The sequence below is a fragment of the Pelodiscus sinensis genome, chromosome 6, assembly GCF_052426305.1.
Source record: "Pelodiscus sinensis isolate ZL-2025 chromosome 6, ASM5242630v1, whole genome shotgun sequence".
NCBI lineage: Eukaryota > Metazoa > Chordata > Testudines > Trionychidae > Pelodiscus > Pelodiscus sinensis.
The window spans coordinates 96,119,126-96,263,304 of record NC_143057.1 but is presented as its reverse complement, the minus strand read 5'-3'; the positions used below and the strand labels follow the sequence as shown (position 1 = coordinate 96,263,304).

The 144,179-nt window shown below is 42.9% G+C and overlaps 1 long non-coding RNA gene across 2 annotated transcripts; it reads right to left on the bottom strand.

The window, feature by feature from the left end:
* Nucleotides 1-37,881: 37,881 nt before the first annotated feature.
* On the bottom strand, nucleotides 37,882-118,818 carry LOC149524188 (uncharacterized). Of its 2 annotated transcripts, none has more exons than XR_016349806.1 (3): nucleotides 118,481-118,818; nucleotides 104,531-104,603; nucleotides 37,882-37,996 (listed from the first exon to the last, which is right to left on the bottom strand). It is a non-coding gene; the product is annotated as an uncharacterized LOC149524188 (long non-coding RNA). The 2 variants fall into 2 exon arrangements; XR_016349805.1 differs by lacking the exon at nucleotides 37,882-37,996 and adding an exon at nucleotides 102,012-102,902.
* Nucleotides 118,819-144,179: the final 25,361 nt, after the last annotated feature.

Below are 144,179 nucleotides of genomic sequence, written 5' to 3'. Positions count from 1 at the left end.
CAGCAGCAGATATCATTGCAAAGTTCTGACACAGCTTGCACTACTATGAAGTGGAAGTGAAGAGAGTGACAACACATTTTCCAGATATAGCAGTTTGGAACCTTTTGATTAACCCTTGGTGCTTTTCTAGCTGAAATCCTAGTTCTAGAACATACAAACAGTGTTAGGATTGGTTATGTTTTGTGTTGCCCAGGAAAAATTACCTCATCTGAAAGACTCAGAAACTGCGTGGAGGAGGTTCAATATTTCAAGGGCACACAAGTAAATTGTGCCCCCAGACAGGCATTCAAACACGCTCGATGGGTAACTTGGCATATTGTTGCACATTTGGGCAGCATTGCAGGATTCACAGATAAAATTTAGCCACTCACCTATGAAAATTTCACCTAGGTGGTTTCCATAGTTTTGCTAATGCCTTTTCTAAAGATGGGTCAGAAAAGAAAGAATTTTGCTGTAACCCAAATATTATCTACCAGATTCTTGCAGGAACTAATTGGAGCCCCCAGTTCATCACCATGCTTATACTGCACAGCAGACAAGACAAGATACAGAGATGTCTTGTGTGCCATATATGCTTGGTACACAGGACCTCCCACTATCCCAATGGATCCATGATCATAATATGGATACACTGCAACAGTCTTGATAAATTGTCTGAAGATCTGCACCAATGCTACAGTAACAACTTATCAACTGAAAAGTTTACAAAAATCACAATAGTGAAAATTCAGAGAAAACCAGGAGTTGGAAGGAATTATTTTTAAAAAATATCCAAAGAGAAACAGTTCCTGTCTTGCACAAATTACTATTTCAGTTTTTTTCTACCTACACGTACACAGGAAACAATTCCTGTTTCTGTCCTTAATGTCTAAGAGTTATGATAGCAACTGCAATTAATGAAGTGGTCATGTACCAAAAATAACCTAATTGTCTCATGGTCAAAGGAAACAGTAGACAGGTTTTTTTCAGCAGGAGTACTTGGCTAAATGATATGAAGTTATAAATTTATTTCCTTCTAGGTTGGATACAGAAATTTCCTGGATTTCTCTGACTTCCTGCATTCCCCACTGATCTGGTTTTAGATCTCTATACGTGCTACGGAGACAGCACTGGTATATTTGATAAACCATCTTCTTTAGATGAAGAACAAAATTCTAAGTTGAATGCATTAGACCTACGACAGCCTTTGATTTAGTTGACCACAGTAGATTCCTTATAAAGATTGCAGAATTTGGCAAGTTTAAGAACCATAGGTATTCAAGGTTCTATTTCTGAAGCTCGGAAGGTATTGTTGGGTAGCTTTTTATTGGTGCAAGGAGTCTGCAGATATAGGGAGCACTGAGATCCATTTTGTTACTTCTGTGCAGCAAGAATAAGGCTACTAGCGGAGATTTAAAAAGTTAAATAGGTAGAGCAATATTCTCCCCCTCCCGCCCCCCCCCCCCACACTGAATTCAATGGCAAAGTTTCCACTGACTTTAATGGGGTCAGGATTTCATCCATATAGGCTGGCTAAGAGCCTGGCACTAGTCTAGCTGAAATGTAAACATTTAGGAAAGAGAGAAATGAGTGTGATGTACAGAGGGTATAACTAGGCAGAGTAGGATAAAAATACAAAAAGGGGAAGTTTAGGTCAAATATCAAGCAAGATTGAATGATGGAGCCATAGACCCTTACAAAGGAAGTAATAGAATTTCTATCACTTGGGCTGTTAGAAATTAAATAGGTCAACATACTAAAAAATGTACTATTGTGAGCAATGCTGCACTGGCAGGGGAATGGAATGGATGATTTAATAGGCCTTTTCAACCTCTAGTTTTTAGGTACTTATCATAACCACACCTACAACTCAAGAGTCATTGGTTACTAATGAGAATATCAACAAATTAACTGTGACTAATTGTGGAAACAATGAGGCTAGAAATGGAAAACTCCTATTAGGTTGTCACCACCACATCTTTGACAAGGCAGCAATATAAATATAGTCAGAAGAGGGAGCATTCTCTGTCATTTAAAGCACAGGGCTGGTAGTCGGAGGACATGGATGGTGCAGCTATGCTGCACTGTGGCTTGAAATAAAAAGATATGCAAATTGAGCTACGCCAATTGTGTATTTTATTTTGATCTTATTTCAAAATAGCTTATTTTGTAATTTGACACTGTCCACACAACACCAAATTTTGAAATAATCTGTTATTCTGAAACATCCCTTACTCCTCGAGGAATGAGGTTTACAGGGACAACAGATTAGCGAGCCTGATATATTTTGAAATAACGGGCTTGCTGTGAAGATGCGGGATAGCTATTTTGGGATACTCCAGTATCCTGAAATAGCACTGCAGTGTAGACGTAGCTGGAGTCTGCTACAGATATTACTTGTGGCTTACTGTCTGGCTATGGACGAGTCACTTGACCTTTCCTTTGCCTGTGCTTGACCATCCATAAAATGAGTAAATTTTTAATTGATTTATTTGCTTACCATTTCCATCACCATTCTTTGGTATTTTAAGCACAGTAACTAGGGAGGGTGAATTTTAATATTTGAAAATGTCAGTACAAAAAGAACTTACCCTTAAATTACTGATTTTATCTTCATTTGATTTCAACGAGGAAAGTGCTTGTACTTTGTTTAATAATTTGACAATATTTTGCCTGGTTGAATTAGATGCAATGAACCAGGTACTTTGAATTAAATATATCAGTTGAGCCTTAAAAATCATAGTTTTTGCACTGAGCTTTTGCTTTGTAAGTGCTGACAAGACCCCCCCCCCCCCCAAAAAAAAACAGATGCAATAGGAAATCTTCATCTATTATATTGATGATTTCCTTACTAATGTAATTATACACAGTTGCTTTACTTATCTCATTTTATCCCTGCAGACTACATGGCAATGTTGTTATAATAAAATATTGTTCCTGGACATTTTCTAAGAGCTTCATTTTTAGAAAAATATATTGCTGAGATTTTTATCTCAAGAACTGGACTGAGCAGTATCTTTGCAATTTTACATGACATTGTACTGACATTGCATCCTATTAAGCTAATAAAAATATTATCATTAACACTATAGCTCTTAATTCCAGTTTATTGGCACTGTATTACAGACAGTTGATATGAGACAGTGCTAATGCAGAAAATGAAAGAAGTGTGTCATATTTGTAATACATAGAACTTTGGTTTCTTGGCAACCCCCCCAGTTTTATGTCATTTAAACACTGAGTCCTTTGGACAAAACTCTAAGAATACATTGTTTGAGCAGGTGGAATTGTTGGAGAGATCAGGATGACCTAGGTGATCTTTTCCATTTCTACTTTTTGATTCTATGGAAGCCTAATTGTGTAAAGACAAATGCCTAAAAGTGTATAAGGCATCTATATATCTTTGGCTTCCTTACACAAGCGCATGGGTAGTTTGAGGGACATATTGCTATAGTTCAACCAAAGTCAATTGCATTAAAGCAATTTGTGCTATCTTTGAGTCTGTGAATTCCTTCCATCTAGATTCAGTTTATTATATTGGTTCTAATAATTAAAGATTTCCAAGGCTGCAGCAGATATGTATATTTCAGTATATAAGTAATCAGAACCTGCTGTGGTTGCTTAGGTCAAAAATAGGCTCAGTGAGAGAAGTCCAGTTCTGAATCTTGGCAATTTTGGAATGAGAAGAATGGATTTTGATTTTGCTGCCAGTCATATTATATATATACACACACATTATTCATCTAAAGTTCTTTTTAGATCTACCTATCATTGTTTCACATTTTCCACAATTGAGATTTGTCCTTATGCTCTCTCACTGGAAACTGTTCATGTAACACTGATAATACAGCAACAAAAGGGAGCTCGTTCTAGAAAGCAAGGCCCAAATTTTATAAGAAGATTTTAATGACCTTGTGTCCTGGCCAAGCTACATTGAATTCAATGGGAGCTGCATTTCCATCATTATTTGCACCCAGAGGCACTCTCAAAGCTGGACTCCAGACTCTCAAGATAGTAGCATTCTACATAATTCTATGAATTCATTTTTATTATTTAGAAATACACTATGAAAGGAATTTTTAATGATGTACTCCTCTCTGTAATTTGATGTAATAATTAAAGTCTTGCACATTACAGGTTTCCCTTTGAAAATCTAGTCATCTATCAATATGTTTCCTGAGGAAAGTAGGGAAGGCGGGTTGTATTTATAACTCCTGTTAATACTAATTCTTGTAGATAAATCCTTATTTATCAACAAGATCATAATGACCAATGCTGTATTTGAAATAATCATTCAAATGGACTGAAAAATACAGTAAGTACAATAAAATTGCAACTGCATCACTCAAATAATTGTTGATCATGTGGCACCTAGAAAACACCCATCTATTAAATGAAGACACAGCAACAGAGCAAAATATTTGTGTGACCTTGAGCAATTAAAGGTTTAACTCTGCCCAAGTCACATTAAATAGGATATTCTGCGTCACAGACTTTTTCTTTAGGAAGCTTAAGATGTCAACGCTTATAAAAGCATATATGAGAAAAAGAAAGTATGTACAATATCTTATTTCTATGCAATTATAAAACTATATATAGAAATAGTAGGTCCAAATTTTTAGTCTTAATATTTTACACTAAACATTCTAGTAGTGGGTGGTATGTTTTGTAATTAAAATACAATAAAATGTTGCACTTTAACAAATTAAAATTGCAGTAAATCAAATATACCCACTGCTCTTTGAACTGTTCAGTAATAAGCATGTATACAAGGATGAGCTTTCAGATTAAGAGAAAACAAAAACAAGGCTTCATTCTTTTGTATAATAATATGGTCATACAGGTGACATTGCTGTGTTTGTATGAAATATTCTAGCAGCAAGACATTTCAGAGGAGAACTGAAGGAAACTAGCTATCATAAATAATCTCTAGAAGTGCAGTCAGTTGTGCCAGACAGAATTAAACTTCAGAAGATCCCTGCAATTTGAGGTTACATGTATTTCTGTAGCACCCATTTCTTCAAAATCCACATGCTAATTCTGCAACCTGACATATGATAGGGCTATAGGTAGTTTCACATTGAGTTTAGGAAATGAATTTCAGTTGAAACTGACCTGCTTTCATGTCCAAACCATTGAGTCTGTGTTATTCCTATGTAAACTACAGTTATTCCAGACTCAGGGACAGTTTGCTCAAAATGTTTGTGAACCTTAAGCTTTTCAGCAAACACAGTCTGAGTTTGGCATTGTAACAATACTCCAAACCAAGATGGAATCTCCTGGCTTTGGATTTCCATATGGTTCCATAGACACTGTAGGTGCCTATGAACCAATAATTACCTTTTTTATTTCAGGAGAAAAAAAACTGAAAGCACATTGGAGCTGCATTGCTTTGTTATTTATATACGTACAATACACCAGTGAGTAAAATCTGACAATGACTCATTTACATTGGAAATTGTAATTTCAGGTTTCTTGTGATGCCAAGTTATGGAGAGAAGCCCCTAAGATACCACTGCAGTTTCCAGAGGACATTAATTCAATGAATTCAGAGGGCTGGAAAAATAATACATTTTATGAAAAATGTATTTTCTATAAAATGGAATTTTCAGGAGAGAAATTCAGTTTATGGATGTTTTTCATCAAAAACCTAAAACCACAATTATTTGCTGCTTTTAACTACCAAAGAGACAAAACCAAAACGTTTTAATTTTCTTCCATTTTATTTTTGGGAAGAGGGGAAGGAATGGGGAATCCTCTATGAATGAACAACTCTGGCAAACAAAAATACGTGTAGCTATTAGATAAAAAACAAAGAATAAGGAACCACATTCAGGATTGGTGACCTGGTCCTCCCTTATTTGGGGACTGGAGGAAGCACTTCAGGAGCCTCTATGGGCCATTTCAGGACACAGGTTCTCCAGGGCTCAGATCTGCCCCAGCCATGTCCTCTTCCCTCCTCCAGCCAGATTGCACTCTGACTCCAGCCCATTCTGCAGTACCTCATTAGGGAGAGGGTGTTTCTATGGGAACAGCACAAAGGCTACTGAACACATTTAATTCCCGGTGGAAACTTCTACTGCCTTAAGGATTCCCTGGGGGAGAGGTGCATACCTGCCTTCTGACCCCATTGCACCAGCGTAGCTTATGCAACTTGGCTTCAGGGTAATATTGAAAACCAGGCCCTATGGCTCTAATCCATTCTAAAAGTAACACTGGAATAAATAGGGTCCACACCATGTCCTTTTTGAATGAAGATAACATATGCCAGAATGCTCCTCTGTGAGTAACCTCTATATAGTCATAGGAGAGAAGAGAGAGACTCTCTCTCTCTGGATATGCAGTGCCAGATTCCTCATAGGATGCATTTCAGAAGCCCAAAGTCACAAGGCAAAACCCGAGTTTTCCTGTGTTTTTCCCGGGCTCAGGAACCATTAAACAATGTTAGGTGGTGACACTCCTATTGGCAGCATAAACACAAGCAATTTCCAAATGCAATTTGCAATGCAAGTGCTTGCAGATTTCCATACATTACGTCCTGTAGTGCTGAAAAAGGCAGAAACATTTAAATAATATTGTTTATTTTTCTCCTCTCTGTCATAGTCCAGAGTTTCATGTGGCTGGCTGGATGAATTAAATATGCTTTTTCAATATCTCAACAATTATCTGAAAAACAGCCACATAGAAGTACATATAAAACAAATTGAATGAGTGGAACATTCTAACAGCAGCAGCTAAATTAATTTGTTTCCTCTTTTATATTTGGCACATTTAAGGAGGAGGCAAAAATCCTAACAAGAAACAGACATATTAAAGAGGAGCAAATATATCTAAAAGAAACCTCCTAGTGAGGGGATGCTGAGGCAGGCACCAATTTTAACTCTAGGAGTTTCCCGCAGTGAAGCCAATGGCATTTCCAGCAATCTACCACAGCAGGAAGTGAACATGTAATTTTGAATAATAGGACAATAACCAGCACTTTCCATTCAAGGCTTTTTAAAAAGCAAATATTAGTCAAACAAGGTTTCACATACATGCCTACCTCACTGGGGTTATTATCCTACTTTTCAAAAAAGGGAAACCAAGACACCAACAGGTTACGTGCACAGTAACTCTATGGCAGTACCAAGCTGCAGCTTCTGACACCAGTGCTTAATGTGTGTGAGGGCTTGTTAGTGCTCAAGTTATAGCAATGGCACCTATGGGCTTACTGCATCAGTTATGAATGCAAACAAAAAATGGCTTGAGCCCCAGCACCCCTTTCATGACAAATTAAGCACTGCCTGACACCTGTCCAAGATGTCTATGTATAGGGAAGAGCGTGTGTGTTCATGCTGCTGTGGAGTGGAAGGGGAGGTGGATAGAAAGGCACCATGAGGCTTGACATGGTGGGGAAGCAAGAGCATGGAAGTGTCCACACAGGTGGGAAGTATGCAACTGCCCCAGTGTTTGTGTGAAGGGCTGAGAGCCTGGCAGAAACCTCCACCCATGCACATAGGTGAGAAGTGGCTGTGGAGAGGAAAAGAATGTGATGTGAGAGAGTGAGTACCTGTGTATTGTTACAGGACAATGTCAGTGGCAGAGCATGCATCTCTATTGGACACAATACAGAGGGGGAAAGAAAGAAAGAAAGAAAGAAAGAAAGAAAGAAAGAAAGAAAGAAAGAAAGAAAGAAAGAAAGAAAGAAAGAAAGAAAGAAAGAAAGAAAGAAACGCACGCACGCTATGGGAGGAATGAGAGAGGCAAAGGAAATTTTAAGCATAAAAAGGAAAGGAGAGAGAACATGGGGGAAGAAGCAGGGAAGAACTGGGAACTTGGGGTATGTCTACACTACAACATTAATTCGAACTAACTTAGTTCGAATTAGTTAATTCGAACTAAGCTAATTCGAACTAACGGATCCAGACTAAAAAACTAGTTCGAATTAGCGTTTTGCTAATTTGAACTAGCCTGTCCACATTAAGTGGACCCTGAACCGGGGTTAAGGATGGCCGGAAGCAGTGCCGGCAGGGCATCAGAGGAGGACTTAGAGCGTGGAGCTGCTGTCTCAGGCTAGCCGAGGGCTGTGCTTAAAGGGTCCCGACCCCCACCCCGGACAGACAGTTCTCAGGGGTTCCCCGCTTGCAAAGCAGTCCTGGCTTGGAGTGCCCTGAGTGCCCACACTGGGCACATCACACCACTCGGCCATCAGCCCGGCTGCACTTGCCGCAGGCTGCCATCTGGGGAAAGGGGCAATAGGGGGGGCTGCAGGAGAGCTTCCACCCCCAGAAGCCCGCAGAGCCAGCCCAGTCCTCCCCATCGGGGGCTCATGCCCCATTCCTCCCTCACCTCCTTCCACTTACCCTTCCCTAGCCCCTTTTCTTGATGTACATAATAAAGATAACATGTCTTCCAAAATGGAATCTGTCTTTATTGAACAAAACTGGGGGAGACTGGGAAAAGGAGGTGGGAGAGGGGAAGAGAGAGGCTGGGAGAGGGGAGGGCAACTACAATGATCAGGGGTTGGGAACAGGTCCCATATGAAGAGAGGCTAAAGAGACTGGGACTTTTCAGCTTAGAAAAGAGGAGACGGAGGAGGGACAGGATAGAGGTCTCTAAAAGCAGGAGTTGGGTGGAGAGGGTGCATACAGAAAAGTTCTTCATTAGTTCCCATAAAGAAGGACTAGAGGACACCAAAGGAAAGGAATGGGTAGCAGGCTTCAAACTAGTAACAGAAAGTTGTTCTTCACAAAGCAAAGAGTCAACCTGTGGAACTCCTTGCTGCAGGAGGCTGTGAAGGCTAGAACTAGAACAGAGTTTAAAGGGAAGTGAGATCAAGTCATGGAGGTTGGGTCCATGGAGTGGTATTAGCCAGGGGGTAGGAGTGGTGTCCCTGCCCAAGGTTTGTGGAAGGCTGGAGAGGGATGGCACGAGACAAATGGCTTGGTCACTGTCTTCGGTTCATCCCCTTCAGGGTTCCTAGGGTTGGCCGCTGTTGGCAGACAGGCTACTGGGCTAGATGGACCTTTGGTCTGACCCAGGACGGCCATTCTAAGCTCAGAGCTCAGGGTCGGGGGTCTCAGTGGACCCCCTTGATTCTCTTGCACACCTGCTCCTGGGTGGCCAGGCTGGCAGCTCTCCTGCCCAAGCCGGCCACTTTCCTGTGCCTAGTGCGGAGATCGTGGACGAGGTCCACGATGTCCGCACTAGCCCAGGCGGGTGCCCGCCTCTTGCGGTCCCGGGCAAGCTCCGGGAGCCGCCAGCCTGGTCCCAGGAAGAGGGGGAGGGCTGGGGGGCATCGGGTGGGTGGCTCGATCTGTGCCAGGTGCAGGGTCTGCTGGCTGGGTGCTGGCAGGCTTGCACCTGGCACGGGCACCGTAGCCAGCCCGTGCCCCTTTAAGGGGGCCGGGGCTGGGAGGGGGGCAGTAGAGTTTCCCTGGTGTTGGCCAGAGTGGCCACCAGGGAAACCTGGGAAGGGCTAGCCTCCCACTAGTTCGAATTAAGGGGCTACACACCCCTTAATTCGAACTAGCTAGTTCGAACTAGGCTTAATCCTCATGGAATGAGGATTACCTAGTTCGAACTAAGCGCTCCGTTAGTTCGAATTAAATTCGAACTAACGGAGCGCTAGTGTAGCGCCTATAAAAGTTAGTTCGAACTAAAGTCCGTTAGTTCGAACTAACTTTGTAGTGTAGACATACCCATGGAGATTAAGGAGAGAGAATACAATTTAGAGGAGGTTTAGAAAGCAAGGAGGATAGAAAGCAGCCCAAGAGCAATGCCACAGACAGATGAGACTGAAAGAAACACAGCTAAGCAAAGGAGATCGAGATGCACAGATGTGTCACTATAGATGGGAAAATGAAAGACTGGAGTAAAGGAGAAGAAAAGGCTACAGAGAATAAAAATGGAGAGACAGATGTTACTAAATTACAAACAACTTGTTCCAAAATATTTAGATATAATGTGTGTCTGGATTTGTATAGATACACAGGAGCCTAGAAAACTGACCCGGGGGGGAGGGGCTATTTTGAGCGCTACTAGAAAGTATTACAGAAGGTGCTTTTTCTTCTCAGTCCAGGCCTGCTCTGGCACTCCTACTCCCTCTAAACTGCTCCTCCCTGGCTCCCCATACGTTTTCCAACTTTATAATAGCAAAAAAACCCTTTTCTCTTCTGCAATGCCCCACCCCCATGCTCACTCTATCCCCTCTCCCTCCATCACTTGCACTTCCTCACCCTTGCTTATTTTCACCAGACTAGGGCAAGTAGTTGGGGTGCAGGAGGGGATGAGACCTCCAGCTGGGGATGCAGGCTCTAAGGTGTGGCCAGAGATAAGGGATTCAGAGGGTGGGAGGCAGCTTTAGGCGGAGGGTTTTGGAGGGTGGGATGATGCTCCAAGGCAGGACAGGTGGTAGGGGTTCAGGGTCTGGGAGGGAGTTTGGGTGAGGCTCCAGGTGATGCTTACCTCAGGTGGCTCTTGGGAAGCAGTATCATGTATCTTTGGCTTTTAGGCAGGGAGTAGCCAGGAGGCTCTTCCCAATGCCCATGCCCACTGGTATCTTCTCCACCACTCCCAACCAATAGGAGCTACAAAGCTGGTGCTTGGGCATGGGCAGGTACAGCACACCAAGCTCCTGAGGCCTCCCTGAACTGGAGGGATATGCTGGCTGCTTTCTGGGAGCCACATGAAGCTGGGCATAGAGACTGCCAGCCCCTCTACATAGCTGACTGGACTTTTAACGGCCTGCTAAGCAGTGCTGACCAGACGTCTTAGGGTCCCTTTTTGAATGGGTGCTCTAGGACCTCTGACAACCTTAACTAAGTTCTGGACTCTATTATTTTTCTGACGTCTCTAATTCTTAAATCCCATTCTGTGTATAGAAGGGAGATACATGGATTGTAAGATCTTCACAAATATCTCCCCCCATTTCCAGGCAGTGAAGCAGAGGGAAAAAAAGCCTAGGAAGATGGAGGTAAAGTCAGATTTTTCTTGCTCTTCTCTTTAGGGAAGATGGTTTGCTGTTTGGCAAAGGGACTTCGGTGGGGAGGGGGGGGAGGAGCTTGTATTTACAGTGTTTACAGCTGAGGCCTTTAAGTTGTTTCAGCAATTCAAATAATTGCTAATAAATTGTAGTTATTAGGTATTTAATTTTACACAAAAAGAGTGACTGCCCCCCTCCCACTCCCACCCCACAGAGCTCTGCAGTGCATCCGGGGAGGAGGGGATGGGCTGATGAAATCAGGAAAATTGTTTGAAATGTTCTTTGCTTCAGCTTCTTTTGGAAGTAGGAGATTTTAAGTTCTGATATCATTTGGGGCAATTTCGCTCTCTCTCTCTGTGGTGTTGCCAATTGTGTTACTTGTGCAAAACACTTGGGTGTGTGGTGATTTCAGTGGAAACAGGGCCAAGATAAGCCATACTGTCTCAGCAGAATTGCCTAAGAATCTGGCAATGCAGTGCTCCCTCCACCCCTTTCTCCTACCTGCCAATAGTACAGGTGAAACACTAAAGGCATAAAGCTGTTAAATGAGAACCCCGCCTTTTAGATGGTGAGGATTCTTCCATCTTCCTATCTGACCAGGAGAAACTGCTGCTCAATGTAAGCTACTACAAAGAAAAAAATCTTAGCTTTGCACCCCTGTGGATGTGGTGTTCCCTCCTTCTCTATTAAATGCCTTCTGGCTGATTCTGCTCTTGTTGACTAATACGTTGGAACTCTCGAAAAACACTCAGCCTGAGCAGACTGCTTTGGATCCAGAGGTCTCCATGCTCACAGCTGTGCAATTGGATACTGTCTGAATCACAGAAGAAGAATCAACGGTAAGGGCAGTTTAGTGAGCATCTCGTTCATAGCATGAGTTCAACACAGTATAATTCCAGTTATCTGAATTCTTTTTATCTGGAAATCCCAGTTATCCGAATCAACAGTACATCCCCTGTGTAGCCCTATATTAGTTAATAGCACTCCTCTTTATCGAAAAGCCAGGTTATCCAAAAGTTTTAGATGTCCACCAGTCAATCTGGACAGCTGGAATTATACTGAGATTATAAAAGCTCTGCTGTTGATGTAAAGAGGTGGGTTTTGTTTTGGTAGAGGTTTTTTTTGTGGGGGGAAGTTGGGGAGAAAAGAGGGTTGGATTTTGTAAAATTAATCTCTGTTTAGTATGTTTGATTTTAGTAAGGGAGCTGGGCACATTTCTCCCAGGAGGTTTGAAAGGCTTTTCTGTGTGACGTGATATTTCAGGGAGATTAGGCAGTCACTTGAAATCACATTTCTCCTTATGGCATGTAATGAAGTGGGTCTGCTGATTCAGTCCCAGGAGACTGCTACATTCAGCTACTCTCTTTTCCTGCATTTCAGGAGATGCCAGCAGAATGCTTTATCTCCCAGAAGAATGTTTCCAAAAATGAAAACATTAGAACAGAAGTTTCAGTTTCTTGGGATTTGTTATAGGAAAGAAAATACACTGCAATCAGTGGTCTTGCAACATTATACTTAACAGGCACTCAAATGATTAAGCCTTGTACACACTCTTAACATAGCTTTGCTAAGGCTAAAACAGCTTTAAGAACAAGTATTGAAGAGGCAAAACCATTCAAAATGATTTTCAATACCATTTCAGTAGGCTAGCTTCCAGCAGCTTTCAAACACATTTCCTGAAGTGGTTTTGTCTGGTCTATGATAGTGCTGAAATTCTTTTGGAAATTTGGACATTGCCAGTACATCTACACAGCAGTGTTATTTCGGAATAACTAACGTTATTCCAAAATAACATAGTCTACATCTACGCTACAAGCAGTTATTCCAACATAATGTTGAAATAATGTCTAGCTGGAGGACTTCTTATTCCGACTCCTATAATCCCCATTTTACAAGGAGTAAAGGAAGTTGGAGGAAGAGTACTCTACCTCAGATTTCCTGCTCTGTAGACAGCGCCAAAAGCCAAAATAAGCTATTTCGACTTAAGCCATGCAATTGACGTAGATCAAGTTGCGTAGCTTATTTTGGCTTTAGCCTTGCTGTGTAGACATGTCCTGAGGCTGCTTTACTTAATGTTACTAATGTGTGCCACGTTTTCTAGTGCAGACTAGCTCACAACAGAAGCACTTTTATTGAACAACCTGAATGATTTTACACATTACTGGATTTTTAATGCAAATGATTGAAGGCAGGGACTCAAGGGTAAAGCTGTATCCCTTGGCATTGCTATTCACAAACAGAGCAAGTATAATAGTTCCATTTAGTCTTTTTACAAGCTTTAACTTTTTTTCAATTTTTGGAAGAACATAATTGCAACCTTTCCAGAAGAAAGATGCCATGTTCATATCAACATTGTGTTATTAATGGCAGTTGCATGGCTAAGTTGTTGCAAATGGAGATAAGAATATAGCCCTGGAGCTATATGACAACATCAGTACTGTATTTACTACTAACTATAGCATGTGCTCTTTTAAAAAATCAGCTGTAAATTCTATTGTTTTAGTTATCCTCATTTTATTTACACTTCCATCTCAAAACTCAGATCTTGACATTCAGATTGGAGAGTCAGGAAGTCATAGACTCATAGAACATTAGAACTGGAAGGGACTTTGAGAGGTCATCGAGTCCAGTCCCCTGTCCTCATGGCAGGACGCAGTACTGTCTAGACCATCCCTGATAGATGTCTATCTAACCTGCTCTTAAATATCTCCAGAGATGGAGATTCCACATCCTCCCTAGGCATTTATTCCAGTGTTTTACCACCCTGATAGGAAGTTTTTCCTAATGTCCAACCTAAACCTCCCTTCCTGAAGTTTAAGTCCATTGCTTCTTGTCCTATCCTCAGACGATAAGGAGAACAATTTTTCTGCTTCCTTGTGACACCCTTTTAGATACCTGAAAACTGCTATCATGTCCCCTCTCAGTCTTCTCCTTTCCAAACTAATCAAGCCCAATTCTTTCAGTCATCCTTCATAGGGCATGTTCTCTAGACCTTCAATCATTCTTGTTGCTCTTCTCTGGACCTTCTCCAATTTCTCCACATCTTTCTATATGACATTAAGTAATATGGTAAAGGTGACTGCTCAAGACTTTTCATGTAAATATGTGAAGTGTCTCTCTCTCTTTTTTGGGGGAGATGGGGTGAGGGGTGGAAAGGAGGTGTTGGAAGCTGGAACTTAAAACCCTAAGAGCTACAGCACAGATATAGTGTATTTTTGGATCTGACACAATTAGTTTTAGCAGAGTGATGACAGGCCTATTTTTATGCTAAAGCATTGTACAATTTCTCAGATGCTCAACTTTTGTGTAATTCTATTCTGTGCTGAGTCCTTTTTCTTGACCCACAGTTTTATAGCAACCAAACCCTTATCCAGAAATTCTGCTATCTTTAGTGAGAAAGAGCCCAAGAAGTCTCCTGCTCCCCCTCAATGAAATGGCAGGAACGTAAGAGGTTATGGGCATAGGCATTGGAGCACCCACCAGCTACAACTATTCACTTGCCCCACCCATCAGCTGATGAGGGGGTACAGTGTCCAAACATCAGTGTTTGGTGGCTCAGGGTGGGCTTGGGTGGAGAACAGAGGGTGGGCAGGAGCCTTGGGGAAGTGACAGAGTGGAAGTGGGAAGAGAAGGAAGGGTGAGACCTTGGGGGAGGAAGCAGAGTGAGGGTAGGGCCCCAGAGGATAGGGCAGAGGCGGACAGGGCCTCAGGGCACCTAGAGAAAAGAAAAAATAGGCACCTGTGGTTATGAACATGGTGTTTCCTAAAGCAATAGGCTGGTGGCTCAGCTAATGTGCTCCACAGAGTCCCTCGAGCAGTAAACATTAAGTCTGGGTCTACACAGCAAGTAGTTATTTTGATGTAATGTTGAAATAATGTCGAGCTGGAGGACTTCTTACTCTGACTCCTGTAACACTCATTGTACGAGGAGTAAGGGAAGTCATAGGAAGAGTACTTAGCTCAGACTTCCTGCTGTGTAGACAGTGCCAAAAGCTAAAATAAGCTATTTTGACCTAACCGACACAATTGACATAGCTCAAGTTGTGTAACTTTTTTCGGCATTAGCCCAGCCTTTGTAAATGTGCCCTAAAAGAGCCAAACACAGATAAGCCCCTCTTTGAAGCAAAGTAAGGAATCCTGCTCAGAGTGCCTTTCCTTCCTCCACATAACCCATTTGAGCAAGAGCTGACAGATTTGTCTTTATTGGCTGTATAAAATTGCTTTTTCAAGTTGTACAGTAGACTTCCAATAATCCGGAACCTCTGGGACCTAGGAGGTGCCGGATTATCAGATATGTGGGACTATCAGGAGGTACTATAAGATGGTTATATTATACACACACACACACACACACACACACACACACACACACACACACACACAGGGCTCGGTGGCGAGCCCCACTCGCCAGCTGTGCGGTTCTGCATTCTGTTCATACGCACATTGCTCAGCGCTGACTCTTCCGGGTTGTGATTTACTAGCCATGGGCGAGTAGATTACATTATTTGTCAAGCCCTGGATATATATACACACATTTTGTATACAAAGTGTTTTTAACCCTTTTTATTGTAGCACAAGCACTGTGCAGCATCACACAATGCCAGTGGCAGACTGACTCGGTCCTGTCCGGTTTCACTCGGTTCAGCTGCTGCTGCTGCTGCCTTGTGACTTGTTTTTTGCCGAAGCTCATTCACTGGGCTCTTGCCATTTTGATGCTGAACTATCGGGAGTGCCGTACAATTGGATGGCGGATGTTTGGAGTTTTACTGTATTTTTTTTTCCACTCTCTGCTTGCCTACTCCAGATTTACATCAGTGCAACTCAGTGAAGATACTCCAGTTCTAAATCAGAGTAATTTCACTGAGTTATGACGACATACAGTTGGAACAACTGTGGTGAAGCATGCCTTCAATGTTTAGGTAGGAATTGATCATCGTGTCCTGATTTAGGCCTGAACTAAATTACATTGGGCTATTATGTGTGTAGAGTGATCAGATAGCAAGGACAAGGGACATTGGAGGGGGGAGGGAATAATAGGCACCTATACAAGACAAATATAGGGACTTTCTCTATAAAAACTGGAACATTTGGTCACCGTAGCTATGTGTAATGTCAGCTTAGATGATATCATAGGCCAGCTAAAAACCTGATGTGAAACCAGATTTCTTATAGCAACTGTAGAAATCTTTTTCTGAGAGATTTGCACAACTCTGCTTACCAATAACAAGACATCTTTACTTTTGTTTTCCCCTCTTCAGGAGGAAAGGCACAGAAAGGAACTTATCAGCCATATTTCCAAAGGAAGGAAGCAAACATTTATTGCCCCAACAATGCCTGCGCCTGCGCCTATAAATTGAACAATTGTCCATAGGTATGCAATTTGCTGCTCAAGTTCTCAGTGTCCAATATTTAGGGGTATACTCATGACACCTTCACTGCTTACTCGTGGTACCAAAACAGACCCCCCTAGTTCTCCAAGATGCTTAAGTATATGCTTAACTTTAAACAGAGAGGTAATCTTTTAGAAGTCAAAGCGCTAGTCCCCATGCTTAAAGTTAGGAACACAAGTATTTTGCTAAGCAGAGGCCTACAAATGCATCACGGATTCCATAAGGACTGCAATAATGTCATGGGCCAGATCCCTGCCAGGTTTGTGGTAGTTTTTAGGTGATTGTCTAAAGCGTAGAGGGCTTTTAAAAATGTTATCAGTACTAGATGGTGAGTCAGAAGTAGATAAATTACATTCACATAATGTGGGGTTTGATCAACAATCCTAAAACTGAGCCTAATCTTTGTCCTCCAAGCTTCATGTTTACTTTGGCTATCAGTCTGTGGAGAGTGTTTATGTGTACAACTGTTGAAATCATTATGCCTCAGGTTGCAGCATAAAAGTGTACTGGCCACCGGCATTTGACTGCAAATGCTCAAAATGGTCTTCAGTGAAGTAGTTATAATGAATTAATCACCCACACTGGATAGGTGACTGAGACAAAGAAAACCCAGTACGGGTATGTATACACTACCCTCCTAGTTCGAACTAGGAGGGTAATGTAGGCATACCGCACTTGCAAATGAAGCCCGGGATTTGAATTTCCCGGGCTTCGCTTGCATAAACGGGGAGCCGCCATTTTTAAAACCCCGCTGGTTCGAACCCCGTGCAGCGCGGCTATACGGGGCACGAACTAGGTAGTTCGAACTAGGACAGCGCTGCGGGACCAACCCGGCAGCACCCTAGCTGCTTTGCTATGCAGCTTCCCCAAGTCCGCCGCTGCCGCTGCTGAAACTGATGAGCGACGGACTTGGGGAAGCTGCATAGCAGAGCAACTAGGGTGCTACTGGGTTGGTCCCGCAATGCCGCTCCTCGCCCCCCTGCTTGGCGCCCGGCAGCACCCCAGCTGCTCTGCTCCGCAGCTTCACCAAGTCTGCCGCTGGTGAGTTTCAGCAGTGGCAGCAGCAGCAGACTTGGGGAAGCAGCGCGGAGCAGCTCCAATTGTCCAGCTGGCCACAGCACTTCCGGGTTCCAGTTGTTGCCAGACTAGCAGGGGTGCCGGACCACTGGATGCCGGACAATTGGAGTTTTACTGTATTTTCAATATATTTTAGCAATTAAAAAAAATAATGATATTGATAATGCCAAATTAAATTTCAGAGATAGACAGGAAAAATTGGTGAATTAGTAGGAATCAAGCTATCAGTTTTTAGGGTCAAGAACTCCATTTAGTTTTTGATCAGACATGAATTGCACACCAAATCATCCTCTCTCCCCCAAAAAAGAGATCTGCGTATCTTTGACATACATTTGCAAACACAAGAATTTAAGAGACAATTAACAAAAAGCAATCAAAACAGCAGTTCTTATTCCTATTAGACATTGGCTGGTCACAGGTCATGTGACCAATACAGCTTGAAACTTTCCATGGAAGTCCCACATTCAGCCTTCCACCAATGCCCATATGTCAACAGACTGCATAATAACTCTAAGATCAAATTCAACCTACTTTGGACCTTGGAAGGCCAAACATTCCAAAGAAAAGGGATTCATAGGGAATGCTCTGCCAGCAGTTTCCTTACTTTTATATGAAAAGCAAGCTAGTGTAATATCTGCTAATCGTAGTGACAGTCTGACATGAAGAAAGGTTGTTGTCTTTATACTTGTATATAAAGTGCCTTGCATCTGTCTAAGGTGTTTATATAGCTCCAGTAACCATAGTATTGGATCACATCACATGCTTTAATTATTACTTTCCTGTGTGATAGGGAAGTCCTATTATCCCCACCCTATCCGAAGTATATAGAGGCTAAGTGATACTCCAAAGTCACAGAAGAATTCTGTGATAGAGAAGGGAGTTAAACATAGGTCACCCACACTCCAGGACAGCACTTAAACAGTGAGCAAATTGGTAGTGGAAAGCAAATATATCAATGAGAGGCTATTGTCCCACAGCAAGTCAGAAGGTAGGCAGACTGTCCATTGGAAGATACAGTCCACCAGGAAAGTATTTGACAGATAGGTAGCAATAAAAGAAAGGCAGATGGTAAATACGATGCAGTTCGCTATACAGAGCTAATGCCCAAGGAAACACTTCCTTTTCGTCCTTTATCACAATTCTTAGTCACACGTGCTGATAAGTACTTGAAGAGAAAGAATATAAACATTGAACACAAATGGAATGAAGGAAAAGTAACAGATTAGTTTATTCTTTGTGTTTTTCATTCTTTCACAATCAAGATGGGAGGGAGGAGAATGGTGGTGGGGGGTTGGGGGGTGGAGTATTACATTTTTCTGCTAGTTATTTGCAGCATCTATAGTGGTATTTAGCTACACTTCCTATGTTAGCATGTGTTGAATTCATGCAAAATATTTGCAAAAAAATTGAAAAATCTGAATTACAATTTTTGCATTGTTTTGAGCTACTGTAAGTGATTTGGTTTTGCACTGTGAAAATGTGCAGAGAGTTTATTTAAAAAACAGGATCTTGTAAATTTTCACCTCAAATAGTGCAAACATATTACACTTTTGCTTGGCTCCATAGTGCAACTGTGAAATCATAAAAAAGTATGTCATTTTTGGGCTGTGAAAGCCCTGAAAGACTCATGAATACTTTTTGAAAAAGGTAGTGAAACAACTGTCACCATTTTCTAACAACTAATGTTGATAATGAGATCTCTCAGACCTGACCTTTATGTGCCAGATAAAGGGTCACGGTGGGGTCTTTAAAATTCACAGCACTGAGTCCCAGAAGATATTTCCCATCACAGGATCTCAAGAGGAAGAATATCCTTGGTCTTCTGAAGGAGGTGGTCTACTGAAGATGGCCTGACATAGCCACATAGGGAGCATGTCAGGGAGAGATGTATCTGTGGTAGGAAGGCATAGAGCCATAGTACACAGATAGGCAGCCAGGGACAAGTTGCTCTAATTTAGGAAATCCTTCAGCGTTGTGTAAGATACAAGGCCAAGTTCCATAGCCTCACCAAATGAGCGTAAAGGTATCCCTGAATTGGAGATAATAGGCCTACTGATGGGGCAAGTCAGGCACAACAAACTGCAACCACAAATTTCAAACTGATGACTACTGCTGCAATGACAAACATACATTTCTGAGGCTGTGTCTAGACTACATGCCTCTGTCGGCAGAGGCATGTAGGTTAGACAGATCAGCAAAGGCAAATGAAGCCGCGATTTAAATGATCGCGGCTTCATTTACATTTACATGGCTGCCGCGCTGAGCCGACAAACAGCTGATCAGCTGTTTGTCGGCTCGCCACTAGTCTGGACGTTCCCCCTGTCGACATCAAAGCCCTTTGTCGGCAGCCCCGTTATTCCTCGTGGAATGAGGTTTACCGGGGCTGCCAACAAAGGGCTTTGATGTCGACAGGGGGAACGTCCAGACTAGCGGCGAGCCGACAAACAGCTGATCAGCTGTTTGTCGGCTCAGCGCAGCAGCCATGTAAATTTAAATGATTGCGGCTTCATTTACATCGCGGCTTCATTTACCTTTGCTGAACAAACAAATCTACATGCCTCTGCTGACAGAGGCATGTAGTGTGGACGTACCCTGAAAGACCACAACTAACATTAGTTTCATGAACATCCCTCTGTTCCTAGACTCAATCAACCCGTAGCCCATTAGAATTCTGGGCATTTGAGATATGTGGAGAAGCAAAAATCACCTTAGGAAAAGCAAGCCTATTTCTAGGGTTGGTATTAAGAGATAGCAAACTATGCAGTTGCCTGGGGCCCACACCATAGGGAGCTCTGTGAAGCTAAGTTACATGACTGGACTTCAGCCCCTTGGACTCCTTAGTTTCTGCCTTGGGCCTCAGTGTGTCTAACACTGGCCTTGTCTATGTCCAAATATTGAGCAGTGAATGGTGAGGTCATTTTATGAGTGAGGTATTTTTGCAAAACAATTGCCTGTGAGAAAACTCCCACTTGACTTCCACATGAAATGATCAAAACCTGCAAATAGAAGCTCTAGGGTTCAGCTCTCTAGGTTAATACAAATGAAAGATACAAACACCAATATGCACTAGATATGCGCTAGAGATTTTAACCATTTGCTTCCTCTGTGCTTTAGTTCTCAATCCTCTCCCCTCCCAGTCTTAAACTTAGATTAAGATAATACAAACTAACTATATATCTTAGTTGTAGATTTGCTTCCTAAATGCCTGAGCTTAAATTTACTAATGGAAGCTATTTCATTTGACTACTTACATGTGTAAAGTTAAGAACATAATTAAGTGTTTGCAAGGTCTAGACTCTAGGCCCTACTTAAATACAATATTAGAACAGACACATTCACTGAAAGAGTTAACAGAATCTTTCTCTTAAAATAATGTTTCTTCTGATAAACAAAAACACAGACTCAAAGCTCTCATTCCATCTTTCTCCTTAAGCCATCTTTTATGGCAGAAAGGAAGAGGAAGGTAAGAGTTGAGTGAAAGGCTCAACTAGGAATCTCCTTATTTAACAGCTTTTACTGTACGGTGTCAATTCCACGTTGGTTGACTTTAATTCACTTTCCATAAAAAACAGTAAAGTGAAAAACAAAAATGCAAAACAATCTGCATTTCACTGCGGTTGTTTGAAGACAGTGCTTTCAGCTGGGTCACGTTTCTCATGCCTAAATTCACATCAATGAATACCCATTGCACTAAAAGAGAAATTGAATCTAAATGTCATAGTGCATTAGTAAAAGCTAAAGATTTACATAAGTTAAGCAATAAAATAGAGATGTGCTCAAACCAGAACATTGTATCCAAATGCCTTCATATTATAGAATAGTTTAGAGTCCAGATTCAAAGTCTGCAGCTTGGACTGAACTCCGCTGTATATTAAGTCATGCAAGAGTTTTGCTTAATGCACAGTACACATACATGTGCTGGGTGCAAGGGGATAAGTAGCTCACCTAGGCATTATTCAGTGCTAACATTCAACTTTAAATGCTCAGCTGTGATTAGAAAATCAGTTGTAACAATGGGTGGAGGACAGGTGTTCTGCTGCCTATGGGACTTTCTAAAAATAAATTTCTTGAAAGAAAACTTTATCTCCACTCTAAGGTGCCAGTTCAGCAAGGTATTTAAACATACGCCAAACTTTATGCAAAAGCAGTGCTACTGAAGCCAGACTACTCGTGCTGAAAGTTAGCCCTGTGCTTATAATATCTTAACAGGCCAACGTCCTTAAGTATTAACAGGGTTCTTATCACACACAAAATATAATACTAATAGAATGTTTAGACTTTTTAAATTCTATCATCCGTACATATTTTACCTCAACTTCCTGATAATGTCCCTTTATCTACGAAGAGCAGAACTCAGAAGACTGAAAAATGAGGAGGAAATAGGAAAGATGAATCATTGTGTAACTCACACACCTACGCTACACCCATACTGTAGCCTTCTTGTAGAAAAGCATATGCAAATGAAGTGTGGCATGGAATATCGCCGTGTTTCATTTGCATAAGTAATGAGTAGCTGTTTTTACATCTATACTGTAGCCTTCTTGAGGAAAAGCATGTGCAAATGAAACGTAGAGTGGAATTTTTGAGGAAGAATGGCTCTTGCTCAAGAAGGGGTTTTTGCGCAAAAAGGGAGCTGTCTACACTGCTTGTTTTTGCGCAAAACCCTCTTGCGCAAATACGGCTTCTCATTACTTATGCAAATGAAGCACAGCGTGGAATTCCATGCCTCACTTCATTTGCATATGCTTTTCTGCAAGAGGGCTACAGTTACAGATGTAGCGCTAGTGTGGTTCACTGACCCATGGAGTGGCACTTAGACCACAGCAACAGATAAGAACAAGAGACCTCTACACCATGGGCTGAGATACAACTGGCTTTTTAGCTCAAAGGGTAGAGGCTCCTATACTAAGCTCCAGAGGTCCCAAGTTCAAATCTGCCTGGTGGTGGTTACAATTGCTAATAATTAATCTCTGATTTTACATTAAAAGGGGTCTTCCCAGTTAGCACAGCCTAAGAGAAATGGCATCCAAATTGGACATTGCTCCAATCCAGATAACCAGAGCTGAACTACCCTTAAATGTAGAGCAACATGGCGAGAGCAGTGACAAGAATTTTAGCTGTAGAATGACCTAAGTAAAACATAGTGACAATGCTAAATTGAAGAAACAAGCATCAATGAAAGTGGCAGTACGAAGGAGGAAATGTCAAAATGATGGATTACAGCAGCAGGATGGGTTGAGCATCACAGGCCGGAGGATGTGAAAGAGCCTGACCCTGTATTTAATGGGGAAGGAGAGCAAAAACTGACCTCAAAAACACAATGGCCGGCATAGATTTGGCAAGAGATCTGTGTTGGGAACCCTGCATGGGAGGGAGGAAGTTGCTATCCAGATAGTAGTATGACAGGAAGTAACAGCAGTTACTGCTGCAACTGTCTTCAGTGCACACAAATAAAAGAAACTTTGGCTATTCTGCACCTGTTATTTAAGTTACAGAGGAGATGGGCTGAGGGAAAAGACATCTCCCAAGCAAACTCTTGTGTGATTCTTGTTCTTCACGTACAAAGCACATTTTCAAAATGATGCCTAGAGGTTTTAGTGCAGAACTTGCTCAGACCAGTACAAATCAGAGCTAAAGCCCTCCTTCTTCAAACTTGTGCAAGCATGAGCTTCCTATTGCAAGCACATTCTTCCAACAGGCGAACAAATACACAGCAACTTGGATGCACCCTTGGTCTATGCATTGGCATAGGATTGACTATTTCATTACAAGACAGATCTTTCTGGTGTTAAGTTGACTCATGCAATGTATGGCAGTGGTTCCTGGTCTGACCATTACCTGGCATGCTGTGTCATCTCCTTGAGCCTTTGTCTACCAAAATGTCATTCTACTATATGCTGGAAAAAAATTGCATGTAGGTAAACTTGAAGTGCCTGAGATAGAAGCACTGCTTAAACTCAGTCTTGATGCTTCCTTAGTCATCAACAATGAAGATCCAGAGAAGCTATCCACAACAGAGGAGGACTAGATTAACATTAGGGAATCAACCTACACAACTACTACTTACAAAATACGAGATTTCCAAAAACACAAACACAAGGACTGGTTTGTTGACAGAGTCAAAGATTTCCAACTTCTTCTTGATAAGAGGCATGTGACACACCTGGCCTGGATCAACAATCAAGAGAATGCCTCTAGGAAATCAGCATACATTTGCACTAAGCAGAAGGCCCAGGTCAAATTATGGCAAATGAAAGGACTGGTGGAAATGTAAAACAGTCAAACTTCCAAGATGCAGCTGATAAACATGATTTTAAAATATTATGTGATGGGTTGAAGACGGTATATGGCCCATGAATTGCTGGCTCTATACCAATGCACTCTGCTGATGGCAGCATTCTGATTACAGATAGTGCTAAAATCTTTGACTGCTGGGCTGAACGTTTTTGCAGTGTATTACACCAGACATGGGTCCTTTGATTGCATGTAGCATCAGATGTGTCTCAAGGAAGACTCAAGTTCAAACAGTAGTAATGAAGTGTATGGTGGCTACAAAATAGCAGAATATAAACTTACTTAAACCATTATTCTGACATGTTCAGGCAGGAATACTAGCATCCCCCTATGAAAAGATATAAACAGAGTAAACTATAAAGTCAGTTGTCAGCCTCCTTTCATCAATCTGAAGCTCCAGGTTCCTACACCAGAAAGTGACAGCAGTCAAGGGAAAAGTGGATGGAGAAAGTCAAAAAGCAAAAGCAAGAGGGGCTTAGAATTAACAATTGCATTATGGAACAAAATACAGGACTATGTAGCACTTTAAAGACTAACAAGATGGTTTATTAGGTGATGAGCTTTCGTGGGCCAGACCCACTTCCTCAGATCAAATAGTGGATCTGAGGAAGTGGGTCTGGCCCACGAAAGCTCATCACCTAATAAACCATCTTGTTAGTCTTTAAAGTGCTACATAGTCCTGTATTTTGTTTCAGCTACACCAGACTAACACAGCTACATTTCTATCACTATTCAATTGTATTATGTTTGTGTAGCACCTTTTTATGGCTTACTCAGTACACGTGCACAAGAATATCTGTTCTGATTAACAAGCTGGAACCACTGCAGTGAAAATTGTATGAGAGCTTCGCTACCTTTGGTGGGTTTTGCTTGTGGCCTCTGCGGGCCCCTGGGCAAGGGGGAGAGGCAGCTCTGCGCTCCCAGAAGGGGTGGGAACTTGGGCAAAAGGGGTGCTGCCCCCTCCAAGCCCTTAGTGCTTCCCACAGTGTGGTGATGTCCCCCTCCCTCCCCAACCCTTAGCGCTGCCTGAAGTTGCAGTGCAGTGCTCTGACAGCAATTTAAAAGACCCAGAGCAATAGCCTTTTTTGCTATCCCTCCTTTATATTGCAGGCTAACCATTACAGCATTAACTCACATCCTCTCCAGGTACTGAAGCAGTCGATACACAGCTCTCATTCTGTATGCCACATTCTCACCAATACCTGGAGGCTGATCCACATGGTAGTGGCAAGTGCTATTCCAACCTGCAACCACTTTGGAAAACAATAAACATAAGTGGTCAGCTCTCAGGTCCTATATCATACTCTTGTCAGGTCTTTGTTTATTTGACTCCCCCAATTTTCTAATTAAACTTCTATTTCCAGGACACAATCAAGAAGTTGCCAGAGTTCTACGGGCACCCAGGAGTATTTCTGTTTAGTGCTTTCATTTTGGTACAACTAGATTCCTGAGAAATCCCATTTCAGTGATGTATGGCCTCCCCCCACATGCACGCACTGCTTTAGTCCCAGAACTCAATCAGTTGTCATAGAATCACTAGCTGTGTTCCCTAGCCAGGAGCTTTTAGAATGGACCATACCCCTGTTAAGAATACAAATAAGAGCAAAAGGACTTAGCAATGGACCACCTATATAATATACACAAATATGTATTCCGTGTATTTCACAATAGGAGACTGCAGATGTTCCAGGTCGCAATACAAATTGCAAGAATGATTTAATATTCCATTTGCATGTGCAGTTTATGCTACTTTCCTCTAATTTCAGAAAGGTGAAAGTCATTTTTAAAAGACTTTGCTGTCAATTTGACTTTAAAAAATAAGACTGTATTATGGAAAGGATTTAACACCTAAAATGTGCAAAGCCAGTGGCATCTTTAAATTCAATAGAGAATGGTCATGAAACAGACTAGATAAAGAACAGATTTGCAAATTTTGCAGGTTTAGGACTTACCCATTATGTAATGGGATATATATAACTTGCAAATGCCCAGCAGTTTCCTCCCCCCCCTCCCAGTCTCACCACGGTCATTCTAATAATGCAAAAATGCTATGTATTATTAGCATTAGGAACTCTCAAAGCTCTTTAAGAAGCCATAACGATCTCCATTTTACAAGTGAGGAAATGGAGGCACAGAGCATCCAAGGGACTGACCCAAGCAGAGCCAGGCATAGAAGCTAGGTCTCCAGCATTCTAGCTCACTGCTTTATCTCAGGCAGCATGGACAGAATGCCTCAGCATACTTGTACAGGTCAGCAACAAAAATACTTCATTTGTCCAAATAAGACACAGGATACATTTTACAATATTTCAAGAATTGGCTTGTATTTTTTCAATAATGTATCTGGATTTAAACTTAGACAGTGCTATATCCAGCATGGCCAACAGTGTCGCCGGGTCCCTGGGCAAAGTGTATGTGAGGGGGGCCTGCTGTGCACCCTGGGAAGGACTGGGACCTCAGGTGAAAGGGGCAGAGCAATGATTGAAAGGGTCCAGGGTTCCTGCTGCTTTTGAATTGCCATTCCTGGGGACAAATGCCCCCTTTCCTCCCCCTATTGGCAGGCCTGACTGTACCTTCATGATAACACATGGATTAAAAAAAAATTAGTAGGGTTGAGATTTATTTAGAAAGAATTGATTACTGTTTCTCATTTCCTTTCCAACTGGTCTGTGTTGTTGCTAAGACTTACTCTGTTACAAGGTTGCCTCTGGTCAAACTGAGCCTTGTGTGTCTGTGGCAGACTGTCACTCAGATATAAATTGCTATAGCAAGAACACAAAATCATTTAGTCTACCCATGTATCCCTCAGAGGGGTACCTGCTGACCACCCAATGCAGTTTTATTGATACAGAAAAAAGAAAATACAGGAGAACCAACAATCTGGGGCAGAGACTCACAAATACAGACTTTGGACCTGGTTCCTGTTGCCTTTAATTCAATGGAAAGACTTTTAACTGCATTCACTAGGAATTAGAATAAGCCATTAAGGATTTGAGTAATCTTTCCACTGACAATCGATAAATTGTTAAGCAATAATATTAATCTAGAATAATCCAGGAGTTGTTTCAGGGTGTCTTGAGTATCAAGTATGACCCTAAATATTTAGTGTACATGTAAAAAACTATTTTCTTCATGAGGTTATATCACAACTTCTCTTATCAACTTATTTCAAAGAGAAGAACAAAATATTTTCTGAGAATTGTTATGATTGCCAAAATATTTAAGTATTGGAAAAGCCAAACCAAGTAATACTTTAAAAAAAATAGTGGCACATAGAAAGATAACTAAGCAGCTAAGATCCTCCAAGAAAATTCCTCATGGCACAATCACAGGAATAACTATGGCTATGTTTACACAGCAGCATTATTTCGAAATAACAAAGAGTGTGTCTACAGTAGAAGCCTTTATTTAGAAATAATGGTGAGCTGGAGGACTTCTTACTCCAACTCCGGTAACCTCATTTCTTCAACTTCCTGCTAGGAAGCTGTGACGGGCGGCGGGGACTGCGGAGGCTAGCCCTGCGCCCTGCACTCAGGCACTGGACGGCCCAGGGGCTGGGAAACCCGAGCGGCTCTGCCACGCCTGTTCGGCGGTGGCTGCCGGTGCAGGCACAGGAGGTTCCCCGATGGGTGCGCCAGGGGAGGGGCAGAGGGCCTGGAACGCATGCGCCGGCATCCCCAGAAAGGGGCTTCAAAAGGCAGCTCCCAGCCAGGAGCAAGGGAGGAAGGAGGTAGCCGCCCCGGACCAGCTGGGACGGGGAACGGAGCCGTGGGACGGTGGCGCCCTGGGACAAGTCAGGACCAGACCGGACCCGACAGAGCACCAGAGCCGACGGAGGATCGGCTCGCCAGGATGGGGTGAAGATAACCGCCGGACCTGACAGGGACGACTGGTGGCTGGCCGGAGAAGAGGAAGCAGCCCAGGATGGGACCAGGGAGGACCTGGGGACCAGTGAGTTGCAGCAGTAGCCCCCCCGGTCAGGCAGGACGTCCACAATGCCTGTGCTTAGGGTCCTGGGCTGGGACCTGGAGAGAGGGAGGGCCCAGGTCCCCCTCCGCTCTCGGCCGGCGCTGGAGCAACAACCCTGGCTTTTACCACGGGAAGGCGACGGCAGCCCCCGCAAGGGGAGCCTCGACGGGAGAGCTAAACCCCGAATGGGGAGGAATGAGTGACAGAAGCCAAAAGCTGAATTAAGCTATTTTGACTAAAGCTACGCAATTGACGTAGCTCAGGTTTTATAGCTTAATTCAACTTTAGCCCTGTTGTGTGCACATACCCTATGACAAAAGAACCAAATAATAACAGAAAAATGATCCAACAAAAATAAGCCCTAAACAGCTTATTCCTTTTTTTGTATGATCTTCTACTTCCTACTCATACCCTGACACGTAGGCTCACAGTAAGTGCCAAAAACAATTGAATAATTAATCTTTTTTCCCCTTCTACATAATTGTTTGCCAGTACAAGTGTAAAAACATGCTTATCTTTGAAAGAAAGAAAAATATATTAGTTAACTTGTAAACAAAATGCAATGAAGAGGTCTTTCATCTGTTTCACATTAGGAGGGCAATCACCCTTAACAGACATATTAACCTCTTACTCACAGACACCCAGTATGTCTAGCTTTTATTGCTGTTAAATGGCACCAGCGTCATAATCATACTTTGAACTTAGATAGCATTTCTCATCCTAAAATTGTAAATTTTGTATGTAATTAGATTGTAATTATCTTAATATATTATCATTTTGAGATTGCAAACTCTTAGGGAGCAGAAACAGCCTTTTTATTCTGTGTTTATAGCATCTAACACGATAGGGTCCTGGTCCTTGATTGGATTTCTAGGTGCTAACAATATAAATCACCATAATACCACAGCCTCAAGATACTTGACAAAGATGCGTTATTAACGTCTCTCTTTTACTGATGCAGGGGACTCAGGTGCAGGAAGAGGAAGGACAGGTTTCCTGAAGCAAATAGCAATGCGAATCTTCCTATGGGTGCATAATTCAGGGCACAAGTGGGATCTGCATTCATACGGAAATTTCAAAAGACATGCTAAAGGATTCTGCACTCCAGACAGTGAGAATAACCATTTAGAGGTGTCCACAGCTGCTTCCAGAATTTCAGGGGGGCAGCATAGGCTAATTTAGATACATGCCAATTAGTGGGGGGGAGGAGGAGGGAAGAGGGGTGGTCCCAGTAGGCATAAAACTGGGAGATACAGGAAGAAGTGAGCTGCCATTAGAACATTAGAATGCAAGCAGAGCTTTAAAGTTCAAAAGAGGAAGCTGTTGAGGGGAAGGGGCCTGAGGAACAAGCCGCTGTGCTGAATGTACAGGTATAAACATCTACCTAGGCCATGTAATGGCACAGTTCCCACTTGCCTTGTGTTTAGTTGACTCCACCCACATGCCTGTGGGTTCCCAGGTAGCATAATACAGCCTACAAAAACAGGAAATCCACTTAGTCCCCAACATGTTGGCTGACTGAATGCCAAGCAGATCTTCACTGGTATGTTGGCCAGGTATGCAGGATCCTATCGTGACTCCTTTACTCAAAGGAATTCAAGCCTGCTAAGGCTCATTGAAAACTGCACAATACGGGCAGGGTGGCTACTGCACGTAGTACTTTACATAAACCTTTATGCATCTTCAGTGTTTTCCCAGGATACACCCTGTCATTTACAGGACATGGGTTTACAGTTTCCAGATCCCAGCAAAGCAGAATGACAGTCAGGCCTCTCTGTAGGTAATCTGGTAACGAGCCGTTGGCATGCTCAAGAAGTGGCTCAGATATCCTGTTTAGTTTGCTGGGTAAGTCAATTAGCCTGGCGAATGTGAAAGCTACAGATGAGGCCATCTGGAAATTCTGTCAAACCATACTTTAAGCCATTCATAACTGAGATCAGACCCTGGCGCTTAGATACCAAAAGACTCAGTGCTCAAGATGTGGGATTTATTAAATTAGGTTGTCTGATCTCCCTCCTTGCCCAGAAATCCAACATCTTGGACAATGTTAAATCAGGAGGGTGGAGCTTTTTGTGTTTGTTTGTGTTGGTTTGGCAATTGCAGAAGTGTTTCTCTGAAGTTTGATCAAATTCTAGCCTAGACTTTGAATCCAGGTTCTGGACATTAAATTAATTGACCTGTCTGTGTCATCCTACTTGAACCTGTTTGAAAGATTTTCCACAAAAAAATGCCTAGTTTGTTGTGCTCTTTGATTTGTATCTGCTGCCTGGAGATTATTAGGGAAGAAAGTCATTGGCGTTAGAGTCGTTTATAATGCATTTGGTTACCTCCTTGTTATCAATCAATATTTATTCTTCTGTCTCAAGAGCTGTGATTAGCAGAAATTATAACTTGTCAAAATACTGGCAAATGTTATTCAAAGCAGGAGTGATTAAGATTGATAATTTGCTTTCTCAAGCTATACAACAAATCTAGTATTTAAAAAACCACACATCACCAAAAGGTCCTTCTCACCTCCTAGTAACTTGCTTTCTAAGCAATAAATACTGCTTGCTTTTTTAAAGTAGCATCAGCTCGCTTGATTTCTGTCATAAGTAATTTTGCATTTGTTTGTTCAAATACTTAATTTTTTAAAAAGAATCATAAGAATGATCGCAGGAAATAGTTCAGACAAACTTCTGTACATGAAGTGTATTTAAAATGTGAATACAGTAATTCCTCATTTAACATTATAGATATGTTTCAGAAAATGATCCTGTTAAGTGAAAACGTGTTAAGCGGGGTCAATTTTCCCATTGAAAATAATGGAAAAGGTGGGGGTTGCATTTCAAGCAGTGGTGTCTGTTGGGACCGGGACATAAGGTTGGGGGAGAAAGGAGACTGGGTTACAGCAGGGAGGAGAGGTGTTTGGCCCTGGGGAAGGGAAGGTGAGGAGAGGGGAGGAGGATTGGGTTGGGAGTATGCCCCTGTGACGGGTCAGCCGGGACCTGCTCTACGTCATGCGAGGGATTGTTGCCGGAAATGGCACGGCGAGCAGCGAATCCTCTGCCACTTTGCAGGGAGGGAGGGAGGGAAGCCCAGCGCAGCTTGCAGAGATGGGCCATCTGGGGAAACCCAGCTGCCAGCCTACAAGCGGGGGCGGAGGACAGTGGCGAGGGGGAGTCAGTGGGGAACGGCTGGGAGTATGCCGAAATTGTGTTATTCCGGGAACAGTTGTGTAATTCAAAAAACCTTCCCTAAAAAAAAATTGTGCTATTGCAAAAATGTGTTAAGCGGGCACACGTTAAATGAGGAATTATTGTATAAAAAAAGTCACAGCATTGTAGATTAATTACTCCACGAATATGAGAAAATCATATATTCCTCTATTGGAGAAGCTTACTGTAAGATTTTATATTAACAGGTTTAGTAACATTTTCTACTTACTCCTGTTTATGTTACAAAAAAAAATCTGAAAAAAATTTAGATTAGGCCAAGTTCTATAAAAATAGAAATTTGTGGCTTTCTGCACCTCTAAAGTTTGAACATTAACTTACATGGGTTTATACCGTTAACTGATTTCAGACCTTGTTCCTCTTACCATGGGTAGAGCCTTGGGCCTGCTGAAGACAACAGCAAAACCTCCATTGACTTCATGGGGTTTAGGGAGAGTTAACGCTCAGACTGTGGCTCCTCAAAAGGAAAAAAGGCACTGCCTGAAACTCAGACCTTGTGGACGGCTGCCCCTGCCATTAGCATCAGCCTTAGAATGCATGCTGATTCTCTGGGTACCAGGATTGAGACACCTTGTTACCCCAGCCTCTAGTGAGAGGTAGCTTTGCCCATGTAGCTGGGCGTCCATTCCCCAATGCGCCAGCCTACGAGCTACTAACTGCCCTTTGTGCATGCGCCTTGTCGGGACAAGGCAGCTTGCGTGTTCTTATGATCCCAGGAGATACGTCCGTGGGAGCTTAGTGCTCCTGGTAAGTTCAACGAAGCCAGAAAGGAGGAGTCAGACTAAGCATGCACACTGATCCTCCAGGATTTGGGGTTTGGCTCAGGACTAACAACCCTGACCCAGAAAAAGCGTTTATTATGGAAGCAGCAACAAAGAATTCCTTCTCAACTGTGTGTGATGGCCTTCCAGAGTCACTTACAGTGACTTGTAGAGGCTTGTCAGAGACAGACAGAAGTGAAGGACCTTTGTTGCTGCCCTATAGGCCAGTGGGCATGAAGGGCAATGATGATGATGATGAGCTACTAAAGAACTCTCCTTTGTCTGGCAGATTAACAAGTCAATAGGTGCACTCTAGCCTCTTTGCATCATTCCCCTGTGACATCTAGCTCCTGTCATTAGCTACTCCCAGAAATCCCAGATCCTCTGCCCCCAAGGGAACAGTCTTTTCCAATTTGCTAGTTTTACCCTATATTACTAGATCTAGGAAATAAGTTTGTGAGCCCATGAGTAAACCTACTTTTGTTTTATTAAATTAAGAACAGTCATCTTGAGACAAGAGTGGCAGAAACAAATGAATACAATACAAAATTTTGAAATGCAAACCAGGGCCCACCCTTAATGAAGCAGGTTTTCTTTTTATGTCCTTGGGTTGCTTTGGCAGGCAGGAGAGACCTATAGCTGCAAAAAGAGGAGGATGTCATGGCTCTTGATGGCCAATCCTGGGATAACTGTGGGGGTTTTTCCTATTAAAGCAAAAGCCCCTGAGTTTGGGAACAATATTGCTTAATATGTAAAATGTAGTAATGTCAGAAGCCACTCAAAGAGAAGAATCAGAGGGGTAGCTGTATTAATCTGAATCTACAAGAAGTCCTGTGGCGCCTTATGGACTAACAGATTTATTGGAGCATAAGCTTTTGTGGGGAAAGACCCACTTTGTCAGAGGCATGTTGTGGAAATTCCAGAGGCAGGTATAAATGTACAGGCACATGAAAAGAAAGGAATAGCAATCAAGAGGAAGGCCAGAGATAATGAGGTCAGTTCAGTCAGGGAGGATAATGTCAGTGCAAATTGACACTATCAATGTAGGATTAAACAAAAACTGAATGCCTAGCCAACAACAAAAGCAGTTTCTCCTCTCCTCACACCTTCACACCAGCTGCTAGAAGTGGGACACATCCTCCCTGACTGAACTGACCTCATTATCTTTGGCCTTCCTCTTGATTGGTACTCCTTTCTTTTCATGTGCCTGCATATTTATACCTGCCTCTGGAATTTCCATGACATGCATCTGACGAAGTTGGTCTTTCCCCACAAAAGCTTGTGCTTCAATAAATCTGTTAGTCTCAAAGAGAAGATGATTTTACCACTAGGGAGGCTGCCTCACCTTTTTAGAGCTTAACACAAAACAGAATGGTGTTTCCTAACTCCTCATTCGAAAGCATAATGATACCTTGTATATATCTGAAGTACTAGCCAACACACACCATTTCTCTGTTCCGCTGTTAGACTATCTCTAGACTGCAGAGCTTTTTCGGAACAGTTTCAGAAAAACCAGACATATTCTTTCAGCATCCCTGTATTCCTCCGAGCGAGAGGAATAAGGGAGGTTCTGAAAGAGGAGTTTTTTCTGAAATTTGGACCCATGTAGACAGCCAAATTTCGGAAAAGCCTCTTTCAGGGAAAAAAAAAGCAGAAACTTTTCTCGGCAGTCTAGACACAGCCTTAGACTAGAGCTAATCATTCATTTTTTCCTCTAGCATGAATGGAGAGATGAGAAAAGATGTCTTTTCTCCACTGACCCATGATTTTAGGACATTTAGTCCATGTCTGAGAGGGTAAAATAGCAAAATTAACACGGATTTTCAAAGTCCTAGTTTATGGGTTTGGAAATGGAGCAACCATCAAGTTCTATTGTAAAAATTAGATTAACTGCAGAATGGGATTAACAAATAGTGATCTCAGACTTCCACATTTAGACCTTGGATGATTGAGAGCTCTGAGCATTGGAACATAGTATGCTTTTTAAAACAACAGCTAAACATCAGACACAGTCCGGAAGCTAAACTGCAGCAGCATGCTACATGGTGGCCTATTAATGTTGACTGTTCTGATGCTGTGAGGGAATATTGCCTTAACCCTGTTCTGCCCCCATTTACACTTCAACCACTAATTTTCAGCAAAAGATTTTTTAAGGGATGTTCTGTCAGAATCAGCCACATATGGAAAATTAACCTTTAATAAAGATCACAGATTTATGATGTGAAACATTTTAAAATCTATCCTATTTTAGAGTTTTCTACTGCTGTCCATCAATGCAGTATCTAAGGCCCTTCCATATAAAATCATGTTTGATTTCTTTGTACATTCACCAGAACAGCAGGTGAGGGCTGAGAAAGGACTGGATGTGTGTTATGGCTTAGAGTGGGAACATTTCTGAATGACTAATTAATAAAAAGCTTGCTTACAATTTTTTTTAAATTGACTATTTTCATTTTCTCATACTGTGCTGTTTCTCTGGTGCCTTGAATAATAATGTCATAGGACGCAGGCTTCTGGTCACGTATTTGATTAGCTAATGTTTGCTAAATTGCTTCTTCAGCACAAGGACCTTAAAAATTTAGACAACTGGATTAACCCCACCCTCAGCACACACACACACAGATGCAATTACTCCGAAGAGCAATTTTCCAGAATCATGGCAGTTTGCCAGGGGAATACCTGTGCAGTTTTTGCATTCAACTGAAAAATATGATTGCAAACTCTGCTCACAATGGTGCTGGTTGTGACGGGCCTATATCCAGACTCCCATTTTGTACCCACAAGTTTGCAAGTGCACATACATTTAGTTTTGATGGAACAAGCATCTGATGCCAAATGCCATGTCCACACTCTAACCACTTGATATTCCTGCATAGCCGGGTAATTAAATGTGCGGATGACATCATGTGCTCCTCAGTTCATTTGCTCCCTCAATAATACAGATAGAAGCCACTTCTCAAAGTCAAACTGACAGCCTAAAATTAAAAAAATAAACAAAAACAAAAAAAGTGTAAGGAATTTAACTGTTTAAATAGTGAGTGGAAGCAAAACTGCTTGTGATAAACTTCACAACATGAGAACTACCTGAAGAACAACTGGCCATTCCCGGAGTGACAACCATCAAATGTTTATGAGCTATATAGGCCAACTGTGTCCAGAAATTTAGTGGGATTCTGGTGCTCAAGTGTATGCTGCACATTATTTAACAGAAGCCAGATACCTTACATCCCAAGTGGAATTTTTGCCCGAGTGAATACACAGCAGTGGTAATGAAGGATAAAATGATACAGACCTGTCATTTCTCATAGTTTTACAGTGGGCTTTGCTGAAAGGTCAATAAACTTGCTTTTTTTTCCCCTTCTAGAGAATGTCAACAAGTCAATTGTTTGAAATATACATTTATATGGTCACTGCATAATATTTATGGTCTGAAAACAATCATGAAATGCTTAGCTATAACTTTTTATTGACACAGCCTTCCTGTTTCTATGACTAGCTTCCTCTGAGGAAAATGGGACGTGTTGGATGATTTCCCAGTTTCTGTTTGTAGAGGAAGTGTAACCACCAATCAGCAGTGCTACTAATCTGCAGTCAGGGAGGAACACCCACAATTGAACACCTAGTTTGTTCTACTGTGCAAGATTTGCAGCTATCAGAATAAATTGTTCAGCATGGAATGAAGTTGACATTGAATCCTGCATGAACAGCCTCACTCCTATTATATATAAAAACTGCATAAGGAGAGACACTAACTAGAATTCAAGTGTGGGTCTTTTTCATTCTAAATAGAGATTAGTGTCTTGGAAATGAGAAAGGAACAACTGAGGTTAAGATGGAAAGACAGAATGATACATTTTGCTCTAATGTTGGCATATGACAATAAGGCTCTTAACATTGTAGTACACAGCTTGAAGGTAGCATTTCCCCCCTCTATTTTCTGAGTTGCACATTTGGCAGCACACTGTCCACTTCACTGTTCTCTGACTTTATGTACTCACTCAGTTTCTCCCTTGTTGAAAAAGACCCCTATAAATATCAATTGAGAAGCAAAAAAATCCTTAAGTGTTTTATAAGGATTGTCTTAAATTCAGAAACTTCTTTAAAAATCCAGTTTTGGAAAAAGTATTTGGACTGGTCAGCTTAAAGAGACTACTTTCAGTGGATGCACACACAGCACCTAGCACAAGGCACCCTCAACCCTCTGTCCAGGAATTATCACATTGCATGGGCAGTCGGGGCAGCTGGGACTAGGGGAGGCAGGCCCCCAATCCCACCTACAGCTCCACTCCCTCTGCTGAGGCCCCACCCCCATCATCAGGATGGGAGGAGGCAGGGCATTGTACTAAGCATACATGTACCACCCCCACGGGGAGGGGAACAGTGCACACCCCCTAGCTTTCCCAGAGCACTGGGGAGGGAGAAGACTGCATGGCCTGAGCCAGCCCTAGCCTCCCCAGTCTCCTGGAGCACTGGGGGGGAGGGGGGGGAAGGGGGAGGAAGCTACACGGCCTGAACCGGCCTGAGCTTCCCCAGCCCCCCAGAGCACTAGGGAAGGAGGAAGCTGTGCAGCCTGAGCCTCCCCAGCTCCTGGAGCACAGGGAGAGCAGGTGGCATGTGTCCTCAGCTTCCCCGGCCTAGGCAGTGGGAGGGCAGGTGCTGTGGGCAGCAACACTCTGTCCCCAAAACGCCTACTACAGGCATTCTGGGAGCAGAGTGTGGGTGAGGCCATGCCTGGTGGTTTGGGAAGGCAGAGCCTTCCCCCACCTAGCATACCGGACGCCCATGTCCCATTAATATATCTACCACCACACCACATCGCAAGCTTGCCAGCACAGTACTGCTACTGGCCTGGACTTACACTGCTTCTTCCGACAGAACTACCAGTGCAGCCAGTAAAATTGCATGTTCAATTCGTTTCTCCTGCCCCGCTGCCTTTTTAGGTAACATTGTGATTGGTACCACTGGGATAGCTGTGCCTGAATGGCCCCTGCTGATGCAAGCTGAATGTTTATAGTCCAGTGACTGTGCCAAATGAGGCAGCTGTGTTTTAGGACTATTCCCACAGGGGAGGGCAGTTTTAAGTTATAACCAAGGTTTCATAGAAATGGCCAGCACCTTCCATTTTGGGAAATTATGCCATCTAGCTGCAAGTCACCATGTGATGTGAGTGGTGGTCTCATAACCTCCCATTCTCCATTTCTGAGCAAAGTTTCAGCTGTTGAGGGGCCTTCATTAGGCTTGCAGAGATCTCAGAGTTATGGAAGCTTCCCGTGTGTTTTGCAAAAAGAGAGCTTACAATCCAGGTTTGGGGAGCCTTTTTAAAGTCAAGGACCACTGAGCTACAGACAAATCAGTTGGGGTCTGCATGAGAAGACAAAAAATCCCCACCTCACTTAGATAGCCCCCAATTGAGAAGCAGAAACCCTCGCACCTCACAGCTTAGGAGGACTTGGGCTAGTACATTTTGTGGGAGGAAAGCCTCCAGGCAGCACTTTACTGTGCCAGCCAGGGGGAGGGAGAGCAGCACTGTGTGGAGCCACTTCTTCCGCCCGCCGGACAGAGCCCGTGGTCAGATCTAGCTCTGGCTTACCTGATTCCAGCCCACGAGGCACAGCGCTCCTCCCCCACACAGTGGAGGACATGACAGCTCCATGGGGAGTGCTGTGGGGGAGTGTGTGGGCTCTCCAATGCTGGAGGGTGGGGGGCAGACCAGGCAAGCTGGGAGCTGGATCAAGCCCGCAGGTGTTAGGTTCCCCATGCCTTACATAATAGCAGTGATAGCACATAGCAGCCCCAGTATAGAGTCAGAGGGTATGTCTAGACTACAAACTTTTGTCGACGGAGGCTTTGTCAACAGATACTGTTGACAAAGCTTCTTTTGACAAAGAGCATCTAGACTGCATCCAGTTCTGTCGACAAAGCAAGCCACTTTGTCAACATGAGAGTGTAGACGCAAAGGACAGTGTAGATGCAATAACGCCTTCTGGCGACAGAACTCTGTCAACAAAAGGCGTTTTTCCTCGTAGAATGAGGTTAACCACCGTCGACAAAACTGCCGAGTTCTGTTGATGTTATGTCGACAGAACTTGGTGGTACTGTAGATGCAGGTATAGTTTCGTCGACCAAAGTCCACTTTTGTTGACAAAACCCTGTAGTCTAGACACACCCAGACTGGCCACCAGACCAAGTTTCAAATGAGAAAATAATGCACCTTAATCTGTAGCGTGATGCTTACCTCTCTCAGACAGTTCAGGTGAAATCTTCAGTAGTCCATGTATGCTAGTGCCAAGGATCCAGTAATTCCTCTCCATGCAGAGAAGACGGTAGGATACAGGGTCTACTGTGGTTCTGAAGGGAAAGACACAGTGCATGCAATGTGTGTGTTACAAAGGAAAAATGGAGAAGAACTGGGTCTTTCGTGATCACCTCTCCTGTGACTTTGAGCATGCACTAGGTGCCTACTAGGGATGCTAGATATCTGTTAACTGACTAGTCAAGTAATCGCATGAATTCTTATCAGTTAGTCAACTATTCTGTAGTCCCCGGGGGCAGGGCCAGCAGCATCATGGGGTGCCAGGCAGGAAATAATCCACAAGGGGAGCCAGTTTAAAAACCAGCTCCTCTTATGGATTGGCTGCTTGTTGCCTTGTGCTGGTGCCTCTAATAAAGAGGCAGCAGCGTGGGGTGGCAGCAACCCCTGTCTGGTGGGGGTGGTCTGTGCTCCCAGAGCAAACACGAACCAGAACTGAGCCTGGCTGCCTGCCTGCTCGGCTCCTAATACACTTTAAATGCAGAGCTACAGTGGGGGTAGGTCCCGGACCCGGCATGAGCCAGAACTGAGCCAGGATGCTGGCCAGCCTGCTAAAAAATGTACTGGTGGGGGAGAGAAGGTAAATGCGTGTAGTCTATAGCATTAACCTATAAGGTTTTGCTTATCGGTTAATGGTCTACAGTATTACATCCCTAGTGCTGACCCAGAAGGTTCTGATATTCCTTATTACTAATTAGAATGCTACTAGGTTCTATCCCTCTCATGCAAGCCTAAGAAGGCGGGCCAGAGACAGACATTCAGTGGCAGCTGGAGATGAGGAGTGCGATCAACTGAATCTGTCTTTGAAAGTTAGAGAAGAGCAAAGCTGCTCCGTGACCTCATTTAGCAGCCAGAGTCTCTTCTGCAACATTACTCTCCCGGCCCACAAGGGTAGAGTTTGGTTGGTCAATCTATATAATTAGTGGATCCACTAGCTAAAGTAGAAGCCACCAGCCCCGTCCACCCCACCCCAAAACACTGCTCTATTATAGCATGGATGGTGCCCCCTCAGCTGCATAGTGCGTGGGGTGCTGATCTGCTCCCTAAAACTTTCTACATCTTTCCATCTCTGCTCTCTCCCACAGTAGATATGCATTGAGTTTCATTGTACGTTAGGACTGTTGTGCTAGGAAGGGGCAGGGAGTAGAATTTGTTCCCAACTTCTGTTGAAAGTTTTGTTCCCTATTTAATTAGCATGGTGAAAATAGTAATATAGTCCTCATAGGATCCAATTAAAGACAGACCTAGAGAACAGACAGGTGCCTGGGAGTTCCCAGAAACACATCCACAACAGATCTCATGCCACCCAGGCGGCAGCAATCACAGGCTCATCAGAAATCCTTGCAGAACTATTGTACACACTGTGCCAATAGGACAGCTGTACACAATAAAAACAAACCCATTTGCAGAGTTTTTCATACCAGATGACCACATTCCAAAAAAGGAATGTGCTTGAACCACATGTTTACACTGCTACATATCCATCTCATATATGTGCAAGTCATGTTTATTTCTCATGCCTTTCCATCACCATCATATCCAATACCATCCAAACAGGTTCTGTGTCATACTTTACCCAACAACAGATAGGCAGCCTATATGGTATTTTCCTTTCAGTGTTAGCCTACACATTCCATGTCATGAATTTAGTATATCATGAGCTTTTAAAGGATAGTGTGTTATTCCTATGCAAAAGAGCTGTAATTTTATTTTGATATGTTTTTAAGTCTATACATGCACAGAATACTGCTGAGATCTAGGTCCTCTGGAGCCATCTTTGCTCACATGTTTTAGGACTGTCTTAGGAGATAATCCTTTTGGCTAGAAGTATACGGAAGAGTTAATATGATAATGGGTACCTCCCTGAAAAATTACTTCCCAGAACTGTGCTATCCATCAGCTTGGAAACTCACTTACTCGAAGCTTGATACTCTAGTACAGAGCAGTGCATATAGCCAAACAGCTCATACTGCTGAAGTGGAAGAGCAAACTGCCTCCAGGCATAGAAGCTTGGCACTGTGAGGTGGCTAATTTAGCAGCTAAAGAACAGGCAACATTCCAGAGAAAGAGACATCAGAAAAAAAGTTTGAGATTTGCTTAGACCTTTTAGAAATCTTTGATTAATGACTAATAGATGCAAACCAAGAAATCATTGCACTTTGCCCTCTGCCTCCCCTTTCTCTTCCTTTCTTTTCCCCCTTCATTCCATTCCCATACTTTCTTTTTTTGCTTTGTGTCTTTGTTCTCCCCAGATTTTGTAGAAAAATAGAAATAAAAAACCAATGTGAATCATGTGTCCAGTTGGACTGCACTCTATATATGTAAATGATATATTTGCAATCTGTGCTCAAGATGACCTTTCAGAAGATCATCTGCCTTGTTCACATTTTCATCATGCAAAAGACAAGCTTGGAAGTAGAAGCAGAAATTCTAGTGTGTTCAAAATGCCTTGTGGACCAAAATAAGTGCAAGAGCATGATATATCAATATCCTACGCAAATCCCATAGTTGGGATGAGAGAAGGATATGTATGCCTGACAATGTATATTTTAAAAATCTTAGCTTATATAATAAATAAATGTTAATATTCCATATGCTATGCATGCATCCATTCTGTATTTTACATCACTTTTACTTTTACATGTATTAAAAGAAATGTTTTCCCCATGTGGGGCCTGTGGTGGAAACGTGCCTTATCAAATAAGGGGAAGGAAATTACCCGTATGGTGACATTTAAGCCTATCATAGCATGGAATGCAGAACTGTCTGTTCAGAAAATGCAGGGTGTGTGTGATGGCCACAGGGCCTTCAGAGGGAAGCCTTTGACTGCTGGGTTACCAGAAAGGATACAGCAGAGAGGAGCATTCCAAAGTGGAGCTGTCCTCTGAATGCATGCAAGCCAGCTAGCCATTTTGTAGAGCATATACTAGAAGCGGGAACAGGGGGAATTTGAACATAGGAAAAGCATTAATGAGACTGAGGACCTGATTCTGGTAGCCAGACTTCATTTTAAAAAGTTGTGAACACTGTGCTAAAATAGTGACCAAAAAAGGTATAGGAAGCAGCATGCCTCAGAAAACAGAGCATTGGATTGGGAGTCAGAGTATCAAATCCTGTGTTTACCTCTGACTCGGTGTAGGACATTGGGCAACACTTTTGCAGCTCCCTGCCTGGGTTGCCTCATCTGCAAAAGGAGGGAGAGTGAGGTTTATCCACCTTTGTGAAGCATTGCACCATCGGCAGATGTAAAGTGCTGTTATCAAACACCACACAGCTGGGTACCCAGAAATATTCTGATGTGTGTGTGTGCGCGCATGTCTGTGTGTGTCCTTGCTGCACCAATAAAGCACCTGTTCAGCACAAAGACTTATCTTTCCTTAAAGACTCTTAACAATAGCCTCAGGAGCCAGGCACAAGGTCTTATCTCCATCCTGGATCAATTCCTTGCAAGTACAAATGCCCTCCACTCCCACTGCAATTTGAAGAAGGTACCCCTTGTGGCATCAGCCTGTTCCTGGTGGTTTGAGTGGGTCTGATCTGAGGTGAACACACACTGACAAACAATTCAGAGCACACACAAGAGCCTCAGGCCTAGTCTTCCAAGGTTGTGTAAAAAAGGCACAAGGCTTCCTCTCAGTGGAATAACCTCAAACAGGGCTAGTGAACAGGAGGTGGTACATTTTTTTAGCTACAGATGCTGTGATTCAGATAGAGGAAGTTTGATTTTTCTTGCACCCAGTTGGGAAGCTGCCAGACAAGAGAACAGGACTGCATGGAACCACAGTTTGGAGCCCAGAGGGGTTGGCACAACACTAGTTTGGTATCTGTGATGTCAGTGTTGTGGCCAGGAGACTCCTGCTGGTCAGAGTGAAGATGTTGTAGAGGTGGGACTCTTAGGGAGGAGCATGGCAGTGCCATATTTCCCTGCACAAATCCATGGGGCTCCTGTGTTCAGTGGAGGTGAAGATTGCAGGGTAGACACTGAGGACTGGATAAAAGATGTACAGTACCTACTGGCAGCCACTGACATTCCTGAGCCTTTGAAATGTCCCACCCTCATCAGATACCTAAGGGGGGTGGAGGGCTTGTAACCTTAATCTGCCATCTCAGGAGTAGCTTAGAGCAGAATACAGTGACTGTCATTTATCACGGGACCCCATAACAGACTTATGAGAGATGCCAATGCCTTGAGAGAGAGCCTCATCCTGTGCCATTGAGTTAGAGGCCTTACTGCAGGTAGAAGAGGAGAAGCTCCGAGGGGAGCAACTTTTCCCTGATCGGGATTATAAATTGACCTGTGTGGCCTCACTACATAGCATTGTGACAGTTCCAAGGAGAACTGAATCAGTTGGCCTGGGAGAGGAAGAGGATAGAATGGATGGTCCAGCCCAGAGGATAAACAGCCTGCAACAGGCTGCCTTGTCAGACGGTGCTCTGCAGGCTGCTCCTGAAGTGCCTCCACCCAGCAGTGCCCAGATCGTGTGATGCTGGAGGCAGTGAAGGGCCTCACGTGGCTAGTCCAAGAACTGACTCTCCTCCAGAAACAGAGCCATGTGAGAATGGGACAACTGGGGGCACAGGCACTACAGCAAGGCATAGTAGTGAGGACAGCACCCCAACATCCTAGACGAGGAAGTGGTCGAAGTGTCCCTGCTGTTAGTATCCATGGTGCCAGAGGCCATTTCACATAACACCATTGTGGACAAGAAGGCCACATTGGGGTGACAGCAGCCATGGTCTCTCAGCCTCACTTCATGAGGCCAGGGCAAGGCCAGCATCCCTCTTCTTTCAGCTGCTAAAGCCTGATGGTAGAAGGCAAGGGAAGAGCACAGAGCTGCTGTGCACAGAGCTACTGTGCATAATCCCTTGTGCATAATTTCCCAGTGTACTCTACCAGCCACAAACTGATATTCTGGCCTTGTGGGGCCCTTGAACGAGGAAGCTGTGGAAGTGAATGGTATCCTGTGCAAGGCTCTAATTTATTCAGGGTCACAGGTCACAACCATCACAGAGGATTTCTAGGGAATTCATCCTATCTTGGGAAAGTTGCATCCTATGCTGGTAGATATCATATCCTGGGAGCCAGGATTGTCTCCCGCATGGCTAGAGTGAGCAGCAACTTAAAATACTCCCCAGGGCAAAAACTGAGGGAAGAGGCAGAGTTCAATGCTGCTGTGCCAGAAGTAGACCTGAGTCTCATAGCTGTACAGGACCCAGCTCAACTGAAGATGTTGGAAGAAATGCTGAAGTGGAATGCAGATGTATTCTCTAAAAATAATCTCAACTTGGGCTGTACTTCCACAGTCAAGTATGAGATACACAACGCATATTATTCCTGTGAGACAACCCTATCAAAGGATACCTACAGGACAATACCAGGAGGTCCTGTTTGAATGTAATCAGTTGCCTGTTGATGTACAGAATGCCCCAGCTACTTTCCAAAGGCAGACGATGCATGTCTTGGGGGATTTATACTTCTCAGCAGTATTGATTTACCTTGGTGATGGCATAGTGTTCCCCCATACTTTTGAGGAGCATCTGCAGTACCTGGAAATGACGTTTGATAGACTGTCAACACAGGCTCAAACTGAAACCCAGGAAGTGTAGCTTGCTATTAACAGAGGTAGGATATCTTGGGAACATAGTGTCTGCCCAAGGCATTGCAACAGATCCAGATGATATACAGCAGGTGAGGGATTACAGGATCCCTTCTCAGAAGATCAGAGATGATCTAAATGGTGCTGTGTCCTGCCAGAAAGGGGACTAGACTTGATCTCTCGAGGTCCCTTCTGGTTCTAGTGTTCTATGATTCTAAGAAAGAAGGGTTACAATTTCTTGGATTCACTGGCTACTACAGGGGATACATCAAGGACTATTCCAAATTGGCAGCCCCATTATTCAGAGTAACTGCAGGGGAGACCTAGACCAGAAGGAGAAATTGGAGGCCCCCCCCCCTCCCAAAGATACCCAGTTTTGTTTGGATGGAGGAATATAATCAGGCTTTCAGGGAGCTGAAGACAAAGCTGACTACTGCACCAATACTGGGTTATGCTGATTACAGCTTACCATTCGTGCTTCAGACAGATGCATCTACGCAAAGGGCTAGGAACTGTACAGGTTCCATCAGGAAAAGAGCTTATGCTGCAGCTCCTTTAGAAAAACTCCCTTAGAAAAAAATTCCTACCCATAAGCTAGAGGTTTTGTGTTGAAATGAGTGGCTGTAGATAACGTTTGAGACCATCTTCTAAATCATCAATGCTCAATGCTAACTGACAACAATACACTGACCTATGTTACTACTACTGCTAAATTGGATGCAACCAGTTAAAGCTTGTTGGCAAAGCTGGCAGAGTTCAACTTCAACAGGAAGTACCAGCTTGGGAGAAGTAATGCCAATACTGAGTGATGGCCTGTTTGAGATAGCCAGGGAGGAGGTGACTACCATTCTGAATGCTGGATGCAATGTGTCCTTCGTAGCAATGCAGGGTGAATGCCAAGGGATGACAACAGACAGAGATGAGACATTCCATTGGCCAGGCATAGAATTAATCCCAGGTCTGCCTCAGGAACAATTGAAGAGGCTGCAGGAAATCTCTTGAGTAAAGACCTACTTACCCAGGCAATGGACACCCTGTGCTCCAGAGAGGCAGAAAGAAGAAAAACCCGTGAGGACATTACTGACTCAATCGAAGTGAGAGGAAAGTTCAAAGCTCTGCACACAGACATGGGATACACAGGCACTGACTGTACAGTGTATTTCTCATCTGTACTTGGCTCTTATTGGCCAGGCATGCAGTCCACCATCCAGAAGTGGTGCCCCTCCTGCAAAAGGTGCTGCCTAAGGAAGAGAGGCATCTCTGAAAGCAGAGATCCGCTTACCTCAATCCATACCATTAGGCCCCTGGAGCTAGTAAGCATAGACTCTCTCACCCTGGTACCATCCTGGGTGGCATCCAAAATGTCCTTATAGTCACTGACGATTTCAGTTGCTATGCTCAGGCACACTCCATTCCATGGGTGAGCAGACCCCCAATCCCACCTACAGTCCTGCCTCTTCTGCTGAGGCCCTGGCTCTCCACCACGGGGAGGAGAGAGGGTGAGAGCATGTGTAACCACCACCAAGGTGGATTTGAACCTGGGACCTCGGGAGTTGACTCTAGGAGCCTCTACCCACTGAGCTAAAAGCCAGCTGGCTCCCAGCCTATGTTGTAGAGGTTTCTTGATCTTAACTGTTGCAGTGGTCTAGGTGCCACTTGCAGTACTCAGTAACCACACTAGGTGTGTGGGTTACACATGCACCCCCATCTCCTCGGCCCAGAGCACCGGGGAGGTAGGAAGGCATGTGGCTCCAGCCTCCTCAGCCCCCTGAGTATCATGGAGGGAGGAGGGTGCCTGGCCTCAGAGCACCAGAGATGGAGGAGGGTGCGCAGCTCCAACTTCTCTGGCCCTGGAGCACAGGGACAGCAGGCATTCTGAGGGTGGAGTGTGGGTGGAACTATACCTGGCAGTTTGGGAAGGCTGTGCCTTCCCCTTCCTAAGCTACTAGTCACTCATGCCGTACTCATGACTAGTGGGTATCTACTGTGACCAAGATGATGTGGAAACAGTTCATCTGCCACTGTTTTTTCCCTGAAAGGATACATATGGACCAGGGAAGAAATTTTGAAAGCAACCTCCTGCTCCAGCTTTGGAAACTGTTGGAGAACTCAAAAGCAGAACCACGCTCTATCACCTGTAGGGGAATGGGACTACAGAGTGGTTCAACCGAACACTCATGAATATTTTGGGAACCCTGTGTCCAAAGCAAAAAAAACCAACAAATGGTCTGGTAGCACTTTATAGACTAACAAAACTTGCAGATGATATCATGAGCTTTCGTGGGCACAGCCCACTTCTTCAGATGCCCATGAAAACTTGTGATACCATCTACATTAAGTTTATCCTGTACAGACTAACTTGGCTATACTCTGAAGCTTCTGACTCTTGGAGACAGGGTGCTAGTAGCCAGGGAAAAGAGAGAGACAGAAACTGAAGGACAGATGGTAACCAATACCCTACATCTTGATCAGAAGACAAGAGAACTTGCCTGTCTATGTCATGCAGCCAGAAACAGGAGGAGGGGAATGGATGATACACCATAACCAAATTATGCATGTTTCTACCTATCTTTGGGGTAAATTAATCAGCAGGCAGGGAAGTAGAAATGGAGGGAACCAATCCAGGACTTGAGGGAAACTTCCCATTGGAGGCAAGGGCAGGGAAGGAACTTAATGGCAGCTCTTTAGGTAGACCAGGCTGCAATGGGGAAAGAAAACTAATAGGGAGATGACATACACAGGGGATACCTGGGACACAGGGGGTGGATAGTACAATGAAGGGGAGCTAGGGCAACACTGTACTGCAGGGATGGGCAATAATTTTAGACTGGGGGCACTTTACTAATTTTTGAAGTGGCCCTGGGCCACCCCAAAAGGGGTGGAGCCTCTAGCAGAAGGGGCAGGGCCAGGACACTTCCATGCTCCCCCTCCCACAGACTCCGATTGGCCTGGTATGGGAGAGCACGTGACATCTTTGCTCCTGCCCTCCCTTCCTGCCTAGAGAGAACTACTAGCTGCTATGAACAGCTGGAAGTTCCTTTTAGACACCTGCTCCCTTGCAGGGCTGGAAGAGACTTAACGCACTCCCCTACCCCAGGCCAATAAGGGCCTGTGGGTGGGAGGAGTGCACAGTCTCTCGCTCCCTGCCCTGCAAGGGGTGCGCAGCATCAGGGAGCGAGACACTTCGTGTGCTCCTCCCGCCCCCAGGCCATGATTGACCTGTGGGCGGGGGAATGGCAGGGCATCTGTGAGCTCGATCCACCCACTTGGTAGGCCTTATCCAGTCCGTGGAGGCCCCTTTGCCTACCCTTTCTGTAGTGAGTTAGCAGACTCCGACCCAGATCATTTTGACTCATACCCTCAGTACTCTAACCTGGAGAAGTCTGATGAGACCATGGGGACCATGGAGGATGAAAGTCTGAATGAACCTCATTGGATTGAAGAAGGGCAGACAGCATATGGTCAGATCAAAGAAGCGCCCAGAGACAGATCACCAGCTCCATGGCACTCACCAAGACAGCGCAGGGCATTTGTTCAGCTCGATTTGGAACAGAGGGCTGCCCGATGGAAGAAGAGTCAAGACTGGGGGTTTTGGTCAAAAAGGTTCACCAGAATTTTAACATGGGTAAAGGGTATTGTCCCAACCTTGTTATGAGAAATTAATATCCACTGTGTCAGAAGTTTTCAAAAATCTCCAGCCTGAGAAAAAAGTTTGGCATGGAAAATTCCTGCCCTCATTTGGTAAAATTATAAACAAAGTGAACACATGACCTTATAATGAGAAGTGTCAAATAACCTTAATAAGTGGTGCTACTATCCATGCCTATTAGGTATTTTGCCTTTTCATCTCAACCCCTCATGGCTAATAGCTGAGCCTTGCAATCTCCCCAGTATGTGCCATGGTGAGTATAATTGTGATACGTGCATTTCCTGCAGTCACAAAAACTGGATAATTTTAAAGACGTGTAACTTGCAGCCTCTGATTTTCTTGGTAAGCAGATCTGCTTCTCTTGCCTTTCCTCCAAGCAAAGCACATTATCTAGCTAAGGTTGAAGTGCTTGCTGTGTTTGTGAACTGATGCTTACTTCATATCTATGGTAATGGGGATTTGGCAGCTCTAGTTCATGCATTAAATCTATTAGTATTCTTTATCCCTCAGATAGGCTGCTCTTAATTCATCAAGGCCATGATCTCTTGCTTCAGTTAACACCAATGGGGAAAATCTGGCAAGGTGCTACCCCTCAGTCAGGCTTTGATTTCAGTGTTGCCATGGAGGCAACAGATCCATAAAAAAAAAAAAAAAGGGAAACAAACATTTCAAATGGCCCATCACTTCAATTTAAGCCCCTTAGCAACTGTTACAGATTTCATTGCGCAATTTGACTTTGAAGCCCCCTTAGCACGGACCATTGTAACGCTTGGCTAAAAAGCTCAGGACACTTCAAAGCTCTGCAGCTGGCAATCCTTTTGAACACACTCAGCAATGGGTTTGACATGAAATATCTCTATCATCCATCTCTCCCCAGCATTGCCATGTGTTGCAGGGAGTTTTGAAGAGGCAATTTTAGGATGCAGCAGATTGTTGCCAAAACCAAATCTGTTGGGAGGGGGAACAATCACCTCTGTTTGATGGGCTGCGTATGACAGGTACATGTGGTCACTTAGCAATGGACTAGTTTAAATAAGCCTTTTCCTCACCATGCCTTTGAAAAGATCTTCCATTCACATCGTGAACGATATGCTTTCCAGCCTCTTGAACAGTGTAACACTGATTATAGCCTGATGGAACTGACTCTTCTGGAGTAAATATCCCATATAGAGCTGCTTGGAGAATAAAAAGCACTGTTGAAAAAATTGTAAAGACAAAAGAGTGATGTTTGTCTTCTTTTTTCACAGAAACGTTACCATTTTTAGTGGAAATCTCAAACACTAACATTTTGGGGTTTCAAAAACTGTTTTTAAAACTAACAATGTGTTTGGCTGCTTCAGCCAACAAAACATGGAGCTGGTATCATGAGCTTTCATGGGTACCACCCACGTCATCTGAAGAAGTGGGTTGTGCCCACGAAAGCTTATGATACCATCTACATGTTTTGTTAGTCTTTAAGGTGCTGCTAGACTATTCTTTGTTTTGTAAGTTATTCCAGTTACAGACTAACTCGGCTACTCCTCGGAAGCTTTTCAGCCCACGAAGCAGCCCAGAATCTCAATGGCAAAAAAGCATCTTAAAGCTACCTTCTACCCTGTGGTTTGTCCCCTCTATGCAGTGCTCCACCTTTCCCCTCAAAACAGGGGAGGAGGCAAAAAGAAAGGGTGAAAAACAAGAAGATTAATTTGCTTTTTCTGTTCCTTCAGTGAATTTAAGACTAGAATGCCACAGTTCACACATGACTTCATATGGTGTGATCAACACCTGAATACTGTTTCTTGCTGTGGTTTCCACATTTGAAAGAACAAAAAGGTGAAGGTGCAGGAAAGAACCAACTAGACTATTCCAAGGCTATAAAAAGAGACAGACTTTGGTAACAATGGCAACTGAATGAGATGTAATGGCCACTAGCCTGTCATATTCAAGAAAGAAGAATAGATGAATATTTGACTAAAGCCACCTCATTCAAAGTAAAATTCAGAAGAATCCCATTTTTACAGTTTACCCCCTCCCCCCACCCCCGATGAGCTCATAGATTACTTGGTGTATGCATGTCATGCAAATCACACTTATTATTTTCTCTGTAGTGTTGACAAAAGCTGAAGACACAGCTATGAGACTGCACTGCAAGGATCCAGTCATTAGACACAGTCCATCTTCCTACATGCTTTAACTAAAATAAACCAGATATGAAACAGTCAGGGGTAACTTTGGTGTTCTGATTCTTGTAACATAGCTACTATTGGTTTCCATGGCAATAGGGCTATTTAAGACAGATTTAACCCAAAATCAAAGGGGAAAAAAGTGGGGGAAGGGAAAGATTGTAACGGGAAACGTAAAGAGCAGAAGGGAAATTCCCTCTTTTGCTTGGAGTACAAGTCTACCCTGAAAGAGCAGTATATAAAAATAGCACTTTCTGGCACAGTACATCTGCTTCCTGTGAAATTCCAAAAGCAAAAAAGCGTCTCACCTCTCAGATCATTTCCCAAACCCAAGCACTTGTTGCCCATAATCATTCTTGTTCAACATCTCCCATTGCTTGTGAAGGAGATGCTATTCTTAACAAGATAAAGGAATGCAGATTTCCTGCTCCACCGCGCACAAAAGGAACATTTTGCATGCAATTCAAAGAATCAGTTTAAAGTCTCAATTTCTAGAAGGACATACTTACATTAGTCAACTTTTTTACAACATGTTCTACATATAACCTTAAATCTGAGAGCACGTGGTTCCGCATCCTTTTCGGGAGCAGGGAGGGTGAAAGTTACAAGCAAGATCAATATCAGACTGTTTCTACTAGAAGCAGTTTAATGAATACGGGTATTTTATACCAGCAAAGCACTAACAACATGGACGCAGCACTCCACAAGTGAAACAAGCTATACTGGTAAAAGTGCAGTTTTGCAGATATAACTGCAATTACACTGGGGAAGGGAGTTGTTGGCACAATGACTGCCATCAGAATGGAATCACATCACTGACCTACATAGCTATAGCCAGTCAAAACTTATAGCCTAGATATAATCTTAGTGTCATCACAGGATCCCAGATACAGCTCAAGTATGAAAAGCCTGCCATTGCTCTGTACAAAAACGACACATGCCTACAGAACAGGTATTAGTACCCTGAACTGGCAGTTGCAAAAGTATATTCCTCCATTAATTTCAGCTGCTTGATTGATTTTGTTTTATAAGATGCAAGTGCCAGAAGAGATTGAGAAGGAACTAGCCTGTCCAAACAGACCAGGAGTAGGTGATGTACTTGATTTTACTAATGAAAATGTTTCAAACTTTTGAAAAAACTCATAGGTGAACACTCAAAATTAAGAAATTCACGACGCATTTGGAGAAAATTCCGGAATGTTGGATCAGCTCCAGAGGCACTACATGACATTTGAAATGCCAGTATTATTGTTCACCAAAATTTCAACTAACATAATGGTTGCAAAAACTTTATTTTTACCCCACCTCTAGTCCGCACTCCAAGCCAGGCAGCAAAGCAAAAGGGAGTGCTCCCTCTCCAAGAGTGATGTGTTCCCTCCAGCTCAGAGATTTGGCAGGGACATCACAGAGGCTTCCCCTCCCCCCCACTCCCAGACAGGACAGATCTATGTCCCATAGTCTAGTCTGAAGTACAGGGTATCAGGTTTTACTGCCACTCTTAGCCTGGATGCAGCAACCTGTGGTGATCACTGAAAATGTAAAATTGACAGCCTACACACACAATGGCAGCAAAGGAAACCCCTTCAAGTCCTCAGCTGCCAAGAGCTTAGAGGAAAAAGAAAGGAAATAGACATTTCCTAGCACAGGCTAAGCAAATGTAAACCTATTCGTTACAATTTAATTAGCTTGTCAGGAAAAATGTAAAAGGCAAAACCCACTAACTCCTGACTAATGCATGCTGGGTAGGGAGCAAAAGGACCAAAAAGATTTCTGCCAACTGCCTTTGCCATTCATTCTGCTGCTCTTTGCTGAGTGATCTAATTAAGCAACTCCACCAAGTTTCCTCTACGTCACTCCCGAAGTCTGTTTCCTGGTCACCTTGGCCTCTGCTGGAACTTGGCAAACCTCTTCTCCATGAGGATGCTTGTGTAACAACAAATCCCCCCTAATTTCCACCCACCTCACACCCATGTAACAAATGTGCAAAACTGACACAGGATTTCCCCCATAGGGATGGGCAGCAGGTTTTATTGACTCTGGCACCTCTCTCTACATTTCAGAAACATACACATGGCCCGCCTTTCTAAACAATTGCTCCAGCTGTTATACCAGAGTCAGGAAAGAACCCTTCAGTAGTTCAATTAGCTGTTGTATACAGATACCATATATAAAGGGATAGTTCCCCATGCTGCCCCACATGGATGGGAGCCTGCATTCACTGAGCCAGCCCTCAAAGTGTGGAACACTGCAGTACCACCTCCAATGCATCTTTCACCAAGCACTACAAAGACCCTCTACAAGAGCTCTTTAGGTATGGAAGAGACAGAGCTGGCTATGTTGGATGCTTTCCTAATCAATCTACTTCAAAAGACTCATGGTCAAACCAATAGTACCACTGAGCCAAATCCTGAGGTTCTTCCCCAGGAAAATCTCAAATGGACTTCAGTGTTCTTTAATTTAGGGGCTGAGGGAGGCATTTGTCCCTAGCATAGAATCATAGGACGCTAGAACTGGAAGGGACCTCAAGAGTCCCCTGCCCTGACATCAGGACCCTGTACCGTCTAGACCATTCCTAATAAATGTCTATCTAACTGCTCCTAAATATCTCCAGAGATGGACATTCTACAGCCTCCCTAGGCAACTTATTCCAGTGTTTAACCACCCGGACTGCTAGGAAGTTTTTCCTAATGTCCAACCTAAACCTCCCTTACTACAGTTTAATCCCATTGCTTCTTGTCCTATCCTCAGAGGCCAAGGAGAACAATTTTTCTCCCTCCTCATCTCACCCTTTCAGATACCTGATAATCGCTATCATGCTCCCTCTGTCTTCTCCTTTCCAAACTAAACAAGCCCAATTCTTTCAGTCTTCCTTCATAGGTCATGTTCTCTAGACCAGTGTTTCCCAAACTATGGGAGGTGGCCCGGTACCGGGCTGTGGGAAAAAAAATACTAGGCCTCAGTGTGGCTGCCGGGAGGGGAGCAGAGTGGGGCAGGCTGGGAGGAGGTATGTGTGTTGGGGGAGCGGGGAACCGGCTGCCGGGAAGCAGGGTTGGGGGCAGCAGGGCTGTCCTGCAGGGTTGGAGGCAGCGGGGCTGTCCCGTGGAGATCAGGGCGGGCAGCGGAAGCAGGGTTGGAGGCAGAGGGGCTGTCTGGTAGAGATCGGAGAGGGCAGGTGGCAGAATCAGGGCTGGCCGGGGAGCCTGGCTGGTGGAGATCAGGAGGAGGAGGATGGAAGAACCAGCTGCCGGAAGCAGGGCTGGATGGGGGCGGTCGTCGGGGGAGATTGGTGGGGGCCGGGGGAACCAGTCACCAGAAGCAGGGCTGGATGGGGGCAGCAGGGCTGGACTGGGGAGATCGGGAGGAGAAGCGGGGGGAGCGGGACTGACCTAGCCACATGCAGACCCTGCAGACCCTGGCAGAGTTAGTCTGGCCGGGGATTCCATTTTGCCCCCTTCCCCCACATTCCCTCCCTGGAGTAGTTGCGAACTGCCTGGCAGGTAGACATACTCAGGCAGCATGAGCACATCTACCAGCCAGGCAGTTCACAGCTAAGGACTGATACACCGAATTATAATAAAACTTACCTAATTAGAAAATACCAGGCATTTTATATGTCTAATAATTTCTCAATTTGTTTCCTGGACAAAACCCTGAAATACTGGACTGTCAGGGACAAAACCGGACACGTAGCAACCCTACCCTTCCTTGCACCCTCCCTCCTAGCCAGATACCCTAACCTCAATCTGCTCCTGCTCAGCCTCCTGGAGTACCCGTGTGGCGCCGGGTCTCCCAAGCCTTATCCCAGGCTGGGCGAAGGATGCAGCCGGGTGAAACACTGAAAATTTATTCATTTTTCATTCTTTTTTTATATGCGTTTATATTTTTGGGCTGCAAAAAACAGTACAGAAAAAAACGGGTTCCAACTAAAGTAAAAAGTTTGGGAAACCCTGATCTAGCCAGTTTTCTATCCATCTTACAGTCCATTTATCCAATCCATATTCCCTTAACTTGCTGGCAAAAATATTGTGGATGACCATATCAAAAGCTTTGCTAACGCTGGCACTGGCGGCTTTGGAAGGACCAGAAACAACGTATTTGAACATTCATCATTTGCTTAATGAATATGCAAATATGCAAATGAATGTTACCAGTCCTCCAAAAGCTCGTGAATGAATTTACTGGTCCCTTTATCAAAAAGTTTGGGAATCCCTGCTCTAGACCTTTAATCATTCTTGTTGCTCTTCTCCGGACCTTCTCCAATTTCTCCACATCTTTCTTGAAATGTGGTGCCCAGAACTGGACACAATACTCCAATTGAGGTCTAATCAGCGCAGAGTAGAGCGGAAGAATGACTTCTTGTGTCTTGCTCACAACACCCTTCTTAATGCATCCCAGAATCATGTTTGCTATTTTTTGCAATAGCGTCACACTGTTGACTTATATTTAGCTATGGTTCACTATGACCCCTTTCTGCAGTACTCCTTCCTAGACAGTCACTTCCCATTCTGTATGTGCGAAACTGATTGTTCCTTCCTAAGTTGAATACTTTGCATTTGTCCTTATTACACTTCATCCTATTTACCTCAGACCATTTTTCCAGTTTGTCCAGATCATTTTAAATGGCAGCTAGTGACTGCTGTTCCCCACGTAAAAGCAGAAACAGGACAGAAATGTAGCACAAGACCCTCAAATCAAATCTCTGAAAAATGCTAAGTTTGGCTCAAACTCTCAGTTCACGGCTGTAGCGCAGGTTTAAAGACCACAGCGTATCACCATGAGCCACCTAGTGACCATGATAGGCTGCTTGGAAACCCTTATTCTTTAACAGATGCCTAATCTTTGTGTACATGTATATTACTATTTTAAGTGCCTCAGTTTGGCACTGTGGACCTGAACTGGCTAAGTTAACTCTGAATAACTTCTTCAGAATAACCACTCTGAAAGGACAGTAGGAGCCATGCACAGTGAGGTATGTCCTAACATTTTTGTGCATAATTTTGTTAAAGTGTTGGGGTTTTTTGCTGAGGCTATATTTTAGATCACCACCAATATCCAACATCCCCAGAGACCTGAAAGAGTCAGCATCTGGATTTAAAGCACTTAGAATAGTCCATCTTCCAACAAAGACATTCTTATTCTTAACAGTAGCAGAGCATGTGATCTGCTGGGATAAAAATAAAGAAGGGGAACCTGCTAATGAGATCAGAGATGCTAAAATTAGGAAAGAAAAGACCTGAAGAGATGCAGCAAGATAATTGATTTATTTTCCTTAAGTTTCAACTAATTTATTTTTGTTTATTTTTTAAGTTTGATATTAGAGCGCATTAATTTATGACTGGCTACTTATTTGAGGAACCGGCATAAAGACCAAGACTCTCGATCTCAACAGTGAAAGACTTTACTGGATGATATCCAAAATTATTCTGAACAGTGAAAGCCTTGCATATGTGCTAGAAACAGGTCCTAGCTACAGAGATCAGATTCAAGGGCTGGCTCTTACAAAATGCTGAGTGCACACAAATTTCATTGCCTTAAGTGGGAGTTGAGGTCAATCAAAGGATTGGGGCCCTAATGAGAAGCTAAATTTGACAGGAGCTGAGGATTTTATTTGGACACCTTCCAGTCTTTACTAGTTTATTAGATTGATATCTTTGTTGTGCATTGTATCTGGAATGTACTAATGGGTGATAAAAACAAATTTGACAATGCATGGCCTCCTAATCAAGAGACCTTCTTATGAAAATAGATGGTGACCTAGACTCAGTCTGAGAAAAAACTATTGAAACCTGGTCCTAGCATAACTGTATACTTGGCTAAAACATATTCTTGTCCTACTCATATTGGAAAGTAAAAACCATTCTGCTTAAACCCCTGAGAACAAACTGCTGTGATTAAATTCTGCCGGACAAACTCCTATTGGATGGAGAAAGGAAGAAAAGGATAAACAAACTAAACAGACTAATGAAACTGTGGCTCAGCAACATATAGATTGAATACATCCTGCAATGGAATATTTGCCATCTCTAGGACAGAACAGCTGTCAGCAAAATAGTCATTCTGCAAAGAAATAATTTTTAGAAATGTCAGACATCTGTTCTGGCACCAGCAAAGCATTACTGTCCATGGGTCTAAATAAACACAGTATCAGGCTATAATTTTGCTGTGAACATTTATTCAAGTTTTGGAAATGTATATAAATTTGAGCAACATTTGGGAACCAAGCCCCTGAGATCCAAAAGAATTGAACACAGTACCCACAGCATGAGTGCCCTAATACTCTGTAAAGTTCAGTAACCGAACTACTAGCCAATCCATTTAATCAAGCTTGGCTAGGCTGTTTCCTGAGGGGGGCCAGGTGGGGATTTTTCTTCCAGCAAACAGACAATAGAGGCTTCTGGAATCAAGCAGGAAATCTCACCCATCCCTAAAAGACATTTTCCTAATCAAAGGAATAGAGATGTTGGCCCAGAGCAGTGTTGGCTGTACAGGACTCAGGGGTTCCCCTAAGAAACTGCCTGGTACACAACACACTATTTCTAGCTCATCCGCAGTCTTTTGCCACATAAGTTCAAGTGCTCCAGTCTGCTTCAAAGAGTGGGAAGGGAGTATAAGTCCATAAATCTTGACAGGCTGGCCACAAGAGGGGAATCAGGCCCACATACTGTACAATCTCCATAGAAGGCCTTCCAATGGCTCTGAAAATGGAGTTCCTGAGATCTAGGACTGAAAGAAGCACAACAAGGAGAGAACTGCACTCTGCTTAATCCTTGCATAAGCCCCATCTCACCTCTAATTGCACAGTTCAAACCACCACTGATAAGTAAGGATAATATGAATGGTTTACCCCCTAAGTGCTGTGAGTAGTGGTCACTAAGGTCTTGTCTACACTGGCAAGTTAGCAGTAAATCATCTCCCAGAGTTGTAACCCTAAGGTGTCCACACTGGCAAGGTATGCACAGTTCCTGCACTCTGGTAAACCCTTTCAATGAGAGACATAGAGCTTTCTTGTAGTGGCTACAGCACTAGGGTGCTGGTATAAACACTTTAATTGTCTTGTGTGTGGCAAATGGCCTCCCAAAGTGTCTCTCAATTCCTCAAATGGCCACTCTGGTCATTGTTTTGAACTTGACTGGCTGCCTTGCAGGCATGTGCACATCCATCCAAAGCTCCAGTTCTGACAGCATGCGTGTTGTGCTGCTCTGCTCTGGGACACATGGCAGACTATTCAGGTGGAACACTCATGCTGTTGAACAGAGGCAGATAGGTAGGGGAGATGCGGGGGCATGCAATTGCTTTGCAGAGAGCTGAGATGGGAAGCAGGGAGGGGCTGAGGTCAAAATTTCCCCCACCACTTGCCTCAGGATGTTGTTTCCTGCCGCTGTCTGAACTTACAAGGCAGCATGCACAGTCTCCTCCCTCATACAAACACCCCCCTCCTCACACTCACTCCCATACTTCAGTTGAAAAGCAGCTGCTAATGAAGCAGGATGACCATGGAGCAATGGGATTGGGGAAACTGCATCATGCATAGAAAATAAGACGGAAAATATCTTATTGCCCTTATATAAATACATGGTACGCCCACATTTTGAATACTCTGAATAGATGTGGTCTCCTCATCTCAAAAAAGATAAACTGGCATTAGAAAAGGTTCAGAGAAGGGCAACTAAAATGATTAGGGGTTTGGAACATGAGGAGAGATTAAAGAGACTGGGACTTTTCAGCTTGGAAAAGAGGAGACAAAGAGTGAATACCATAGAGGTCTATAAAATCATGAGTGGTGTGAAGAAAGTGAATAAGAAAAAATTATTTACTTATTCCCATAATAGAAGAACTAGGGGCCACCAAATGAAATTAATGGGCAGCAGGTTTAAAACAAAAGGAAGTTCTTCTTCACACAGCGCATAGTCAATCTGTGGAACTCCTTGCCTGAGGAGGCTGTGAAGGCTAGAATTACCTTACCAATTACAAAGATAGCTGTGATAACTGGGGAAGCTAATATCATTAGCTCACAGACATTTACCTTCCCACCCCACCCCCCTTCTGTTCTGAAATTTGATTTGTCCTTTTCATGTGTTCATTTTTTTTAATTGTATCCTTTGCTATATGTGGTTGTGACAATTTTCTTCCACTATTTGATCTGAGGAAGTGGGTCTGGCCCACAAAAACTCATCACCTAATAAACCATCTTGTTAGTCTTTAAAGTGCTACATAATCCTGTTTTTTGTTTCAAATTTGGACTCTGATTAATCGAGGTGGGACCTTCCAAACATTCTGGGAAACTCACCTTCTCTCGGGCTTTATGTAGCATGCTCAACTTCTCCTTAATCTCTATATATTTGTTATCTCTGCTATTGAAAAAAAAATACCCTAAACTTCATCTGGTTGATAAGTTGTCTGAACTAGTACTCAAATCCCATCTTGCTCAGAACTTCAGAAGCTAAATCGTAGTCTGTTACACCAGGATGACTCCAGAGCAACTTCAATGAAGCTTTCCCGGATTAACAAGTGACAGAGCAGAATCCATTTTAAGTGTGAATTTCCACCTGGTTCCAAGCTTGTATGGCTCCTGCCCTTGTTAAACTCACATACCACATATTACTTTGGGGCCATATGAGACTTTTCTATATTATTACTTCTCAGGATCTCAATTTAAAGGAGCAATACTATGGTTGAGGTGAGCATGAATTGGGACAAAATTAAGTAAGGGACATTTTAGCAGTGTGGCAATGATTCTGAAATGATCATGCCAGAAAAGCTTCCTGGCCAGGACGTCTCTTAGATTGTGGAATAATCTCCCAAGGATTGTGACAGAAATCTCATTTTTTAGGACAATTAAAAAGAGGCTAGACTAAACATTGGAATATGTACTGTAGGAAACATTCTTGAATGGGGAATAGATCAGATGACATAACAGGTCTTCCCAGTCTCTCACATTTACACTGAGTACAATATTAACATCCTCAGTGAAATGCCAGGTTTCACTTTTGGGGTGTTATAAAAAAATGAATGTTTTAAAAAAAGGCTAATGGATACAGCCATTGTGACCCCCCTTCTGCTGTATTTCTAGTGCTGGATCCTGTTTTTCATGTATCAACGTGCTCCAATGTTAATTCTTGGCACAACTATCACTTTTTATGGAGGGTATGTGTGGGTGTGCACACTTTTTTTATATATAAAAAACCCCACCAAGATCAATGATTGGAATGAGAGCCAAAATAAATATGATTTTATTTCTGGCAACTATGCAAGTTTTTAAGATACACTTCAGCAGATTTCTGCTTGGAACATCTGCCTTGAGTGAGCAATAGGTTGGGTAAGATTGTCACCCTTCCGAAAGGAATTCCTGTTTCCCTTCCTTTCACACAAGTACAAGCTGCTTATCAGGCCATCTAGAGGGACACAAAGATCTGTGTGATTAAACAAAAAATCCTGTCACTCACCATATCCGTGAGCCTCAGCAGAAAGGAAATTCAATTTAGTGTGGACTAAGATGCATTGAAACTGAACAATAGCCACCCCACAGCTGGGTTTCAAAAGGCCTGATGACAACACTAAACACATTTTTATCTCATGTTAGACTTATCCAAAACGTGATGGGCTTGATTAAAAGAGACCACAGATAAATCAGGCTAATTCAGCAAGAGGTATAAAAGTTGTGTAATTGAGAAGATCAGTCCCTTTACTTTTTTTTACTCCTCAAGCTTACTTGAAGTATTCTCAAATATTAGCTCGCTGATAAATAATTGATTGCAATAAGTTTTGAAGTGAGAACTTTTCTCTTTTATATCAGAATGAAAACATTTACTTTTTCCCTAGAAACATCTTTAATCTCCTCCCAGTTACGTGCTATTTGATTTAATGCTTAGGTTAGGACATTGTTGCTTTTAAAATGTCATCAGCATAAATGATTGTTCATCCTCTCTTAAATACCCCCAAAGATAAGCTTTCTTTTTACAATATTAATGCTCCTGAAGAAATTAATCAACTTCCCATGTGTTTCAGAGATGATCTTGCAATGAGCGAGTTCTGTAATAGTCAGTAACAGTCTGTATGATCTAAGTGCTTTTCATTTCTGCCACATGGAATCTTCCTGTTTACTTTCAGCTCCCACACTATTCTTCTGTCAGAGGAAATCCAGGTGGCTAAAAGCTAGGGCTACCCATTTGCAGTGACTATTATGCTAATGTAGAGGATGTTATGTCCTCTGAAGAGCATTGGCAAGTAATGAGCAGTCAGGATACTGGTGCTGACCTTATGAATACAGACGCTTCCAAAAGAGAAAGCTAAGACCCTCTTCACAATATCAAAACCCAGTGTACATCTCATTCACAGACTGCTGGAAGTTTCTGCAGACTTTCAATAAAACACAATTATTTCTTAACAGACATTCCCACCCTACAGCATTTACAATGCTAAGGAAAATTGCACAATACACTGCCTTTATGGGGTAACAGACATGAACCCATTTCACCATGAGGGCATTTTTCCTCATAAAATGGAAAACTATGTGTATTGCTACACTGCAATGTAATCCCATGCTTGAGCCCAGGTGTAAGCATACCCCCCCCCCCACTCACATTCACACTACATTTGTGCTAACCCAGAGCAAATGCTCAAGCACAGGGCTCCTTCACATGGGTCAGCTGACTCAAGCCCCACTAAACCTGTTCTTACATTGCAGTGTAGACATACACAGTATTGCATTTTTAACCCCATGAAAAGGTTTTTCTAACCAGTGCTTGAACCTAGGGCTCTGGCACCAAACTGCAGTGCACAGACATGAGTCAGAAGTAACCATACCACAGCACTCTCCACCCATGAAATGTGATTATTGTAGTCCTAGGACCAGAGTGTGTCATAGGAAAACTTTACTGCCTACTCTGCACATGATCAAAAAGCAGCTTGCTTTGCAAATGGCTTGATTGGTTCACTCGCCATTGCAAATCTAGGATGCTCTCTGATAAGGTGCTTGCAGATCGGTGATCAGAAGAAAATGGATTAATGCCAACCTGAGTTGTTGCTGTTTTTAAAGGGGAGGAGGATGACTTCAGTTTTCAGTAGAGTTGATTGAAAATGATGTGGGTACAAAGGTCAAAGGAAAATCTTCCATGGAATTGTGGGATACTTCTAAAGGACTCCTGAAACCAGAGTCAACCAGAGTTGTGACTACACTGCAAAGCAAAAGGGCTCAGACCCTGGGTCTTTGCTTGACTTGAGCTTGAACTGTCCGGCCTTCTAGTATCTTAATTCCCAGTGCTGGGTTAGCACAATTGTGGCATAGATGCAGGGAGGAGCGGAAGGTAGGTTTGAGCCTGGGCTTACATTACAGTGTAGTCATATACATAGACACTCAAGCCAAAGGTTCCCTGACACCAGTCAGCTGACTCAAGTCCCACTCACCCTGGTCTTACAGAGGATGTTGACACTGATGTGTAGGTCAGAGGGTTGGTAATGGATGTTTTTATCATTGTTCCAATCCAGCCCAAGTCACTAGAGACTAAAATATATCATCTGATGGTTGTTTAGTTGCTCATATCATGTAAACTAAACTGAGGCCTTACGCCATGGAGTCTGGGGAATACAACTCAGAGACAGTGCAGAGGTACAGAGATTCCCTATGGAAGGCCTGTGTCTCTTTAAATACATGTGGGACTTCTGAGAACTAAGAGAAATTTACAGATTCTCTGGGCCAGCCATTCTGTGCAATCTGCATTAGAGGAAAGATGCCCCCAATGAGAGAATAGTGACACACACAAATACAAAAACTTATGAAGCAACTAGTCTCAGGTAGATGGAAAGTTAGCTGGTAAATCCTTGTCCTGTAAACACAACCATCAGCATATAACTTTACACACTGAGTCACCCCATTGACTACCCATGGTTTTTAAAGTATGTACCTAAGTCTTTGCAGCATTATTCCTGGGTATTTTAACATGGTGAATTAAACTCTGAGGACATTGAAAGCTGAATCTATGGATATTAGAATGCATCCAATACTACATCAATTTTTACAAATTTAAGTGTCTTAAGTTATGACAAGGCTCCTTTCAAAGACCCATGAACAAACAAAACAATACATTCTGAAGCATGAGGTAAGCAACATGCTTTTGCCTTCAACATTGTGAGGTGTTTGATAATGAAGTAAAATGAATTCCTTGACGTCCGAATGTGATTATTCCATTTTCAAAACCTACAAATTAAAATTTACTAGCATTTTCTCCCAGTTCTAGCATATAGGTTTCATAGAAGAATGATACATCTAAAAATACCCGAATTCACCTGCTTAGACAATGAAGTGATGGTAAGTGTGGGCAGAAGGTAATGCCTGCAATTTGTAGGTGCAAATAGAAAGTCCAGCTTCTGAAAATCTGGCTCTAAAACGTTCTATTAAACTGGAAGGAAAATGTCTTGGGAGCAGGAAGAGGATAGTGGTAAAGCAAAGTAATGAAAGATTACTTAGCCATATAGTTGTCACTTTGACTTAGCAAATTTATGTTTCTTGAATACAAATGTTACGAGTAATAGCAAGCAAAGCCAGCTTGCAACTATGCTATCTTTCCACAGACAGTCTAAAATTGGCGACCACTGGCAGTAGTCAGTGTTCCATGGATTGACAGTGTGAGAGCAGCAGCTCCTGGATGTCCGGTAAAATGTGCACAATGTTCATGAAGAACTTCCAAAGGTATATACTATAGTTGACAAGCAACATAGTTCTCTATTTTGTGACCTCATGTAAATACCAGTGTTTATGACTTTCCCAGTACTAATATATAAAGGAGAATGTTTGTATGTTTGTGCGCTAATAACTTGGGCACTATAAGAGCTACTGCAACCAAACTTTGAAGGTTTTAAGATACTTTTGGCAGTGCGGGAAGAAGCAGCTTCTCGGGAGAAGCGGCAGGGACAGTCACTCACTAAGGCCGGTGGCAGAGGTACTAGGGGAGGGGCGGCGCGCCAAGCAGCAGCTGCCCCACTCGCCTCTACCAGGCTGTTTCACTGTGCAGGCATGTCCAGGGCAGGGGAGCCCCCTCCTCCCTCCCACCCGTGATGTCACTCAGCCTGGGCTCGTCCCCTCCGGCGCTGGCCAAGGGTTGCCAAGCGGCAGGCTGCAGCTCGTGGCTGCCACTAGGGGGTAGTTGCGGGTGCAGCGGGGAGGTGGCGGCGGCGCTAGGAGTGGCCTAGGGTCCGGTGCAGCTTCCTGGTTGCATAGCAGGGAGCCCGGTACCTGCTCCCCATGACCCGTGGGAGAGGGGAACCCCTGGCACAGCCCCATGGTGCGGCAGGTAGTGGGGCAAAAGTTTCCGGGCAGGCAGTGGAGTCATTGCTCCCCATGGCACCTGCAGCCCCAGGCATGAGCTGGGCTGCCCCACCCACCCTAGGTCCCATGCTCGCCCCTTACATGGGGCACCCCTAGCAGGACCCCACCATCTGCCCAGAGCAATGCGGGTAACTCCAGCTGGTTATTTATATTCGTGAAAAATTTGCAATTTACATATCACCTAGACAATGAACAACTTATTGTTTGTTAAAGAAAATATGGCAAGGCCTTTTAAATTGCACACAATTATCCTTGAGCCTGTGAAAAAAGATGAACTGCAATAATCCTGAATGTAAATCAGTAACCAAAGAAGCTTTTGAAGGGCAAAAGCTGAATGTGTTTATGGATGGCATGCATGCTAAGAATCCAGATATGCTATCATCATATGGAATAACAAACATTCTTCAGCTGAGACCTCACAACATTTGTTCTATACCTGGGAGACTCAGTGTATCTAACAATTACCTCATAATGACAACACACATCACCATGCAGCCATAAATTACCATTCTTTGCTATTACAGGATCCAAGGGAAAGCGAGATTGCATTCCAAAGAACAGCAAGGAAACACTATTTTTGGACATCTTATGGCAGGCTTGCTTCAGTTTCCCACTTCAGAGATCTCTTTACATTACAGGGGGCCAGTTCCTCAGCCCAACTTCAGCCTCTTTGTAGAACAAAGTAGCCTTAAATCTAGCTTATCTGACACCTTAAAAATTCTTCTTTTTTAGGGGAAGCCTCAAATGGCATGGAACCAATGAATGTTGCAGCATGGACAAAATCCTTCTCTCGAAATAACCCTTATTCCTCATGCAATGAGGTTTACCAGTTATTTCGAGAGAGAGCTTCTCTCTCGAAATAACCACATCTTAAGAGCGTCTGTTATTTCGAAATAGTGACATAACTCGATTATGGAAATGAAATGCGGGATATTTAAATCCAGGCTTCATTTGCAATTTTGAATGTTTTCAATTGCATCCCTCTCTTGAAAGAGGGTGCAAGTATAGACATAACCTAGGTTACTACCATTCCATTCTAGAGCCTGTGGAGAAAAAATAAAGGGTCATGTCAGGTATTGTTTCCATTGTTGGTTTTATAACATATTGCCCGGAATGTCAGATTGACCTTTATATACTTTGAGAACAATACATTTTTTTAAAAGGCAGAGAAAGGATCATCTCATTACAACAGCAACCTATTTTTTGGACTATCAGTAGCATTTATAGGGCAACTGTCATCCAGAGATCCTAAACTGCAGAAGCGTTGCATGCAGCATACAACCTCTATTTGTTTGTTACGGCAGATAGAAGAAAAGCAGATGAAACATTCATGTGGCCATAAACTGGTCACAGAAATTATATACATTAATATGGTCCTTTTTAATGAGATTGTCTCTCACCTATCCTGAAAGTGTAGTGACTTCTGCAGTACAATGCAGCAGCTGTTCAACAACGCACAGCAACAGAGAAGGGTGAATTTCCACCACACTGACTCAGCTTGGGCTCAGCTTGACTCAATGGCTAGAGCAACCTAAACAAATCCCTTAAGGGTGGTTGATGCAGGCAAGAGCTGAATATTATATCAAAGAGATCCCTATAGTGCCATTTGGTAGCCCTGTAGCCTGAGCCCATCAGTTGACCCAGGTCAGCCACACATGTTAGACATTCCTGGTATTATACAACACAGGACCCAACAGACTTATTAACATGGGACTCAAACTACACACCAAGTGAGTTTTCAGGACAAACCCAAATGTAAAACCAAACCAGTAAAACTTAAAAGCAAGGAATAGTTCTGGGGCACCTTAGAGATTAACAAAAATACATAGAATCATGAGCTGTCGTGGGTAAAACCCATCTCTCATGCCAATCTCGATACATCAAGTAGGATTGCTTCCAGCTTTGTAGGCCTGAAAACGTTTGCTGCTAAACTTGATTGGTTTGCAATGTATGCATGTGTTCACAATCAGGTGACCGTCCTTAGTTTGGAGTTTCACAATGAAGAGTTTTACCTATGAAAAGTTTCCAACCTTAGGCTTTATGCTAAATAAACCCTTTATATAGTAATGACCATCTTGAAAGAAAAAAGAAAAACTAGAAAGTATAAAAGGGCACAAATGACTAGTAGAAAGTGAACAGTGATCAGTACAACAAAAATGAGCGGCTCAAAATCAGATTTCTAGGACACTACTAGTGGATGGTCTCTTTCCTCTTCCCCAGGGAAATAGACCTCTTCTTCACATATGATTGTCACTGGAAAGTGATAAATGCTTCCCTTTAAGTTTTGAATGGGACTTTAATTATGCTATTATTGTTTCCACCACCCCGGTTAGACCAAGCAGAGCCGTTTCCATGAAAGTTAAAATTGAAGACATTGGTGTATTCATTGATGTAGCTTTGTTTAATTATATCAAACTAGCTGGAGTTACCTGGTGTTGCTCTGGGCGGGTGGTGGGGTCCTGCCGGGGGTACCCCATGTGAGGGTACTAAATAGAACTTGAGCCCACTAAATCTTCTATAAAACTTCTATAAAACTGGAACATTACGCACAATGCATGTTCTATTGGAAGGAAAGAAATAAGAGACGTACTGCAGGTACGTACTCCCTCCCATAGCCAAACTCCTCAACTCTGCCATACATCCCTCCCATCCTCACTCCTGTAGGTTATAAACAGACACCCACTTCCTAAAGATGCCAACTCCCAAATCTACATGGTTAATAGCTCGTGATTTATAAACCGGCAGCAGTATGCTAGCTGTTTCACATGCATGTTGGCAGACACGGGTCCCACTGCAACAGGCTTAAAACCAGAAGCCTCATTGCTGCATTCTATGCAGGCGGGCTCCTGAGCAGAACTGTAGCTACACTGACTTCAATGGGGCTCTCTGCACCAAATTCAGAACAGGACCAGGCCTAAACGGAAAATGCCTGACTGGAGAAGGGGATGGATTGGAATGAGAGGCAGAAGGATGGAACAGTGTGGGTTCATATGCCTTGGGTTAGTTTCATGATCTTTTTAGGCTGGAATTTTCCAGTGAGTCTAAAGGAATTGGCCACCTGAATCCCAAAGAAATTCAATGATGCTGAAAACATCATTCCCTTAAGCTCTGTTGAAAATACCTGTCTTAGCATGTTTCCATTCACAGTCTTTTTCTCTGTTCTAGTCAAACCTTAGTAAAATAAAGTAGCCATTTGTCTAGTATGTGCATTCACCAGCCTATACTGTAGTGTAAAGAAGTCATCTAGTAACAGGGACATGAATGCAGGGCCAGACTGACCCCACTAGGCCCCCTCCCTTGCAAATAGAGAGGGTGGGGCTGTCCACTACTTCCATATCACCAGCTTGTCTTTACAGGAGTACAGGTAAAGGCCCTGCTTGCTGACAGGCAGACAGGCAACCAGAAGGCAGCTCAGAGGCATGTGACCTCCACACAAATCCAGTGCACCAATACCAAACCCTATGCCAGTTCCAAGGAAACAGCTCGCCCACCCCATCTTTCCTCAATAGAAATGATTCAGTGTGAGGAAAAAGTCATGTCCCCACAGGATTTTGAGCAGTAGGAAGTTTTATCAATTTTCAGCCTTTTGTTTTATCCCCTCTTGCCCTTTTGCCCTCATTGATTTAATCCTGTATTGATTTAGTCCTCATATTTAATCCTTCCCCAGTTTATGACTAGATAGTTAAAAGCTCCCTTGCTACCACAGTAGTTTGTTGGGTTCATAAATCTTTGTGTGAACTGCTGAGGAAACAGCAGGAGGAAGAACTGATAGGAGAAACCTTTCTTGTTTTCAACTTATTCCATTATAACTAAAATTAGGCCAATGGTTCCACAGTGCCAGTAGCTCCTCTGAAGTCCCCTATATCTATTACTGCTGAATCTGCCTCTCCAGATACTAGCTACTTGGCATGCTACCTGTTCAAAGCACTGTACCAACATTAAATGCATTAGCCCTCCCAGCTCCTGTTTGAGGTGGGTAAGCATCAGCACCACTCTCATTTTGCAGATCAGACAACTGAGATAGGTGATTTATCTAAGCCCATAGAATGAATTGCTGCAGAAACAGGTTTGGAATTCAAGACCAATATTATCCACCCAGTAGGCTATTTTGCCTCTCAGTAATATATAGTTGGAACATATGTAATGGCCCATCTTACCCCTTCCAGCCTCTTCTGGAAGGTCTGTCACTCACTGTTTACCTGGAAAATGTTCACTTGCCCACTATATTATAATTGAATCAATTATGATGAAGCCACTTTATTATATGTACAGGGGCTATTTTCTCGATCCTATTCATCTTCAACCCTCCTCCCACTTATATAGAAGCACCCTGGAAATGTACTAAGTTTAAAATGACCAATCCTATTTTCTAAACTGATCCCCTAATTTTCTTCTCCCTTCCAAGTGTTTTGAAAAGTTACTTGAGACTAGTCTATACAGCAATGCCATATGTACTAGAAACATGCTACAATACTGCACAATTATTTACTGTTTGTTATACTTTAATACTATGCAATATATATATATACTCTATCACACACAAAAATACTACCTTAAGAGAACTATAATGCTTCAAAATCCAGCACACTAATGTTCGGAAAGGGCAGAATTAGGGTTGTCTGTGCAGAATGGACAGCTACTCAATATTTTGTTTCATTCTGAGTGATCAATGTGTAGCCTTATCCCTTATTTACTGCACACTTTGAATACAGCATTATTCATTTCTTCCAAGGCTTTTCTACAGTGCTCATCACTGTACCATGCAGATTCTTCACAAACATTAGTCTTTAGAACACCATGCTGAGATGAGGCAGTGGTATTATTCCCATTTTACAGGTAGCAAAATGAAGGGACCAAGTTTATAGTCAAAAGTCTCTTTTCATTTTGGGTGCCCTCGTACCTGCTTACTCCTTTTCCCTATCTACTCCCCTCCTGCTACCTTGAAGGTTCTGCTGTTGTCTCCTCTGTCTCAGACTCAAGCAGCTTCCTCCTTCACATTGCATGGTCCCAGCAAAGATGGAGGAGGGGCAGGATCATGTCACTGACAGCTTGGACCTGAACCCAGTATTGTCTGCAGCAACCAGACAGCAATTGCAGGGAAAGACCTGCTCAGCAGGAGGCTGCAGCAAGCCCACTGCAGACAGAATTTGGGGGAAATTGAGCTGCTAGGCTGGAAGAAGTCTCACTAAATCTTTTTTTTTTTTTCAAGCTTTTTTTTTTTTTTTTTTTTTTTTGCTCATGACCCAGTTAAAGAGAATTGTTGATGCACAACCCATCATACTTTTATCTTTTGGCTAGAGTGCGGTCTCTGGGGTGGCCCCAGGAATGAGAGGTGTGGGTGAATTCCAGGTTTGGTGGGGGCGGGTCTTAGAGCTGGGACAAAGGATTGGGATGTGATCTTACATCCAGTGACTCCTAGCCAGCATTGCAGAGGGGGGTGCTAAGGCAGGCTTCCTGCCTGTCCTGTCATCACAAGCATGCTACACACTGGAAACAGCCAGAACAGGTCCAGCTCCTAGACAGAGGACCACAAGTGGCTCTGAACACTGCTCTCATCTGCAGGCACTGTCTCTGAGCTTCCAACGACTGGTTCCTGGCCAAAAGCAGTGCACAGAGCCCTGTTCCCCTCCACCCCATTCCTAGGAATTGGGCCTACTACTGGCTGGGTCCAGGGAGCAGCACATTCTGGGGTTCCAGGACAGAAAGAAAGCCTGCCTTTGTACCCCCATTAGACACCTGGTCAAGGTAACCCAGTTCCTGACATTCCATGACCTAGCACGCAACTATACTTTGAACGCCACTGCACTAAGCACATGCAAACTGACTTTTAAAAGTTGGTGGAATGTGGGCTGATTTTCATAGGGACAGCAAAGGACATGTTCCTGACACAAAGGCCATGCCCCTTGACAAATTTCAAATCTCTGGTCCAAAGAATGAGGGTGCTTAGAGGTGTTCAATGAAAAGTCCCTAGAATTTTATAATATCAACAAAACATTTTCCCTCATTCTTCACAACAACTACATTGTTTTGAAGGGAATTTTCCGGGAAAAAAAATAGCTCAAGGAGGTACCCAACATGACAAATAACAGTTCAAACATTTAAATCTTGCAAAATTATAAGCAAGTGAAAATAGGGCTTTAATGAGAAAGGTCAGGAAACCTTCACCTTGCATGTTATTATCCCTGCCTTATAACAGCAATATGAGGCTAGATCCTACTCCCACCAAAGCAGAGACTGATGGGAGCAGCACTGGTGCCATGATAACTGCCGTAATCCAGGCAGTCCAATACAGACTAGACACAGAACACTCACTGATCTGCACCATCATCCATAGTCACAGACTGACAAATACAGATGTCTTTGTATCAATAGTACATAGATTCCAAGGGAAGCCAATACTGAGGTGACCTCTGTCTACTGTAAATAACGTGCTACAAAACTGCCAGGCTATAAGTTGCTATCTAATTAAAATCAATAGTGGCCATAAGCCCTACCTACAGTAAATTTAATGCATTTCCAGTTACATTGTTTGTATTGAGATAGAGTTAATTGGAGCAGAATGTCTGATATAGGTTACTGGCAGTGTTTGCTGATGTGGAAGAATTCCCACTGACTTCAAAGGGGTTGGATTGGGCTCTATAAGAACAAACAACTATATAGGACAGGTAACACTATGTAGACAGACCTTACGTAGAAGGTTGATTGTGTGCTTATAGCCCTGGACTGGGTTTAAGGAGATCTGGATCAAGTCCTGGCTTAGCTGCAAAATCCCTGTGACTCTTTGGAAAGTTGTTTAACCTCTGTATGCTTCCACTTTGCATTTGTAAAATGGGGATTGTAACAGACATTCAGAATCTAACATTCAGAATATTGTCAAGGAAGGTAAAGTAATAGCTTTTATTGGACTTACTTATGTGGGTAAGAGACAAGCTTCCACACATAAATTAAGTTAATTCAGGATATTGTATTATGTTACAGCTTCCTGAATTAGTTTTAATACCTTTGGGGTTGACCATATTAAAACTGTAATTGCATACATGTTATGTGGATGTTTCTTCCCTCAGAGGCTGACTAATACAATCTCTGGAAGATATTCAAAAAGCTTGTTGGATTAATACCTGAACAGTGAATTCCCTAGAAAGTTCCTAAGGGAATGCAAGCACACTTAGAATCTACCCCTTTGAAATTATATCCTCGGGAAGAAAACTCATTGTCTAGTCCAGTGCTTTTCAAACTTTTTTTTCCCATAATGCAGTTGAAGAAAATTGTTGATGCTTGTAACCCAACAATTTGACTGGACAATGGGCTCTGGAGTGGGTCTGTGAGGGAGTGTAGGAGAGGACTCTGGCTTTGGGGTGGGTCAGATGTGGGGCAGGAGGAGCTTACCGTGAGCAGTTCCTGCTCAGCAGTGCAGCATGGGTGCTAAGGCAAGTTTCCAATCTTTCCTGGCACAATAGACCATGCTGTGTCCCAGAAGCAGCTAGCAGCAGGTTCCCAGCCAATGGGAGTGCAAAGCTAGTGCTCAGGGCAGGGGTAGTGCATAGAATCCTGTGCATTCTCCCTCCCACACATAGGAGCTAGGGTTGCCAGGTGTCCGGTTTTCGCCAGACAGTCCGTTATTTCAGGCTCCTGTCCGGTAAAAAAAACAGAAAATACTGGACATTTAAAATGTCTGGTATTTTCTGTTTTTCTTGAACAGAAGGTGGGTGGGGACATTGTTCTCCTGCTGCACCTGGCATGGGCGGGAGGAAGCAAGGAGTGCAGGGATTCTTAAAGGCACAGTGACTTTTTTTTTGGCTCTTTTTTTTCTCTCAACCAAATTTTTTTCCTGACATGTCCAGGATTTTTGGTTAAAGCATCTGGCAAGCCTAGTAGGAGCTGAGCCGGCTGCTGGGATGTAGCGCAGTCTGCGGTGCCGGGACTGGCAGGTAGCCTGCCTTAGCACCCCCCACTGGTCACCTGATCATGCTGCAGCCATGAGACCCACGGCCTGACATTCCATGATGCAGTACTGGGTTGTAGCCCATTCTGGCCTAACTACTGCTAATGGAAATGCCAGATCAAAGACTCCTAAATTATATAAAGGCTAGATTAAATATGGTATGTGTGCCTATTTTGAACAAAAGCAGTGATGAACTTGTGACCACAAAAGGAAATCCCTTGGATGTGGTGAAGTGCAGCTGAGCCCATGTTAGAGTATGCTTATTAGCATATATGTAGATACTTGTTTTTAATATTCTCTGTCCTGTTTTTAAATCTTCAGCATGTAATAGGCTTGCATAGAAAGCACTGTGTGGTAGTGACTTAACTGTTGATCACTTAGTTATCAGTCTCTGAAGAAAAACACAGTGCTTAGCCTGTGTTTGCTAGGTATAACACAATTAAAATTGGACGCAGTGCAGCTTGGAAATATGCTTGTCAGAAGGGAGCAAGTCATAGCTTTCATCCAAGAAAGGTAACTGCTGGGGCTCTGGAAGCCTGAGGGTAGTTGCCTTTGCTGAACTACTAGGGCCAACAGATGTGCAGTTACTCAGAACCATAATAGGGATCACAATATTTCTTTTGTCTATTTGGACAATAACAGTGAGATTTTCCAAAAGCATTTAAGCAGCACCCTGCAAATCCATGGATATTTGCTTTATATCCATGGGTATCTGCATCCGCAGATGTGGATATCCCCGGCTCATTTTTGCAGATGCAGATACCAATGTTGTATCTGCACAGGGCTCTACATTTAAACACTTCAGCACCCCTAAAAATCAAACTTCCATTGAAACATGACCAAGTTCTTCAGAGCTATGCTCATCTCTTACTACACACACACACACGCACGCGCACACGCACACGCACACGCACACGCACACGCACACGCACACGCACACGCACACGCACACGCACACGCACACGCACACGCACACACGATTCTCCATTGTATGAAGCATTGAGAATACCTACAGTAGTGAGGGGGAACACACGTCATGAAAAGGAAGCTGAGATTCTAGCCGGCTGGAAGAAAGATATCCAGAGTGGTCTTAGCTGTTTTTCCACTTGTCTGGTTGTGATGGAAGAGTAGCTGCATTTCCTACATTCAACAGCACAGTTTGGGAAGGTCTCAGCTGCATGTGATCAAGCCAGAAGATCTTTCAGGGGTAAGTCTAACTCCACTTGCCCCAATTTCTTTCTAATGTGTGGCAATCAGGTTCCTATCAATATCATTTAGCCAGAGAAGAACACAACCCTATGTTAGGATTCTGTCTTTAGACTGAGCATCTAAAGAATGTCACTCTGTTGCATATAAACCCAGAGCTGGATTGCAAAATCCCTGAGATTGAATCCCCAAACTGAAACCTACGCTGACTGAGGTAGAGAATATCTTAACAGCTACACTAGGCATTTATCTCCATCCATTTAAGGATCACAAAATGCTTGAGAGCTTTACAGACTGTAGTGTGTTCTAATCAGGGAGAGATTATGTAAATGCAGCATCACCTGGAATAGAAGCATTGGCAACTTAACTTGAATATAAAAATGCTACCCATGCAATCCTGACTGAAGTGATAGAGAATGGAAAGACAAGAAGAATGTCTGAAAGCCTCCTAGGGCATCATCTCAAACTTTCAAAATACTTTCATCTTCTAGTTGTTTTTGACCAGGAAACTGAGGCTAGAACAGGTTACAGAAACAGCCATGGCAGGTTTTACTGTCGTAAGAATGTACTCAGAATCCAGCTCTCTCATATATGGAGATGAATACCTTAGTGACACTGATACTATATTATCACTGTGCTTTACCATAAACTACCTCAAAGAAGGCCCATTGCCAGCAGCTGCCATAAACTGTGGTAGCTGAATCATTGTTAGATAGGCAGAATGGATTCTTGCTCCTTTACTCTTACATTGGCTAAAATTTAAAAAATTCTGTAGCCAGCCAAATTTGTATAGTGTTTGTAAATAGCCTTCTTTCAGAATGCAAAAATATGTATTTGCACATAACAAAATGTGTAATTGAACTGAATTTAGACAAGACTTGGAGATTCAGGGGAAATATTTTCAGAGGCTTACTGAAAAACTGAGCCTTCAAGTGTGCAATGTACAGAATCTGTATCTTAGATTTGCCCTAAATCACACTGAGGTCAATGGAAAGAATTCTATTGAATTTAATGAGACCTGGGTCATGTCCCTTGATCATATGGTACTGTCCAAAAATACTTCCCATCTTCACCCCAGACACTACAAGCAGTCCATATCTGTTTGTATTTGACTCAGGGTCTGTAGATTGTCCTCCATCTTGACCTTAGAAAATCCTCAGTTGTCTCCTCATTCTGTGCATGCCAACTCCAGCCTCTCAAAAGCCACAGAGTCGTCATGAGATTTTTAACGAAACAGAATGTGTATGGGGAGAATGGTGCCAATTTCCATCTCCCAGGATTGTAAAGATGTTTTGCAATTCTGATACTGAGGGGTAGCCTTTTCCTTTTCCTTGACAGGAGAATCAGTTATGAAACACATTCCAGGCTAGCACTGCATGGGACAAGATGTGCCCTGCCTTTGATGCTTTGGATGATGCCCCTGATGTGTGACATTACAAGCTAAACTCAGTCCACACTGACCCAATAGAAGGGACAGAAGGAAGAGGAAACCCCAGTGAAGATCCAGCATCAAATGCACCCAGGGTTCTCAACATTCATCTTTGTGGTCCTATGCAAAATTACCTGTTAATATTCAGATATTGAACCAAAAAACAGTATAAAGTGTCACAAAGCTGCAGAGAAATGAGCAGCAACTATGACACTTATTTTCCTCATGTAAGCAAAACTGCTTTATCACACCCATAAACAAATTACAGCTCCTCTTGGCAAATAAATTCATTTTAAGCAGTGACACTTTCTGGATGTGATCCTACATTGTTCCTGACAATTATACTAAATTTACTGATAGTAGAGAACAGCATTCGACCTGGGTACTTTGAATAGGGAGTGGAAATGAAAACACACAGGATTAGGTTCCTCCTCCCCCTGCACTCTCTTCCCCTGACATTTGACACAACCTGACCAAAAAAGGAAACAAATGTGCCTTTTCAAGCATCAGGACCAAGTAATCTCTGGTAGGCACAGTTCAGCAATATCCATAGAAGGAGTAAACTCCAAAGCAACACAGTCTTCTAGAAGTCCAAATCTAGACACATTTATACGTGTCTGAATATGGAATTGCTAATCCTAGATGACTACTTTTTTAACAAAGTTACTACACATTTATTCTGTTTTGGACAATCAGAGATTGAGGTCCACTGGATTAGGCACTGTAGAAATACCACAAAGACATTAAGGTCATATTTTGGAATTTAAATACTGTAGAGGGGTGAATATGTTGTCAACAAGTGGGAGCAGAGGGAAGACATGGAACAATGGAGGCAAGTATATTTGCCTAGAATAGTCACACTATATAGAATCATGAGATTACAAAAGATTCTATTGGATTAAGGATGCTCATGAGGCACCCTCTGGTTCTAGGAGCAGTATAACATGCCCATTTAGGACCTGATCCTGCAGTGAGATGTGCTCGGGGGGATCCTTGGACTCAATGGTATGCCACAAAATACAAGAGTCCCTTACGTATAATTTCATTGAAAGACTGGGGCAATGGACATCCAGCACAACGCCACCATAGTGATAAGAAAACTATTCCCTTGGCACAGAGGCTGCCCATCAAGTATTCAAATATAGAGTATATACATTGAATCCCTCCCATTTGTGCACAGTCTTGCACTGAATTAACAATTACTTTTGAGTTTCATTATACTAACTAATGAAAACATTGGTCAGAATGAGGCATTCCCCACTGTCCCTGGCCCAGGGTGTATAGGTCTATTACAGTTCTTTGCTTGGGAGTCTGATTTTTGGGGAAAAAAATCCAACCCTCAAGTAGTAAGTTAATCCACAGGGCCACTGTAGTAACCACCATATCAATATTCCTTCTGGAAGCATGTAGGGAGATAATCACCACTATAAAAAAGGCAAATGTGTTTTCAAAAATAAAAAACTGGGACACTTGGAGACTTTCGGGGTCAATGTCGTAGGAGAAACAAAATGACACTAAGTGTGTTCCGGTATTGCTACTGCCAGATTCTGACTCTGTGGCAATATCTATACATTTCTTTAACTGGAAAAAACCCTCCACTCCTTAATATTCTGAAAGCTTTTCATGGAACACTGAACAGGTGTCAATGTTCACCACGAGCATAAGAATAGCTTTGATATGTGCATTCATTTGACGTCTTTGCACCAAACTTCATCCGTCACAATGAACACTTGGACTGTTGTAAACAGAGAAAGTTCTATCTGGCCTAGCAATGCATCTTGAACATTCATCTTGCAGTTATAAAAACAAATTCATTTCCCTGATGAAAAGATAGGACAGATGAAAAATTGGCACTGTCCCAGTAAAACCAGGACTTATTTTATGTATACAGATGGTGAACATGTTCACCGCTGAGACTGCATAAATAAATTTGCTTTGCCACAGTATCAGCAGCAGAGCTAATACATGGCAGAGACTTCAGTCCCATATGACATGCTAAGTAATTCTTTAACAGCCTTAGTGACAAAATATGGGACTTTAATCAAAAAAGGATATCTAGATTGATAAGATCCATTTTCCATAAAGCCATGTTGACGTGCATTAATTTTATTACTTTCCTTTATGAATAAAGTATTAGATTAAAAGTTAGGTTGATAAAAGCAATAGTGAGGACATAATGTAACCCACACACAAAGACTATGTCTATACTGTAGCCTTTTTGAGGAAAAGCATAGGCAAATGAAGTACAGCATGGAATATCACCGTGCTTCATTTGCATAAGCAGGGCTTGACAAGCCACAGCGAAATCCACTCGCCAGCCCCACACCGCACATGCGCCAGACCCGCACTGCACATGCATGCGCCGCCGGTGAACGGGCGACCGGCTGAAATCTACTCGCCACAGGTGAGTAGATACATGGATTTGTCGAGCCCTGCGCATAAGTAATGAGCAGCCGCTTTTGTACAAGAGGCTTGTGCACAAAAAGGAACCGTGTAGACAGCTCCTTTTTGCACAAAACCCCCCTCTTGCGCAAGAGCTGTTCTTCCTGAAAAAATGAAGAATGGCTCTTGCGCAAGAGAGGGTTTTTGCACAAAAAGGAGCTGTCAACACAGCTCCTTTTTGTACAAAAGCCTCTTGCACAAAAGCGGCTGCTCATTACTTATGCAAATGAAATACAGTAATATTCCACGCATTATTCCACTTCATTTGCATATGCTTTTCCACAAGAAGGCTACAGTATAGACGTAGACCTAGTGTGGTTCACTGTTCTACATAATGGCATTTAGATCACTTACAGCAAGAGATGAGAACAAGGGAGCTCTACAGCCTAAACTGAGAGCAAGCTGGCTTTATAGCTCAAGGCTGTAGAGGCTCCTATACTAAACTCCAGAGCTCCCAGCTTCAAATGCGCCAGGTGGCGGTTACTGTAACAGACTCCTGTAAGGTGTTTGACATGATTTTAAGTGACATTTGATTAAAAACCAAGAATATAAAATTAACATATGTTAAATGGATTGAAAATTGGCTAACAGATGCATCTCAAAGTGTAATGGTAAATGGAGAATTGTCAAGAGGTCATTTCCAATTGTTTCCCTCAGGGACTGACTCTTGTTCCAAAGCAAACTATTGAGCATTTTTATTAATGACCTGTAAGCAAATCACTGATAAAATTTGCAGACACACAAATTGGGGGAGAGGCAAAGAAAGGTCACCAATACAGAATAATCTGGGTTGCATGGTAAAATGGGCACAAGCAAATATGCTGTTTAATATGGCTAAATATACACATACACAAAGGAGGGACTTTATCAGAGTCCTTTACTAGGCTAAAGATTTGGAGGTTGTAGTGGATAAATCAGATGAAGCAAAAAAAATATTAGTGCAATCCTGGGGTGCATTAGGAATTGTGAATAAGAATAGAGATTTTACTTCTCTATTTGGCACTAGTACAACAGCTGTTGGAACATTGTGTCCGGTTCTGGAGCCTACAATTTAAGGATTTTGATAAACTGAAGCGTGTTCAGAGAAGAGAGTCATGAGAATGGCTAAAAGATTGGAAAAAAAACCATGCTGCATAGTGAGACTCAAGCAGCTCCATCTATTTACCTTAATGAAAAGGTAAAGAGGTGACTTGTATACAGTCAGCTCTGTATGATGAACAAGTATTTAATAATATGCTCCTCAATCTAGCAGAAAAATGGAATTACATTAGCCAATGACAAAGTCAGAGCTAGACAAATTTAGGCTGGAAATAGGGCATACATTTGACAGTGAGGGTAATTAACCACAGGAACAATTCATCAAGGCACAGGGGATTCTCAGTGGGATGTTTTTCTTAAAAAGATATACTCTTGCATTTATTGGGGAAATTCTGTGGTGTATATAAATATGATAGGTCAAATTAGATGAGCACAGTGGTCATCTAACAGGCCTTAGAATTAATGAATCTAAATGGTTGCTAGTCCCAAATTCATGTGCATAGCATGAAGAACCATCTCCACACTGCAGTGTTCCAATAGTGGGCCTACACTGTGCTATTATTTGAGTGCTATGAAGTTAACTGGAAAAAGTCACATGTATATTGCAAGATGTGGATGCTCCTTTTTCAAACAGTGATGTTTCTTAGTGGCAATACTTTATCAATTACACCCACTAAAAGGCAAAGTGACACTTGTAATTGTTACAGAAAACAGCTCTAGCAAAAAATTCTGTAAAGAAATTCAATTACATGCCTCAGTCTTTTTACATTTGCCTACAACTGTAATGGGTAACTGCCAAAAATATTGAGGCTTTTGTGACTAGCGTATTTTTAACATTTGTACCTGTGCTAGTAGGAAACCTTTGTTAGGGATGTAAAGGTTCAGCTGATTAACTGTGAAGCACTCCCTTATTGGCACAGCAGGCGGTTAACCAATTAAACCCATAGTTTAATTGGTTAACAATTTATAAGGGATTTTACATCCCTAATCTGTAGTACTATGTCAAAATCAGTTCTGTTTAGCACACACATCAGGTACAGATAAGTCATTAACTTGGAACATTTCTTTAAATGGCAAACTGTCCTCTGAACAGCTAAAGAAAGTCAGCCAGCCATTATTGAAATATCTGGATGACCTTAGAAAAGGTTTTCCTGCTATGAGATCACTGTACTCTGGAATATTTTTTTCTGGTAGTATTTATCTCCAAAAGAAGATTGTGATATCAGGAATTTTTCTATAGTGCCCTAAGGTTTGTCTTTTAAAGAAAACATTTCAGTTTTCACTGACTGACTCACATAGCTTCAAGAATGTGACAGATTTTTTTTTAAAGTGTTAGTTCAACTATGTTCTAGTGACAATCTGCTAATGCAATCTTTCACAGAGAGGAAAGGAATGGACTCTGGAGAATTTCAAAACTGTTTGGAAATTATTGGTTTGCCTCAGGAAGAAAAAGTGAAGAGGTAGTGTGAGGAAAAACGACAGCAATTTTGAAGATTATGTGGTTGAGTTGAGACGATGGTGGCTAGAAGTTGAAGGGAGGAAAACAGGTTTCAGGAGGGGAGAATTTGGAGAGACCACCAGTACATACAAAAGATTTGAATGTTAGTTGCAACTGTGGCATCGCCGTAATACAGTATGCTAATAAAGAGCCAGTTTGTTTTACATGCATAAAGACCTCTCAAACTACCCAGCATGCACCTCACGGAATGTAAGAAACAGAAAGGAAAGATCTTGAAAGGAGATAAAGAGCTATGGCCTACAGAGAGTTTTCCTCTATTTGCTTTAATGAATAGGGAGGTTATGGTGACAGAAAAGACAGACAGTTTTGCCGTGGAAATCTGAAAGAAAGATGGGGCATGGAAGACTAAGAAATTTAGGAACACTTTTCTTACCTATGATGGACAGGAATGAAAATACTTCAAGCTATAACTCACTTTCCCTTCTTCTTTATACATACCCTCATGAGAGCCATTACAAAGTTGTATCCCTTTGGGTCTCTCCCAGTGTGCTCATTAATCATGAATTAAAGTGTTTGTAAGTGAAGATGCGCCCTACATATCCCAGATGGGAAGTTCAAAAATAAAACAAACATACACTGGGGAGATTCAGAACACATGCAGTGATGCCTACTTCAATATCAAACACTGCAAGAGCCACATGTGTCATTTACCTACTAATTCGCCTGTGTTTCTGATGTTGCAATATAGGAATGAGAGCCAATATTGCAGCAAAACAAACTGCAATAGCCAGCCACATGCTGTGGTCTCTTTAGCAAGCAGGAGGGAACTAGGGAGTATGTTTAGAGCTGCCTTTAAAGATCTGTGACAGTATCAATTAGCAAATAATCTCATTATTAGATTCTCTTTAAAATTAAAGCCTATTATGTTAAATAACTCTGTAGGTTTTAGTAGCAAAGGCTCAGAAAATTCTTTTACCATGTCAAAGTTTTGGTCATTTCTTATATATGGTAGAAAAATATAATTCTGTACATGTTTAGTCCCTGAAATTTTATATATAAAGAGAAGTTAGAGATCAGAAGGAAAGGAAAAAAACCTAAGAATTTGCTATGCTTTCCATTTATATTTCACTTTGAGAAAGCCACTAATGGCATAATGTCATCATTAAGTTTAACTTTATTAAAACAGAACGTACTTGCCACTTCCAGACTTGGTAAATTGGCTCTGGAGGTTCCCGAGAGCAGACATATGTTATCTATATATGCTTTTTAAATATTCATGGTGAGCAGTCTGAAAATTGCCTGTATAGAGAGTAGTTCTCCCCCTGCTTTGTCTAGTGTAGTTAATGCCTGTTCAGAGTTTGAAGTGCATATAAAATTCTTCACTCTTAAGCCCTATCTATAAACCACACTCACACCAGTTTAACTAAAGTTATATTTCCCTAATTTGTTAAGATCATGACTGAATATCAAATGCTTTACTGAAGTGTAGGTATACAGGTTGAATCTCTCTAATCTGGCACCTTTGGGACCTGACCAGTTCCAAACTAGAGAATTTTCTGGACCACAGGAAGTCAAAATTGTTTAGGAGCATTACCAACACTTCCCTACTCATTGGGCTCTTACAAGACATTTAGGGGTAAATTAGAGCTAAATAGCACAGAATATGGAGAGCTAGGACTGGTGGCTGTAAACAAAATGTATGGGATCACGAGAAACATGTCCACTTTTCTTGGGTGTGGCCATCTGCTTAATTAAAATCATTCTGGATGATGGAGTTTCCAGACCAGACAGTTCTGGATTAGAGGTTCAACCTGTACCACATCCACTGCTTCTCCCTTATCCACAAGGCTTAGTTAACTTTGACAGGGTAACATCAGGTTGGTTTGACACAATTTGTTCCTGACAAATCTACACTGTTACTTATCTTCCAGATGTTTGCAAACTGATTCCTTTATTATTTCATTTTTGTTGGTACTGAAGTTAAGGACAATCCAGGAAACTACAGAGCAGTCAGCTTATTTCTCTCTTTATAGATGAGTACTCTATTTGCCCTTTTTTGATCAGTAGTATAAGCTCTTCTGGAATCTCTCCCGTCATACATGACTTTTCAAAGATGTTAGCCTCAAATATAAATTTCTTCATTGGCCTTGTGAAAGACACTTAATTGTTTCTCCTATCCTGTAGGCATTTACCTACCAGAGTGCTGGGTCTCCAGCAGATGTAAATTTGAACTGCATGTAGAAAACCCTCTCATTTGTATCAGCCGACACCCTCTGCTTTCTGTTTGGGTACTAAGGTTTTACACTTTTGCAAAATATTAGAACATCTTTTCAACATACCTTATACAAAGTAATGACAGAATCCTGAATTCCTATGTATTCCCTTCCTCTCCATTCACAAGGAAATACTGACAGTGCTATTTAAATACTAGCAACAAAAGCCAAATTACTTCAGATAAATTATCGAGCTCTTAATATACAGAAAAATTGGGTGAAGACAATGCAGGGCATTTTCTACTCAAACAAATATGCAGAAAAATTTAGGAAATCAGAATAAATCAATTTAAAAAAATCAGGATTTTTTATTTAAGTCAGATATGAGTTTTGATACCAGGAGTGGCTCCATCATGTATTATGCCATATTTTATTTACACACATAACAAAGTCAATCAATCAAAATGAGGAAATGCTAGAATTTAGAATTTGCCCACTCTAGTTAAAAAAAAATACAAACCACTGAGATCAGGGTCCAATAAGGAAACTTAAGCAACCCCAACTTTAGATGGGAAGCTAGCAAGGCCATCTAATGTGTGAGGCATGGCAACCTCTAAAATGTTTGAAAACAGTTAAGTAACATTAGTTAATCCTGCAGTCCTTCATCAAAGGTCCCATTAATTTTAAAGGGATTTTTAAGCAGCTTTAATAGGAACGAAGTCCCCAACAACAGCAGAATTTGCTCTTTAAAGAGCCTATTATAGACGACTATTGATCTTGAATCGGTATTCATCTAATTGTACTAGTCAACATCAGAAAAGACAGGGAGGGGAGGGGGAAGCAGGAGATGACATATCCCCAGGCCTCAAAAAACCTTCAGCTAGGGTTTTAAGAATACCCTGCTATTTGATATAAACTAGTTCATTCCTGGGGGGGGGCGGGGGGGGGGGGGAAGGAGAGAAAGCTCTTACTGAGCTTCAGGGATGAGCTCTGACAGAGATTATTTACCAGCATCTATCAGAGACAGGAAACTCCCTTCAGCCCACACTTCATTTTTAATTTTAATAAAGGGAGTCTGAGAGCCCCTGCAGGATACCACTGTGGCTGCTTTGCCTTGCAAAGCATACGTCTTGAGGGTTAACGTTAATTAGCTTTTCTTCTTTCCAGGTCATTGGCTACAGATTCTTAAATGCCCATTTTTCATTTGCAGTTTTATGAATCTAGCACAGTACATGGGCTATAATCCGTAAAAGCACATCAACACCGTGCCCTGTCGACACTAGAGTTAGAGCCTGTGCAAACTCTTACCGTCAATAGGGCTTGCATAGAGAGTGTGAGGGTAGGATTTAATCCAGAGTCATCACCACAAATCCATTTTCACTTTGTAATCACTCTATTTCAACAAGTTTTGATTGTATTACAAAACAAGTAGAAATTATCCTAATACCCAAATCCATGTGGGGTAGATGGGCATGTAACAAAATACTACTGCAAGACTGGATCTCCCCATGCCTGAAGATTCCTAAACCAGTTACTGTCTTTTTTCTACCCAGAATTCATTGATAAGAGAAATCTGTTAAAATAACCTCAAATCCCATAAGATTGGAGAAGATGAATTAAGTGCTCTGATGCCAGACAATCATTATTCAAGGTTTGGGTCTGTGGGTATGTCCTAAAGCAGCCACTAATCCTGCTTAGTATAATGGCATAAAGCTTGATAGACTACAATGGACTCACATTTGGGAAGCTTCAGTAAACAGAAGAGCTAACATTTGAACTGCCTTAGGGTGAGATATTTAATTTTTCCTACAGGGCAAAAATGTACAGTATGACATCGGAACAGATTTCTGTCATGGGCAAGTTTATGCCTTGAGGATTCCTTTCCTTAAATCTAGCATCGACGGATGCAAATTCCTTTAGCCTTGCTGGTCAAAAACTTCTAAGTACACACTATAGGTGAAGTTTCAACGAGTAGGGGGGACAGTTTTGAAAAAGCAATGTGAAAACATGAGAGCTGCTTTCTGACAAAAGAGATGGGAGAGCAAAACTGGATGTGCCAGGGCGCTGCAGTTTCCAACATAAAACGTGCAATTGTTGAAATGGAGAGAAACAGAAGGTAACGGGGAATATGCAGTTATCAGACCATTGCTGAATGAACTCCCCACTTGGTTCATTGACTCACTTGTGGCTGGGCTCAGATTACTGTTATAAAATTAACATAATGAGCAAAAAATTGCAGAGCTAAACACTTGGTCTTGATGACAGCAAATTAATTGAAGCCACTCAGACAACTACAGAATTATTGTGAAAATGTAGCTGTAGAGGTAGTGTCAATTTCTAAACAGAAGAAATATCAGTGCCTGTGGAACTAGCTGACAAGTCCACAGAAAGAAGAAATTGTTCAGCTGTGAAGATAAAGTTATTTATGATGCAGAAGGGATTTAAATTTGACTTCAATATTTTATATAGGAGCTATTCTTTTGAAGCTGGGAGAATGCTTCGAATTATTGTGAGCAGGGCCTCTGATGGGGGGCAAAAGGGGCAGCTGCCCCAAGTCCTTTAAATTGCTGCCAGAGTCATGGCCCCTCAGCACATGCCTTGTGGCCCCAGTGGTGCTGAAGGAATCTAGACCCAGCCCTGCCCCTTCTGCCTGAAGCCCAGTCCCTTCTGGGGGCTCCAGAGCAGTTCTCTCCCCCCCCCCCCCAAGTTTCTGATCAGCCCTGATTGTAAGAGCACATGAACGTGTTTGTGTTCCTGTGTAATGTGAAAAACATTCCAAACTTCTTTCCATCAAGGGAATTGGAAAAAAATGTGCAGTAATCTGGACTCTGCTCTGGTGAGTTCTGATGGCAGTATCCTGGATGTAGACAGTTATGACCCAGTACATCAGCTCCAGTCTTTCTGGTGGAAAAGATCCAGAATCCATTTGCCAAAGCGTGAGGATGCATTTCCTCAGGCTTCGGCAAATGGACTCCACAGTTGACTACTGATTGTATGAAGACAAATCAGTTATTCTTAGAGCTAAATCACTGCTTGTTGACTAGCCAGTTCTCTGGTTACAGATTTTGCAGGGGATCCTTGAATGTGGCACCTGGAATTTCTCTGATACTTTTTAGCACAGATCATTGCTGTCTGATCTGTGTCCATTGCCTCTGGGCACTGTGCAGAGAGTGCTATGGTGCTATCAGTTCACATCCCACTGTTAATCTTTGGTAGCAACATTCGGCTATGTGCACTTTAAACAATCCATGCTATTGTGTGTATGAAGCATGGTATTAATGTCAGCCAGCAGACTGGGAAGTCAAATATCTGACTATTGAACACACACCATATCTGTTTGTTTTATGATTTCATAGAGCACTCTACAGCTAGCCAACGTTCTACTACTTGTAGTTCTGCAAGAGGGCAAATTATTTGCAATACAGTACAGTATTGTAACTGAATGCTTAGAGTCAGTGGGGTAAGACAGACAGTGGGGGTCTCATACATAGAAAAGCAAACAAAGGCAGGAGAGGTGGTTCTGTCACTGACTTGCTGAGAGACAGTAGTCAAGTCACTTGACTTGAATATTCCTCTAAACCCTCTTCTTCCCTTTGTCATCTTTGCTTTTTAGATTGTAAGCTCTTTGGGGGCAGAGATTGTCTATGTGTCTGCAGAGAGCTAACAATGGGGCCCCTATGCACTACTGTAATAATATAAAAGTAAAGAAGTTTGAAGTTACAATACTGTTGTAGAATTATGCCTGGACAATTATTGGATATTTCAGTACTACCCTATCTGTAGTATTAAGCGCTGATGTAATCTTTCACTTTTTGGTGGTGGGGTAGGAGATCATGACTATAAACAAAATTCAATTTCCTTCATTGAAAGGAAAAGGAGCTTTTTATTTCTTCTGATGCCACATGTAATTGTATTAAGCATTGCCTGTCAATCCAGAGGATTTCTTTTTAGATACCTGAATCTTTCTGTATTAAGAATGCCAGCATCTCCTCCCAACACCTCTCTCAGTGCATGGAGGAAGGACTGTAGATAGACAACTGAATCTGACATTCCAGCTTTGTAACTATGCTACAAAATTCCTATGAGAGGTTGAATAACTCATTTAAACTGCATACAATTAAAAAAAAGATATTTCAGCACCTAATTTCTTAGCCTATAAAATGGTGATCATACTTTCCTATTCCATGTGAGCGCTTGGCTCATTAACAATTGTAAAGTGCTTTGATAGTCCAACATAGAAAGCTTGAGAGATGCACAAAAAAGTAATATTCTTGTTTACATTCTCTTCTGTGCCACATTCTTAGAGAAGACAAGCGTTAAAGTAATTACCAAGTTATATCTTGTGTGCCAAAATGACTTGAGACAAATACTATTTAGTAATTAGGTACAACAGAACTGCTAAAAACAAGAGATTGTGTGTATTGAGGATATAAATGTTAATATTCTGGAAACTATGTGCTGCCTCTACTTCAGAAATAAAATGCCTCACTGAAGCAAAATGAGTATTTTCTGCCAAATGAACTCTATAGTACCCCCAAACTATACTATATTATGAGACTGTGACACATAAAGGAGAGTTTCTTGTGTGCACTCGCTTCAGTATAAATCTTTAGATACAACAAATTTAATTTGAGACTGTGGTTCCTATTTGCAGATTTATTGCAGGTTTGAATGTACGTATCATCTGGCTGGATTTATGTTAAAGGGTTTCAGAATTACAATGCAAAAGAAAATGCAAGTTATATTTTAGTCATAAGACCTCACTGATAATTAGCAGACTTTGTACAGTCTGAGAGTTAACTGGCTGTACATGCAAGTAGAAACAAGTTTATTAAAGCACAAGTTTAGTGACAAGATGAACTAAAGTTGACAACTTCATGTTATGTTTTGAATGCAGCATACTTAAGAGTATAGCTCATTTATTTTGAATCTAGTAATACACAACCTTGGACTTATCATGATCCATGACCATGATATTTTATATGGGTTTTAAACCATTTACAAATGGAACTGTAAAAAGAAGGTTAAAATATATAAACATCTAGCTATCAGTAGGTCAGACTGTGAAATTTTCTTCTGAAGTGGTAAGTGTGGTTGGAAGCAACCTATTAACCTGTTGGACTTGTCACAGACAATTTAGTAGTATCTATTACCCAGTTAGTAGATGTTTGTAAATGGAACCCTAATATAAAATTTGACCCAATCATGCTACTTGGAGTTGTGCCTATGGATGGGGGGGGAGGGGGGGAAGGGGACTCCAAGAATTTGGTAAGTGGTCAGAGGTGGTGCAGGGTCTGGGATGGAAGTTGGATGCAGAAGGGAGCTCAAGGTAAGGGAATGAGGTGCAGGGTGTGTGTGGAGTCTGGGAAGGAGCATGGGGGCAGGAGAGGATTCTGTCCCGGAGCAGAGGTGCAGGGAGTTTGGGTTGTGACCTAGGGCAGGGAGGTGGGGTGTAGGAGTGGGTGGGTTGCCAGGTACAGGCTCTGGCCAAGATGTTCTTACCATAGGCAGCTCCCAGCCAGCAGCCCAACAGGACATGCAGGCAAGCTCCCTGCTCGCCATGCTCCACCCTGCTCAAAGTGGTTGGCTGCTGGAGCCAGCGTGTGTGTGTCTGCACAGCATGCACAAAGGGAGAAGAGGGGCTTCATGCTCTGCTTGCACTGTAAGCATAGCCTAAGCAGCGCCCATTGGCCTGTCTGGAGATGGAAACTCCACCCATAGGACTTGCAGCAAAAGATGCACATGGCCCCAGTAGCAGGCTGCTTTGAGTGGCAAGGAGCCATGGCAGGCAGGGGGCCCGCCTGAGGGCACTGTTGGGTTACAGGACAGTGACACCCCAGAGGATTGTGGTGGGCCAGATCCAAAGGTTTGGCAGGCTAGAGCTGGCCTACAGGCAATATTTTGCCTTATCCTGCTATAAATCAAGGGCAATGTGTGTTTCTAAATGCAGATTTAGAAAGTGGGAATACATGAAGTCAGAGTTGGTCCATTTTGACACAGCAGTTGGAGCTAGGACTTAGCACCAGGAGATCTGTGTTCTATTCCTGATATTGTGACTTGTCCAAAGCCTTACGTAAGTTTATTTAAGCTCTGTTTTCTGGTGTTTCCCCATCTGTATTACAAATTGAACCTCTCTGGCATGGAGGCAGGGGAGCCTGGCTATCTTCTAACAGACCCTAGAAGAGTTCAGAGTCTGACAACAGAGGGGCAGCAGACCTCCTCTGGTCCAGCAAACTCCCTTTAAGGGGGCCAGACCAACTAGGTTCAATGTGTACTATTTGAATTTTGATATACTAAAAAAGTTATCCAGTTCTATGTTCTAGTCATAACTATGCATCCATTTTTATAGATAACCCACTACACACACCCTACAACTAATTCCCCTTCTCCCCTTTCTGCCCACACTCCCCAGCCTTTCAGTTACAAAGAGAAAAAGAAACTCATGCATACCTTGAAGTTCAGATTCAGGATATTTTGGACCGGGAGTAGGAGCATGGAGTGAATTCCAGACGTATGGGTCCTTCACAGAACTCCTGGGCAGCAGCCCCTACCACTGAAGTGAGGATTTTTTTTTTTTTTTTTTTTTTTAAAGAAAAATACACATATCCACCTATGCAATCAGTTTGGAATTCTCTGGTGAAAGATGCTATCAAGTCTGTTTGTAGATTAGGTAGATACTGCTATATAGCTATCATGTTACCAAGACATTCCTTTCCTGGCCTTAGCTTCTCAAGCAGGAGGGCTTGGGAAAGAATAGGAAAGGAAGGATATGGCATGGGGAACTTCATTCCATTTTGTAACAATTTTTGAAGTCATTCAGTATTCATCACACCAAAAGTCACAATGAACTGCTTGGGACTATATTTGGAGGACTGGAAAAACCAGTCATTAATTATGTGATTTCTACTCTTCCCGTACTTTCAGTTTCGCACTCATAGTCACTCCAAACAAGCAACTCACTTTTTCCAATTACATGATTAGGAAGTTTTCCATTAGTTTAAATATAGTTTCAGTCTTAAGGGCCTGAGTTTCCAATCCTAACAAATATAGAAGGATGCATCTGACACTAGCTTCTCCTTGTTATTAAAAACAAAAATGAAACAATCCACTGTGCACTGAGTACTGTAGAAGAGACTAACAAATTAATTTAGAAGCTTCAGGGGGTAGCCGAGTTAGTCTGTACAGGATAAACTTTAAAAACAACAAATGGTCTGGTAGCCCTTGATAGACTAACAAAACATATAGGTGGTATCATGAGCTTTCGTGGGCACAGCCCATTTGGTTCAGGATTTCAAACAATGGCACAAAAGCTGCTTTGCTCGCTATGATGAAGCTACATAAGCTGCCCACATGATTTTGTGGCCCCATTGCACAATAACCTGCCCAGTAATTACACTCTTCTGTAATCAGCCTTGGGACTACAAAACTACTGCTGGTGAACACACGTTCTTGCTACAATAGGATTAGCCCTGCACCACACAGTCTGAAAAACTCCTCTGCATCTTTTAAAAGCAACAATTTGAAGGGACTTTTCAAGTCTTTTGTTCATACTAATCTTTTTGTAGATTCCCATTGTGTTATTTAGTTGATAAATATTGTTCCTTCTCCATGCTGCTGCTATAATTCTGGAACAATTTGTTTCCATTGGCAGATTTTGCTGCAGTTGCAGCCTAATCCAATTTAACTTCCATCATTTGCTCTGTTGTTCCCCCAGATAATGCCTCACACAAGAGGTTAACATATAAATGAACTTTAAGGGAGAAAAGCAAAAAGGTAATGTGATAATGCTTCAAAAGTGCAATGAATTGAGAACCTGATACTCCCTCTGCTCTCTGGGATTATAAAGTATATCAAACTGTCATAGGCAGGTGAAGAAAATAGCAGCCAGCAATATACCTTTAGCCATCTTCCCCCCTTCCCCCCCCCCGAAATAGCAAAAAACCTTCTCTTGTTAAGATCCTTTTCCAGAAAAAAACCTTACAAATAAAACCTTATATGTCCACAACTGTAACAAAAATACCCAAGAAACAGAAGTGTCAAGATGTTCCATAGATAAAGCACACTTCATATTAATTCAAAGCTTTCATTCTGCTCCTCAGCTCTACTCCTTAAGGGAAAACTGAATGAAATGGACTGAGGAGAATCCAAAGAGGAGGAGACTGGTTGCTGGACCTGCTCCATGTTGCACAAAAAGGTATCAAATACAGTAAAACAAAAACAACAAAAACAAAAACAAAAACAAAAAATCTCAGGAGAAAACACTACTGCTGAGAATCCACCGTGGAAAATATTTGCCTTCTGAGGTAGCCAAGGGGAATATCATGACACAAGATATTCTTTCAGTCCATGAATCCAGCAGTAGGGCTATTTTAATAGTATTTTAAAATTAAATGCTTTCTAGATGCTGGGACATGTATTTGTTCTAGAAGTGCACATTACTGTGGGGAAGGGAGATTTAGTTGGACCGGACATATCCAGCTGCACTAGGCAACATGTTTTATGAACAAACCTAGTGCACCTATTTAATTAAGAATCAGACAGTTGGTTGTGTGCTAATTTTCTGACATTTCAGATGCAGAAGCATAGAAGAGCATGAAAACATATTGCTCAGTTCTGACAAATGCACTCATTACATCATATAAATTGTCTGTCAAATATTTCCTTGCAGTTCAATGCATAATTCTCCCCTGCCCGATTCCCTGCTATCACAACTCATGGTCTCCAACTCTGAATAAAGGTTTTTAGTTTTTACCACTACATTTGATCCACATACAGTTTGCAACATTGCTTTAGCTTCCCAACCTCAGTGACTAGGACCCCAGGTTGCTGATGTGAGGCAGGGAAAAGGGGCCAGATGATGCCCCAGGGCCTTATGATTTGAGGGTCCGGGACTCCTGACCACTGCTGCTGCTAATTTGGCAGTTGTAGCAGCCAGAAACTCAGGGCCTTTAAATTGCCACCAGATCCCAGGGTGAGGCATGCCCAGCAGCATGATAGAACTATCTAGGAGAGACTAGCCCTCAGCCATACCCCTTCTGAAGCCAGTGCCCTGCCCAGGCCAGGAAAAGTCTATATGGGATCCCCGATCACATACCTCCCTGTCCAGACCATATACCTATGGGACTCTGAAGTAGCTATCAGTTACTTTACTAGATGGAACCAAAGGGGCAATACTGCTAATTGCTAGATCCTTTCCCATCTAGTATATTAAACACACAAAAGGAAGGGCTCATTCAGCATCAAGTAAATGCTCAGCTCCACCAGCACAAAGCAGCCAAAAGGCAGCTACACTTGCTACCCAATGCAGGCAGAACTCCTAACTGATGGAGGATCATACAGCTGAATCCATTGTCAGTTACTGCCACAGATTAAGGGAGCTCAGATTGCTCTAGCCTGCATTAGAGTCCCCTTAACAGTTACAATATCTCAGTGCTGAGCTCCTCTTTGGCATGCTGATGAGAGGCAGAAAAAAACAAACCAAATAGAACCCACAGGCCTTCAGACCTACTTAGGCTTCTGCATGCTCCTTTCTCTTCAGTAAGAAGTCTAAGTTGGTTTAATTTACACTGAGGAGCCAAGGGTGTAAGAAAACAGAAGTTAAAGTAGGTCGACTCCAACTTTAATTTTACCCTCCTCCCCATACACACACTTAGGCTGTGTCTACACTGGCGCGATATTGCGCAAGTAAACTGACATTCTACTGTATAAAATCAGGGCTTCTTGCACAAGAACTATGATGCCCGCACTCAGGAATAAGCCCTTTTGTGCAACTGTTCTTGCGCAAGAGGCCAGTATAGACAGGCAACATGAATTTCTTGCGCAAAAAAGCTCTATGGTAGAAATGGCCATCAGAGCTTTCTTGCGCAAGAGAGCATCTACACTGGCATGGATGCTCTTGCACAAAAGCACATCTCTTGCACAAAAGCACATGCCAGTGTAGACGCTCTCTTCTGGAAGAGTTTTTTCCAGAAGAACTCTTCCGCAAAAGTTTTTGTGCAAGAAGCTGCCAGTATAGATGTAGCCTTAGGGTACGTCTACACAGCAGGGCTAAAGTGGAATTTCAATTGTGTAGCTTAACTCAAAATAGCTTAATCTGGCTTTTGGCACTGTCTACACAGCAGGAAGTCAAAGGAAGAACACTCTTCCTTCGACTTCCCTTTCTCCTTGTGAAATGAAGGTTACCATGAATCAGAGTAAGAAGTCCTCCAGCTTGACATTATTTCGAAATAAGGCTTGTAGTGTATACGTGCGCTATGTTATTTTGGAATAATGTCAGTTATTCCAAAATAATGCTGCTGTGTAAACATACCCTAAATTCCTCATATTAAAGCCACATCAACTCAATTCTTACCTTGGCCACAAGGCTGGACATCAAACCTGATAGAAGTACAGATTCTTTCCATAGAAAACAGCCAAGGGCTTAATAGTTTGATATAGTTGAAGTCTGAATTATGCTATCCCAAGGCAGTTTTTCCGTAATCCCATGTTTGAGTGATCCCATTATTCAGCTTTACATCATTTGTTTCAGATAAGTTATAGTTCTGAACTGAGTTTCCATTTCTACTTTCATCTTTGATGTAATTTCATCTGTACAGTTTTCCAGTACCAGCTCTTGAATTGTACATTAGTTTGAATGTAGTTTATTTTTCAGGATTATAAGAAATACTTTCCAGCAGTCTTCTATTTCAAAATAAACCCAATGGAATGTTACACGGTGATTTATAAAAAATAAGTCTTTCAGACCCTTAACGATATTGTGATATTATAGTTAACATACAGGGACACAATGGCTGGTAAAAACAGTAACACACACAAGCTGCCAATCGTGGGAGACTCGCGCTTTACTTCTATTTTACAGTGGGCAATGGAAGGCATTTGGTGCAGTTATCCAGTGTACTAGCACCATATATTCACTTCAGAGTCAGATAATTCAGCACAACTGGCCTTCTTCTTAATAGAGGCCCAGGACTCCAGGGTGCAAAATGACCGTGAAATAAGCAGCAGAACTGGGTGACAGTTCAGTTTTTAGTATGTGCCATTATAAGCTGAATTTCCTCTAAGCTGCGCATCCATGCAGGCACACAGCCACAGAAGCCTTGAGAGCAGAGAAGTAGACAGTGAGGGGGGAACAAGCTGGGGGCATGCAGGACTGTGCAGGCAGAAGCACTTCACCCCTAGCTGTAGCCTGAGGGCTGCTGCAGTGGGGAGAAGCACCCTACAGTTCTCTCCAGCTGCTGCAGCAAGTGTCCCAAACCCCTCATGCTCTTACTCAGAACTCACCCCCCCCCCCCAACACACCAAGCCTCTGCCCCCACCCTGAGCCCCCTTCCACACACCTGCACATCTGGTGCACAAAGGCAACTTCACTCTGCACATGGATTTAAAAAAAATGGAGGAAACATTGATTAAAGCTATTGGAATAAGTGAGCAATGCTTATGTTCAGCCCACTAAGCTACATCATTTCTTCTGCTCTTTTTTTTTCCCTTCAGAATTTTACTACAGTCTGTCATGGGGGTGTCTGACCCTTTTAAGAGGGAGCCAGATGCATTGCACCTGTTACCCAGTTGCCTCCCAGGGAGAGAGAAGGTACCTGGGTAGATATGGGGAGGTGAGGAGAGAGCTTTCTGAGAACAGAAGCAGTAGCAAAGACTTGCCAGAGGGTAAGAGCTGCAGGAGCCCCAAAGGAGGGTAGTAACTAAGCTGCTAGTGGTGCATTGAGGGGACTTGCTAGACCTGGGAAACCATGACAAGCAACAAGGCAGCTTATGCAGGAGCCCCTAGGTATGAAGGAAAGCACCAGTGTGGTCTATGTAAGCTAGGCCCAGAAATGAGAGTTTTGTTCTATAGGTGAGGTCACCCAAGAAGGGGTAGGACACACCTGTGAACACAAGAGTACAAGGAGCCCTCTCAGGAGGCCAGGTTTGAGGCTATGGGAGAGGACTCATAGAAGGCTTGGTTCTCTACTGGGGGAGACCTGGCCCACAGGAATTGTTACAAACCAGTTAATAACTGTGGAGTGGGTATGCTGGGAATGGTGCCTTTTTAATAGTATTGAAGAGCAGCTGAGTTGCAAATTTGTTAACTACCTTACCCTGAGGAAACAGCAGGCTGTGACATTTAACACAAGTCAAACTATTTGCGTTTTCTGCAGAAACAATATTTACTTGTAGAGATGGAGAGAATGGAAGTAGGTCAACACCTGCAAAACAGAGATCAGCTGCAGGAGACACTTGTGTCAGTCACCCGATGGGTGGTAGAATGACAACCCTTGAGATCACAACCCTCTGTTTAGAAATAGGCTTCGTCTAGACTGGCATGATTTTCCGCAAATGCTTAACAGAAAAGTTTTTCCGTTAAAAGCATTTGCGGAAAAGAGCGTCTAGATTGGCACTGACGCTTTTCCGCAAAAGATGTGGTTTTGTGCAAGAAAGCCCCAATCACCATTTTTGCCATCGGGCCTTTTTTGCGCAAAAGTTTTTAGCTGTCTACACTGGCCCTCGTGCACAAACACATTTCCGGAAAAGGGCTTTTGCCCAAATGGGAATGTCAAAGCATTTGCGCAAGAAGCACTGATGTCGGACAGTAGAATGTCAGTGCTTTTGCGCAAAATCAAGTGGCCAGTAGAGACAGCTGGCAAGTTTTTGCGCAAAAGCAGCTGGTTTTGTGGAAAAACTTGCCAGTCTAGACGCAGCCAGCAAGTAAACAGCACAAAACCCCAGTACAAGTTTCTTCACCAAGGCTACCAAAGACAAGTTAGAGTAGCAGTAACACCACAACTTTTTTTGAGCTACTCCTACTGGACCCACTGTGCTGTTGTGTTTGGATCCCACATGCTAAACCAGTGTGCTTTTAACTTCCGGAATCCAAGCTGGGTGTAGATCCTCTTTCTCGCACTCCTTTCTGAAAGCTGGGACCCTGCAATTCAACTGCCTAGCCCCTGAGACTTGTGCCAGCTGCCTACAATTCAGATTTTTTCCCCCCCACGATCTCCAGGTTGGCGCACTGGCTCCCAGAGCATCTTCCCAGGAACACTGAATGCGTGAAGCACAGATGTGCTAAACTAATCACTCCTTATCCCACACAAGAAATACAGGTATCTTGACCGGCACATACAAATACTGACCTTTCCTCTGCTCTAGCATTCTAAGGAAACAGTCACAAGGATTTGGTCAGTTCTCTAGGATGTCCAGGCTCTCCTCTCCCCTCCATATCGCTGTTTCTCTGAGACTTGGAATGCCCACTTGGCAGAATCAATTTTCTTGAGTTGGCCATATGCTTTAGCATGCCCACTGAATTACTTAGATCGGGGTGGGCAATAATTTGTAATGGAGAGCCACTCCAAGATTTTGGCAAGTGGACAAGGTTGCACTTCTATGGAGGGATTGTGGGACCTGGAACGGAAGTTGGGTGCAGAAGGGAGCTTGGGGTAGGGGACTGAGGTCCAGGAGGGAGTTTAGGTAAAGGAGGGAGCTGTGATCTGGGGCAGGGGCTTGGGGTGTACATTCCAGGAGGAGATTCTGGCCTGGGGGAGGATGTAGGAGGTTCTGGGAGGAAACTGTGACCTGGGAGAAGGGGGAAAAAGGGTACAGAGGGTTTGGGTGGTGGCCTGGGGGACACCGTCATAGGGGGAGGGAGGGAAGGGAAGGGGTGCCACAGGCAGGCTCTGGCTGGGAAGTGCTTATTGAGGTAGCTCCCAACCAGCAGCACTGTAGAAACCTGAGGCATACTGAGGCCACTCCAATGTGGCATGGAATGCAGGCTTCCCACACTATCCCTAGTAAAATTTCTCAGCTCCTATGGGCCGGAAACTGGCCAATGAGAGCTAAGACATTTTGCTGGGGGGGGAGAGGGGGGAGGGAGGGAGGGCAGAGGCAGCATGCAAAGACTTCCTTCCCAGAGCAGATAGCGGTTTAAGTATGAGCAGATAGCGGTTTAAGTTCTGGTGAGGCAGTGTGGTGGGCCAGATCCAGCCTCCTGGCTACCTCTTACCCACCCCTGGCCTAAATAGATCTACTGAAGTATCAGTGAGGCTTGATTGCAGTGTTTTGGTTGGAAGTGTGATACACTAGTCCATGGCTCACCCATCTCCAACTCTCAGCAGGAAACTCTGGAAAAAGCTTTACTGGTTTATGTTAGGTAACAAGCAGCACAATAGTCCAGAAGTAAACAGTCACATGTACTAGTTCATAAAAGTAATGTAGAAATCTCATTCTCTACAGACATAAGATAATGCAAATGGCAATGGCGGATACTGGAAAGTGCATGTTCATGCACGAATTTGATTGTGATCAGTTTTTCCCCCAAAGAGATTGCATGTGATCTCTGAACTTGTGCTGGATATGAAGGTAAAAAGACTATCCCATTCAGTTATTTGAGCCCATCCAGCCCATCTATTACTTGGCTTTCTTTGTTTGAGCAGCTTTTGGGAACTGCTCTTGCATGCTCAGAAGGTTATGATTGGCTATTCTTGAATTGTTTCATATCACTCCTCTTAGGGCTCATCTTTACTTTGTTCATTTGAGTCCTGCCCATCAAACCCCTTATCACTCACTCAAGTTGATGAGCATACCAGGTAGTCTGGGCTACAGGTCAATTTTCCTCAACTCCACAGCTTCTAACAGCCACTCTGTGTAGTTGAGTGGTGTTTTGATGCATAGATATTGCCATTTAAGCTAGATCAATGCAAATTAACCTTGTAAAAGGCAAGCCTTTCAATGCCAGTTCCAGCACTAACAAAAAACATGACTATGTAAGCACTTTAAAGACTAACAAGATGGTTTATTAGGTGATGAGCTTTTGTGGTCCAGACCCACTTCCTCAGATCAAGTAGTGGAAGAAAATTATCAGCCATATATACCCAAAGGATACAATTTAAAAAATGAACACATATGAAAAGGACAAATCAAATTTCTGAGTCAGTAACCAGAACTTGATACCTCTAAACAGAAGATGCAAAAGCCAGGAGAAATACAGCATTATTGAAAGTGAAGTTTTCCACAAAATTAGTGACATTTAACAAAAGAGGTTGATAACCCAACTTTTGGTAATCAGAATGGTTTTCAGAAAAAAATTAAATGTTAACAGTTATTGAAATTTTTTAATAGGCCTTTCTATCTTGTTTGTGATTTTCTTTAACTAGTGCCATGGGAGAAGGGAGGTTCATCAGTTTTCCCACAACTGACTAACACAACCAGTCATGTATAGTCCTGTAACCTGGCTTTTTGGATGACATGACAACTGCAAAGTATTATCAGCAACTTCTCTGATGCTGACTAAACTAGTTCCTTCCTCAATTAAGTTTGCTGTGGCTAAAAATGCATGCTATATTACATGAAGGGGAGCTGTTCAGATTTCAGAAGACAAATTATTCTTCTAAACCATTAATTAAAACACACAATAGCTTTGTTGAATCAGATTTGGCCTGCTCTGTTGGTTCTGTGACTAGAAATGGAAGTGTTTGTTGGCAGCTGCAGGCAGCACATGAAAGATTAGGACATAAAAGACCAATTTCAAGCTCATCACATGGAAATGCAAAATTATCCACTCTAATGAACTAAACTCACTGAACTGTTTTTAGCTGTACTGTGGCTAAGTAGTATGTAAGAAATAACCCAACCCCATTTGAATGTCAGCCTATGAGAATCAGTAGCACATGTAGGTGTCCCAGTGAAGGCAAAGCAGTGAAAAAGTGTCACAGAAGCGGTCAACTTATTGTTTGCTACTGAGAATAGCCAAAGCTCAGCAGCTGGATGAAGAACAAATACTTCCAACACCTTACTTTGACACAGGATAGGGATACATTTTCAGGTTGGAATCCAGGATGTTCAGCTTCTCACTTTTATTAATGCAACCTGAAGTTACCCCCAGGAAAATTCAGCATAGTAGCACCACATTTGAAAACATGCACTTCCCTGGTTTTCAGGTATCTTTGTGCTGCTTTACATAAATACCAATGTACAGGCAGTCCCCGATTTACGCGGATCCGACTTACGTCGGATCCGCACTTACGAACGGGGCTCTCTCGCCCTGGAGGTCGCGGATTGCTACCTGCGAGCTCCGGGGCGAGAAAGCCCCGTTCGTAAGCTGCTCCGGGGCCCCTGGTCTGCTGGAGACCGTCTCCAGCAGACCAGGGGCACCGGGCGGGTTCCCGCGCTTCTGAGGCTTTGCCAGAGCAAAGCCTCAGAAGCGCAGGGAACTGCCGCTGCTGCCGCTTCAGTCCCGGTGCCTGTGGTCTGCTGGGGACCGTCCCCAGCAGACCACAGGCACCGGGACTGACGCTGCAGCCGCGGCAGGGTCCCGCGCCTCTGAGACTTTGCCAGAGCAAAGCCTCAGAGGCGCGGCACCCCGCTGCCGCTGCAGCTCTGCTCCCCGTGTCCCTGGTCTGCTGGGGGGGAGGGGGCACGCATCTAGCGTGCCCCCCCCGCCAGCAGACCAGGCTTTTGTTTTGGACCCTGGGGCAGAGCAGATGGGGTGCTGCTGGGTTGGTCCAGTAGCATCGAGGAGCGGCGCTACTGGAGCAACCCAGCAGCACCCCAGCTGCTCTGCCCCAGGCGTCCCCAAGTCAGCTTCTGCTGAAACTGACCAGCGCTGACTACAGGAAGCCCGAGGCAGAGTTGCTCTGCCCCGGGCTTCCTGGAATCAGCTGCTGATCAGTTTCAGCAGCAGCTGACTTGGGGACGCCTGGGGTTCTTAAGTTGATTCTGTATGTAAGTCAGAACTGGCAGTCAGTTTCAGCAGCGGCTGAATCTGGACGCCAGTTCCGACTTACATACAGATTCAACTTAAGAACAAACCTACAGTCCCTATCTTGTACGTAACCCGGGGACTGCCTGTATCTCCATTCTTGCATAGCTCAGCGAAGACTGCGGACAAAGTGTTGCCAATAATCATAGGGCTTATTTAACGAAGTGGCCCCTATGGTGTTTATGCCCTGCCTGACATGAATTTACTGACATGAATATTCACCAGAACTGTGATTTAAGCAAATATAAGTATTCACAGAAATCAAGTTATGCTATGTTAATTAGAAAAACCAAACTAATGGTCCCACAGCACCTTAGAGACAAACCAAAATATAGATATCATGAGCTTTTGTGGGCACAACCCACAGCTACACCTCCAAAACTATTTTAATAGAGTTTGCAAGCATGACTATTGTTCATCCACATTGCACAGTCCTTTGAAAAAAAATTCAACGTTCTCCACAGACAACCTTCACATTAGGCAAAGAACTGGGAATAAATGTGAATGTTGAGGTTTGTGAGCTTTTTGTGGACAGTACACAAGCAAAAAAGGAGCTAAACTAATTCGACCCTTGATGCTAGTCTTCCCTAGACCCTAAATCTTCAGTATAAGGCCCTTATAACATTAAGAAATTCTACAGAATATTAACCCTTTGATCAGCTTTTTTTTTTTGGCAGTGTAATTATCTTTTGCCATTCATATCTATTCTCCAGTGGTAAGTTAGCAATAGAAGAGACCTGTCCAATCAGCTTGTTCATATTTGCCCTACCCATGTAGGGCTCGTATATCATCTCTAGGCTGCCTGCATTTGGTGTAAAATGAGTCCAGCGATGGGAATTCTACCACGACTTTGGGGAGATTTCCTAGTGGGATAACTTCCCATTAAAAAAACATTTTCCCCTATATTCAGACTTTTTTGTGCGGCATGAATAATTTTAATCATGCAGAGCCCACTGCTGAGCATGTTTCTAGTTGAGCAGCAACAATCACTCTGTATCTAAGTACAGTGGAGTACAATGTAAGAGCTTCAGAGCTCAACCCTTACAAGTGCCATAATGTATAATAGAGAGTCTTTGTTGATTGAACTCTTTACAAAGCTAGCCCAGTACATATTTTAATTTGTCTGAACTTGCCTCAGCCAATAATGCAGCAATTAGTTGAGGAACAGAGGGGAGGGGAAGGAGTGTGCACGTTTTTCCATGTAGCTCTGAATGCTCTATGTTGTGAGACTTTGCATATTTCAGTCCATTCTCACCCCAACCTGAACTTTTTTCAACTGTAAAAAACTGAAAAGATAGATAATGGAATGTCTAGATCATGCATTTTAATATGAAAGTGTACAAGTTAGGAACAGTAAGGAATTTGCCTTTAGTTCTATGGAGCCATTAATAATTAATCTGTTGAAAATGAATCTGCTTGTATTCAGTGACATTCATGTACTGAGGCACTTTAGTGCACAAAATACCACATATGTAAAAACTCTGAATTGGGGGAAAAAAGAAAATGTGTGTTAGTCTGAGCCTTAAATCAGATGTTATGTAGATGCATTCCCATACTAAAAGGTTTCAGAAATAATTATCACATTTTCTGTCTCTAATAACATTATCTTACAGTACAGAACAACCAACTGGTAAGGGCCTGTTGTGCTAGGATCTATAGAGAATAGCGAGTCAGCTTCTATTCTGAAGAGTTTACACTCTATAAACAAGACAAGTGGTAAAGGAAAGGGAAGCAACATAAGCAAAACTAACAGTTGGTCTGCAAGTGGTATGTTAATACCATTAATTTTGTCATTTAAGTTGGCAATCTAACTGGAGAGATTGACACTGAAGGCAGCACAATAGATGCAGAACATGAATGGTAGGTGGAGCAAAGCAAAAGCAAAGAGATGAGAAAGGCATTAGAGGCAGTTTAAACAGTCAGTGAAGTGGGAGAAAACATTAACTGTTTTAGAAAGCCACTGCTGTGTAACCCTGACAAGGCTGCCTGTTCATCCCAGCCAGCTGTTAGTTCTTACTTGGATTGTCTTTCACCAAGCCCAAAGCTGTACTCTGCTATCAAGGTTTAAGAGCATGGACTGAATGATTTCAGGCTTCCAGCTATCACTTCTCTAGGACAGAGAGCCATGTCTCATATGTTTGAGATTTTTTTTCCCCCCACATTGTAGGCAAGGAAGCCAGATACCTAAACAGGACAGGTTGTGTGCTTTGCTTTCTCTCCAGAGCCTATGGACACCATAATGGCCTGCAACTTTAACTTACCATGCAGCTCTCTCAGCAAGCATGTTTGTTCTTAAAGTGAAAGCATTAGATATCACATGTAAAAATTAAAAAAACCTGTCACCATCAGAAGTTGGTCCAATAAAAAGACATTAGCTCACTCACCTCATCTCTAAGCCTACTTACAGGCATTTCACAATAAGTAGAGAGGCAAAGAACCCTGGGAATTGGGTGGAAAGGTTTTTCAGACTATTTAGTAATGTGCAACCCAGAGTTGCACCACCACTGTCAGTTTTGCAAATCGAGACTGGGTTTATCTAATCTCTGTAGTGGCAAAACAAGAGAGTTTTTATTCTATCATCTGAACTGTGCTAGTATAGAATGGAACCCAGTTTCTACAACTCACTTCTGGCCTGCAGCCATATCACATGAAAAACTTCCATTGCAATCAGTGGGGTCTCTTCCCCTGTGGAAGGCTACAAGTGAGAGGAAGCATGGGAGTAACAAGAGGTCAAACTGGAAACCTGGAAGTCAAAAGAAGCAGTTGGAAATATATAGAATTTGTACTGGGAGTTCTCTCTCTACATACTTAAACACATGGTAATGGGGCATCTCCTTTTTACCAGTAAGATCTTATTTGTTGGGAGTGACTTCGGAGCAGCGAACTAGCCTACCACTTCAATTCCATACTTCTCTCTCCTTTTTCCTCAAATGGTCTTATACTAAGAACCTCTGAGACTTCAGCTACTCTTTCAAAGACACACCATCCTAATGTCATGCCTGTTTTATCATGTGCAAACTATTAGCAATACTCAGTAAACAATCAAAATATCAAGTTTTCAGAGAGAATTCTTGGGTATAGTTTGTAGATAGCACAGAAGTGGAAACTTTCTGCATTTCTCTGTCAAATATGAATATTCAAGGGTTCTATAGCAATAAACAATGGTAGTAAAAGTGTGGCAATAGAGGTGAAGTGATAATGACAGGTATGGAATTAATATAGCAGACATGACTAGAAGTCTAGCTTCCTGCAGTGGCAGAGGTTCCCAGAGGTGGGTGTGACCTAGCCTCAGGAGCAGCCTCTGCCGGGAAAGAGGAAATCCCAATCTAGCAAGGACTACTAGCTGGAGCCCAGTGCATGATAGAAGGCCCTGGCTGGAGCATTACCAGAAGCAGGAGGAAGACCAGACACCACCAGGGAAATCAGAGTTCATCGGAGACATTTTTCACAGCCATGCATTTGGTAGGGTCCTGTGCATCAAGATTAGAAAGAAGAGACCTGATGGAAGTCACTGAATAAGCCAGTTTTATTGGCAGCCTCCATCTAATCAAATCAAGCCATCGTTTAGCCAATAACTGAGCTTATTTCTAGAGGCTCATTTAAGTTATGCTGCCACCAGACCCATCTGCTGCTTCAATAAGTGACTCTCAGGCCAATGGTGTTGTCTCAGATCCCTTTAAGGGTCAGCAGAGAATGGTGGTCTGCGTCTGAGCACTCACTCACTGCAGGGCTCCTTTCTAGTGCTCCTACCAACGGCTTTCTAGTTCTGTAGTGGCCTGCCTTGTCTTGAAAGACAGCCCCCCCTGCCAAGTCACTTAAGTCTCTCCAGCGCCAGGGTATCTAGCATACAGTTAAAAGCTCTTAACATACCAGCACAAAAGTCCTGCTACACCTCCAATGGCTACTTCTTGGCCTATCCTTGATGCTCAGTTTTCATGCACATCCTAGACTCAGTTGTCCTTCCATCAGGCTTGCACATCCCTTCCTTGATGCTAGTAGGAGAAGCCAGTGTCCATTTGATCTGGATTCCAGCCCTGGACCCTGTATTTGACCTAGTTACTTGTTGATTCAGATTGGTAGAAGTGGCCCAGGAAAACAGCAATATCTCTGCCCCTTTTGCTGCTTCTATCCCAAGTCTCCGGTTTCTTCCCAGGTTCTTCTGGGTCCTTCTTTCTCTGCTGGAAAACTTCACCCTCCAGGACTGCAATTCTATGCTTTTGTCCCCTTTCTAGGGGACATAATTAGAAGAGAAGAATTCTCATCCAGTGGCTTTCTTCAGTTTGTCTTCCCAGAGAGAAGTAACACCCTACCTCCACTCATGGATAGTCTCTGTAGTCTCCATTTTCTTCTTTTCTGCAGAAAATACAAGTTGAGGAGGAGCTGGATTGAACAAGTCAAGCCTGACACCAAACAGATGCAACTTGGTGGGCAAAATGAGAGCTCAGACTCCTGTGAATCTTTTGTTCATCTGTGTGAAAGTAAATGAAGCCCCTGACAAATTCTGTCTGGTCCTTTCACAAGTGTTCACGGTGAGAGGAACATGTCTAGTCTCATGATGTCTTCAGAAGTGCCTGGCTAAACAATCTCCGCATTCTGGATAAAAATACTGGGTCAGGCCTAAGATCCATCTAGTTAAGCAATGTCATTAAAATGCCTTTGGAATTTGTGTTCCTGATGTCTTGGTGACATTGTGATTTCACCACATGGTTATAGGCTTCCTGTAACAGCCACTGAAATCCTGATCCCTGTTGCCATGTAATGGTTGCATTTCACCTTGTGACAACTGGGACTAGGAAGCAGTTCAGTCTTCTCAGCAGTCATGTACCACTTTTGTTGTAGTAATAGCCACTCTACTTTTCTGGTACATTTTGAATAGCCCTCAAATCACCCTCCCCCCCCCCTTTTTTTTTTTTTTTTTACACGAGTGGGGAAACCAAGGCACATACGTGACTTGCCCAAATAACCCAGGATGCAAGCAGCATAACCAGCAGTAGAATCTAGGTTTCCTGAGTTCTATGCCAGTGATCACCACTAAGCAACACTGCCTCCTGGTCAAAATTGCTCTAAAAGTGATGTAATATAGGGACAAGAGTCACTCTGGGCTACTTAGGCTTTTACCAGATTCACCAGGGATTTTAAGCCTGTAATGAAAGAGTCCAACAGGGGTTAGAGGTAAAATCTGCTACAAGCCCTTTGTCAAATTGGATCCCATTCTCCAAAGCAGCAATGGGAACTCACCACACACACACACACACACACACACACACACACACACACACACACACACACACGACTTCTCTGGGAACTTACTGCTTTATTCAACCCTACCAGAAAGGGGAGGAAGGGGACCACTCCCACTAACAAAACAGGAAGTGAGGGAGGGATGGCTGGAGCAGAACTCCAACCCAAAAGTACTCAAGTAACCTAGTTAACACCACTGATGACCACTGCTCTACACTGCATTGTACATACCAATTCAGAGCACAAGATATTAGTGAGCTGGCTCTTCTGCATGAAAATCTTCTGGCACTTCGCTGTGCAAAATAACTTCTGTGTTCACACCATACGGGACCTGGGTCCATCTATACAGCTTGTGTGGTCAGTCCTTGAACAGATGTTGGGTCATACATGGATCTTCCTTAGTACCATATGAGTTACCTGATGGTTAGTCTGCTTTTTACAGCAGGTACACAAAGAGCAGCATTGAACATTCTTCTTCTGCACCAAGGCTTTAAAAGTGATCTGATGAAATATGAATAAGTAATTCTTCCCATGAAGAATGAAGAACGGATGGTTAGCCACAGCAATGATGGAACACCAGACCTATTGTCTGGCAGCAACAGCAAGAAGTTTGACACACAACCTGTCAAAGTCAGGAACAGCTGCCAATGTTTGACAGTTACAGAAACAAAACAACAAAAAAACCATACATTTTGTTCCTTGGTAGTTGAGAGCCCAGGACATGCCCCAGGCATTAGTTTAGATAGTAGAGCACCTCGAGGCATGGCAGTTAAAGCCCTAGCATCACCATCTAGACTTCACACAGCTGCCACTGTGAATTGCATTCAGTGTTCATGTTTCTTTTTAAACAACTCCAGGTGGAGAAGTCTGATACTACATTCATACAGATAGCCAGTGAGTGCTCTATTACTTCCTGCCAAGTTACTCTGAGTTATGCCAAATACTAGATTCACTCCAAGCCTGCCATTTTAGTGAACTGGCTTTGCAAGATAGATATTTGCCAAATTCATCTTTTGGTGTAAATCTATGACTATGTATGTATGTTGGGGGGCACTAAAAGGGCAATCAGATTGAAATTTGTAATTTAACAATGGCACCAAAGGAAGCAGAAGCTGAAAGAAAATGTTCAAGTGCAGTGGCATCTCTTCCTTGCTGCTGATGTATGGAGCTTTTTAATATACCTTAATGTTTGCCCTCTCAGACAGAGAGAAGAGAAACAACAAAGACTTAACTGTATTTCCCCCCTTTCACTTAAGCCATCTTTGCATGCATCATATTCTGGTGCTCTTCAACAGCCACCTAGTCCCCCACTCAGAATAACTTATAGCAGCCCTAAAACTATGTTCAGTTCGCTCTTAGCAACGTGCAGCAGCAGGAAGACACAACAGTATCTGGGCATAGAATGGAGAGTGGATCCTAACCAAGCAAAGATCCGGATATGTACCTCAGATTAAAGTGACTGCATCACCATATTCAGAGCTTTGGAGGTTTTACAGTACAGGGGTGTATTTATGATGTGGTTCTAGTTATGCACTGTTTGGGCAGCATACAGAAATTCATTCAGTGTTTAAGAGTGCATGATTAAAAAAGAAGTCAGAATGTCCATAAATGATTGCTTACCCACGATTTGTTACTTCTGCATATGCATTTTTAAAAACACTCACAGCAGTATCTGAGCAAACCATAAATGAGCTGGAAATACATCAGATTCACAGAAAAAAATAATTTCCCTCTCAATAAAGACCTCTTACTTAAAAAGAGAAAAGTTCCATGTGAGAGCCATCCAAGGGATAATTCCCAACTAGTTCTCTAAGTGCACTAGGAGAAACCCTGCACAAGTATATATGGATCGCCATTCACTCTAGTCCCATCAAGAGCACTGCTCCAGCAACTACCTGACTAACATCTGTGATGTTACTACCTATATTAGATATACTGTGACAGTCTGAGATAAATGTTCCAACTCAGCCAAGACCTTAAACATGAGGATCTTGACTACAACTTAGAATAAAATGTGTTCAAGTGAATTTTAAGATATTAAAACTAAAATGTATACAAGCATGCATTTATTCAAGAAAACTTCAGATAGAAAAGCTAGCTGATTCTTAAAGAGTGCAGTTACAACTTACTTCGCTTCTTGGATTGATGATTTCCCCAGTCATTTGGTCTGCACAGAAGCTGGTCACACATGGATTCCAGATCCTGACAAATGAAACTATTCATTAAATTCTGCCCAATTACTGCTAATTAAAATTGGAAGTAAGTCACTGTTAAGTGTTAGAAGTTCACCCAATGCTTATAAAAATGCATTATTATTTACTGCCATGCTAATAGATTCAATTCTGTCAGACCCCAGTGCCAATTCAGCTATTGTAATATTTCTGTAGTCCAAGTTCTTGGAAAAGGGACTCTTGTGTCTATCTTAGGATAATCAAGACAGAGGTAGACTGAGGGACTCCAAAAAAATATCTCACCAAACTGAATGATTGGGCAACAAAATGGCAAATGAAATTTAATGTGGATAAGTGTAAAGTAATGCACATTGGGAAAAATAACCCCAACTATACGTACAGTATGATGGGGGCTAATTTGGCTATGGCAAATAAGGAAAGAGATCTTGGAGTTATCAATGATAGTTCTCTGAAAACTTCCACACAGTGTGCAGTGGTGGTCAAAAAGGCAAATAGGATGCTAGGAATTATTAAGAAAGGGATAGAAAATAAGACAGAATATTTCACTGCCCCTGTATAAAACTATGGTACACCCACATCTTGAATACTGTGTACAGATGTGGTCTCCTCACCTCAAAAAAGAGGCAACTAAAATGATTAGGGGTTTGGAATGGGTCCCATATGAAGAGAAGTTAAAGCAACTGGGACTTCTCAGTTTAGAAAAGAGGAGACTGAAGGGGGGATATGATAGAGGTATATAAAATCATGACTGGTGTGGAGAAGGCGGATAAAGAAAAGTTATTTATTAGTTCCCATAATAGAAGAACTAGAGGACAGCAAATGAAATTAATGGGTAGCAGGTTTAAAACTAATAAAAAAGTTTTTCCACACAGCATGTAGTCAACCTGTGGAACTCCTTGCCAAAGGAGGCTGAGAGGGCTACGACTATAACAGAGTTTAAAGAGAAGCTAGAGAATTTCATGGAGGTTAGGTCCATAAAAGGCTATTAGCCAGGAGATAGAAATGGTGTCCCTGGCCTCTGTTTGTCAGAGGCTGGAGAAGGATGGCAGGAGACAAATTGCTTGATCATTGTCTTCGGTCCACCCTCTCTGGGGCACCTGGTAGTGGCCACTGTCAGCAGACAGGCTACTGGGCTAGATGGACCTTTGGTCCGACCCAGTATAGCCGTTCTTATGTTCCAATAGGAACAGAGCATATATTTCAGTTAAAAGTTGTCGATACTATGTATACACACACAATTCCGTTACCATGCCAGAGAAACCTCTTATCTCCTAGGTAAATAAAAATATTTTTCTATTTTATTACCTATGTTGTTGAAAGCAAAAAAAAGTAGGTGCTATATGAAACCACTTTCAGTTCTAGCCTGGAAGTGTCCTTGATCTTGAGGGTGTGAAAGTCAGACATTCCACTTTGCTTAGGCACACAGTTTTGTAGCAATGGTTATGAATGATGCTATTCTACAAGGAACTCCCAGTTAAACATCTATTTTGACAAGATATTTTATGTATAGTGTTGTATAGCCATGTTAGTCCCAGGATATTACAGACAAGGTGGGTGAGGTAATGTCTTTTATTGGAGCAATTTATGTTGGTGAAAGAAGCTTTCAAAGTTACAGCGCTTTTTCAGATCTTTATCAGGCTGCTATGGATTAGGTCATTAAGGGCAAATGTTGTACTCTAGTGAAATGAAAGCACAAGAGCAGGAACTGCCAGTGTTTTCCCTACAACTAGGGTTTTCTTTGTTTTGCTAATTACTTAGAAAATACTGAAGTTCTACAGGCAACAATAATTGAACTCATTAAGTTTAGATGAGTGTAAAAAAGGTAATATGGATCAATGGTTAGGACACTGCTCTTAGAGACAGTGGAGACTAATTACTGGTTCTGCCACTAGCTCATTTTGGAACTTTGGGAAAGTCACTTCACCTGTTTTTACTCTGTCTCTAAACTAATAGCAAAATGCAGGACTATGTAGCACTTTAAAGACTAACAAGATGGTTCATTAGATGATGAGCTTTTGTGGGCCAGACCCACTTCCTCAGATCAAATAGTGGAAGAAAATAGTCACAACCATATATACCAAAGGATACAATTAAAAAAAATGAACACATATGAAAAGGACAAATCATATTTCCCTGCATCCCCCTTCTGTTCTGAAATGTGATTTGTCCTTTTCGTATGTGTTCATTTTTTTAATTGTATCCTTTGGTATATATCGTTGTGACTATTTTCTTCCACTATTTGATCTGAGGAAGTGGGTCTGGCCCATGAAAGTTCATCATCTAATAAACCATCTTGTTAGTCTTTAAAGTGCTACATAGTCCTGCATTTTGCTTCAGCTACACCAGACTAACACGGCTACACTTCTATTACTACAGGCAGTCCCCGAGTTACGCAGATTCGACTTACGTCGGATCCACAGTTACGAACGGGGCCCTCCCTCTCCCTGGTCTCCAGCAGACCAGGGAGAGGAAGCAAAGCGGTGGAACACGCGGGCAGCTGACAGCCCAGACGCGTCTGGGCTGTCCTGCTGCCCGCGTGCTCCGCGGCTTTGCTCTGCTTTGCTCCCCGTCCCCCTGGTCTGCAGGGGTCTGCAGACCAGGGGGACGGGGAGCAAAGCAGAGCAAAGCCACGGAGCCCGAGGGCAGCAGGACAGCCACGGCGCATCTGGGCTGTCCCGCTGCCCCCGTGCTCTGCGGCTTTGCTCCAGATGCCTGTGGTACAGCAGCTGGGGCGCTGCCGGTTGGTCCCGTAGCGCCGCTCTGGGCGCTAGTGGACCAACCCGGCAGCACCCAAGCTGCTCTGCCCCAGGCGTCCTGATTCAGCCACTGCTGGTCAGTTTCAGCAGCGGCTGAATCAGGACGCCTGGGGCAGAGCAGCTTGGGTGCTGCTGGGTTGGTCCAGTAGCGCCGAGGCTACTGGACCAACCCAGCAGCAGCCAAGCTGCTCTGCCCCAGGCGTCCCCAAGTCAGCCGCTGCTGAAACTGACCAGTGGCCGACTACAGGAAGCCCCTGCCCCTGGCTTCCTGGAATCAGCCACTGATCAGTTTCAGCAGCAGCTGACTTGGGGATGCCTGGGGTTCTTAAGTTGAATCTGTATGTAAGTCAGAATTGGCGTCCAGATTCAGCCGCTGTTGAAACTGATCAGTTTCAGCAGCGGCTGAATCTCGACGCCAGTTCCGACTTACATACAGATTCAACTTAAGAGCAAATCTACAGTCCCTATCTTGTACGTAACCCGGGGACTGCCTGTATTCTAAACTAATAGAGACCCCCAAAAGAGCTTAGACTGGGCCTAAAATAGTGCGTCTCCAAACCAAAGAGCCTCTAGTAACTAATAGCTAATTTTAAAAAGAAAAGGTACAGAAACAAATTCAGACAACACATCTTCTGAGCTGCAATTTTAAAAACCGCTAAGTTTTCTATTTTAGCTAGAAAGTTAAAGTCATTGACAGTTGGTTTCCACTGGTCTTGCAGTGTTTTGTATTGACTAGAGCATATGACTGAAAACTGAGAACAAGGTTCTAGTGTAATTCTGATGCTGAATAATGTAATACTTCTATTCCATTTCTCATCTGGGTTGTCCTGGGTAAAAGGGATATCTTTTTCTTGCAAAATCTCTTCAAAACAGTTTGATGTTTCCATTTAAGTGTTAATTTTGCAATAGCTGAGATAATGTATTTCTACTTTAACATTTGTATTATTTTCTTCAAAAAAGTAAAATAGACTACATAAAAATGGTTTCAGAAAAAAAAGACACTATTGACAAAAAGATTGGGCAGAATTTTCAAGCCGTTCTAGTTATGAGGCTGTGTTAGTATTTGCCAAATTGTGTAAGGTGCCTTAGAGTAAATGGGGTGACCCAGACAATTATAGGCCTTCTCACCCTGACATTGTTCCATGCAAGATAATGGAGCAGCTGATACAGGGCTTCATTAATAAACAAATTACAGGAGGGTAATATGATTGTCCACAGGGGTTTATGGAAAATAGATCATGTAAACTTGATGTCTTTGATGAAGTTACAAACTTTGGTTGATAAAAAAATGGTATTGACAGACTTCTGACTAAGACATTTTGATTAAAAAACTAGAAGGGTAAAGAATTACCACTGCACATATTAAATAGATTAAAAACAGGCTAGGTCTCAAAATGTATTTCAGAATTATCAGGCAGGTGCATTTCCTCTGGGTCCCAACTAAAATTTTATCCCTGTACTATTTAACATGTTAATCAATGACCTAAGACGCATCTAATCAATGATAAAGTTTGCAACGGATATGCAAACTAGGGGAGTAATACAGAATGAAGAGGACAAGTTATTGAGTGTGACCTGATCTCACTTGATAAACTAGGTGAAAGCAAATGAAGTTAAGCATATACATCTAGGAACAAAGAATATAGAACATATTTACAGGTTGGTGTACTATATTCTGAAAATAGTGACTCAAAGATATTTGGCCAGTTGACTATCCTTTATGATGCCCATGAATTCCCTGTATGACACTGACAAAACACCCCACCCCCAAATGCAGTTCTGTGGTATCTCAAATAGGAAGAACGGTTATTTTACCTCTGCATTTGCACTAGTGCAACAGCAGCTGGAATACTATATTGAGTTCTGGTGCCCACAAGTCAAGAAGGATATTGATAAATTGAAGAAGGTTCAGAAAAAAAGCCATGAGAAGACATACCTTAGTGACAATGCAGAGCTGATTATTTAGCTTGAGAAGGTTAAAGTGCTACTTGATTACAGGCTATAAATATCTAAATGGAGTCTAACAATGGACTCTAGCAGGGAAAGGTAGAACACAATACAATAGCTCAGACCTTAAGTTAGACAAATTTAGACTGGAAATAAAGAGATAAATGTGTGGCAAAAGTAATTAACTATTGGAAAAATTACCAAGGACTTTGAGGGTATCCTCCATCACTAACAATTTTTAAATCAATATTGGGTGGTTTTCTAAAAAGATTGGCTTTGGGAATTTTAGGGAACTTATATGGCCAGTACAGACAAAGAGAGGGATTTTGCACCATTATAGCTTCAAGACTGCATTTGGAATCACTTTGATCTTATTCTTCTCCAAGGGTACGTCTACACTACAGCGCTAGTTCGAACTAACTTAGTTCGAATTCGTTAATTTGAACTAAGCTAATTCGAACTAACGCGTCTAGAACTAAAAACTAGTTCGAATTAGCGTTTTGCTAATTCGAACTAGCAAGTCCACATTGAGTGGACTCTGAACAGGGCTTAAGGATGGCCGGAAGCAGTGCCGGCAGGGCATACAAGGAGGACTTAGAGCATGGAGATGCTGTCTCAGGCTAGCCGAGGGCTGCGCTTAAAGGGTCCCGACCCCCACCCCGGACACACAGTTCTAAGGGGTGCCCCGCTTGCAAAGAAGTTCTGGCTTGGAGTGCCCGGAGTACCCACACTGGGCACATCACGCCACTCGGCCATCAGCCCGGCTGCACTTGCCTCAGGCTGCCATCTGGGGAGAGTGGGCAATTGGGGGGCTGCAGGAGAGCTTCCACCCCCAGAAGCCCGCAGAGCCAGCCCAGTCGTCCCCATCGGGGGCTCGTACCCCATTCCTCCCTCACCTCCTTCCACTTACCCTTCCCTAGCCCCCCTTCTTATTGATGTACAAAATAAAGATAACGTTTCTTCCAACATTGACTCTGTCTTTATTGAACAAAACTGGGGGAGACTGGGAAAAGGAAGTGGGAGAGGGGAAGAGAAAGGCTGGGAGAAGGGAGGGCAACTAACATGATCAGGGGTTGGGAACAGGTCCCAGATGAAGAAAGGCTACAGAGACTGGGACTGTTCAGCTTAGAAAAGAGGAGACGTAGGGGGGACAGGATAGAGGTCTCTAAAAGCAGGGGTTGGGTGGAGACGGTGCATTCAGAAAAGTTCTTCCTGAGTTCCCATAAAGAAGGACTAGAGGACATCAAAGGAAAGGAATGGGTAGCAGGCTTCAAACTAGTAACAGAAAGTTGTTCTTCAGAAAGCAAATAGTTAACCTGCGGAACTCCTTGCTGCAGGAGGCTGTGAAGGCTACAACTAGAACAGAGTTGAAAGGGAAGTGAGATCAAGTCATGGAGGTTGGGTCCATGGAGTAGTCTTAGCCAGGGGGTAGGAGTGGTGTCCAGGCGCCAAGGTTTGTGGAAGGCTGGAGAGGGATGGCATGAGACAAATGGCTTGGTCACTGTCTTCGGTCCATCCCCTCCAGGGTTCCTAGGGTTGGCCGCTGTCGGCAGACAGGCTACTGGGCTAGATGGACCTTTGGTCTGACCCAGAACGGCCATTGTAAGCTCAGGGCTCAGGGTCGGGGGTCTCAGTGGACCCCCTTGATTTTCATGCACACCTGCTCCTGGGTGGCCAGGCTGGCAGCTCTCCTGCCCTAGACGGCCACTTTCCTGTGCCTAGTGCGGAGATCGTGGACGAGGTCCACGATGTCCGCACTAGCCCAGGAAGGTGCCCGCCTCTTGCGGTCCAGGGCAAGCTCCCGGGAGCCGCCAGCCTGGTCCCGGCAAGAGGGGGTGGGCTGGGGGACATCGGGTGGGTGGCTCTGTGCCGTGCCAGGTGCAGGGTCTGCTAGTTGGGTGCTGGCAGGCTTGCACCTGGCACGGGCACCGTAGCCAGTCCGTGCCCCTTTAAGGGGTCCGGGGCCGGGAGGGGGGCATAGAGTTTCCCTGGTGTTGGCCAGAGTGGCCACCAGGGAAACCTGGGGAGGGCTAGCCTCCCACTAGTTCGAACTAAAGGGCTACACAGCCCTTAGTTCGAACTAGCTAGTTCGAACTAGGCGTTAGTCCTCGTAAAATGAGGTTTACCTAGTTCGAACTAAGCGCTCCATTAGTTCGAATTAAGTTCGAACTAACGGAGCGCTAGTGTAGCGCCTAGGAAAGTTAGTTCGAACTAACGTCCGTTAGTTCGAACTAACTTTGTAGTGTAGACATACCCTAAGATGTTATGTTGGCTGCATGCTTGTCTAATACCACTTACTGTTTCTTTTAAAGTTTATTTGAAGCTGTAAGAAACTGTTCACAATGGTGGGTAGAGAGTTCCAGAACCCATACAGCAAAGTATTGTAAACAATTCAATACATTTGACTTTGATCCCTCAGTTGCTAAATATTTTATTTCCAAAGTCTATTAATTTCCACCTGTAATAGCCCCTGTGTAAACTTTCAAAGTAAGAAGAGCATAAATTCCTTAAACCAAAGTATATTGAACATAAATTCTTAAAACATGACAGATTAGGAGTAATCTGTGTGATAATTCACGTAGAGTGTGCATTAGACATAGGGCCAGAGACTAAATGCCAGCATAACCTATTCATCAGAATCACTCCATAATTTAAGCCCTTTAGCGACTTACATATTTCAGAATACAAATTCCCACAAGAACAATATTTAGGAGTGAAAGAATAAGGGAAGCAGACCCGGAAGGGTTCTTCTAATTATAGTTTCACTTACATAAGAACGGCCGTACTGGGTCAGACCAAAGGTCCATCTAGCCCAGTATCCTGTCTACCGACAGTGGCCAACACCAGGTGCCCCAGAGAGGGTGGACTGAAGACAATGATTAAGCGATTTGTCTCCTGCCATCCCTCTCCAGCCTCTGACAGACAGAGGCCAAGGACACCATTTTATCCCCTGGCTAATAGCCTTTTATGGACCTAACCTCCATGAAATTATCTAGCTTCTCTTTAAACTCTATTATAGTCCTAGCCTTCACAGCCTCCTCTGGCAAGGAGTTCCACAGGTTGACAACACGCTGTGTGAAGAAGAACTTTCTTTTATTAGTTTTAAACCTGCTCCCCATTAATTTCGTTTGGGTTAATTTCATGAACTCATATTGTGCATTATGTTCCATTTCTCGTGTAGTTACCCTAATAATGGCTGTGCACATATCCTGCATGGATTAGAAAGGTAAATAATGCTAGACAATGTTATACTCAAACTACTATGGAGGTGTGAAATTCAGTTGTGAACTCTTCACAACTCAGTCAGATCACCCCAGTTTTCAGGTAAATCCTGCAAGGCACATTTTCTCCTGGAGCACTTTCTCTGCCATGTTTTAATCTTTCTATTCACAATTGGCACCAGATCTGTTTGAGGAAAGCTACAGTATTGTGCGATGGGGAGAATATTTCAGATATTGTCAGTCGGTTTCTAAGATTTGTGCAAAGAAAGTCATGTTTGAATGTAAGCCAGTGAAAGAAATCAAGGGGGTTGTCTCTACCAGAGGGAGGCTACTGAAGTGGCAGGCCATGCAGGGGACAGTGGATCTGCCCCCCTCCCTGGAAAAAGGTGAGCTAATGAGCTACAAGATAATGAAGCCATCCTAAATGCAATATGATCTGTAGTCTCCTGTGCTTTACATATAAAGACCATATTGTCCGATTGCACAAAATGTGTTGACTTCACAGCTACTGTGTTCTCTCTGGGTAAACCAGAAGCTTCACACTTTTGAGTGGAATTGAACACACTCCTTTCTCTGTCTAAGTCCTGGGGACTCTGCAGGGTCAGTGCTTTGCTAGAAGGACTACACAGGGGATTCCAATACTTGGATGGGAGGGGAATGGGTTTTCAATATGTGGGCAGATAGGTGGGATCTGAGGAGGCGGCGGCCTGCATTCAAATAACGACTATGGACTCCCAAAACTGAGGTAATGGCAAGACTCAATTCAGTTTGCAGGAATTTGAAATGCTCCAGGGGCCCAAATAACAAAGTTTGGATTCCCTTTACAGCAATCTTATAGAAGGTGCTCATTAGGATCTGAAAACCAGGTCTGGCCTACATCAGCCAGAGATTTTTCAGAAAGTGCACCAGAGTTTCTAACTGCTCACCAATCTTAGCTAGAGCAAACTGAACTTTTAATCATCTTTGTCAGTGTAGCTGCTGGGGCCCATTTTAAATTATTTACTTTTGAAGTATGTGGGCACCCCAGTCATCATTTCAAACTCATTTTGTGTGAAATTAGTTTTCTAGTCAAATCATCCTCCATTGCTGTAGCATTGAACTGTAACAGACTTTGCTTCTCAAAAACTGAAGGAGATGAGGAAATCACAGCCAAATGCGGTTCCTATCGGAGTTGAAGGCAAAGCTCCCTTTAGCGGGGTAGGCCTAAATACGAAAACTTGTGTGGCAAGCCCTGCAATTCTTCCTCGTTCTCTCCTTTGTCTCCTTTCTAGGCACCAGTTGTTGCTAACTAAGCATTCTACTGCTGGCATCATGGCTTTGCTTACATCCCTCCTGGTTTCTTTCAATTTAGGTATCTGACTCAAGGGGGACAAAACTAAACACAACCAGAAAGCTGAGAAGTAAATATAGCTGGTAGCCTCAAGAACTGTAAGAGACCTTTCTTATTGAAACATTTGTATATAGTAACATGACGTCCAAGTTTTAATAAATCAAGAACTTTCCCAAAAGCATCTTTTCCTCATTCCTGCTCTACCTGGTTTTGAATTTAACGAAGTCATTCCAAGTCAAGAGACAGGGGAGCCTTAGAATCAACTTTAGCAGTTTGTGGCGTGTCAATCACTGAACTCTTTCCAAATTCTGAGCCAAAGGAAGACAACAATTGATTACTGTGACCAGGTGCTGTCTGCCCTTCAGTTGTGAGCTAAGTGGGCACTCACTCTGCCTGCTTATCTTTCTTGGAAATGCCTAGCACATTCTGGTATCAGGAGCCCACAAAAGCTCCTGATACCATCTATGGTTTTTGTTAGTCTCTAAGATGCTGCAGCTTTGTTGTTTACATTTTTTAGCACATTCAGGGTGATACCCTAAATAAATAATGGAAGTGCCCTATTAGATGCACCTCTTCAGTGTGCATGGTCTCATTAGCAGAAGTGGCCAGCTGAACTAGGATTGCTAGATGGTTTAACCAAAAACACCGAACACCCCTCTCCCCCCCCCAAAAAAAACACCAGGGAAAAAATTCTGTTGGGGGGGGGGGGGGGAGGAGACCAAAGTTGTTGAGAAAAAAAAGGACCCCAAGAGTTAAGCAGAAAATAAAAATAAAATAGCACGGCCCCTTTAAGTGCATGCAGAGTCAGAATAGGGATAGGAAGACGAGAGAGGTTGAGCACTAAGACCCAGGGAAGACATTGCTTCCCCTTGCTGCATGTCTTTAGACTTTTTGCTGGTGACCTCATTGTTTTCTTGATCGAGTCAGAAGGCAGCTTCCCTGTGGAACCAGCTAAGCGGGGAGTTCGGGGACGGGGGAACCAGAGGCTGGGCCCAGTTGCTGAGTGTGTCATAGAGTTGCCAGGTATCTGGTATTTTTGCCTCCTGGAAGGGGAAAAAACCCAGAAAAATACTAGACATTTTAGCTGTCTGGTATCTTCTGAATTTTTTTCACTGGACAGGAGGCAAAAATACCGGACTGTCCGGATCAATACTGGACACCTGGCAACCCTAAACTGAACTAAAGAGACAGGGCCATATAATCCCATCAAGTCTAAAACAGAGCTTGTCTTGCTCAGTTTTAAAAATGCACTGCCACAGAACTGGTTGCTTTTAAGTTGGTTAACCACCGCTCCCGTCTTAATTGTGGAACATGCTGTCCCAGTTTTTCCGATCCAGCTATTTATCTAAAGCCAGTGTTACCAGTTTGCTAGAAAGACTTTTCCTGTCACAGCCAATAGCTTACTACCTCTCCTCTGATTGTCAATTTTCAGTGACCTAAATGATAATGCAGAAATTCCAGGCAATGGCATAGATTTAGGGGCTTCTCAATATTTCTTGCAAAACGTTAAGACTGCCCCAAAGACTCAATTACACGCAGAATCTGGGCTAGATTCATCCTTTTGCCTCACACCACACCCAAGGTGTGCACCAGATGCCTTCTAATGAACACCCTGCTTCACTGCTATAATTAAGTACTACTCGATGTCACCTCCCTTCTGCTGGGCTAGTTTGACAGAGATACTATCATTTTGCCTTGCAGTCTCAGACATCATCACTAACCAAAATAAGGTTATCATGGACAGCAACATTGAAAGCAAGAGAGAAATCAGAGATAGTGTCTTGAGGCACTATCAGCTGCTGAGGGGATGTAAGATGAGATGGAGTATCTGTATATCACCAACTGTAATGATGGGGGCAGGGGGAGTGGTTGTGTTGGTTTATTTTTCTGCTGTCCAGAAAGAAGTTACAGTACTAGCTACAAATAGAAATGGTAAGAGTTTCCTGAAGGGATCTAGGGGAAATAACTAGAAAATCCCTAAGGAACAATACTGTACGTCAAATTCTGCTTTATGTTGATATAAGTGAAGTACCACCATAGAAATTAAATCCTATCTAGTCCTTTGAATTCACAATTCCTGTTTAAAATTGCATAATTGTGCAAAGTTTACATTGATTCAAAAATAACCCTGTACGAAAACCAAAATAACCTGCTAAGTGAGTCATGTGTATGTTTGATTTTACATAGGCTTGATAAGATTATCTTTGCCAGACACATGAAATGTCTGGTATTTTCTAATTAGGTACGTTTTATTATTATTAGGAGTATCAGTATGTAGTTGTATACTGCCTGGCTGGTAGACACACTCACACTGCATGGCTGTGTCTACACTGCACCCCTTTTCCGGAAAAGGGATGCAGATGAGACAAGTCGGAATTGCAAATGAAGCAGGGGATTTAAATATCCCCCGCTTCATTTGTATAAACATGGCTGCTGCTTTTTTCCGGCTCAGGGCTTTGCCAGAGAAAAGCGCCAGTCTAGATGGGATCTTTTGGAAAATAAAGCCTTTTCCGAAAGGTCCCTTATTCCTCTTAAAATCAGGAATAAGGGACCTTTCGGAAAAGGCTTTATTTTGCAAAAGATCCCATCTAGACTGATGCTTTTCTCCGGCAAAGCCCCGAACCGGAAAAAAGCGGCAGCCATGTTTATATAAATGAAGCAATTCCGCTTCATTTGCAATTCCAACTTGTCTCATCAGCATCCCTTTTCTGGAAAAGGGGTCCAGTGTAGACACAGCCCATGAGTGTGTCTACTAGCCAGGCAGTAGGCAAATACAGTGGAGGGGGTGGGGCCAGGGTGGGAGGGAATCCCCAGGGCCGGACTCGCTCATGCTTTGCCAGGACCATGCCCGGGATCTGCGTGTGCCTGGGTCAGTCCTGCTCCCCTCTGGCCAATTCTCTCCCCCCAGTCCTCCTCCCAGCCAGCCCATCCCCCCCAGTCTCCCCTGGCCAGCCCCACTGCCCCCTACAAATCCCACTTCCCACCAGCGGTTCTCCCCCCTCCTCCTCCCAATCTCCCCCCAGCCAGACCTGCTTCCCGCAGGTCCTATCCCCATCCTCCTGCCTCCCCCCCCCCCACCTCTCCCCCTCCCCCAATCTCCCCTGGCCTCTGCCACCAGCTGGTTTACACACACCCTCCCTCCCTCGGCCAGCCCCACTCCCCTTCCAGCCGGTGTCCCCGCCTCCATCTGAGATCAAGTGTGTCCAGTATTTTTTTTGAAGCCATCTGGTAACCCTATTTGAAGACTGGAGTCATGGTGATCCATCTAATGCTGGCACACAGATATATGAAAAGCCCTGCCACCAAATCGTACTGCTCCTTGTCCAGTATATTGGTTTGCACACTGCAATTGTTACCTCATTATAGTCTAAAATCATAACTTCTCTTCCCCAAAATGGATAAAGGGAATCCTGAGACTAAAATTCACAGACAGAAAACAAGGAAACAGAGTGCATAAGAGGACAGAGTGGATATGGAGCAAACATCAGACTGGTAAGCACAGAAAAAGACTCAACTGACAACCTGATTTCATCTAACTGGGAAGAGTGGAAGGAGTTGATCATCAGCTTGAAAAACATTCCTTGCTGCACCCATTGCTTCCCATGGGTGAGACAGATGGACAGCACCAGGCTATCCCTTTACTTCTAGTCTACCCAGCCACAGTATGGGGATATGCTCTCACACACAGCCACAGGAAACATAGAACACACAATTGGGATATAAGTGGAGAGAGAGAAATTCAGCACCATACAAAACAAATCTCTCTAGCCTCAGAGTGAGATTCAGTGTACGTGCCAGAGAATTGCTGACCCCACCATCCACAGCTGAGACTTTTAGAAAGAGGTGTCAGGTGGGATCATGACCTTGTGGTGTACAGTTCTGTTTCCTATAAACCATTAACAACCCAGAACACTAAATAGCAAGAGGGCAACACCTCTTATGCCTACAAGTTATTCCATGTGGAAAGCCATCCACACCTGCAGAGACACAGTGGTGAGACTCTGTGTGGGGGCAGGGTTCAGCAGCTGTGTAGAATGCATATTGAAAGCTGTATTAGTTTTAAGCTACCATTTTAAATGCTTGGCTTGGGGTGGGGGAGGATTACCACCAGCCTTAGCTATGGGCTAGGGGGTGGTGTGGGGAAATATGCAGTCTAGGTAGCAGCATTCAGTTATGCTTATAACTAGCCTAGAGTAACATGGCTTGAGTGTGCTTTTTCAAGGGCAGCCTGCTATGTTTCTCTCTGTTGAGGTTTATGTATGTTTCAGTGACCTAGCCTCTTTGAGGCCAGGTCACTATGAAAACCATAGTGCAAATTCACCAAAATAACTCATTTATCACTTCAGAGCATATAATTTTTAAAGACCCACAACATGACACAGTGCATGCTAACATCTTCTATGCCAGGTGGGCTCCTAATGAGTCCACTTCTAGGCCTCTGCCAGGACAGCTACCCCAGGCCTTTCAGCTGGAGGGCAACCTCACACTTCCCAAAGGAAACTCCCACAGCTTTTATGCTGTCATAGCATCTTCACCAGGGAGGCATCCTTCAGTCCCCCAGCTCTCTCACGGTTCCCCAGGATCCAACTTTCCAGCATGGAAATATTACTGGGTAAACCCAGTTGCTACTCACCTGCTTTCAGCCTGCTCTGGCTAGAGGATTCAGCTCTTCAGCTGAGAGTCAGACAGCATCTCCCTTCGCTGCTGCTGCTCCTCCTGCCCTAGCTGGGGGAAGTCAGCCAGCTAACTCCTCTTGCTACTCTCCTATCTTCAGCCTTCTCCCAGGAAACACTTTTTGGCTCTGTCAACTCTCATCTTGCCCTCCTCTCAAGGAGCCTTCACTTGTTAGGCCTCACCTTCTGCCTGAGCCATACAGCTGACTCAGCACATCTCTCCAATTCCCATGCCCTGGAGTGTTAAATGGATTATTTTGGAGAATTCTAATTTACTCTATGGATTTAATATTGACCTGGCCTCACAAAAGAATATCACTGAGGTGTAAGAGCTTTCAGTAGACTGCTTGGTCCTTTATAGCCTTCAGGTGCTGGCCCACCTCCTTAATTGGCTAACGGGAAGCACCTGTTCAGGCAGAGGGGCTTAATCCTACTTCATTTACTGGGTCAGCCTTTCACAGAGACCTGAAGAGGTTAAGTGACTTAGTAAAATACTAGCAAGTCAGGGCAGAAGGGTACTTGCACTCTGGATGCTAACTAGCAGACCTCTCTCTAGAGAATAAAATGCAGGTTCTTGCTGATTCTTGATTAAAGCTTTTCTACAAATAAAACACATTGTAATAGCTTTAGGTCATACTCTGAACTAGTGATGCATATGGTTGTTTTCTTTAAAAACTGGAAGCCTTTATTTTGGAAGTGATGTGTTAATACCAGTCAGAAGTGAAAGCTGTACATGATGATCACACCATAGGTGGGATTCATTCCAAGCTAAGTTAAGAAAATTCCTTTTTACATGCACTAGTTATGGGAATTAAATGAGCTCTAACTTTTCATCCCATCCTGGACTTCTCAAGAATTCATAACCAAAGTTGTGCTTCTTTTCTCACATCTTTCAGAAAGGCCCAAGTGGGCATGTTGAGTGAAAGCAACATCCTTTGCCTCAACAAATAAAGATGTTGTAAGTTTAAAAATACAGAGGAATTTTCCTAGGTTAGCTTGTAGTTAGCACCATGTGTGTGTAAATGTTTCACTGACATAGCATTTCAATGGCACAGCAGGATTTATTATGATATGATAACTAAACATGCACATACCTGAGGCAGAGGAAACCAAGCTTCAGATTCTTATGTATACTGTGATAACATCTAGATACTCCAATTACTGTTCAGGGCTCCATTATGCTAGAGACTTGCAATTTTTTTTTAAAAGAGGCAATCCTTGTTTGAAAGAACTTAAGAACCCACACAAGACAATAGCAGCAAAAAACTAAGAGGAAATGATAAGGGGATACATTTACAGCTCACCAGGTGCCTAGCCATCATTCAGTGTTTTGTAAGCATCAAGCTACAGGTGACTTTTAAGACAGTCTGGCTGTGTCTAGACTGGCCAGTTTTTCCACAAAATCAGCTGCTTTTGCGGAAAAAACTTGCCAGCTGTCTATATTGGCCACTTGAATTTCTGCAAGAACACTGACGATCTCATGTAAGATTGTCAGTGTTCTTGCGGAAATACTATGCTGCTCCCGTTCGGGCAAAAGCCCTCTTGCGCAAATCATTTGCACAAGAGGGCCAGTGTAGACAGCACAGTACTATTTTGCGCAAAAAAGCCTTGATGGCTAAAATGGCGATCAGGGCTTTTTTGCGCAAAAGCGCGTCTAGATTGGCACGGACGCTTTTCCACAAAAAGTGCTTTTGTAGAAAAGCGTCCGTGCCAATCTAGACGCTCTTTTCCGAAAATGCTTTTAACGAAAATTTTTCCGTTAAAAGCATTTCCGGAAAAATCATGCCAGTTTAGACGTAGCCTCTAATTTTATTGTCATTAATCATTAGACATGGAAAGATTCTGCCTCCCCATTGAAGGCTGGGATTCTGATGCCCAGTGCTAAAGCAAGGGGTAGATTATTCTGGAGATTTTGCAGCCTTAGAATTGCAAACTGCATGAGGTGCTGGTTGTAACCAGAAATCCTGAGCTGGAGTAGAAAGAAGCAACACAGCAAAAGTTTGTAGCTGTTACAATTAATTCACTACACACCTGGCACAGCATAAGCCACTGCAGCTTTCTGACCTAAGCAGCACTGCTTGAAATAAGAGTGCATTTGCTGAAAGAGAAGAACAGCCTCATACATCATCTCATTTGCTGGAACTCGCTAGGTGATTTCATTTGCATATTATCCATGTGGTAGATGCATGGGGCTATATAGGTAATTCAGTGCATACTAAACAGTGGAACAATTATTCTCAGAAAAGGAACATTCATAACAGAAAGGAAAATCACATCATTTAATTATGATTGGAAATAATTAAGAAAAGTCAGTGATAAGAAAAAAGGTCGCTTCAGGAATTCAAGTCTGTGTTAGGTCACACTTGTGTGTTGTGTTACCAGGGCTTTGACACTGTTTACATCACGGAATGCTGAATGGAACTTAAATCACTGCTTATTAGTATCCACCTTAAAATGTGATCTCATAATAGAAGGTGCAGAGCACGTCACACCCATGAGAATTCCTTTGATCATTGTACAAGAAAATCAAGACCCATCCTAGAGACTGGAAGGAATAAATAGTGCAAAGCTGTGCTGTTCATTTACATTCTTACATATCATTGGGGACGTGTTTCTAATCCATAGCCACTGTCTAGAGCCACTTTACTTAACAGTCTTCTGAACAAGGTTCTGTTGTAAAGGGCTATTTTTCACTGCTCACCGAACCAGCCATAAAAATTCACTTTAGTCTAAAATTTGGCACAAAGTGCCAGCCCATACACCACACTGAGAATCGCCATTTTAAAAAACTGCTACCATAAAAAGGACCTCAACCAACAAACATGTGACTGTTAAAAGTCTCTGCTAAATTTACAAAGGCAAGTCCAGAATGAACAGAAAACCAGGGGTTCATATCTTAAAATAGATCTTTGTATCACTTCTAATGCTTGGGTGCTAAAGAGTCCTCTTCCAGAGGGTTTCCTATTGCTTCCAGTTGTAACTATCACCCCAAACACATGGACTCCAGTGTTCCACTGCTGTGAGGGAAGGAGCTATGTGGAAATCTCATAGGGATGTGTGGTTATATGCCAAGCTCCTCTCCTGTTTCTCCTCTGGATCCCTAACACACTTCCCAGCCATGACTTAATGGCAACACAGCAACAGGGCTGACCAACCATACTATAACTATTGAAGGAGAGTTGGGAAAATAGGGGCTGAGGAGTACAGAGGAAGAGCTTCACTGTCAACTACAGCAGGAATCAGCAGGGCTTAGGAACTGCATTGACCAAAGCTGTTAAATGTAGACCTAAACGTTTTGTTCAATTGGAGCCTTTAGGTAGGTTTTCCCATAGATCCTTGACCTATGCAGCCAATCAGGCCATGCCTCTCCCCTTTTTCTGAGGGCATCTGATTATCAGAATCATAGCTGTTCAACTTTCAGGTAAGGCTCCTTGCATGCCTACTGTTATCTGAGAAGGGGAAAATGGGACTAGAGAGAGAATGGAACTCCAGGTATTATTTAAATAAATGTAGAGGATTATATTTGTCAGCTCAGATAATATAATTGCTAGCTTAATGCATATGGAGATTCTGGAAAAGTGAACTCATTCATATATTGAAAATATTAATTGTAATTAAAATATGCCTAATGTAGCATATTTTTAAAGTGCCCCAAGAGCTATATAAATGATCTTTAATAATATAACTAAAGACTGGATGTGAATAAAATAAAGTTAAAAAAAACTAAAAAAATTCCAGAAATGTCTTGATTTTTGGAAAAAACTGCTACTTTTGCCACAAATAAAGATTTATTGTATAACAAAACATTACATTTAAATAACATTTAGATTGCAGAAATGTGACTGTGGCAGCCTCAGGGACTGTAGTAATTAGCCTGTTATCATTTTTATAAATGTTATCTACAGGATCAGTCCATGACCCATAGTGAAGGGCAATGGAGGCCTCTCTGCATTACAAGTGGTTTCTGGAGAATGAATGTATAGCTGTTCTTTTACTGGTTGAGACTATTATGCCCATATTAAAATGTTTAAGATAAATGTAGATAATTTCAATATTTTTAGAGCAGTTATTCCATACTCACCCACAAGTTTTATTTTACTTAAAAAATACGAAGGGGCTGTACCACCTGCTTGCTATGCTTGCCAACCCCCTTCTCCCTGGCCACTACATTCACCAACCCCCCTCTCTCTGGCTACTACGCTCACCAACCTCCCTCTCTCTGGCTACTATGCTCGCCAACCCCCCTCTCTCTGGCTACTATGCTCGCCAACCCCCCTCTCTCTGGCCACTATGCTCACCAACCCTCCTCTCCCTGGCCACTGTGCTTTCCAACCCCCTTCTCTCTAGCTGCTACGCTCACCAACCTGCCTCTCTCTAACTGTTACGCTCACCAACCCCCGTCTTTCTAGCCTCTATGCTTGCCAGCCTGCCTCTCTCTCACTGCTGCACACACCAACCCCACCCTCTCTTGCTGCTATACTCACCAACCCCTTTCTTTGTGGCACACAACCCAACTTCTTGAAGACATTCACCAACTTTCCCAGTGCCTCTCCCAGAGGCAGGGGTTAGTTGTGAAATGTCCTGGGGGACTTTTCCCTAGCAAATGCCGGGTATTAGCAACATATGGCAATGAGCAATTAATAAACACATCCTGCTTGTGTTCATAGCCGTGCACTTTTCAGACTCTTGGGAGTCCACCCTCCACCTGGTTTCACTTGGAAGAGCTTCCCAGTCATTGCAACTAGGTAGGGTCACAGCAGAAGTCCTGGTTTAATGGGAATGCTCCCAGTACTCAGGGCTGTCTGACATAAGTGCCCATTACCCTGCAACCCATCCTGATTTTTCATACTCGCTCTCTGGTTACCAAGCCACTGCCAACCAAGTCCCTGGCTGCTAAAAGCAGCAGTGAGCTCCCAGCAGCAGGGACTGGAGCCTTGGAGACCCAGCAGGAGCTGCGGAGAGAAGCCCAGTAGGGCTGGAGAAACGCGGACGCCCAGGTGCTCACAGATGGATCAGGCACTCTGGGGTGCTGCACTCCTGTCCCTGCCGTGGCCCCTGCCCAGCACCAACCTCCCTCCGTAATTTTGCCAATTTCATAACAGGAAGGTCTGTTGTTACTGATGACGATGATGATGTGATGACATCATTCTGTCACTTGGCAGGAACATTCCGTCATCCGGCAGGAAACATTTTCTATATGTATGTATAGAGAGATAGATCAGTGAGCGTTAGGAATATGTTTTCCTTTGACTGTGTAAATGAAACACCAGTTAGCATTACCTCTGTCTGGGAATTATTTTGCTATATAGTACATAAACAAAATAATCAGTACATCTTAGGAGATTCTGGGGCCTCACTGAAACTTCTGGAATACCTTCTATTTCTTCAATCAGCCAGCAGAACATAAGAATATAAGAACGGCCATACAGAGTCAGATAAAAGGTCCATCTAGCCCAGTATCCTGTCTGTCAACAGTGGCCAATACTAGATACCCCAGAGGGAGAGATCACAACAGGTAATCCTCATGTGATCCCTCCCTGTCACCAATCTCCAGAGAAACAGAGGTTAAGGATACCATTCTTACCCATCCTGGCTACTAGCCATTGATGGACCAAACCTTCATGAATCTATCTAGCTCTTTTTTGAACTCTGTTAAAGTTCTGACCTTTACCACATCCTCTGGCAAGGAGTTCCACAGGTTGACTGTGCACTGAGTGAAGAAAAACTTCCTTTTGTTTGTTTTAAACCTGCTGCCTATTAATTGTCTCTTCTCCTTCATGCTCCAGGAGCAAAAGAAATGTATATGTCTGCTTATATGGCAGAATGCTCTGTGAATGATATAACATGTGTAATGGCACAGAAGAAGCTCCTCATGCAGTAACCAAAAAGTTGTAGAAATAAATGGAAAGCTCAAGGAGATCCTGTTACCGAGAAATGGAGCCGACAGGTATGCAGTTCTATGTTCAGTAAGACTCATAGGGGCATGCGGGTGTTTGACCATTAACTGAAGTTCACCCATCGCTATTGCTATGGTCATCATTTAGAATAAGATTCACCCAATTGCAGAAGTGCTTGTGCAAGTTCTCTGCATACTTCAATTCCACAGTGAGGCCATGGGCAGCCAGGTTTATTCTGAGGCTGCCATTGCCCCTACTTCCTACACACAGAGAAGACAGTTAGTGCCAAACCTAAACAGCCTAGCACTGAGACAGGGGCCGCATTCAGGTGGATCTAGAGGCTCGAAACCTCTGTCTTGCTCGCACAGAAAGTCTGGCCCATCACATAGTCATTATTCAAACACTTAGCCCCAGAACAGGAGAAAAAGTTCCTCTTTCTTTACTCCCAAGCCTTGAAGAGTTTTCCTCCAAAAACTCAGTTACTCTAATTTTGGGGAAGAAGAAAGGAAAGGAATTTCACTCTTAATTATCAGTGTAATCAATGTTATCCTTCCATTTCCACAGCTGGCCCCGGTGTTAAGAAGCACGGTTAAAAGGCTTTAAAGAAAATTAGTACAAAAAGTCGGATTTTAAATGAGTTTTTATTCTAAGGAAAAGATATATAAAATAAAAACTCGAAGTGGTTTAGTCATTGCTGGAAAAATTCCCAATCTTCTCTGCTAGTAATCCTAACACACTGACTTCCAATGGGATGATTAGCAACAACCAGGCAAAGCACATTTTGGCAGAAAATTACTGATCTATTCTTGTAGTTATATACTAAACAAATGTCTGTTTTTATTATTTCACTCTCCGCTAAAGGCTCTGTAAATAGCAGCCTTTCTACCCAACATATTTTGATCTGTAAACTAACAGCTGCCACAGAGAACAATCCAATTCCAGCCCCCTTGGAAAAAGGCTATTAATGAAGCAGGTGCGAACTGGGCTACCAAAGCTCCTGAGTGGGTGACAGTGTATAGCAATATGCCATTTCCTTCCCTTTTTTTGTAACTTATGCTGCCATCCCCTAATCACAACTTTTAGTCTTTGAAAATGACACACTTTGGTCTAGAATTTAATCTGCAGAGAGTAAACCTGTGACACTCGGGTGGCAGACAGCTGTTCCTGTGCCATGGCCACACCAGCAGATTTAAAGCAATGGATGTTTGCCAGTTTCACATATCAGCATTTGCGGCTGCCAGGTTTTAGTTACATAGGGAGAGGGAAGAAAAGATCCATTGCAAAGAGCATATGAGATAACATCTCGGTGAGTGTTACCATTTGAGCCAGCTAAAGTGACCTGATACTAGCATCCTTTCCCCTTTACTCGCCAAGTGGGTCACTATATGTAGTTGTCTGTCTAGATGTTAATCTCTTAGGCCCCGATCTTACAAACACTCATGCACGTTATTAACTTTGGCTACTCCCAGGCATGAAGTGTTTACAGGATAGGGTTTGGGTTTGAATTTATTGTGACAATATAAAGGAGAGGGAATCTTAGTGGTAATATGCACCAAATGTATGACAACTGATAAAAGCAATAATTGTATAGTCGATCCTTTCAGCAGAACAGATTCTGACACATCAGACCACACCAGGAGCCCATCCTATGAAATGGCTGGATCAGATGCTTCAAAGAAAGTACCATAAATCCAGTAATTATGAAAAACATGTCCACAATGGAATTTTCTTTCTTACCCCAGGGAATTCACAGTGAATTACAACTTGGTATTTAAATGAAGTTGCTCAGGTATACTGGATGGTACTTGGACCACTGTTTAAGTTTCAGGATTGCAATAGTTACACTCAGATAAATAGCTTGCAAAATTGCTCTGTTATTGATGCTCTGTATCTTGCCCTTTTCATGTGACAATGGTATTGGTATTTAGTAAATATTGTGTTTTCAAGATACCTCACCTTGCTTACTGTCATCAGCAAAACCTTTTGTTTAAGGCAAAGGTTAAGATTTGCTTTTATGGACTTAACTGGGTAGAACAAATTAATTTTTCTATTTAATCTTACTGTAAAGCTTTACTCGCAAAGGGAAGAAGAACTGGGCAGCATTTTTTGAAATATCAGTTGAAAATAGAAAACATTTTCTACAAAAGTGTCTTCCCAGTCAGCTCGGTGATAATGCACCATAACATTGCAATGAGAATCAGAATTTAGAAAGAACAAGGAATACAACTATAAGAAAAATGAGTAATTATTTATTACTAGGGGGATGTGCTCCCTGCTCACTATGATCACAAACCCCCCGCTCTCTGGGTGTAGGCAACCTCAGCTGTCCCCCCGGCTACTGGGGAGGGCCGTGCCGTGCCGTGCCTGCATCATCCCTTTCTCCCCAGCCATGGCGGTGAATAATCACTTACCAGACACTGCCTTAAACTGAACTATCAATTGTACTATGAATAGAAATCTTAGTACCATGAGCAGAAATGTCTCAAGAAAGTAGAGGGCTTAAAGGTGAGAGACCCAAGTCACATACTAATATTATGAAGTAAATTGTTGACAATGCCACAATTCTATTTTACTGTAGGTCCCAGTCCAGCAAAGCACTAAAGCATGTGCTTAACATAGAACTTGGACAGGAGTGGTCCTATTGCTTAAGTGTTTTCCTAGATCAGGGCCTTTGCTATCAATAATACATGTTGTAAAAATGCCTAGGATAGCTAGACTCTTTACACTCATGCTATATCCAGTTGTATTGTGGGAAGGGGTGCAAGAGTAGCTTTGTAATCTAGGACTTCAGCCTATCTCTGCTTCAATTTACAAGGCACTTCCAAGTTTTCCACACTTTTCGATAGCCCAGTGACTACTTGCAACATTTCTTCAGAGGGGTAGCCGAGTTAGTCTGTAACTGGAAAAACTTTAAAAACAACAAATAGTCTAGCAGCACCTTAAAGACATGAGCTTTTTTCATCTGAAGAAGTGGGTTGTACCAATGAAAGCTCATGATACCATCTACATGTTTTGTTAGTCTTTAAGGTGCTGCTAGACTATTCGTTGTTTTTTAAGTTTTTGCAACATTTCTGTTCAGCTCATTGGCAGCTTCTCAATGGGATACTGTCAATTGCCAGTGTTAAAAAATATCTACAGAATTGCCTCTCCTTGGGTCTGCAGTAGTCACCCATCTCTCCAATGTCAGCCATCAAGGTGTCCCAACAATCCACCTCATATTCCTTAAATGTCATTGATTTTTTGGCTTCTTGACAGGTGTGCATAAGAGATGATTTTTTGACTTTTCTATAATTTTATTTTAATATTTATTTATTTGTTTGGTTTTGCTTTTGGCCAAAATTTCCACAACAGGAACAGCAACTTGTGACTGAAAATTGCTTATTTTCTGTCAAGATATAGCCTGTCCCTTTTTAAAAAAAATACAAAGTTTACCTGGGCTGCAGCACTAGTGATTGCTGAGGTGTGTGCACACACAGTTCTTTTATATAATAACTCTACTACATGTGGACTGAAGGGGTATGTCAACACAACAAAGAAAAATGTGCTGCTGCCCTTTGTCAATCAGCATGGGCTCACACAGCTTGGACCTTGGGGCTATTTTCCTGCCATGTAGACATCCAGTCCTGAAGTCCAGGCTTTTACCAAGGAGTTGGACAAGTTCCTAATGTAAAGTATATTACATTAGGGAATATGAATAGATTTCTGCCTCTTTTCCAGGACTGAAGCTATTTATCAATTTTATAGTTTGATAATGCCACCCATTACCATATAAAATCAATAGCAGTAGTTAAGTCCTCAGTGGACTTCATGAAGTCTCCAGCACATCTTTCCTTGTGGGGTCCAAGTTCTGCATGGGGTAGGGTTTGCTTGGGGGCACTGACAGGGGCTGAGAAGGGAATATTGTGAGTGTTCGTATTGTTACTGTTACGTATGCTGGAAAGGCTTTCTCAAAGAGGAATGTTTTGGAAAGTTTCCTAAAGATAGGAAGACTCTGGATTTGCCTGATCTCCAGTAGAAGATTGTTCCATAACTAGATCCCCAGAGTAATGATTCCCTTTTCTTCAAAACTTTACCTCCAAAATGAGCTTTGTCTCATAGCAAGATTTTTATTCGACTTTGTGGAGCACTGGACCATTTGTGTTATGCAAAAGGGACTTCAAAAATGTTGATCTATGGATGGTCCCATGACATAACTCATCTAGATATCAGTGTTCACAGTGCATCAAACACACCCTTTTGTGTGTCCTGCTGTCCTGACAGGAGCAGGCTATAAAACACACCCTTTTATAACAGTTTACATTAAGTGTTTTTGATTCCTGACTGGATAAAAATCTCTACAGAGGCTCTGCATTTTAAATATACAGAGCACTCCTGCAAACAGCACTAAATAGTTCAGATAGATGTATTTTATTACACAGTAATGCCTAAGCTATGGCATAATGGAAACTTGGGTGAACTATTTCACATTATTTTTCCAGAATGCCACACAGCAAGGTTTTGTGCAAATATAGCATTGATCAATGGAAACCTTTTGGGCCCAAATGTTTGTATAAAGATGAGTTGATCCATCTAGTCCAGTATCCCATATCTGAGAGAGGCCAACACCAGATGCTTTTAGAGGAAGTTGGAAGAAATAGAATCATAGAATCGTAGAACACTAGAAGTAGAAGGGACCTCAAGAGGTCATTGAGTCCAGTCCCTTGCCCTCACGGCAGTACCCAGTGCTCTAGACCATCCCTGATAGATGTCTATCTAACCTGCTCTTAAATATCTCCAGAGATGGAGATTCCACAACCTCCCTAGGCAATTTATTCCAGTGTGTTAAAAACCCTGACAGTTAAGAAGTTTTTCCTAATGTCCAGCCTAAACCTCCCTTGCAGCAGTATAAGCCCATTGCTTCTTGTCCTATTCTCAGAGACCAAGGAGAACAGTTTTTCTCCTCCTCCTTGTGACACCCTTTTAGATACCTGAAAACCACTATCATGTCCCCTTGCAGTCTTCTCCTTTCCAAACTAAACAAGCCCAGTTCTTTCAGTCTTCCTTCATAGGTCATGTTCTCTAGAGTTTAATCATTCTTGTTGCTCTTCTCTGGACCTTCTCCAGTTTCTCCATGTCTTTCTTGAAATGTGTGCCCAGAATTGGACACAATACTCCAATTGAGGCCTGATCAGTGCAGAATAGAACAGAAGATTGACCTGGATGAGGGGATGGACTGTACCCTCAGCAAGTTTGCAGATGACACTAAGCTAGGGGGAGAGGTAGATATGCGGGAGGGCAGGGATAGGGTCCAGAGTAACCTGGACAGATTAGAGGGTTAGGCCAAAAGAAATCTGATGAGGTTCAACAAGGACAAGTGTAGAGTCCTGCATTTCGGATGGAAGAATCCCAAGCATTGTTACAGGCTGGGGACCGAATGGCTATGTAGCAGTTCAGCAGAAAAGGACTTGGAGATTACAGTGGATGAGAAGCTAGATATGAGTCAACAGTGTGCCCTTGTAGCCAAGAATGCTAATGACATTTTGGGGTGCATTAGGAGGAGCATTGCCAGCAGATCCAGAGAAGTGATTATTCCCCTTTATTTGGCTCTGGTGAGGCCACATCTGGAATATTGTGTCCAGTTCTGCGCCCCCCACTACAGAAAGGATATGGATGCATTGGAGAGGGTCCAACGGAGGGTGACCAAAATGATCAGGGGGCTGGAGCGCATGACCTATGAGAAGAGACTGGGGGATTTGGGTTTGTTTAGTCTGCAGAAGAGAAGAGTGCGGGGGGATTTGATAGCAGCCTTCAACTTCCTGAAGGGAGGTTCCAAAGAGGATGGAGAAATGCTGTTCACAGTAGTGACAGATGGCAGAACAAGGAACAATGGTCTCAAGTTACAGTCGCGGAGGTCTAGGTTGGATATTAGAAAAAACTATTTCACTAGGAGGGTGGTGAAGCACTGGGATAGGTTACCTAGGGAGGTGGTGGAATCTCCATCCCTAGAGGTATTTAAGTCTCGGCTTGACATAGCCCTGGCTGGGTTGATTTAATTGGGATTGGTCCTGGCTTGGGCAGGGGGCTGGACTTGATGACCTCCTGAGGTCTCTTCCAGCCCTAGGATTCTGTGATTCTATGATTCTAAGATTTTTTTGAGTGGTTATAGCTAAATTAGTCCCCATCACTTTGTATGTGTAGATGGGATTATTTTTTCCAATGTGCATTACTTTGCATTTATCAACATTACAATTCATTTGCCATTTTGTTGCCCAATCAACCTAGTTTTGTGAGATCCTTTTGAAGCTCTTCACAGTCTACTTTGATGTTAACTATCTTGAACAGTTTGGTATCATCTGCAAATTTTTCCACCTCACTGTTTACTACTTTCTCCAAATCATTTATAAATAGGTTGAATAGGATTGGTCCCAGGACAGAGCTTTGGGAGACCCCACTAGTCATCTCTCTCCATTTAGAAAACTTACCATTTATTCCTACCCTTTGTTTCCTTTCTTAACCAGTTATCAGTCCATGAAAGGACCTTCCCTCTTATCCAATGACAACTTACTTTACTTAAGAGCCTTTGGTGAGGGACCTTGTCAAAGGCTTTCTGGAAATCTAAGTACACTATATCTACTGGATCCCCCTTGTCCACATGTTTGTTGACCCCCTCAAAGAACTCTAGCAGATTAGTAAGGTATGATTTCCCTTTTATTGAAACCATGTTGACTTTCCCCTACAAATTATGGTCATGTATGTGTCTGACAATTTTATTCTTTACTATAGTTTCATCTAATTTGCCCAGTACTGATGTTAGACTTACCAGTCTGTATTTACCAAGATTACTTCTAGATCCCTTCTTAAATATTGGCATCATATTAGCTATCTTCCATTAGCTATTAGTCATTACGTACAGAAAGTGTTTTAAAGGATTGGTAGCAAACCACAGTTAATAGTTCCGCAATTACACATGTGAATTTTTTCAGAACTCTTGGGTGAATGCCATTTGGTCCCAGTTACTTATTACTGTTAAGTTTATCAATTTGTTCCAAAACCTCCTCTAATAACACATCAATCTGAGTTAATTCCTCAGATTTGTCACCTAAAAAGAATGGCTCAGGTTTGGGAATCTCCCTAACATCTTCAGTGATGAAGACTTAAGCAAAGAATCTTATTCTATTGTCTGGTGAATGGTAATAGTTAGTTAAAAAAAAGATAAACTACTAAGCAAAATATCGAAGACAAGAAGCAAGCAGATCTTTGCCATCCATATTGATATTTTAACTTACCTTCATGCCTATATAATTAAGGCAATGTTTGTCACCATGAAGCTATGACCACATGTTGAACTGAGAAGGAACGACGGCTTTATTATATAGGATCAGTGTTTCCTCTAGGCTGTAGCAAAATGCAGGACAATGTAGCACTTTAAAGACTAACAAGATGGTTTATTAGATGATGAGCTTTCGTGGGCCAGACCCACTTCCTCAGATCAAGTAGTGGAAGAAAATAGTCACAACCATATATATCAAAGGATACAATTAAAAAAAATGAACACATATGAAAAGGACAAATCACATTTCAGAACAGGAGGGGGATGCAGGAGGGGGGGAAAGGAAGGAAGGTAAGTGTATGAGGAGTAATGGTAGTTCGAACTAGGAAGCCTAGTTCGAACGACCTAGTTCGGGCCCCGTGTAGCTGCGCTGCACGGGGTTCAAACGAGCAGGGTTTTAAAAATGGCGGCGCCCCACTTCTGCAAATGAAGCCCGGGAAATTCAAATCCCGGGCTTCATTTGCAAGTGCGGTATGCCTACATTACCCTCCTAGTTCGAAACTAGGAGGGTAGTGTAGACGTACCCCTAGATAGAATCATGAACTGTTGTGGGCACAACCCACTTCTTCAGATTGACCCCAGAAGAAGTGGGTTGTGCCTATGAAAGCTCATGATACTATCTGCATTTTTCGGTTCTCTCTAAAGTGTTTGCAGGATCATTTATATTTTTTAAGTTTATCCTGTAACAAACACCCACACAGGCAGGACTTTGGTTAAAAGAACATGCCTCAAATAAGGAACATTTGCTTATGAGAGAATTCATTTAATCTAGTGCAAAACAAAAGAAGTGTTGCTATGGACAAGTGAAATTTAATGAAGGCTCCTAATAAATGTTACCTGTGAGGGTGTCATGGGGGTACATGCCACACGTCCCTTTGGGAGGCATAAATATGGCCTAGCAGCCGAGTCTGCACTGCCCCCTGTCTGGGGGTCAATATGGCCAGTGGCCTAGACTGTACTGCCCTCTGTATGGTGGGGGGTGGGGAGGTGATATGGCCTGACTAACGAGTCAGTATTACTTCTAAATGGCTCCCCTCTCTGGGGTGTCAGGGTAGGGGGGAAGAGGGGCCTTTCCACCAGGCCCCAGCCCAGGGCCCTATCAGCGGCAGGTGGCTCCCACTACTGGCTTGGTGGGGAGTTGCCCCCGAAGCACGACAAGCTCTCCGGGTTATCTCCTGCCCTGGACTGCTTCTTACCCCCTGCCTGCTGGCTGGCCCCATCCCCACCTGGGCTGGAGAATGCGCTGGAAGCTGGGCGTGGCATGGTGTCGGCAATCAGGATGGCTGTAGCTGGCACTGTAGTATTTGGCACTGCAGTGGTGGCAGTGGCTTGTGGCAGGCGCAGTGTCCATGGGGATGGCTGTGGTTACTGTGGCTCCAGCTGGTACGACAGCTCTGGTAGTGGCTGTGGCTCTTGCTAGTGCGGCAGCTGCAGTTCTGGCTGGTGCAGCCACTCTGATAGGAGCTCCTTCCCCTTCAGTGGTCAGCCTCGACTGAGCTGTTCCACTGGCCTTCATACTGACCCTGCAGCTGGGGCCTTCTCATCCCAGCAAGGCTGGTTAACTCCTCCGCTACCAGTGCGGGGTTGGCACACCCCATCACAGAGCGTAAAGAAAAGAAATATCCCTTTGTATTGCTGCAAGAGACTGAGCTATGTAAATGCTCACAATGGCACCAAGGGGCAGACAGTACATAGAAGGTGAAGATTTTTCTTCTTGTATTGACTTTCCTTTGACTGCTAAGAACAAATCTCCGTTAGAAATATTTCATGTCCAAAAACCTCCCAAGCTGTTGGTTTCTACAATGTACTGGTTTAACTTCTCTAGTCCAGCACCCTCAGGACCTTACTGGTGCCAAAACAGAGAATTTTCCGAACCATGGGAGGTCAGTATTATCTAGCAGCATCTTCAACACCTCCTCTATTTACTGGGCTCTTACGAGACATTTGGGGTAAATTAAAATAACAGCACAGAACACTGAGAGTCAGGACTGGTCGCTGTAAACAAACTTTATGAGACCACAGGAATCTTGTTCATGCCCATGATAAAAGTGGACACCCGTCTAATTAAAATCATGCCCTGGATGTTGCTAGGGCAGAGAGTGCTGGACCAGAGAGGTTCAGCCTGTATGTTTATATTCATCCAACAGTAGTCACAGTTCTTCATCTTCTTCTGTTTATTATTTTCAGGTAGGAGCTGCAGAAATTCCCAAGCTCCATGGCAAATGGTAATAACAAGGCGGGAGCAACAGAGTTTAGGAGAACAAAGGGATTTAGGAAGATTTTATTATTTTAAGCTGTTGCTTTTCAACTTGAAGGTCGTGGGAGGTTTAATGATGGAGTGATAAAAAATGTTCTGAGATTATATGAGTCATAACATGCTGGTTGTTCTAAAGTTGATATTTATGTTCCAAGATTGATGGCTCCAGATTGTCACCAATGTTGATACCGTGCTGTGTGTGTGCAGAATATTTTAGATTGTGATGTTCTACAGAAACAAAATGCTATATGTGCATGGGGCAAGGATTCTGGGTAGTTTTCTTCATTTTATTCTGTACCTTTCTTAAAAGGTCAGTACAGTATTTAGGATAGTGTAATACTTTCTTTACTCAAAACCACAAGGACTCTCGGTGTAAGAATATGTAATTAATGTAAGGAGCACTTGCCATAAGCTCTTGAAAAAATATGTTTCCCAATTCTGAAGACTTGCAATGACTTCTGGAATGGAACACGGCCATATGCTGACCAACAAATGAACAGTGTTTACTTGATTCATTGGAGTAAGAGAGCTCAAGGCTGATGAAGTGAATGAAATGGGTTCTTCTGCTCAGAAAAGCATAGTGTGTTGTGACGGGGCATCTGCCCTGCACTGGCTCTTTAAGGGGTTAAAATCTAGTTGGGGAGAGGGCGAGCTGTGGATGATATGAGCCAATTAGGGCCCAGCTGAGGGCAGTATAAATAAAGGCTCCTGAAGGGATGGAGATAGACTCTCTCTTGCTGTGGAGCAGGAGGGACCTGGCTGCCAGGGAAGCTGGTGGCTTCCTGGGGCAGGGCAGGGCAGGGCAGGGCAGGGGAAGGGAAGGGAAGGGAAACTCTAGCCAGATGAAGCTCTGACCTAGCAAACTCTCCAGCTGCAGGCCTGAGGCTACTAGGGTGCAGAGAGGCAGCAGGGGTAGGCAAAGGCAGCAGGTCCACACCGCCTTGCCAATGATGAATGGCCATTTCAGACTGCTGTTTGCCCTTGAGACACGGGCTAGATGAAGACTGGCAGGCAGGGTGGATGTAGGGGGTTGGGGATTCCCAGAGGGGGAGGGTGGGACCACTGAAGGTCTATTGTGGCAGGGCTGTACCCAGAGGGAAGATGCCACAGTCTGGGAGCGACGTGGGTCCTAGCACAGAGGTGGAGAAGAATAGGTAACAGCAGGTGTGACACCTGCCAGAAGGGGACACTCCAGCACCAAAGAGCTAATTCCCTGAGTGACCAGTAGGAGGCATCCAGACTGGTGAGGCCCACCGCATTACACGTGTTTTAGAAAATGGAGATGCATGAGACTATGATAGGGTGAAATCCTGCCCTGTCTCTACAAGCTGGCTATAGCCATTACTTCAGTCTACATACTGGAGTCGAAGTCATAACTCATCTCGCCCTACAGGGAGATTTCAGCTTAGTGACATGGCTGCCAGGCCTCACTCACATACTTCATGGGAGTCAAAAAATGCAGGCCATTTATCCAGGGGATTAAGTGGCGCAGAGGGCCTTCTATGAGGCTCCCCATTAACCCTGCATGGCTAATTATTTTTAACAGCTATTACTGGACAAGATATTTAGAGACAAATTCTAGGGTCTGTTTGACATTATTGGGGTTGCACATGTGTAACTAAAAACTGTGATTACATGCTCTGTACAGAAGACCCATGTTTCATGTTTTCTTTCATTTTCACACATAGCCTTTTTTTGGTTTAAGAATTGCTGTAGAATTTTTAAAGAGAAATGCAGTGAATTCTTGTTTGAAAAGGTAACTGTCTGAAAGGATACGTGTGTAGAAATACAATAAGCACCTTTGTTTTAAAAAATCATTACCAGCTAATGGTAGTATTTGGATTCTCAATGTATTGACCCTTAATCCCAGAAGGGCAACAATGAGCCACCCTTTTCACATTGTTCTCCTTGGTCTCTGATGATAGGACAAGAAGCAATGGGCTTAAATTGCAGCAAGGGAGGTTTAGGTTGGACATTAAGAAAAACTTCCTAACTGGTAGGGTGGTTACACGCTGGAATAAATTGCCTAGGCAGGTTGTGGAATCTCCATCCCTGGAGATATTTAAGGGCAGGTTGGATAGACATCTATCTGGGATGTTCTAGACAGTGCTTGGTCCTGCCATGAAGGCAGGGGCTGAACTTGATGATCTCTCGAGGTGCCTTCCAGTTCTAGTATTCTATGAGTCTATTCTATGATTGTTCTGCTAAGATTAAAAATCTGTAGAAATAACAGCAGCTTGTTAGTTTCAGTGGATAATTTTAGCTCTTTCAAGTGATTTCAATGAAGTCAGCTGAGAAATACAGTACTAAAGGCACAAGGTAATAATGTAATCAGGAAATTATTAAAATTACATATAGTTTCAACAAAAATGATTTTTCAGAGCTAATTTTCAAAAGCTGATTTAAAACATTTAAATAAACAGTGATAGTCCAAAACAGTTAATTCACATTTCTAACACACAGGCTATGTCTATACTAGGAGTTTTTGCGGCAGAAAATATGCTAATGAGGGATTCATTAGCATAAGTCGCAATCTCATTCACATATTTTCTTCCAATCTGTTTTTTCGCTAGGGGTCTTTGCGCAAAAACAAGTAGAGTGAATGTTTCCTTTTTGTGCAAAAACCCCTTTTTGTGCAAGATCAGCATACCTCCTTTTTTGAGGCATAAGGAACTTGCGCAAAACGGGGTTTTTGCACAAAAAGGAAATGTCCACACTGCTTGTTTTTGTGCAAAAATCCCTAGCGGAAAAATGAATTAGCAGAAAATATGCAAACAAGATTGTGACTTATGCTAATGAGTCCCTCATTAGCATATTTTCTGCCACAAAAACTCATAGGGTATGTCTAGACTACATGGCTCCATCGACGGAGCTGCCACGCTGTGCTGATCAGCTGTTTGGCAGCACAGTGCAGTAGTCTGGACGCTCCGCGGTTGACAAGGCAAGTCCTCATTCCACAAGGCATAATGGGGCGGTTGACAAGGGCTTCCCTTGTCGACTGCGGCGCATCCAGACTACCGCACTGTGCCACCAAACAGCTGATCGGCACAGAGCAGCAGCCATTTTGATGTAAATGAAGCAGTGATTATTTAAATTGCCGCATCATTTCCCTATGTCTAGAAACTTCATCTACATGGCTCCGTCGACAGAGCCATGTAGTCTAGACATACCCATAGTGTAGACGTAGCCACGTAACAAAGAAGTTATGGTAGCAGGCTTCAGATGTGTAGACCTAAGATCTCATGTAGAATTCTTTCTTCACATTGGCTACCACCTCACAGGGATGTGGGATTAGCTACTGAGACAGGAGAATCCCTTCTGATGATGTAGGCCAGGACTACTCAACTGTGAAAGCTCTGGGGGCCACAATGATACTCACAGCGCATGATGAGGGCTGCAACTTAAGTGTGGTTGCATATATGTGCAAATAGCTTCTTTCACATTAATGGGCATGAATACAAAGATTAAGGCAAGACTACACAACACACAGGCTCCATTTAAGTCAGTTCTGCTGATATTACTAAAATGCAATTTTTACCTGATTTCCACCCCTATGACAGCACTTTTAATGAGCAATGACAGTCCAAGAATGTAACTACTAAAACGCATATCAACAGAAGACCATTATATTGACTTGCCAGTATGGAGCGTGTTCCCAGTGGAGGTCATCTTCAAAGGATTCCACCTGCAGGTCACGTGTTGAGCCCCACATAAACCCAAACTGCACTGTGGGCTGCAAACAAGTGGGCCGTGGGCCTCATGCAGCCCACAGGCTGCGTGTTGATTAGCCCTGGTATAGGCAGTGTCTGCACTGACACACTACAATGCAGACAAGTCCTAAGTTTCTTTACTATTAGCTAGTAGTAGTAAAATCTGCTTACAGTAATTTATCTTCATGATAATAGTAGGGGAATGATCCCAGAGTCCAGGCTGCAGCCCAGGTATCTACACTGCAATTAAACAGCCTAGTAGCCCAAGTCAGTTGACACAGTAATGGAATTGCTGTTTAGATATGTCCATGGGTGTGGAATTGCAGTGTAGATTGCTAAACCAAGACGTATAGACTCCCTCCCAAAGACATACTGACCCCTAAAGCCTGGTCTACACTGAAAATTTGTATCAGCACAACTATGTCAGTCATGGATAAGACTAAAAAACACACACCCTTGACTAATATACCTATGGCAACATAACCCCAGTATAGATGCAGCTGTGTTGATGCAAGAGGGCTTCCGTCAATATAGCTAATTTCATGTGGTCTCCTCACCTCAAAAAAGATATTTTGGCCTTGGAAAGGGTTCAGGAAAGGGCAACTAAAATGATTAGGGGTTTGGAACGGGTCCCATAGGAAGAGAGGTTAAAGCGACTGGGACTTTTCAGTTTAGAAAAGAGGAGACTGAGGGGGGATATGATAGAGGTATATAAAATCATGAGTGGTATGGAGAGGGCGAATAAAGAAAAGTTATTCATTAGTTCCCATAATAGAAGAACTAGAGGACACCAAATTCAATTAATGGGTAGCAGGTTTAAAACTAATAAAAGAAAGTTCTTCTTCACACAGCATGTAGTCAACCTGTGGAACTCCTTGCCAGAGGAGGCTGTGAGGGCTAGGACTATAACAGAGTTTAAAGAGAAGCTACATAATTTCATGGAGGTTAGGTCCATAAAAGGCTATTAGCCAGGGGATAGAAGTGGTGTCCCTGGCCTCTGTTTGTCAGAGGCTGGAGAAGGATGGCAGGAGACAAATCGCTTGATCATTGTCTTTGGACCACCCTTTCTGGGGCACCTGGTGCTGGCCACTGTCGGCAGACAGGCTACTGGGCTAGATGGACCTTTGGTCTGACCCAGTATGGCCGTTCTTATGTTCTTATTCAGACAGATGGTGTTCCTATACTGACAGAAAAACCTGTTAAATCAGTGCAGGCTGCATTGCTGTAGTGTAGATTTACCCTGAATGAAAACTTTGTGATACACCAGCATGCAGTCATTAACACTTTAATATATAGTCTTTGTGTCTTTCTGTTGGTACTTTATTGTGCTATCCAACTAGATGAGGTTATTTACACTTACCTTTTACTTTGTGGTTTTCCTTTATTTGCTGACACCAAATAAAGTTTTTTATTTAATGTAACTGAAATTGCTTATCTAGTCAGGGCAATCACTGGAATTAAAACTTTCGGTAGGCACATCTGAGAAATAGACAGCAACTTCTAATCCTAAGAAGAAGGAAGCAAGAATCAGGTATTCAGCTCTGAGAGATGGCCAAAGGCTAGATACTTGGATTCTCTTTTCCTAATAGTGCTGTTAGGAATATTAGCTGAAATCCGTGGCCTAGGTTCTCTGTTACTCCATTCCCATGGTACAGGAATTCAGGGGAGAGGGAGCAAAGATGATTTTAAAAAATCTTTGTGATCTCTGAACACTGGAAACTAATACGGGCCTCACCAACTGCCAGCAGAACAGCCCTAAGGTTGCTCAGACATATACTCTGTTCTCAGGCCTTCCTATGTGGTCTCAGAAGTACACAAGAGCAGGAGAAAAGCAGCCCTCCAGCCAGGAAGCATACCTCCTTCCCTCATCCAACATGCAGCTACACCAGGGGCTGGCAGAAGTAGAGGTGAAAGTAAGGGGGTGCACCCGGGTGTGTACCTCCAGCAAGAGGTGGCTGAGCTATAGCAAAAGCCAGGAGGGAGCCATTTAAACAGCTGGCAGGGACCTGGGTTGCAATAGGACAGTACCTGTAAGAAATTTTAAGTTACTTTCACTCCTGGGCAGAGGTACCATTTTAGAGCTGCTCCTGCAACCCTATGTCAGCTGAAGACAACTCTTAATAAAAAATACTCTGAGGGCTGGGGACATTTCCTCCCCTTTTATGCTTCAGAGTAAAGAGACTGGGGAGTAATAGAAAACTGGGCCCAGTGTGGGCAAGCAGGGTGATGAAGAGGCTGGTGCCAGGCTCAGTTTCATTTTTAATAGGTCATGTTCATGCCATGCTATTGAAATAAACGATTGCAAAAATGCCTTCACTAGCTATTCTCATTGTGCCAGCCCAGAGCACAGCAATAAGATTTTCAATTACTTGTGGATAGAACAAAAAAAGTGTATTAGCATATTTATCATTATACTTTAAAATAAGATTGAGTACTCATTAACCATGAATAAAAGAATGTAAAGGAAATTAAATCCTCATACACAATTTTCAAAAAGTGAGACCATGCCATTTCACTCAAAACTTTTCATCATGGAGCTCTTTGGAGATTAAACTTTCATGTAATTTGATGCTTCCTAACTGCATTTAGCAAATATATATATTTTCAAAATAGTTAGCATTATGTGTGCCTATTAGACTCATCTGTGCTGCTGCCTTTTCTTCCCTACAGATTAGAAGGTGCATGCACGGTAAATAAGCATGCAAGGTATCCATTGCCTATGCTAACAGCTGCTCTCCTATTTGAATTTTTTAAAATATATATCAGATATTTGCTAATGCAGATCATTTATTGCCAGGTAATTTACAGTCAATCCAAAAAACTATGGGCTCATTTACAGAGTAATTTCTTTTCTTTTTTTCTGTTTGGGAAATAAATTCATTATGCTGTTTCAAATGATTATTGTTAGAGACAAAATCTGCCCTGATACCATGCATTTCCGAAAGCTGGAACAAGTTACAAGTTTCAAGATTTGTTGTTAAATCTTCTTGTTATATCTCCTGTCTCCCAGTTAAATCTAGAAGTCAACAATATGTTATTATTGCTTGTTATTATATTATTAATAATTATCATTATATTATTAGTGATGTTTATTATGGTAGTGCCTAAGAACTAGCCTAGAGTGGGGACTCAGCATGCTAGGCACTGCACAAACACAGAGCAGTAGACCAGCCCTGCCCTAAGTTTACAAGACAGACTGTGAGAAAGAATAGAACACACAAAAGTAGAGAGAACAATGTGATGGCAGCAAACATTATGTTGGTTCCATAGTTATTTTTGCGAATGGGTTTTCTTGAGTGGGGGATAAGGTAAATGAAAAGAGAAGGGAAGGAGATGAGAGGATCAAGTCAGAAGAGAAGAAGGTATGAGGGTTGGGGCTGAAGCTAAGGTGAAGGGAATGTGATAAGAAAGGGAAAGAGGCAGGGTTGGAACAAATAGCCAATCAGAACAGGGCAGAAAATGTCCCTGGGGTATATGATGATATGAAATTTAATACAGGTAAAGATGAATTTCCTGTCCTGTTCTCAGCCCATTCCCCAGGAGACCACTGCACCTGGTGTAATTTAAAGCAGCTTATATTATGTTAGCAGCTGTTTGAGCCCCCAGCTATCTGAGGAACAAGGGAGCAAAAGGTGCCACCTTTCCACCTCTCTCTCCTCAGTTGCACCACGTTTTCACTCAGCGCAGCTGGCAAGCTGGCCCTGTATATTTAGCAAATGTAATATACCCTGTATATTTGCTGTGGGCCAACTCTCTGACTTCAGTGGGAGCTTTGTTAAATGAAGATAGGTTACAACAGGAGAAAGGATGTAATGATCTGGTCATATGTAAATGAAGAATAATTGCTGCCCATGTTTATTTGAGTGAGTAGGTCTTGATCTTTGATTAGAGTGTGTTTTAAAAATGTTTTGTTCATTGTTGCAGTCTGAGCATTGGAATACCCATGTGATTGTGTAAAAGTGATGAAAATTGATGCCCACTTCTTTCAGTTTGCACCACAGATCAGATCATGTACTGGATTCTTTTCCTATAAAATATGAAACATTAAACAGTCTCTCTCTGCATGACAGATAATGCTTATGTAGATTGTGGTAGAAGCAACAGCAAGATACAGGCAGTGACAGTTAAATGGGTCAGGAGGGGTGGAAAAGTACAGTATTGTTCTTGCTGCTGTAGAGGATTAGCTGAGTGAGGCACTCTTCATTATTCATGCTGGCCTCACTTCCACACAGGGGAACTGTCAAATGTGTAATCTGCTCCACAAACCTGCGGTAAAACATGAGACAGCTTACATCTTCCTAATGAATAATTATACTTCACTAAGCAAAATCACGCTATTAGGAAGAAAACAATCAGTATTTGCAGCATTACAGTTTGGGAATATTTGTTTGGTACAGTTTGTTTGTCCTTAGTAGGACAGTTTGTGAAACAAGGGATATGTGTATGGGTATTGGACAGGGCAATCCAAAATAGATGCATTTACTCAGATTGTAAAGTATTATAGATGGTTTCACCTTGCAAATACAGTGTGTGACGTTTTGTTCTTTGCTTATTGCTCCTTAAAAAGAACCACAACAACGCTCATTAAAAGGTATTATAATTTCTAATTTGATTATTTTGAACACTCATATTATATCATCAAACCCCCAATAAAGCAACTTGGAAACCAGTAATTAGAAGTCAAATAAAATTAATATTCTTATTCTAGTATGAATGATGCCTTTTTTCAGAGGACAGACCCAGGGTATGTCTACCCTACAGAGTTTTGTCCAAAAAACAGCCATTTTTCCGACAAAATCTGAGTTACGTCCACACTGCATTCCCATTCTTCTGAAAGCAAATCAAAAGAACAGAGGGGTTTCCCTGGCATTGGTAATCCTCTTTCTACGAGGAAGAAGCCTTTTTCCGAAAGAGCTCTTTCGTAAAAAGGTGTGTGTGGACGGGGAAGAGGGAGTTCTTTCAAAAGAAGAGGAAAGAGGAAAAAGCACAGGTGCCCTGGTAGCCATTCCATCCATAGTAATCACAACTTAAATGTGAGATAGCATCCATTCAGTGTGGATGCTATCTTTCGAAAAAGCAGCTCACTTTTTCAATGTGCTTTTGCAGTGTGGACACTCTTTTGGAAGAAGTTTTTTCAGAAGATCTCTTCCGAAAAAAGGTTCTTCCAAAAGAAGCCTGCAGTCTAGATATAGCCCTAGTAAGAAATGCAACTTCAGTGAGGAAAATGCTAATTAAAAAAACAAAACAAAAAAAACCTTTACAAAATCCCAACTTTTCTCAAAATTGCTACACTCTGTGTTATATTTGCTAGATGCAGCTGTTCATTTAGCTAAAAGGCAGTTGCCATTTTAAAATACAATTTCATGTCACAAAGAGTGAAATATGCCATCTCCCCACACATTTGATTAACATAAAATTATTAATTGACAGTGTGCAAAGAGTAAAAACTGTGCAAATCTTCTCATCCTTATAGATATTGCTGCCACTTAAATCTCCTGGATAGGATACATCCCTTTCCACATGGGATTGGGGCTCAGCTACGAGTCAGGATGTCCCAAATTGCTGAATATTTGCCTTGGAATAAAGAAACTCCAACAACCTTTGGCAAAGTAGGAATTTAACCAGAGATACCTACAACACAGAGATATATTCCTGCAGTTTTACCAGCCATGTGTGGCTAGAACAGAGCCAGAACTTCAGATGCTTAACAAATAATTTAACTCAACCAATCAACAAAGAGTTTAAACAGCTCCGAGCTAGGTTCTAACTCCATTGCTAGGCTCTCTGCTGATCAGCCGTCTGGACTGGACTGGACTCTTCCCAAGAGCCATTTCCATCCTTCAGTTGGAGTAGGAGCTAGCAGCACAAAGTCAGGAACAGCATTTCCTGTTAGTTCTCCAGGGAAAAGTGGTCAAAAAGTTACCTGAGTTACCCAGAGCATTATGGTTTGTAGCCATAATATCACTCCTGTACTTCCTAGTTAGTAAGTGTATTTTTCTCCATTCTATTTTGATATACTGTAGCTGAATAAAGCAGCACATGCCCAGCTTGCAATACTATAAGGCTACATCTACACAACAAGTTTTTTCGGCAGATAATATGCTAATGAGGACTCATTAGCATAAATTGTGACATCATTAGCATACTTTCTGCCATTTCTTTTTGATCCATGAGAGGCATAAGGATCTTGCTCAAAACGCGGGTTTTGCACAGAAAAACCCCATCCACACTGCTTCTTTTTGCGCAAAAACCCCTTGCGCAAAAAGAAACGGAAAAAAATATGCTAATGATGTCCTGACTCATGCTAATGAGTCCCTCGTTAGCATATTTTCTGCCAGAAGAACTCGCAGTGAAGACATAGCCTAAGTGACGAGTCGGTCTTGTACACCAAACAATCCCTTTACAACTGACAACAAGGAAAAACATAATGAGGACAATTTATGGTAAAATTGGGGAGTTTAATGCAAATGAAGATTGACAGCGAGA